The 144,179-nt window shown below is 39.5% G+C and overlaps 2 protein-coding genes and 1 pseudogene across 4 annotated transcripts; 1 reads left to right on the top strand and 2 right to left on the bottom strand.

The window, feature by feature from the left end:
• The first annotated feature begins 10,365 nt into the window (after positions 1-10,365).
• LOC118977527 (uncharacterized) lies at positions 10,366-10,471 on the top strand (annotated as a pseudogene).
• A 5,600-nt stretch (positions 10,472-16,071) lies between these two features.
• Positions 16,072-16,569, bottom strand: LOC118977442 (peptidyl-prolyl cis-trans isomerase A-like). Its single transcript, XM_037032403.1, has one exon. The coding sequence runs from the start codon at positions 16,567-16,569 to the stop codon at positions 16,072-16,074; it is 498 nt and encodes a 165-aa protein (XP_036888298.1).
• A 10,653-nt stretch (positions 16,570-27,222) lies between these two features.
• Positions 27,223-135,356, bottom strand: VCAN (versican). 3 transcript variants are annotated; one of them, XM_037032232.1, is made up of 15 exons: positions 134,857-135,356; positions 123,484-123,559; positions 117,678-118,055; positions 114,411-114,585; positions 114,198-114,325; positions 97,687-97,980; positions 87,866-90,847; positions 65,109-70,331; positions 61,846-61,959; positions 59,817-59,930; positions 54,740-54,898; positions 53,186-53,268; positions 34,486-34,630; positions 28,858-29,040; positions 27,223-28,695 (listed from the first exon to the last, which is right to left on the bottom strand). In XM_037032232.1, the coding sequence occupies exons 2-15, from the start codon at positions 123,551-123,553 to the stop codon at positions 28,568-28,570; spliced, it is 10,176 nt and encodes a 3,391-aa protein (XP_036888127.1). In that variant the 5' UTR covers positions 123,554-123,559; positions 134,857-135,356; the 3' UTR covers positions 27,223-28,567. The 3 variants fall into 3 exon arrangements, with proteins under 3 accessions (XP_036888127.1, XP_036888125.1, XP_036888126.1); XM_037032230.1 differs by lacking the exon at positions 87,866-90,847; XM_037032231.1 differs by lacking the exons at positions 65,109-70,331; positions 87,866-90,847 and having other exon boundaries at positions 134,857-135,353.
• Between the last annotated feature and the right edge of the window lie 8,823 nt (positions 135,357-144,179).

The raw sequence follows: 144,179 nt of genomic DNA, 5'->3' as shown, positions 1-144,179 counted from the left end.
CCTGTTGCATCGAAAGGGAGAGAAAAAAACTGAGAAACACTGGAAAGTTCACAGTCTGGAGTCAGGGACTCACTGAAAGACTGAGACCTAATCATAAGACATTAAGAACCCTGGCTGCTGTAGCTCAGTGGATTGAGTGCGGGCCTACGAACTGGAGGATCCTGGTTTGAATCCCAGTCAGGGCACATACCTGGGTTGCAGGCCAGTTCCCAGCGGGGGACTCATGAGAGGCAGCCATACATTGATATTTCTCTTCCTCTCTCCTTCCCTTCCCCTCCAAAGATAAATAAATAAAATCTTTTTTAAAAAGACATTAGCAATATTTCCCTTCCCCCGACAACTCACCATCCCACTATTAAAGCTTTTTTACAGGCATTCCTATTACCTGATGTAACATGTCTGGCTATTAATTAAAAATTGCAAGGTTTACCAAAAGGCAAAAACACGACAGAGCAAGCATCAGAACCAGACATGGCTGGGATGCTGGAATTATCAGACTTGACATCTAAAACAATTATGGTCCATATGCTAAGGGCTCTGATGGAGAAAGTAGATAGCATTCAAGAACAGATGGGCAATGTAAGCAAATGCGTGAAAATCCTGAGAAAGAACCAAACAGAAATGCTACTGATAAAAAGCCCTGTAGCAGAAGTGAAGAATGCCTTTGATGGGCTTATTGGTCGACCAGACATGGCCATGGGAAGAATCTCTGAGCTAGAGGGTATGTCAACTGAATCCTCAAAAAGTGAAAAGCAAAGAGAACAAAGACTCAAAAAACAGAACAGAATATCCAAGGACTGTTGGACAACTACAAAAGGTGTGACATACCTTTTGTTATGCGATTGTCAGGAAAAGAAAGAGAGAAAAGTATATTTAAACATAAAAAAGATAAGGGTTTGCCAAGAGTGGGGAAGGGGGAGAAGAGATGACTAGAAAGAACACCGGAGACTTTTAAGGCAGTGAAAATACCCTGTGTAATTGTTTTGGTCTTTTCAGGCTGCTATAACAAAATATTACAAACTGGATAACTTATAAACAACAAAAATGCGTCTCTGGAGCCTGGCAGTCTGAGATCAGGGTGCCAGAATATACGAAAGTGAACTCTAAGTTGAACTGTGGGCTTTTGGTAACATGATGTGTCAATGTAGATTCATCCTTGGTAAAAAATGTACCATTCTGGCCCTGGCTGTCATGGCTCAGTGGACTGAGTGCCAACCCGTGAGCCAAAGCATCACTGGTTTGATTCCCAGTCAGGGCACACGCCTGGGTTGTGAGCCAGATCCCCAGTAGGGGGTGGGGGGGAAGGCGAGCACACATTGGTGTTTCTCTCCTTTTCTTTCTCTTTCCCTTCCCCTTTCTCTCAAAATACATAAATAAAATCATTTTAAAAATGTAGCACTCTGGTGAGTGATGTTGATAATGGGGATGGCCATTATCAATACGTGGGGGCGAGGAGTATATGGAAAACAGTACCTTCCTCTCAATTTTGTTATAAACCTAAAACTGCTTTAAAAATATCAAGCCTTTTAAAACAAAAGGTTTTTTAATTAATTTTAATTTTAATTTAATTTAATTTTAAGAAGGACTGCAGTCCCTCATCTCTCCTTGCAATGGAAACCACAAGGAGCAGGCGGAACTCTTCCCCGTTTGCGACATCTAGTGGCCCTGCCTCTGAATGACAACCGCTTAGTCAAAGAAGGAACATCTGGCAGCGGAGGGAGACTCTGCCCTGATTTGACCAACTCCTGAGAAAACACTACAGCTCCCTTCATTCCCCAGGAGAGTTCACTGGTCTTCCAGTTTAAGAACCAAGTAGATTAAAATATAAGGGTTTGTCAGTTTGTACAGTATTTATGTGGTTCAGGAAAGCACAAAAGCCAAAGAGCTCCAAAGCTCAAAAATGATGATAGGGAACCACCGAAAACCTAGCTCTTTCTCATCCTCTGGCTGTTCCTTGGCACAAGAAGGACAACTAAAGGGCCAGCTATGTTCCATTGCAGCATCTTGCATGGTAGTGGGAGGCCACCTTCATAATGAAGCTTCGGACCAAACAGCCAGTATCTTCACGGATGCTGGTTCCTTGGGAAAGAACTAGGAAATCAGCTCGGCTTTCAATTCTTTCTGCGATGATGATGACTTGGCTAGTTGGTATCCTCTTTGTATTTTGGCTAAATGGAGACACTATGACATCGCATGCATTGTCTCACTAAATTTAATCCTCATTCCAACTCTGGAAGGTAGGTCTTTAATTTCCTATTTTGGTTAAGTGAGTACAAAGGCTCAGAGAGACTAAATAAAACTTGCCCTGCTTAAAGCTGAGAAGTGGCATTGTTGGCATCTGATTACGTGTCTCTTTGGCTTCAGGAATACATTTTTCTTTTCTTATCATGTTTATCCAAATCATAATTTTGATAAACTCACTAATATTCTTTGTTTTTTCACCAGTATTTTCCACTTTCTTTGACCCCCTACGTTAGTGTCTATTCTGGGTTCATTGCCTCAGGGGAGGGGTGTGGAAAGACAGAAAGCTGAAGGCTCCAACAAATATTTGGGGTTTATAGCCCAAAAGTCTCAGAGAAGCAGTTAGAGGGTCGGGGCATAGACAAAGACCAGAGGGAGAGTGCCAAGAAATGAAGTGGAGGGAAACGGGCCCAGTGTTTTTGTGGTTGCAGAGGTGGGGTAGAGATGGTCAGAAGAGGCGCAGGTGAGTTTTAAGAAAAGAGGCCCTAAAGCCTTTTTCCTTGGCCTGGCTGTCATGAAAGCCACACTCGCTGTGCAAATGTCCATATCACTACAGCGAGGTGTCCCTGAGTGTGAAACACCTGTCTGAGAACCTCATGCCCTGCAGTAGGCTGGAAGCTGCCAGAGACATCAGCTCTGCAGAGGGGTGGGCACAGAAACAAGGCATGTCCCCAGACAACTGGGCCAGACAGATGTGCACCTGCTGTAGCTGAGACATGGCCCTGGGAGATGGTGGGGAACCTAAATTACTGGGGTTTGTCAGCCTCAACCCCCTTGAAGACTAAAAAACAAAATAAATGTTAAATTACAGAAAAAATAAAATATTTAATAGTCATCTTGTATTAGTTTCCTAGGGTTGCCATAAAGTGGGTGGTTTGGAACAACAGAAATTTATTCTCTTAGTTCTGGACACTAGGAGTGCAAAATGAAGGGGGCAGCCAGGCTAGACTCCCTCCAGAAACTCTAGGAGAAAGGCCTTCCTTGACTCTTCCCAGTTCCTGGTGGTTGCCCGCGATCCTCAGCTTCCTGCCTCACTCCAATCTCTGCCTCCATCGACCTTCACATGGCCTTCTTCTCCATGCGTGTGTGTCTTTGAGCCTTGTTTTCTTCTTATAAGGATATTGGTCACCAATTCAGAACCCACCCTACTCCAATAGAACCTTATTTTTGCTTGGTTTCATCAGAAGAGATCTTATTTCCAAATAAGTTTATATTCACTGATACCAGGAATTAGGACTTGAACATAGCCTCTCCAGGGAACACAATTCAAACCACTGCTCACCCGAATCTGCGGTCTTGTGGTAGGCACTTAGGCAGACTTGAGCAGAGTCTGTCTCCCTGGGCCAGGTACAGAAGGTCAGAGAAAGCCCTGGGTGCCTAGCAATGGGCAGAACTGGAAAAACAAGGACCCTGCCCCAAGGGTTACCTTCTCTCTGATCTTTTATATCAGTGGTCATGAGGTTCAGACTCTCGCCTGAACTTTCCTCCCTGACCTGTCACTGGTCATGCAGTAGGAGGAGGAAGGCAGGGCCAGAGAGTAGCCTCGTGAAACTCCCAAATGGGCCTCTGCACAACCACTCCCTTAAGCATTAACCTCTAGGGACAACATCGAGGCCTCAGCTGCATTTCAGCTCCAGGCCCAGAAAAGTAGCAAAACCAGACAAGTGATGCCATGGCTGCAACAACTGATGACCCACTACCCTCTTGCTGACCAATTAATGGAGACCACAACTCTGAAAGGATATGCCTGGAAAGTTGGTGAATATTCTATTGAGATCCTTCCCTGGGACCTCCCCTAAAATCCACACCCTTATAATCTCTCTCTCTCTCTCTCACGCTTTGTCCTAACCCCTTTCCCCAGGCAAGTTTTCCTTGCCTCTCTCTTTCCTAAGCTCCAAATGACCTCATTTTGCTTCTGTGACTTGTTTCCTGTGCCTATTTCTTTTATGGGTCACTTCTTCTACCTCTGTGACTTTCTAAATAAACTTTCTCTTATTGTTTTGAGTCTTGGCTCTGAATTCTTTCATAACCAGAACTCAAGGGAGATTGCTGAACCAAGGTCTTGTCTGACTCCGCCCTTGTAACATCTGGTGCTGTTTCACCACCAACAGTCTGGGATTCACACCTGCTACACACAGGAGTCTGGAGTGGAAGAGGTGACACCATGCAGGGTTATGGGCACTGGTATCAGGAGGGCTGGTCTTGGTTAAATGCTAAGGTGACCTGGGATCTTGCACAAGGCAATTAGCTTCTAGTGGTCTTCTTGACTTCCTCCTCTCTCCAGGGGCTGGAATGTTATCTGATCCTGTCTAGCACTGACATTTAATGGTCCTACTGGTCCTGAGTGGGGGGGTAGGGGAATCCTTCCCCCATGGCCCCCACACAGTGTAGTTTCAGACATATCACAGGATTCTGCTGGTCTGAAAACACTCCCCCGCCACCTAGTGATGCTTCTTTCCTTACTGGCCTGCTCTTCTCACCATTAGGGTCACAAAAGCATTTAATGTATTGTCTCCTGTGGCCATTGCAAGGATGGTCTGATTCTAAATAAAAAACAACAAGATTGACAAGAAGATTCAGTTTTGAATGTAAAAGCTACAGGGAGACTGTTTGGGGAGAAGTGAGGGGTAAAGCCACACGGCTGCCGAGAGAAACTAGGACATGATGTAGAGGACAAAATGCTAAAGGAGGCAACACAAGGCTTACAGTCTGCATGAGTTTCTTTGTTGTCACTGCAAATGCGTCCTCGAAAGAAAACAATGACATAGAGCCAAAAGCCTAAGAATAAAGGCTGGCCCAGGCTCTCCCTATTCATCTCCAGAGAGAGCCAGTGAGCTGCTAAAGAGACTGGACCCAGCCTGCACCAGGAGGCCACAGCCATGGGGCCACAGCGATGTCTCACTTAAATAAGGAGACAGTCTCAAGGACTCCCTCCCACTGCAGACGGTTTTCAGAGACGAAGTTCTGGCTGAAATCTGGGTTGCTCTGCAATGCGCAGCGGCCCTGTAAGGAAGGAAGCAGCCATGGGAAGGGTGAGGAGGGAGGGTCAGGATCTCAGAGTGGTGGTCAGGAGCTTTGTGTTCTGGAGACCCACGAGCAGCCCAGGTGCCACACGTACTGGCTCTGTGACCTCAGACCGGTTGTTTTCTTTTTTATGCCTCGGACAAAATGAAGATTATTATTTTACCGTCTGTCTAGAGCTATCGTCGTGAGATTAAATGAGATGGGGCAGGGCAAATGCCCCCTAGAGTGTTTGGCACAGGAGAAGTATCCAGCAAACACTGCTTATGCTACAGACGCAAAACCAAAGATAAGTGATCCTAAAACTTAAGTGCCACTAAGGCCACATGGATAAACAATGGCACCTCTAAGGGGAGACTCCAAGATTCCTCACTCCTTAGTTTTTTTCACGAAGCAACAGAAACAAAAAGAAAAAGCCGTGAATACTGTATTTACAGTATTACAGTTGCAGTTATGTCCGCCCTGTGCCAGACCCCATTCACGTCACTTTATTAATACTAAGTCATTTAATCCTCACAGCAACCAAAGAGCAGGCACTGTTATCATCCCCTTTTTACAAAGAGGAAAATGAAGACAGAGAAGGTAAGTGACTTGCCCGAGGTCACCCAGGGTCAGAGGGTACTGTGCTGTGTCTAGGGGTTCGAAAGTAAGCTTAGAAAGCATAAGGGCATCATTTTTCTTACAACGTTTCCTGGAAACTCATTAGCTAAAACATACTGTTATTTTTGTACCTATTTTAATTTTAAGACACATAACAGACTAGATGGTATGCACCAATCTAAGACTCCCAGTTACCCGTGACTAAAAGAAGAGCCTAAAATTTTAGAATGTATAGCATAATTGATAGCTCATCCAGCTACTAGCAGATACAGTTCTATGAGATGGTTACTATTTTCCATAAGACAGCCTCACAGAATTTACCTAACAGCCCACCTCAGCCTCCATATTTCGGAAGTTTCCTAGAAATTGTTTAAAAATTAACCAGAAATGTCCCAAGCATCTAAAACAAAACATGGAGAAGATGAATTAATCTTCATGTGATAACTTTGATCTGGCCTATGAATTCTTCTATCATACGTTGCATTATAGTGACATTTCGTGGTTCACAGCCCTGATGCCCTCAAAAGCCCTAAGAAAATAGACCCTGATGGGTTCCAGAACGGCACGTGTTGCCCCGGGCAAAGTGAGGTAAGATTGTCCGCCAGTGAAGAGCTACACTCTCATAAAGCTGAAAGTCCAATCAGAAGATGAGTTGTGAAAACCTGGTGCATTGAAATGACCGGGAAGAATCAGGGCATTCCCAAGTGCCTGGCAAGAGTTACAGGCCGAGGGGGTATGGGGGAGAACGGCATCCTTTGTTGACAAGGAGAACTTTAGAAGAAGGGGGGTCAGCATACAGCACAAAAATAATTCCATTTGAAACATACTAAATTTGAAAATCCTTGAGTCACCCAATTGGAGATCTCAAGTAGGCCACTAGATCTAAGTTGTAAAGTTAGAAGTAGAGCCTGGACTGGAAATACACTTTGAAAGTTTCCAGCCAACATTCGAGTTTGAGTAAAAGGGAATTAAGTCAACAAAGATGACTGAGGAAAAAACTTGATAACAGAGGTAGAAGGAGTACCAAGAGTGTGTGGCATAAAACCTGAAGACAGAAAGTTGATTGTGTCGAATGTTGCTAAAAGATAAAGTAGGATATGGACTGAGAGAATCCAGAGAAGCACCATCATGGAAGTCACTGGTGACCCTAGCAACAGTAGTTTCAATGGAGTCATGGGATGGAAATTACATTACTGTTAGTTGGAAAGTAAAGGCGAGCCAGTTCTGGCCTTGGCGTGGTAGCTTGTACTGGTTTAATGCTATGACTGAAGCTATTATGAGAACTAAATGTACAATATACAAAATGTAATGAGAGATATGTCATATAAAATGTACAAAACAACTGCTGGACACTGGAGAAGCAGCAATCACGTGCTATAATCCCTGAAAGAATAAGGCATAGAAGGTGTGCCCCACATTCCGCCTGGCTTTTTCTCTAAGGTAGTTCTCCATATTCAAACATAAGGAAATAGAGCCTTTATGGAAAGTGGCGGTTTTGCAGGGGTGAGGTGCTCCAGAAGCAAATTTCTGAAGAGTGACAGAAATTCACACGAGGGGCCCAGAGAGTAGTGCCCATATTCTCCGCAAGTTGTTGGATGGTGCCTACATTGTGCGCCACGAACCCAGATGCAAAACGGCAGCTGGAGAGCTAAAAAGCTGAGCTCAGGTCTCAGCAGCACGCAGCCCTGAAAACAGGTTAGTTTAAGCCCTACCGAAGAGAAAGTGCACCAGGAAACGTTACGAAACTGTAGCCAAGACCGCAGAAGGGGAATGCACTAGAGCAGAGGAAACCCACAAGGAATCAGGTCTGCTCAATGAGGTCAAATAAGGTAACACAAATTAATAGTCTAGCCCTAACAAAGTTCAAATTTACACCTCAGCAGGATCTATCTGCCTGCCAAAAAAACACTAGCTCTTTTTTGAAAGAAACCCACAGAGCCTCGACAGTTTTTTTATCCACAATATCCAAACTTACGAAGCATGCTAATGTGTGTAATACGCCAGGTTTACAAAAAAACAGGAGTGGAAAAATGATCCATTGGTGATTTAGATATTAGAGCAAAAGTTAGTTGAATGGTAGAAACAGTTAAGTGAAAAATCGGAACATATAAATAACAAGTGGACATTTTAGAATGGAAAAAATACAATATTTGAAATTAAGAAATCATCGGATTGGTTTTATAGAAGATTGAGTAGGGTATAAGCCTGGATTGGTGAACTGGAAACCAAGTGAACAATAATATGCAAGAAAGAAATAGACAATAGAAGACATAAAGCAGAAAGTAAGAGATGTATATATAAGGAACAGCCAAAAGGTAGAAATCTGTATAATTGAAGTACTAGAAGGAGAGGAGAAAGAGAATGGGAGAGAAGCAATATTTAGAGAGATAATGGTCTATTCTTCAATACTTTCTCCCTATTTCCGAAGTCAACATTGTATCCTGAAATGGAGGGTTTTTTTTTTTTTTCAATCAAAACTTGATATCTGGGAAACATTCTCTTGTATTTCCAAGTGTCTGCTGTCTTCTTAGTCAGCTTGGTCTGCTCTAACAAAACACCATAGATTGGGTGGCCTAAGACACAGACATTTATTTATTACAGTTTTGGTGGCTGGGAAGTCCAAGATCAAGGTGCTTGCAGATTTGATTCCTACTGCAGACCCTTTTCCTGGCTTGCAGTCGGCTGCCTTCTTGCTGTGTCTTCATTAAGTAGAGCAAAAAAAAAAAAGTTCTGGTCTCTCTTCCTCTCATGGGACTTCACCCTGATGACCTCATGTAAACCTAATTACCTCCCAAAGGCTCCACTTCCAGGTACCATCACTTTGGAAGTTAGGATGTCAACATACAACTTTATTTTATTTTATTTTTGGAGGGAGGACACAAAACACCTGCTGTGCAAATTGGGTAAATGGGAGAGCTGAGCTTGAAGGTCAGGTCTGTCTGATATCAGAGATTAATGATTGCTTTTTTCCCTTAACCATGCTGCACCCTCTTCAAGTACAGAACCATCTCCCGAGCCAATATAGTCTGTGTTCTGGCATAAAGGCAAGCAAACTGCAGCCCAGCCTGCCACAATTCTCCTTCTTATTTCCCACCCTATGAAGAGCAAGAGTCTCCCAGAGCTTTCTGTTAAATAAGATTTTCACAGGTCCAGTCTCCTAAGCAATTCATTAACCGAAATATTCCAACAAAGCTTTTAATCCAAGTTAATACCTAAAAGCTAGACACTGATTTCAGTCTATTAGGGTTGACCTAGAAGTGTGGAACAGCAACTTTTGATATTCTATTTACATCTAAAACTCAAGTTAAGTAATAAAAAAAAACTTGCTAGTTGATATCCCCCATTTGTTTCAGAGCTGGTTGTTCAGTCACAATTTTATTTTTTCCTTCCTTTCAGGGTATCATTATGTTCTTTATGCCTTATTTCTATAAGTATAATAAAAATACATTAAGGGTACCCATACACAACTTTTTGGCTCCAGACCAGGTCTGAATGCAGAAATTGGCACCGTAATCATAACAATTACCAACAGCAAAGTCTTTTTCAATGTTTTTTATGTGTTTCCCTTTCATTACACAAAGGATTAAATAACAGAGAATTTTCTGTGCTCTAATAAAATCATCCATTTTTAGCCTTTTCACTGATGGGGGAAATTGTTTTTTGTTTCAAATGAAAGTAGAAAATATAGATGCTAGCGGATGAATTCACATATAATTATTCACTTCTCAGTTAGTAGAAAAGCAATCCCAGGGAACTGAAGTTGAAGTATTTTGCCTAGAAAGCAATGTAATAGAAGCCTGATTTTCTATAGAAAGTATTTCTTATTGTTTTTAAATTATATTCTAAATCTCTAAGTATAAATGTCTGCGTCTATTCAGTTTTAGTATTTAAATATATTTCTGGGGTGAGGGTGGGACTCTTAAAAAAGAAAATTTACATTGACTCTTAGAAAATTAAATTATTGTAGATATTAACAGTGTGTTCACTTTTCTAGCATTCAGATTTGAAGAAACTTAACTTATTTAGTGAAAAATAAACAAGAATTATTCAGAGCACCATGTAAGGTTCAGTCCCATCTTGGACTTTGGGTCTCCCAGAAGCATCTATTCTGGGATCTGCCCTGGTTTTTCAACCCAACAGGTCAGAAATAACAGAGTTGGGAGCTAGGAGAAGACAAGGGAAATTCTGTGTAGACCCTTCTGAATTGTATTCACACAGCTTCCAATGCTGTGGATAGCACACCAGGAGGGCATCGTATTAGCTGGTCAGCACCTGGCATACGAATGGAGAGAGGACCCAGCAATTTTTAGGAACCGCCTTTGTGTGGGACACCCTCCATCTGTAAAAGTCCATGCCAAAATACAACAATTCTGGGGTCATGAAAATCACATACGTGGAATTGTTTAGTTTCCACCAAGATGGAGAAATGGGACCCAGAATTCCTCTTTTGTTTTAAACACCTCACCCCTCCCAAAAAGATAGGATATAAAAAAAGATGATTTGATCGCTTCTCGGCCTTTTGGCTAAGATCAAGTGTAGTATCTGTTCTTATCAGTTTAAAAGAGATGGTTTGTAGGTAAACAACAGGCTGCACTAGACATCAATCTCTGAGAGAGGAGAAAGAAATAAAGCAAAAAGGTGCTTTTCCATCTGTATAGCTAAAAAGTAGAAATAATTCACAACCTTCCAATAAATATCTTCCATTGTTCTTCTTTCATTTTTCAAAATATATAAAAAGCATCCAATTAATCACAAATGTGTTGAGCCCTAGCATGTTACAGTTATAGGTACTCAAGGTGAGTAAGGGAAGCAAACAAGATACAAGTAAACAATAAAATAAGGAATATAATTTCAGCTGCTAATGATTGTGAAGGTAAAAAATATAGCAGTCTATGATTCACAGGCACAGAAGATAATGCCTGTGCCTATTTTGATGTGATAACCATGTAAGTCACTTTTAAGACGACATGTGAGCAGGAGACCTGAAAACGTAGGTGTTCAGAGGCAGAGTCAGAACACTGCAGATGAGGGAATCACTGTGTACAAAGGCCATGCGATGAGATGAGATGCAGACGGAAGTGTAGTGACCGAAGGGAGCCTGGTAGACAGTGAGTCCGGAACAGCTGAGCAGGGCCAGATCACGGAGGGTCTTAGGGGCAATGGGAAAAGCTTGACATTCTAGTCTAAGTGGATTTACCTTAAATTTGGGAAAGTTTTGAGCAGGTGAGTGACATGATTAAATTTATGTAAAAAATATAATTCACCCTGACTTGAGGTTGCAGAATGGGTTTAGAGTGAATGCAGAGACACCGAATAGAAGTCAGTTAGGAGTAAAGCGAGAAGTAATGGTGGACAGAACGGCAGCTCTGGATGTGGTGAGAAGTGACTGAGTTCCGGATACATGTGCATATTTACACTACAATATACACCGCATTGTCAGTCGTGTTCCAGGTGCATTCGTGCAGTTGCTCATTTGATAACATGGCAACCACCGGAGGTGGGCACTGTAAGTAGTGTGCTTATTTTACAGATGAGGGAACTAAAGCCCAGAATAGTTAAGTACTTAAATATTGTACTTAATACAATATTTGAGCTTCATAGTGAGCTATTAAGAGGTGAGGCCTGGAGTTGACCTCTTGAGTCTAGTTCTAGAGCGCCAAGGTCTTAACCATCGCGTCATGCCATAGAACCTACAGAAAATGCCAATTTCTCACCTTAGTCTCACTGGTTTTCGTTTACCTTCTCAAATGTGAAGTGTTGCTCTTATTGAAAATGAAATACTGGAGGTTAAGGCTCTCAAGCCCCACTAGGATGATAAGTTGCACATAAGTAGCAGAGGAAGGAAAAGCTGTTATTCCCATAGCAGCATGGCGTGTGTGTCCTGGAAAAATGCATGCTGCAGAACTCTGGAGTCTTCCCTGCAACTCACAGAGGCGGGTTTACAATAACTGTTGCTGAGACCATGCTTTTAGGAGTCTGCACGTTTTGTTCTGCTCTGTACAAGATGTATCATTATAAGGGATGCTACTGTACTACCTAAAGCATCACATGGACAATTTCAAAAGCAAAAACCAGGATGAAAATTATATAAATACAGATATAGATAAAATAAATAGATAATGTATATTGTACAGGTACATATTTGTTATATCATCTATATTGTTTGTATGTTACATTTTATATTTACTATAGTGTGTGTGTGTATATATATATATATTTATATATATATAAACTGCCAGTGATATGCATTCCATCACTCTTTTTTAAAGATTTTATTTATTTATCTTTAGAGGGGAAGAGAAGGAGAGAAGGAGAGAAATGTCAATGTATGGTTGCCCCTTGTGAGTCCCCTGCTGGGAACTGGCCTGCAACCCAGGCATGTGCCCTGACTGGGAATCGAACCGCGATGGTGTGGTTCGCAGGCCCGAGCTCAATCCACTGAGCTACACCAGCCAGGGCTGCATTCCATCATTCTAATGAGGCTTTTTCATTTTTAAAAATCGAGTGATCAAATTTTATAAAATAATATTTCATTTGAAATGAAAATCTATTTTGTATTTTTTAAAAGACTAACCATTTCCATTGAGGTCTGTGTTGGTAACCTCAGAGTATTAATTCAGTAAAGAAGATGAAATACTAATACAAATGTGGGATAGATCGTTTTCTTTCTTTCTTGGGTGTAGAGCTTTGCTCTGCTTTTCATTCTGACCACATGAGGTGAATGTAGATGAGCCAAATAAAATTAGACATATTAACATGTCACAATTAATACCAAGTGACAAAAAATAATTTTTGCAGGCCAACTTGAAATGAGATTTTTTGGGACTCATGTTAATTATCTGTAGTTTCAATTTTATTATTAACCACCAACTACTGGAGCTGACTTCAATTGACTTCATTCGCACTTGAAACGATTAGAGTTCAATAATGTATTGTGCATGACACAGATATTCATAGAGAGCCTAAGTTTCAATTACCTGACACTTCAAATTATAGGCTCCCAGTAATTAGCGTCTGCCATATACAACCCATAATGGAACTGACCAAAGTTAATAGAAAGTAGGAATAAGACTATATAGCCAGTTTGGCATGAGTGGATTCCAAAATTAACTAATTTGTGTACTTTTAAATATATTTCTCTGCAGGAATTAGAGTTGTCAGATTAACCTTTCTAAGTCTCCCTCATTTGTAATAAAAGCGGTAATAAAGGCAGTGCCTGTCTCATACGAATTATTCATTCACTATCCAAATAAAAGCACATTGTTCAGTTGTCAGGTTTCATGAGTGACCTGCTTTAAAACACTTTTGTGTCCCGTCATGAATCATGTCTAAAAGCAGAGACAACTGGTACTTAGTATACTACTTAGAATTGAACCTGAAGTCCTCTTTGACCCGTGAGGCCTTCTATCAGTGGTTCTCAAACCTGACCCCACAATGTGGGCCAGTCGGGAGCTTCGGGCCGGATTCCGTGAGAGTGGAGAACCGGGGGTAAGGGGATGAAGAGGGGTGGAGGCACGGGGCTGAGAACGCCTTAGAAGTTTGCCGGGTGTGGCCAGGTTTGAGAGCCACCACCCTGCAGGGCGTGTCCAGAACCATACAGCCTGAGAACTTACTAGAAATGCAAATTATCAGGCCCCACCCCAAACCCACCGACTCTGAAACTGGGAGCGGGGCGCGCTAATCTGTGTTTGAATGAGCCCTCTGGTAGGTATCGATGTCCACAACAGTGTGGGAAGCAGGGCCCCAAGCCCCTGCTGTTTAAACTGCGTGTTGCCTCCCACCACCAGCAGCATCACCTGGGAGCTTGCTAGACACGCAGAACCTCAGACCTATCCCAGGCCTCCCGAAGCCACATCTGCAGTTTAACAAAACCCCCAGGTGATTTATAGGCACATTAAAGTCGGAGAAGCACTGCTCCCAAACAGTGAATCTCAAACTTGGCTGCAAATTGGAAGCACTTGGAGGAACTGTAAAAACCTCGGATGTCTGGTGAGCAGGCAGCTTCAACACGGAGCACTCTTTTATTCATTTTTTATAGACCTACGTTGGGGGAAAGCTTTCATTGTAAGAAGGGCTCTACTACGCGACTAAACGCTTTTGGCTCCATCTACTGCCTTTTTCACTGGAACAGCCTCGGAGAAAGTCACAATGGCTGAAATAAATAAATTTGTCTGACTCTTGTCTCGGTCTATCCTCAGGGGACTCACAGCACCCTTAGCTCCCAAAGAGGCCTCTGGTGCTCTCTGGGGGTCTCAACGCCCCACTGCTGCCGTCCCAGGTTCCCAGCAGCCCTCACTGGGCCAGAGCCAATCCTCCTGCCCTGCTCTTCTCCCTTTACCTACGGGTCACATCTTGTCCATTTTGCCCCCAAACACAGCACTGCATCCATCACCTTGGTTTCATAACATCTAATAAAAAGAGTTCCTTCAGCTTGTTCCTCAAGTCGTAGAGAGCCTACCGCCCTGTCCTCTCCCTTCCACACTGGGAAAACAAACTCATAAACCTTGAGGAGAGCTCCAGCTGATGTGGTTCAGTGGGTGGAACACCAGCCTCTGAACCAAAAGGTTACTGGTTCAATTCTCAGTCAGGGCACATGCCTGGGTTGTGGGCCAGTTCCCAGTTGGGGGCAAAAGAGAGGCAGCCGATCAATGTATCTCTCACCCATTGATGTTTCTCTTCTCTTTTCCCCTCACTTCCCCTCTTTCTAAAAAATAAATGAAATGTTTTAAAATGAAAGAACGAAGGAAAGGAAAAAGAAAGGAAAGCTAGGAAATCTTTTTCCTGTAGTTTGTGTTCAGCTAGACCAAACCCCTCATAGTAATGTGTTCATAAAACATAATTCCTAAGGATCATCTCTTCATGGTGTGTCAGACACTACCAGATCCTAAACAGTATTTAGGTCCTGTTAAGAGCCAGCTGCGTTATTAATTCCATAGCAATCGAGTCTCGAGAAGCCCCTTAGATAGCAGATGCACATGCTGGGTCCTGACCCTTGATGTCTCCATTCCAGACAGATTTGCTTTCCACTGCATCCAATCTGCCTGATCGCCTGTGATCTGGTGATAATCACTCCTCCCCTTACTGCACCCCCTGCAGAGCCAGCTTGGAAACTTTTGTGATATTCAGGATACGCAGGGGGCTTTCCCATTCACTCCGATCCCACGTGCCAGTTCCCAACTCCCAAACAAGAAACTGGTGGGCGTAAGGACCAGAAGAAGTTCAGCCAAAACATTGTTGGGCGCTGTGTCAGCACACTGTAAATCTACTTCCAAGATAGCAGAAGACATGATTTTTTAAAAAAAATATTTGAGACAGTATTTTTAAGAAGGTCTTATTCACCACAAAATGGTTGCAAACTATTTGTTGCCAAGTACAAATCTTCCTTCCTACACATTAACGTTTTTTCCATTCTGAACTTACAAGTTATTTATAGCTTCCAACAAAGTTTGCTTTACTATGAAATGCCACTCATTCTGACAAAGAAACTGTATAGTATTTTCAGGTGTGTGATGTTCTTAGACCACGTGTGGGCAGCTGAAAACTTTCCTGTTTCAGGGACAACAACTAAAAACTGTAAGAGCCTTGTCTCATTGTGGAAACAATGTAATAAAGTCTTAAATGAATCCAAGATATTACATAGACTAGTGCCTGTGGTCTATGTAGACTATAGTTACTGCTCAAAAAATATTTGTTAAATGAATGAAAAAATGAATGCACAAATGAATAAGTTTGTACTTTTACGTGTGCAGCCTAAATTTAAATAGATATCATAAGGACCTTGGTTTGCGAAAACTTAGAGTGTGTTATCTTCATATATTTCTCTGTGACATTTTCTTTGAAAGCAAAAATGTGAATCTTTAAGAAATTTCTACACTGATTTCCAAAATTCACATGTCACATACTTACATCAATGCTCTCAAGACACAGGATAAAAGCATGTCAGTGGCTGCTACTATGAGAGCTGTCACGGGGCTGTACATGCAGATTTCATGCATTAATTTCTTTTTGTTGGTGGTGTTTAGTTCCTATTTCATAATCATAAACTGAACTCTGCAAACTAGCTAGATTTGGAAGGGGTAAGGAAAACATGGAATCCAATGAACTGTGTCCAGAGCACAAAGATTATAGAACATTCCAAGCAGACGAGGGTGAAGGGGTAGACTCCTGAACTACAGAGGGAATGATCTGGTGGTTAAGACAGAACACAAGTCAAATGTAGGAGAGTTGTCCACAGTCAGTAATGGTGACCTTCTTGCTGGTCTTGTCATTCCTGGACCCGTAGCACTCCATGGCTGTCACAACATCCCAGCCGTCTTTCACCCGGCCGAAGACCACATGCGTGCTGTCCAGCCACTTGGTCTTGGCAGTGCAGATGAAAAACTGGGAACAGTTTGTGTTGGGTCCAGCGTTTGCTGTGGACAAGATGCCAGGACCTGTGTGCTTCAGGATGGAATTCTCATCATCAGATTTCTCCTGGAAGATGGACTTGCTGCCTTTGCCATTGTGATGTGTGAAGTCCCCACCCTGGCACATAAATCCCGGAATAATTCTGTGAAAGCAGGAGCCTTTATAACCAAATCCTTTCTCTCCTGTGCTCAGAGTACAAAAGTTTTCTGCCATCTTTGGGACTTTGTCTGCAAACAGCTCGAAGGAGACACGTCCCAAAGGCTCACCACTGGCAGTGAAGAACCCAGTGGGGTTGACCATGGCCGAGCACCAGAAGGTCCAGGGCAGCGGTGTTGGCATCTGCGAGGCCTCCTGCATTAATTTCTTGATCCCATGTCCAAGTTAGATGGCTGCATGAAGATTTCTCCACATGTTCTAGAAAGCAACTTCCAGTTCTGCCTCAATGGAAAATACCTACTTGGTTTAAATGGGCAGGAGTGAAGGTCACGATGGCTTGGCGTCCAGTGTGAGACAACAGTGACATTCACTCTGACTCTGCCGGCTGAGGTGGACGTGCATAGCAACTGTTTCTCTAAATATTCACTTGTCTGAGGTTCTGGAAATCCCGAGTGTATGATTCTCATTCAGCCACCAACTTAGGTGGCAGACAACTGTGGACGGCATACTTCTGGAACAGAGTGGGGAGGGAGAGATACATGCCTTCACACCTTTTTTGTCCTCAGCTTTTGATGCTTCACGGTAACAGATTTGTCCAATGGACGTAACATAACAGCTACTTGATGGCACCTGTGGCAAGGAGGGGAGGGGTTTCTGTCTTAGTTTCAGTTATTGACATCCTCCCACTGACCTTCATTCCTATACACTCTCTCTCTAGCTAAGAAGTGGCAATGAAAAACATGCACAAGTCCAAAGTCATACTTGTTGGGTGTACACGCTTGCTCACGCACTGAATTGTCATTGGAATCTCCCTGCCCGTCGGTTTTCTCCATCAGTAAACAGGAATGACAATAAAATCCATGTGAATATTAAGAGAGGTGATTAAGTCACTCACTTAACAAATATTTATTGAGTGCCTGCTGCACGCCGGGCAACAGTGGTGTCAGGAACATGGTGACGATCAAAACAGAAGAGTGCCTGTGCTCGCAGCGCGTGCGCTCTTGTGAAAAGAAACAGATGGCCACACCCTCACGGGAGGGGCTGGCACACAATAAACAGTGCCCTCTACACATAGGTATGGAGCGCTGTCTGGGACCACGGGGGTTAAAAACAGTGATCTCAAGCCATTATTCTCTTGAAGATTTGCTTTCCTATTTGTGATTTCTGTATTTTCCAACAATTATTACTCTGGTATAATATTAACAACAAGAAGAGGGCCGTGACATAATTTAACCAATACCTACAACTGCTTTCATGGTGTCTAATAGTTATGACCCAGCTAATGATTCAATAAACATTAATTGCCTGGGCTATTTCCAGCCTAGAAGCATATTTTCCAGCATTAGCACAGTGGCCCATTCATTCTCAGTTATTTCAGCATCTCTCATCCTCTGGTCTAGTCTCTGTCCTGAACCTCTCCTTTGCAGATGGACAAGACTGTTAATTTTTCAAACCCTCATTTAATTAAAAATTATTTTAAATCTTTTTGTCCTTATACAATCAAAAACTCTCAAGCAAACTGCATTATCATTGACCTTCATATATATCTTGTTTTTTTTTTAGGCAGACTGTCTCCCCTTTTTAAGCATGAATGCTTTGTGGCCTTTCTATTTTCCCTAACTCTGTATACACAATGTTATAATTAATATTTTCCTTTTTTCTTCCTTTAATAATCAGAGCACCACCAAATCCCAATGCCTCTTTTTAATGACTTGTTTGTCTCCTAGATAGATTAGTACAGCTTCTAAAAATCCCAGGTCTTCTTCCTTTCCCAAATCCTTTACCAAAACCATGGTGTTACTGTATTACTGTCATTCCTTTGGAATTACTTTTGTTTCTTTTGCTGGGTTACTTTTTTCTTGCTGATGCTCTTCATTTTTAAACTCCCAAAGTACTTCTTTTGTCTTCCATATTCTTATATAAAATGAAAGCATCTGTTAATTTACCTCATACTTTAAGAAGGAGAGACTCAAAGTTAAAGTTCAAAAGTATTACCACATATTAAGCACTGAAGATATTACTTACAACAAAGCCTATGTAAAACAGATATTCTCAAATTTAGCTCTGAAAAATTTCACTTTCCTTCAGTGCTGAAACAATATCCCCAAGACCACTTCTTACTTGCACATGTATATATGCATATATATATTGCATATATACATATTGCATATATATATTGCATAAATACATGTGCAAGTAACAGATTTATATTACATTTTATTTTGGGAATGTAAACCGGTAGATTTGTATATGTATGCATATATATATATATATATATATATGCACAAAACTTTTTGCAGACTCTTTCCCCCGACATTCCTGTCACATGGTCTTGATCCATAAATCTACCCTGAATGTCACTCTGACCCCAGCCAGCCTTCTGGTACCAGGTGTACGACTCCAGACCACATCACACTATCTATAAGGCTGCTGCTGATCTTTCTCCCTCTCCATCCCTCCCCATTGAAGGCATGGCCTGTCTCTTACTTCTGACAAGTTCAATTAAGCCTCGAGCTATAACACAACTATAGACATGAGGAAATAGAGTGCATAGCCAGGCAACACTTCAAACTCTGCACTTTGTTGACCTGGTCCAGAGACTGTGGGCTCCCCCACAGATCTCTACCAGAAATTTCTCTCAGTATCAGCACATTTGCCATCAGTTTGCAAGCAAGTTCCTTCTGCAAACTGTTTTCCATTCTTTGGAATCAAGACCCCAGAGAAAATAAACACGATCTTTTCTGAAGTAAAAGTTTACTCTAAAAATACAACATTTTGTAAGAGAAGAGAATAACATCTACTTTTCAACTCAGAACAGCTCAACTCCTTCTTTTACAAATTCTCCAAAGTGCAACAGGAACTTGGTCTTAGACCCCCTGGAATGGCTCCTCCAAAAACAAAAAGAAAAATCTCTGAGAGATAAAGGCAGATCTTATCCAGAAAAAACAAAGTGGGTTGGCCGATTTAAAACGTCGGCCTCCTTTCCCTCTCTTCCCTTGGTTCCCCGTGTATGGCCACAAAGCTTCCAAACACTGGGATGCAGACTCTGAGACACTTGTTGTGCAGACCTGTAACTTGATTCCCACTCTTTTCTTTGCTCCTAATTACGAAACAAGCATTGAGTTCTGAACTTGACTGTGATCTCAAGCTGAGGAGGATCACATTTTATTTTGGAAATGTGAACCGGAGAATGCAGCCTCCGGACCAGCAAGCCTTCGGTGTGGCTCTGTTTGTATGGAGCTGAGGCAGAAAAACGGCTGGCAGCACAGTTCTCACAGGCTTAGTGTTTAGTGGTTGTAAAGAAACAACAAAAGATATAACCTCATAAAAGTACACAGTAAGATGCTGTGGAAAAGACCCAAGGGAACTACCGTGGAACTTCCAAACTGTAATGTAGCATGCCTGTCCTATGATAGGTGTGAACTAAGTTATTCTCAAAATTTTGTTTTAGCCCTGGCTGGTGTAGCTCAGTGGATTGAGCGTGGGCCCGGGAACCAAAGGACAGCGGTTCGATTCCCAGTCAGGGCACATGCCTGGGTTGCAGGCCAGTTCCCAGCAGGGGACTCACAAGAAGCAACCATACATTGATATTTCTCTCCTTCTCTCCTTCCCTTCCCCTCTAAAGATAAATAAATAAAATCTTTAAAAAAAAAACTTTTGTTTTAAAAAGCATCTAAAAATACCTTACCAATTAGGAATCGGGCAGAAAGGAGAAGACACAATAAAATTGGATAAGTTGAAAAGAGTTCAATAAAGGAACTTTTTACAAGGGTGGGCAGCTTAAGGAAATCACAATGTATATATAGTGCAGTACCCCGGGCCAATAATAGTGGAGAGCTCTACTCCCCCAGGTCTGAAGGGTCAAGGTGAGACAACAGTGGTGAAACCAGGAGGCAGAGAGGTCTACGTGGAGATGGCAGACCGCCAGGAGCTCATGCCTTTGCTGTAGGGACACCAGCAGCCCCTGGGGGTCCCGCAGGATTGGGAGGAAGCCCAGGGGGCACACACATTGCCACCTCTTGCTCTGATCTCCTGCCTTGCTTGCTCCCCATGGCTGAACCCATTAGGATCAATCTATACAATCAATTTACATGGCACAAGCAGGAGAAAAGGGGTGGAGAGGGCATCTGGAGAAGCAAGCCTATGTTCCACTAACGCAGCGTTGCTGGTCTTCCATTTCTGCATCATATACAGCTGCTGCAATAGCTCATGCCTGACTTTTGATCAGAAACTGAACAGGAAGCCAAACCGGTGTAATTAAGAGGGAAAAACTAAACCTTAAATTTCATGGTTGATTTATTTCAGATTTCTAAATCAATTCCTCCATTCTTCTTAAGCCCATAATTCCTAGGACAGGTGTTTCTTTTATTTCCCCACAAAGCATTTTGCTATGTGTACAAAATTTGACTTTATTTCGTAGGTAATAAGTTCTTAAGAATTCTGAGCTGAAGAATATCAGGCTCTAACTTGCACATTTGAAAGAATACTCTATAGTAGTTCAAAAGATTATATTGAAAGTGATGCATCTAGAGATATTAACACTATGTGAGATATTGAAGAGAGTGGAATAGAGAGAAGATGATGGCTATGAGAAACTTTTGAAGTTAAAATTAATAGAATCTGGTGATTGACTGAATATGGGCAATAGATTAGGAGGTCAGAATGACTTTTAAATTCCTGGATTTTAAAAGAGATATAGATGGTTAACGGGAGGGTTGGATAATTGTTCAATTTGGGACATACAGACTTTAACGTACCCACAAAATCCAACAACTGAATATATGGCCATAACACAAAAGAAGGAGATCTGGAAGTTACCGTAGTGTAGAAAGTAATTAAGGCTATGGTTATAAGGAATCAGGTAAAGGTGGAGAACAGGACAGAGAGGCCAAGAATGGATGCATTAGCAACAGCCTTTTGAGAAATCAGATTTCTTCCTGCTTCTGTGCCATTGCTAATCTTTCCCATGAGACTGTAGGAGCCAGTGAGGACAGGGACTTGGCCTGTCTTGTTTATGGTGGTACCCCTGATATCTAACATAGTGTCTGGCACATGGTAAGTGCTCAGTGTACGTTACAGAATGAATAGTGAGTTCGTGCGTTTGATCTAGTTAATGGGAGAGGATGATCATATTTAGGAGCTGTAGTTATTCAGAGATCACTTCTCTCTCCTGGACTCTTAACTATACCTTCGTAGGACTCCCCACTGAACTTGAAGTTCCTTTTCCTGGCTGGGTGTTGCTGGGAATTTATAATATTATCTTTTTATTTTGCTTCTGTTTCTCAGTTTTTAAATGTGTCTTAATTCATGTATTTCAAACTTTATTTCAGGTCTATCTTGTGAGAAACAATACATTTTAATCATGCTGTTTTATTCAGTTCTCTCTGTAGAAAAAGCTTTTCTCACTTGTGAAACCAGAGGTCCATCCTAAGTGGGAAGAGTAATCACTGCCAACTGACAGAACACATGTGCACACAAATGTGGGTGGATAATATGCTAAGAATCTGAAAGTACTTTATGGACTGTGTATCTTTTTTTTTTTTAGTTTTTTTAAAATTTATTTAATTATTTTTCAAGTACAGTTTTCTATTACTCCCATCCCATCCGACCCCCTGTCCTCCCCCCTCCCTCCCATTTCCACCCTTCTCAATTTTTGTCCATGTATCCTTTATATATGTTCCTCTAAATCCCTCCCCTATTTTCTCTGAAATTCCCTCCCCTCTCCCCTCTGGTCACTGTCAGCCTGTTCCGTATTTGAGTGTCTTTGGTTATATTTTGCTTGCTTGTTTGTTTTGTTGTTTAGATTCTTGTTAAAGGTGAGACCATATGGTATTTGTCCTTCAGCACCTGGCTTATTTCACTCAGCATAATGCTTTCCAGTTCCATCCATGATGTTGCAAAAGGTAGGAGCTCCTTTCTTTCTGCGGCACAGAATTCCATTGTGTATATGTACCATAGTTTTTTGATCCATTCATTTACTGACGGGCACCTAGGTTGCTTCCAACTCTTGGCTATTGTAAATTGTGCTGCTATGAACATTGGGGTGCATATGTTCTTTGGTATGATAAAGGTACTCGGCAAAGTGGGAATAGAGGGAGCATTCCTCAATATAATAAAGGCCATATATGAAAGACCTACAGCCAACATCATGCTCAATGGGCAAAAACTAAAAGCTTTTCCACTAAGATCAGGAACAAGACAAGGTTGTCCGCTTTCACCACTTCTATGTAATATAGTATTGGAAGTTTTAGCCTCAGCGATCAGGCAAGAAAAGGAAATAAAAGGCATTCAAATTGGAAAGGAGGAAACAAAACTGGCATTGTTTGCAGATGACATGATAGTGTACATGGAAAATCCTATAGCCTCTACCAAAAAACTGCTCAAACTAAAAAATAAATTTGGCAAAACAGCGGGTTACAAAGTCAATATCCAAAAATCAAAGGCATTTTTGTATACTAACAATGAATCAGCAGAAGCAGAAATCAAGAAAAAAATCCCATTCGATATAGCAAAAACAAAAATAAAATACCTAGGAATAAACCTAACCAAGGAGGTAAAAGACCTGTATTCAGAAAACTACAGAACACTGAAGAAAGAAATCAAGGAAGACACAAACCAATGGAAACATATACCGTGTTCATGGATTGGAAGAATTAACATCATCAAACTGTCCATACTACCCAAAGCAATTTACAGATTCGATGCAATACCTATTAAAATACCAATGGCATATTTCACGGACTGTGTATCTTAAAGTGCTGGTCTCCAAACCAGCGTCACTTCCCCTGGGAATACCCCAGACTCTTCAAGCATACATAGGAACGTAAAGGGAAGCAATTTCCCGAACTTCAGTTTTTTATCTGGCCTCTTACCTAAAACTCATCCGTGTAGAGCAGTGTCTGTGGTGGGGACTGTTGGTTCTAAGTTGCATCTTCGTCACACCAGTTCTCAGGAACTTGAGCTGCACCAGCAGCATCCAGAGTGCTTGTGAAAACCCAGGTTTCTCTCCTGACTCCCCAAAACTCTAATGCATAGGGTGGGTTCTGGGGATTTGCATTTCTTACAAGGTCCTGGGCGATGAGAATGCTGTTATTTCAGGGAACAAACTTGGAGAACCAAAGGCTCTAGACAATTGCTCTTTACCCACTTTACAAAAAACACCCACCATATCAAACACACCTCTCATTCATCCCGAGTCTCATGATGTATTGCCATGGAATGTAAAAATTGTACAAACAAAAGAATGAATCAAAATGAATGATTCTGATAATGCTGTACAAATCAAATGTTTTTTTAAGTTGGGTGTTTACAAGAAAAATTTCCAAAGGACTTCACTAACATGCTAGCTGAGAAAAAAACATTTGATAGAATACTATGTGGCATATAATTCAGAAAGAGGTAAAAAAAATTAAGTAGCATCACACAATAAAACTGTCATTTCCATCTGCTTCTGTGAACAAGTTTTCTTAGTGTTTAAATTAGTAAAGACAAAATAGAAATGGAGTTGATGTTACGCCACGAAACGTTCTTCTTTTAAGTAACTCTCACAAATGGAGATGCAAACTGGGGACAAAAATACCCCAACCATCTCACTGAGATATATTCCAAGTAAGATCTCACAATTGGTATAATCCTTTAAATTTTATGAGTATAATATTGTTTTGGTCAATATACATCAGTAAAGTACAATAATAAGTCAATCCAGGAGAAGATTTTTACACTTTTATGTTCACAAGAGAACATTCATTTTCATATTATTTTACCAATCTGGATATGTATATGTTTGATAGCTTAATCAATAGAAGACTTTCAAGAATATAAATGTATAATATTTGGATAAAATTCCTTGGGGAGAACTGAAATAAGATAAAGTCCAAAAATAAGAAAAGAAAAATATAAAGTATCTGTTAAAAAGTCTTTTTCTTGAAGTATTTTTAAATGGATGATAGTAGGATTCAAATCATTATGTTATTTAGATTCCATTGACTGTATTTTAAAAAGTAATGTTACCTGTTGACTTTAGAATGGCAATATTTAAAATATGCCAAAAAATGACATCCTTTGCAATTTTTTAACTTTATGATGAAAAAATTTAGAGTTGACAACTTAAAAAGTAATGGAAATTTTTCCTTTAGAGCCAACACTTTTAAAAATATTTAATAATTATTGCTTTAAGGCAGCAAACTTTTAATCTTCAACAGGGATCATTTGAGGAACTCATATGGAACTCTGAATTAAATTCCAATTAAAACCCAGACTTTGCTTATTCTGTAAACACCTCAACAAAAACCAGTTTTGTTCTTGTTTGGCATTTGCTCTTTCTCCTCCAGCTGAGATCCAAACATACAGAAATGAGTAATAATGGGAAAAGATTATACAATCTTGAATGACTCACTCAAAGACATTTATAAACTTTCAGTTTAGACTTGTTTTAGAAAAGAACCATTGAGTGAATTCTGGTTCATTTAGCAAATGGCAATTGTAGCACAATAAAAAAAAAAAAAGCACATGTGTATCAGTACAAAAATATCACTATGAGCCTTTTCCTTCAAAAACCATTTCATTGCATTTTGAATATTAGGAAACAAAAGGGGAAACACATTAACATATGTTGATGTTATCAGAGTCCTTTTTTATTTCCTGTTCTTTAAATTATTGTTCAAATGCAGTTGCCTCCATTCTCCCCCTTTTCCTGCCCCACCCGCCCCACCTCCCACCCTCGATCCTACCCGGCTTTGGCTTTGTCCATGTGTCCTTTATACATGTTCCTCTTAGCCACATAGTAACATTTTTTGCCTTTATCTAAAATGCATTTTCTCTTGTGGATTCTATTCTTGGCAGGCATTCATGCACAGATGATGCACAAAATCAGCTCTGAACCTTGTGCAACCTATTATATTTTTCCTGTTTATTTCTAAGCTCCGTAACTTTATTTTACATAATTTATGACTTCTGAAGCAATTAGTTCAAAATTAATCCATTTTCTATTTCCTGCACAGTATTGCAAATTTAGTTAACTTCGGCAAAGGTCTATTTGTCACCACATTAAAATGATGTACCCCTCCCTATACAACCTCTCTTCCCTCTTTTCCATTTCAGCTACCCTGGAAGACCACCGCTTCCTAAATAGCCACCAATAGTAGGGCCCCATTCTTCCCCAGATATGCAACCTTGCCTTTAGACACAAATAGAAAACTACCTCTGGTTGATTTTGAGTAGTGCAGGTCTCCTGGAACTTCTGTCCCAGTATTCTGGGTGACGGAACATCTCAGTTTTTATTATTTGTACCCAGAGTAACAAAAATTTGCTTGGTGGAATTATAAACATCCAAAAGGGTATGCACAAGTAATGCAAATTAGTATATACTCTTTTGAATAATTTTTGTCTCAAGTTCCATGTAAAAGATGAGATTACAGATTAAAAGGATAAACTCAGCAAGAAAAAGAATCTCCTTTTCGGAATCTATTCATGCCCAACTTCCCATATACTTTGACATTCTAAGTATGAAACCTCAACAGAATTTTCAACTCACCTTTGTCCTTTTCATCTTCTGTACAACTGCAAAACATGTACTGGATTTGTTCTTCCAAGTTATCGATAAAGATATCAAATACACTTGGCCATGAAACAAACCCCAGGTGTTATATCCAGTATAAATATTTATGTGGCTGAGACCTATCTAATTCATTCTGTACCAGACCTCAAGAGCTAAGTACAGTGCCTGAGAGGTAGTAAGTACTTAGTAAATAGTAATTGAACGAAAAATGAAAAGATGGATAAATATCTAGGTGGATAGAAACAATGTTTTTGACATCTGATCATTAATTAAATGATTGTCTAACCGGTAACTTTACCTCCTAAATGTGTAATAATTAGGAACATAATGTTATTTTTTTTCTTGAGAATATTGTTCAGGATCTAGAGCTTACATGCATCCACTAAAAACTAATTACGTATTTTTGGATGAATAACTTGAGTTCTCTACATCTGATCCCTCATCAGGGGGAAGTAACAGTGCCCTCACAGGCTCACTGGGAGATGGTGCACGTAAGATACTAAACCTGGAAGCACTCGGTAAATCTGAGCTATCACTTTTCCTACTGCATGTTACTCTCACATTTGAGATCACTGCATAGGTATGTAGATGTAAACGTTATCTAAATCGTCTCAATTTTTGCAGGTATGTATATAAATCACCTCTCTGCTAGCTACAAAATCATTTCATCTGAGCAGCTCGTACTCTGTAATGGAACCAGAATATAAAAATGTTGGTGCATATTAGGATTAAAGTTATAAATAACCAGACCAGTCATAGTAATAAAAGAAGGACTTTAGGTTTCTTTGGTGAAACAAAAGCAGATATAAAAACTTACAAAGATTTTAGATTTTCATTCACAAAAAACCCCACAATCATTCACATTATACACTATACATGGTATAATATAAATACAGGAATGTATTATGTGCATCATAATGAAAGAAAACGGAAAACCTCGCAGGCCGACAGTGTTGTTCTGTGCTCTGGGACACTCAGCGGTGGGTTACAGTTGATGCGGCAACCAAGGAACCTGGCACAAAGGCAGTGTGAATGATTGTAGCTACTGCGGTCACTTCTAAGCAAAGGAGGTTTTACGAAAAGGAATGATAGCTGAGGCTGTTCTTTTGCTATTTGCAATTCTTATGTTGTCTACTTTTCGCACGATCATTCTAACTGAAATTAGGAATAGACTCCTAAATGCCTTCTTTCCATTACAGACTTCTATTTAAACATTAAATTAATTGGATAATAATTCAAAATCATCTTCGGCAGTCACTTTATTCAAATAGAGGGGAGAAAACGAGTGGTAAGAGATAGGGAGACATTTTAACACATACACCTAACTATTTCTCTATATATGCTTCTTGCTCAGAATGGGCAAACACCATTTGCTGAAAGCTATACACGTTTCCACTCTTTCTGTAATAAACACTCGGTGCAGTCTATCCGTCACATTATTGAATCAGGGACAAAGTACCTAAGAGTGTATGGTTCCAAACTGTGTGAGAGAAGTACAAAGGCTAACACTGAAAACATAGCTAGCATACTATGTCAATTTTCAGGTGGGGGGGAAAATAACATCCAATAAATTAAATCAGTATGGCTTACTTCATTTATTTATGTATGCTTCCCAGCTGCAGCATTCATACATGAACATTCAAAACTTTATAAAAGATTAAAATGGTTATATATACAAATTTTTTTTCATTGAATGTGTGTTGTTGTTTTAACAATCCCCCGCCCTCCAGAGCCCTGGATCTACACCCATGTGAAATGTGTTGATCTGGAACCTTGCAAAGTTAGTGTTATGAAAACCGTTAAAAAGTAGACCTGGTTGAGTTAATAATTAGCACTTTGACCCCCCAAAAATGCTCCCGGTCATAGAAAAGTCCTCCATTCAGGCCTTTCTTGTAAGTGAAGAAAAAGGAATGCAGCAAAGAGGAGGTCCACACTGCAGTCCCTCGTTCCATCGGGATCCCATTAGCCTGGCCTCGGCGGCCCACGGAAGCCAGCTGCACCTACAGCTGAGACGGTGCAGCGTGACCCACGAGACTGAGTGTTTGTTCGTTGTCCAGGAATAGCCGTCCTCAGTCTTGCTGACAGTCAAAGGGCAAGTGAAACCATTTCCAGCCTAAACAAACTACCCAAAGCAGCCAAACCAATGATGAAAGACCTCTAACGCTCCATAATCATCATTAAATATGCCAGAACTCAGTGTGACTTTTTATTTTATATACAGGATTAAAATCAACATTAAATCATCTTATTTACATTGCCATTGGTACTGAAATGGAGCTTTTTAAATAGTACAGTAGGCTGGTATACGTTAGAAAATGATCTGCACTGGAGCCAAGCAGAAACCCAAGAAACCAGATAGGCTGCAAATGGTTACTCTCTGCCCTCCTTTTCTTTCTTCTCGTTTGCTTTCTTTTTAAATGCCAATGCTGCCACTTAAAATGTTTTGGGAGCGCAGCAACCCAAAATGACTGGACCGTGGTCCAAACATCCAGTCCAACTGATAATACTTCTTGAGGTGATAGGAAAGGCACAGGAAGTTAGGACTTTGGCTGAAATGATGAAAACCCATGTTCGCCATTTTAGGGGTCAGCGCCTCGACTCCTGCCACCGCCGGGTCCAACGGTGCTCGTGTTTTGATGCATTTATTGAATTGTCCTTGGATGAGGACAAATTTTTTAAGTATTTCTTAGAATAAGTCCTTTGGTATGCGGATGCTACATGGAAGGAAAGAAGAGAAAGAAAAAAAGAAAGAAAGAAAACACAACAATATTACTTGCTCCATACCCTAAACTACCAATACCGCAGCTGTAAAATGTAGGTGTCTGTCTAGTAGTTGTTATAGCACGGTTGTCCATTCTTTCTAAAGTACCACTTACGGTTCATGCAGGTAATTTTAGGCATGGCCCAACTTCCATTTCCTAGGCAACGAATAGTTGGAAGGTGGCGTTGAATGAAACCATCTTTGCAGTGATATCTAATCAGGGAGTTGATTTCATAACGAGGTTTCATCTTTCCAAAGGTCTTGGCATTTTCTACAACAGGGGGCTGGCCGCAAGCAACTAAAGAAAAGTAAATTAAGTTATTTCCAAATCATCGACATATTTCTATCAGTATGAATTTCTTTTTATCTCTTTGCTCTTTATGTTCCCAGTCAAGGACCTTCATCAAAAAGCAATCACTTAGAATTAACAAATTGAAAATTTTCAAAAAAGATGACATCTCAATATTGAGGCTCTGGGCTTAGTGTGAATCTCAGACTATGTCATTTTGAATTGCATTTTATTAAAGAACCATAGTGTTAAATGGTCACTTTCCTGAAGAAAAATCCCAAATTGAAAAGCACCTGTTTCACGTGGCCCCGTGGAATCATCTTCATCACTACTCCAAAGTTTTTACGTATTTCCTACCCTCACTTGGACCAACGATGAATTTGTAACAATTAACTATTACTGTTACCTCCCGCCCCCAAATTAACATCTATAATAACATCATGGTTCCAAAATATGGACAGAACATGTCCAAAGTATTGACAAAATATGGACTGTGCAGTGTGAGTAAGATAGCTATGGTTCTACTTAAGTCTGTTTACTCTCTTCCATCTTCTGTACCAAGATGGCAGGAAGTCAGGGCACAGCGGTCATGCTGTTTTGTAACTACCTTAAAAACATAAATCTCAGCTCTTGAGAAGAGTAATGAAGGTAAATCTTGGAATATTTAACTATAATTTTTAATTTACAACAAAAAATTCTAAATACCAACCAACTTAGTGAGAGAAAATAATAAAAAAGAAAGAAAAGTAAAAAAAACCTTATAATTTTGAAATTCAAGACACTGAACAAATTGATTCAACTGAATTTGAACTTACAGTTTTATTCAACATTGGTATACTTGGTTTGAATGATATATTTTAAAAAATTAACTTTCAGTAAGTGACTGTATTTTGCTATATATCTTGTATAAAAATATAATTTAACTTTGTTGTAACTTCATTATAAATGCCATTTTCCTAAATGGCATTTCCTATCCAATTCCTAAGAATTCTGACACCACAAGGCCCACAATGAGAACATATTATATTATCTTCTCCCATAAATAATGCGATTCTTCAATGGGAGGATGATTACCAGGAAACTTGGTACCAAGATGTTCGGATGTTAACATCCTAATAGTAAGAGTTTGCAAATGTTAAATTTATTTACATATTCATAAGGCTGTTTGCAACCATATTCTCCTTTTGCAGTGACAAATTTGGGTTTAACTTATATTCTTAGTTCCTCTAATTTACTCCTGCTTGACAAAACAGCTTGGGACATACTGACCCCTAGCAAACAAAGTTGTCTTTAAGAAAACACAGTCCAAGAATCTCTTTTCATTCATATAAGAATTATCCCTTAGATAGACATAACCTAAAAATAGATTATAAAGTCATATTATATATGAATAAGTTAGAAATATTTGTGTGTGTATTTGATCTACACAAATTTCTAAAGCAGAAATTTCTACAATAATACATTGTTTTCAATTAATAAAATACACAATGTATGTGTTTCGATGATAACCCCAACCTGCACTCTTTTATGGTACTATGAAAAGCATGTACCAAGGCCCAGATACCTGCTAGTATCAGGTAGAAGGAAACAAAACTGACACAGAAGATTAAATATAATGAATTAGATACCTCATTATACTTAATTCTATGTAATGTTGACATATAAGAAGTTTTCTTTGTAATTGTGAGGAAAGCAATGTACGGATTTTTTCTAAAACTAGGAATATGTGAAGACAAGCTAAAATAGTTCTGTGAGGGTGGTATTGGCAAGGACAGGCAAATAGACCCACACATATATGCTTGATATTTGACAGAAGCAACATGGCAAAGCAGTGAGGAAAAGTAGCTTTTCATTTTTTTGGACAATTGGGTATTTTTACCGCAAAAAAATTCCCTTGGTTCCTTACCTTAGAAAATGCATGGAAAATCAATTCTAGATGGTTTAACTATATAAATATAAAACGCAAAACTATAAAACATTTAGAACACAACATAGAAAATCTTTATGATTTTAGGGTAGTAAAGGTTTCTTGAGGTAAAAAGAGATTGAAATCATATAGGGAAATGTAAAAATTGATGAATTTTGTTCATCAAAAAAAAAAAGCATTGGGTAAGAGTAAAGACAAACTACCATCTCCAAGAAGATATTTGCAAAATATTTCATTGTCAAGGGACTAGTAATCAGAGTATAAACTCCTACAAATCAATATATAAAGGAAAGCAACCAATTTTTAAAAATAAACAAAAAACATCAACAGAAACTATAAAAGATAAGCCATGAATGACATACAAGTTTATGAAATGATACCAAGGGAAAAGTATCCAAGAAAGTACAAACTAAATCAAAACAGATAATATTTATACCCACCAGACTGGAAAAAATGTCAAAGTCCCAAAATACCAAATGTTGGCGAAGATGTGGAGCAACAGGGCCTTTCGCACGTGGCTGGTGGGAGTGCAAACTGTAACAACCACTTTAGAAAATAACGTGGCATTTTCTAGTAAGTTTGATGGCACACACATCCTACCACTCAGCACTTCATTGCTGGAAAAACTCTACGGAAACTCACAGATGTCTACCAGGAACAAGTTGAAGAATGCCCATGGAAACATTGTTTACAGTAGCAAAAACTTAATATCCCAAATGTCCACTGACAGTAGAAGTGATAAATAAAATGTTATATAGTCACACAATGAAATACTATACAGCAGCAAAAATGAAGAAATACAGCTACATGCATCAACATGGATAAATCTCACAAACATAATGCCAAACAAGTAAAAGCAAGGCACAAAATACATACAGTATGATACCACTTATATAAAGTTTTTAAATGTGCAAAACTAAATAATGTGTTGTTTACAGATACAAACATATGTGATAATACTAAAGAGAAAAGTAAGGAACTAAGTCATTATCCATGGTTGGAACTGGGAAATAAATAGGTGGGACTAGATAGAACCTACAGCATGTTCCAGGGAACTGTGAATAGTATGCACTGAGGTCTTCTGTTTTATATATATATATATATATATATATATATATATATACACACACACACACACACACACACACACACATATACACACAGAGTCTTGTATTTATTATAATCCTTCTTTACAGATATTTAATTAAAAGTAGAACTATTTAGCCCTGGCTGGTGTAGCTCAGTGGATTGAGCAGGGGCCTGTGAAGCAAAGGGTCGCCGGTTTGATTCCCAGTCAGAGCACATGCCTGGGTTGCAGGCCAGGTCCCCAGTAGGGGACATATAAGAGGAAACCACACATTGATGTTTCTCTCCCAGTCTTTCTCCTTCCCGTCCCCTCTCTCTCAAAATAAATAAATAAAATATTTTTTTTTAAAGTAGAAATATTTAGATCCTTATGTTTTAAGATGTCTAAACTATCTGAAAGAAGAAATAAGAATCTTTTTTTTTTTAGAGAAAGAGGGGAAGGGAGGAAGAATGTGAAAGAGAAACATCAACAAGTTGACTTCCGTACTGCTTTCCACATGCGCCCCAGCAGGGGACAGAGCACACTACCCAGGCATGTGTCCTGACTGGGAATCAAACCGGTGACCTTTCAGTTTATAGGACAATGCCCAACAAACTGAGCCACATCAGCCAGGGCAAAAATGAGTATCTCTCATAAAAGTCTACAGATATTTATAAAATTCATATAATTACCCAGATCATTGGTCAACAAAGAGTTAAATCTACATAAATAAAAATCAGACAGTAGGGAGAAAAAATACAAGGATTGTTTTGTTTGTTTTGTTTTTTCTCCTTTAATGAAGTAGAACCAATATTTTATAAATCTTTTTCCCCATTGGGAAATGTAAATTGTGATGCTGGGTTTGTGAACACTACTTAGCTATAGGGCAGCTATTCTCAAATGTGGGGTAGTTTCCTTCCTCTCCCTCCCTCCACAGGAGCAGCTGACAATTTCTGAAGTCATTTTTAGTTGCCTCAAAGCTGAGGAGAAGGATGTGGAATGGAGGGGAATGCTAGTGGCCATCAGTGCACAGAGGGCCGCAATGATGCTAAACATTCTGCCGTGCCCAGGACAGTCCCTCGCCACCACGACTTGGGGCATTGGCCCAAAGTGGCAAGAGTGCTGGTGCTGAGGAACCCTGCTGCAGGAACTACGAGAATGTTCAGATCACAACATGAGAAAGACAACTCCAAGGACCATTTGGAGAGCTGAGAATGCAAATACAACATTCGGATAAAGACAAACAGTTCATTACCGACTTCTTACATTAGAAACAGGGAGAATAGACACCTGATTGCTCTTTTCACAAGTCCCACTGCAGAAATGCTAGAGTAATGCACACAGTCAGGAAAGCAGCTCACGTAGAAAGGACATTCACAGTAAATTCTATTTCAGATCAGAGAATAGTGAAGTAGGCACAAATGATGGTTGCGTTTTAGCTGAGCTTTGTGTATTGTAGTGTTCTCTTTATTCTAATAATGTGTCTCATTATTGGTGTTTCCTAAAATACTTATAGAGTGTGAATTTCTAGTTTATTACTTTTATATTCAAAAACAAATCAATTGAACTTTATATTTTGCATTCGTACTTTGTACTCTTACTTGAGGTGGGTGAAAGTCTAGTCCTAGAGATTAAATATCCATGCTTTAACACCATTATCTATTGCAAACAAGTTAGAAAATATTTATGGAATTTCTATTAGTTTAAGGAAGAAGTCCATACAGTATGCCTTAGACATTCAAACATACTATACTGATTGATAATAAACACAACACACTTTTTAAAAATCAGCTTTCTTAATTTTATCTGTTTAATGTAAACTAAGCAATTCCCTTTGTTATGGAAGTTGTATTACAACTGTTTTTATCTAATTGCATCTTGAAGGTATTCAGCTATGGATGTAGGGATGGCTTTTTTATTCTATGATTTATAAGCATACAATAAGCTTTTTAAAAATGTCTAAAATTTTTGAAGCCTCCAGAGCCCAGGCAGTTAAAAAGAGGTAAGACTGGATAAGGATGGCTGTGACCTGCAGACCAAGGCCCCGCTGCAGGAGGGCAGGGCTTCAAACCATGGGCGTATTTGAGCATGGTCAAACAGTAGCAGTTTTTTTTTAAGTAAAAACCCCAGAATATTTTATTAATGCTTTCTTCATCAAAATCAATAGATCTTTAGGTCCTTGGGCTGACTGTTGTTCCTTTTTTAAAAAATATAGTTGGAGGTAATTTTTCTACGTGAACACTACATTATTATCTTGAGGACCTGAAAAGCATGGTGAAAACACTACTGAAAACAAATTTTTTAAACTGTAGAGCAAGGATGAAATATTCCAGAGCAACAAGAGACGATGTTTGTGTGCGACACCCAGTTTGTGTCTTGGAGAATGAAGCTTAGTCTTCCTGAGTATACTTGAGAATGAACATGCAGATTAAGTGTACATAATTAACAGAGCGATTATTACCTGTTCCTTTCTTGCAAGTATAGGTGAGATGGTAGTTGCAGGGAACATCATTCCACTGGCCATTCTCATGCCAGATGATGACCACGCAGTCTTCTCCAGCAGAAAAGAAGCTGTCGGGCTGGTTGGGCCTCCAGTTCTCATATTGCTGCAGAAACGGAGGGGGCGCCAAAGAGCCTCATGTGGTAAGCATGACACTGGACTTAATCACCATCAAATTACAGTGGACTAAATGTCTAACCAACTTGCTAAAATGATTTTGGTGGTAAAGAAAAAGACTTTCATAGTTTGAGTAGATACTACATGTATGTAGCTCAAAGCCTCTCTTCAGTGATATGTGTTTTCCTATGGCAATGAGATGTATCTGAGGAAATTTATTCTACATTTCTAAATACATGACCAGTGCTCAATTTAAATACTAACCATGTGATTATTACCATTAATTATAAGAGTTCATGAAAGGGCAACAAGAGAAATGACCCATAGTCTCACCGCTCTAATCCACCTGTCCTCCCCCGGCCCTTGGGCACACATATCACCTTCACAGCTGTAATTACAGCACAAGCAAACCGGTATTCTTTCTTCCCTACCTTACCACTACAAAGTACCTTTCTTTGTCTCATTGAATGTGCCTTTTAATCCAAATGCATTTACTTGATGAACATCTCAGATTTCATTAAAAATTGAGGCATTTGCTGTATTTATTTTATATATTCACCTACCATACCTGCACACATAATTTTATATTCAACCTCTCTGAGTTAGTCTGTTTTAGATGTGATCTTGCATGCACCATGCAGTTGCGTTTCGCTTTAAGATCTAATCCTGAAGTTGATTTCTCCTAATAGAAACATTTATCGCATTAATACATATTGATATAAAAGATAATCTTTTAAAAAATATATCTTATTATAATTATGTTTGGTATCTTTTTTGTATGGTCAGGTATTTGAAAAGGATTTTATTGATTGGGTGTTTTGCTGCTGGTTACCTTTATATCTCTATCATAAATGGTACCTATGGATTCCCCACTCTGGCCAACGATATATAACTGGAAATATCATTGTCTTCCATCATCATAATACACAAAACATAATACATGGCATGTATTGTTCATCACCCACAATGAATGAAGCCCTCCTCTAGCTACTTGTTATGCATTGTCTCTTACAAAAATCTAACAGCATCAGAAGTAAATTCAACCTTAGAGATAATAAACAACCATTGGTTTATGTTCAGTTTTTTGTTACTTAAAAATATTCCATATCAACCAATAATCATAAGAGAAACACAGCTCCTTCCCCTACTCAAAATAACAAACATGAGATGAAAATAATATTAAACTATAAATAAGAGTCCACTTTCCTAGTCTTGAGTCTCCCAACTAGAATGGCGTATAGCACAATTTTGTTTGTTTAGTGTCTTTTTTGCTCAACTTGAGTATCACTTTCCCACCATGCTTTGTCTATTGTGATTTTACATAAAATCTAATGCTAACAAAATAGCTTTGACAAACTTCCTTCACGTGGTAGAAATAGAGATTCAGAATTACATAACAATGGTTCACTTGACTATCTTTTCTGGGCCTGCAGTTAGACTCAGGGGGTCCAACCTTTTGGTGTCTCTGGGCCACACTACAAGAAGATTTGTCATGGGCCACACATTAAATATACAAACACTGTCAGCGGAGTTCTCAAATGAGACCTTACAGGCAAGAAGGGGCTGGAAAGAAGTATTCCAAATCATGAAATCTAAAGACCTACATCCAAGATTGCTCTATCCAGCAAAGCTTTCATTTAGAATGGAAGGGCAGATAAAATACTTCTCAGATAAGATCTGAGAAGATAAGATCAAATAAGATCAAATTCAAGGAGTTCATCATCACCAAGCCCTTATTATATGAAATGTTAAAGGGACTTATCTAAGAAAAAGAAGATGAAAAATATGAACAGTGAAAGGACAGCAAACTCACAGTTATTAACAACCACACCTAAAACAAAAGCAAACTAAGAGGACAGCTAGATCAGGAGCAGAACCATAGAAATGGAGATCACATGGAGGGTTAGCAACAGGGGAGTGGGAGAAGGAGAAGGCGGGAGAAGGTATGGAAAATAGCATAGATGGTAGGTAGAAAATAGATAGGGGGAGGGCAAGAATAGTAGGGGAAATATAGAATCTAAAGAACTTGAGACACGTGGCCATAAACTAAAGAGGGGGAATGGTCGGGGAGGGGTATGCAAGGTGGAGGGGAATGAAGGGGGGAATAGAACAACAACTGTAATGGTATAATCAATAAAATATATTTTTAAAAATTAAATAAATAAATATACAAACACTAACAAAAACTGATGAGCAAAAAGTTACGCTTATGTCTTGGGCCGCATTCATAGCCATCCTGTGCCGTGTGTGGCCCTCAGGCCACAAGTTGGACACCCCTGTTGGTCTTTTCTTAAATGACATTTAGTCTGTGATTTGAAATAATGAGTTAAGAGATTTTATTTGAGAAAGTTAAAGGCAAAAAAGAAAGAACTATATCTAAGAATGAAGGAAATTGTTCTGAATTCAGGGAACAATAACGACAACAACAAATGGTCCTAATAGCTATTCCCAAGAGCACTGTTTATATTTATGTCTTTTAGAAATGTATAATAAACATTCCAGAGGATGCCTATAATTTTTCTTCCTTTGGGTGGTTTTCAAAACTTTTAAATATGGTGAAAAGCTAAGATTTTGATAAAACAATTAATAAAAAGGCTAAACTTTGAAAACTTCAGTATTGAGATCTACTTTTTCTACATCTTTCTTTAAAGTTTTGATCATGCCAACATTAACACAGGAGACTAGAGATTTTGACTTTATTTATTATTTATTTATTTTTGAAAAGAGTCTTTCAAGAGCAATAAAACTGCAAAGAACCAAGGGAAGCTTAATACAGTTTTTTGTATTTTGTTTTTGCTGAAAAAAGAATGAAGATTGTTTTTTCGTTCTCTGGTGGAAAACCAAATCCAGCAATTAGATGGCTTTACACCCAACTCCAGTAGACCGAGTCATCCCACTGAGTGCCACCAGATGGCCCTGGAGGGGCAGCTGGGAAGACCACACTCACTCAGGTAACTGACCAGCAAGTCTCCCATGGACCTGGAACTGACCTTCACTCTGAACTGGCTTTCTGTTTATTTCTCTACTTTCCTTTTCTTTGCTTACTTCCTTTCCCTTATTACCTTTCACAGCACTCGTTTAACAGGTAATAAACAAGGAAATGGAGCAAGAAAACAGCGATACAAAAGTCATATCCAGTCCATTGCTGATGTATAACGAACTTGTCTTTAACACATGGTTTAAGGTAGGATAAAAATAATAAACAAAAAATAGGAATGCCCTAAAAATGACAGATATCTACATTTAATGTCTCTGAAAGATTATAGAGTTCCTCAAAATTTAATTTGGATTTTGGAACACAGTACTTTCTAGCTTACTTTTTAACTAACCCTCTTATAAGAAATCAAGAAATGTCCTCAAAAGTAGAAAACGTCCTACCTCCCAATAGTATCTGCCAACCTTGCAGTGTTCCCCCTTTCTCCCTTCTGCCCACGCTGCCCATCTCCCTGTCTTGCTTTTTTCTTCCTTACACTTATCACCTAACATCCCATATGATCTACTTAATTGTTTTTCTCCCTAGTAGAATGTAATCTCCATGAGGACAGGAATCTGGGGTCCTTTTGTCCAATGCTATATTCTTGGTGCCAGGAACAATGCTGAGCACATACTGTTGTTTTTTAATAAATAGTCTGACATTTAGAAACAGTGAACCAGAGTGTGTTGCATCCTCCCCTACCCACACCTACCCCGACCCAAGATGTTGCTTGCTGCTAACAAGTGGTAGGTGAGACAGGCAATTACAGACAGAGCTGATGGGAATAGGTGACTTTTCTGGAAGGTATCTGGCAATACATATCAAAAGCCTCAAAAAGTTCCTACCCTTGGACCTCATGACTCTATTTCTAAAATTCTACCCTAAAAAATAATTATGAATGTGAACAATATTCCGTCTAAAATGCTATTTATACTAGCAATAAATGGGAAACTACTTTTAAAGTGAACAAGTATTTAATAAGTTATGGTATAGCCAGAGAGATAAAATATCATATAGCCCTTAATATCCTGTCTTTGTATAAGGGGATGGGTAATACTAAAATGTTAAGTTAAAATTAAAAAGCCAAATACTAAAATCACACAATGATCTAAATTTTACACATACCATATTTTGCTAGGTGTAATACGCACCCATGTTTTTGGTCCAAACTTTCAAAAAAAATACTTTCACTTTAATTTTCTAATTCAATTATTTATTTATTTATTTTTAGGGACAAAACCTATTATCATATTCCAGGGTATTATTTTGCATATGGATATAATTATTGCTTTCTAAAGTTACACTTTTAATGCATAAGCATAAATAAAAGAATTTAAAATATTTATATAGGTACAGAATTAGTACTACCCATGAATAATGCACATCCTTATTTTTCCCTCAAAAATTTGGGCAAAAAGCTGTGCACTACACATAGCAAAATACGTACTCTCAGATGCAGCTCTGTGTGTATAAAAGACCAAAAGGAAATGCAGTAAGATGCTACAAAGTTTATATTTAAGTGGTAAGAGACTGAAATTATATTTTATTCAATGTATTCTTACATACTTTCCAACTTCCCTAGAGTAAGCATGAATTATTTCTCTAATGATAAAAAAACAAACACTGTAAAAGGATCTTTGCAGCTTATCAGGAAGGACTTACAGATTTCTTAGCTGACCCTTTTAAATCTAACCTCAACAAATATCACTTCAAGTTACAGTCATTTGACTGCCCTGTATTTTGCAGCTGACATTTTCTCCTCATCTGAGCAATGACCAGCTCATTTTCACACTGAAATGAGACTCAGATTCCATGCCATGGAAGTGATTCTCAGGGTGTGAGCTGCCCAGGCTCAGACCTCTGGTAAACGATTTAATTGTTTTTGGTGGGAATTAGATTTGGCTTGCAACAGTGATTTAAAGTGTGTGTTCTGTGTTGTTGCTTGGCAAAGCCGTGGCTTAATGGTGCAGGACCAAATTTTATGGCTGTGGTTTTTATAGGAATGTCTGATACCCACAAACATGTCACACTATTGCCTCATATCTGATAGCTCCATTGTGCGGATTTATTTTGGCTAGGGTGCTTTGATTCTGCTCCATGTTATTGCCAAACAGAGTAAGCAAAGGAAACTTCAGTTTTCTGAACAACTAACTGTCTTTGTTTCCTCAAAAATGCTTTACAACCTTATTTAATATCACTTGCAGAGAGAAATAGTGTAACAAAACCAATCTTTGACTTTAGGTTTAATAATACAATTTTTTCACTACAGCTAAAAGTGAGGAAGCCATCTCTCCCCAGGGAACCAGTTTGAGCTATTAGGCTGTAATAGAGCATCTTTTACACACACAGTGTTTCACACACATGGAAATACAGATTTTTGAAATGAGCAGAGAAAAATCGCCACTCCCATATCAATTTTTTCCTCTTCATTTGGGATTTTAAGCATCCATCCTGGGTGACCTAGCCTTGATCAACCCTCTTTGAGGGCTGGATGGGAAAACTAAGAATTATTCCAAAAAGTTAGTGTGTCTTAAGGAGAATTGACCTGAACTTCATAAAAAAAAAATGTTGATCAGTCTTTGGCACATTTGTCTCCGTCTCCGAGACTCGTGTTCCCCACCCCAAACCCCTGTTGCCCTCCCAAGACCAGAATTAGGTGAATGCGACACCTGAAAAGAGAACCCTACATTACTTTGCATTTCTGTTTCCTTCTAATGGCAGAAAATTATGACATAAAACTCAAATATTGATGTAGAGAAAAAGCTAGCAAAGATTTAACATTTTCTACATGTTCTGTGACAAACTTGCATCTTATTTAGAGATAATTGTTTTATACCTAATATAAAACTGCTTAATGGTGTACGTTGTATGATAAAATTACTTTATTTTTAGAGTTCCAATTAAATGTGTACCACTCTCTATCTGTAAAAAAAAGAAAGAAAGAAGAAAAAAACAACCACCATTTCAATTAAACTGGATTGAGTAACTTCTCAGTTAGTGTTTTCTTTTTCTTCCCCTCTCAACCAGATTCAGGCAAGTCAGCTGCCAAACACATAAAAGGATTCAAAAAGCCTCCAGTGAAAATCCACCAGCTATACAGAGTTTCTCACATGAAAACTGTTGCCACAAACCTGAGAACTCATTTTGAACCAATCCTAATATTGAGGAGGAAAATTCAGAGCAGACTGAAGTTATTCATCAAAATCCATCCAACTTTAGCCCTAACTGATGTGACTGAGTAGGTTGAACATAGCCCTGAAAACCAAAAGGTCACCAGTTCGATTCCTGGTCGGTGCATGTACCTGAGTTGCAGGTGTTTCAGGCCAGGGCAACCAATCAATGTCTCTCTCCTTCTCTTTCTCCCTCCCTTCCCCTCTCTCTAGAAATAAGTAAAATGTGAGAAAAAAATTTTAAAAATTCCATCCAACTTTATACTTAGATTACTCCAAATAACCCATATTGTATTGTCAAAAATTTATTTCTGTCTCATATTAACACAAAAACAAAGAATTATTTTGCAGGTCTTCTGGAGCACACAGAACCTCCCTGCCTGCCAGTTGCCACTCTCAGAAAGTGGCCTCAATCCCACAGATGTAACAGGGATTTGAGTAATTGTTCTCAAGCAGAAAGGCTAAAAAGCTATTCTTTCTTGCTCTTCTCAAGTCTCCAACTTGATTCAATAAACATACTAGAGGAAAAGTGTGTGTGTAGGGATGGGGTCTCTGCTTTTGAAAGTTACCGGGAATCTGCTAAAGTCAGACAGGGTTTACATCCCTTCAAGGTGAACCTCTGATTGTGGAGAGTCTAAGAGTCCCTGTCAGTCAGAGGTAGCAGACATCTTTCATCTTTAAAATACACACCACAGGGCCGTGACCCTGGGGCCTTAAACCCTCAGCAGATAACTAGCATTAACAAAACAAGCAGGATAAAGATAACAAGCAGGATCAAAACGAACTGATGATGAAAATGTAATGTAAATGACTGACTATTTCCTTTTGCAGAGATAGGTAACTGACTTTATCACAAGGTTAATAGATTTAGAAATAAACCAGGAGTTTGCTTTGCTTAAAAAAAAAAAGTTTGCTTGGGTTCAGCTTTGGGCTGTGCTTTCAGTTAAAGGAAACAAGACTAAGCAGTATGAGTTACTACTGTGACAGTCATATCCCAGCTGGTCCTTTAAGTGACAGATACAAGCAAACGATGAGGACCTGCACGAACAGCTCGACTGAAAATAAAAGGCTGGAGCAAGAAAGGTTCTTGAAGCATAGGTTGGCTTCCTTTTCTACCTCCATACAATGTTCTAAAACAGTGTTCATTTTTCTACATCAATATTTTCAGAGAAGTGTTTGAAAAAGAATGTCAATTCAAAAAATCAAAACCTTGAAGATGCAAGGTCATAATTCAACCTCTGCTAGAGAAAGAATTCCCAAAACATTAAAGACTTTTGTGTTTAAATTCCTTTTATCTGCATCTTAAAACTAAGAAGTTTTCAAAGCATCTTTTTTCTTATCCAAACTTAATAACTAGCCTGTCATAATACTTAATCCATTTCAAATTATTTGCCTTTATTTTATTTTACTTATTTTTAGAGAGAGGAAAAGGGAAAGAGAGGGAAAGAAATATCAATGTATGGTTGCCTCTCACATGCCCCCACTGGGGACCTAGCCCGCAACCCAGGCAGGTTCCCAGACTGGGAATCAGACTGGCAACCCTTTGATTTTCAGGCCAGTGCTCAGTCCAGTGAGCCACAGCTGGCAGGGTTCAAATTATTTTCATTACAATTTTACAATTTCTCTTAACTTGATCTAATGACTATAAAGAATAATCAATTGTTCACTAACTAGTTCTTCTAAAGACTTAGACATTCTGTTTAGAATCTCTTGCTTTCTTTTCCCCTATACTAAAAACAAAAAAGAACGTTCACAGACACTAGGTTAAATTAAAGGCTATCTTTCTGTGAGCCACCCATTTGAGGCTTTCCACCATCACACACACAGGCACACACCCTACAGTGTGCCCAGCGCTCACTGGCACTCAGAAAGACCTGTGTAGCAGGTAGGTTCTCACCATAAATACCATAAAGAATATGCAAATATTTAAATGATTAGCAGTGCAGACAACAACAGAGCCCTGGAGATGGGAAGCTAAGCTATTCATTAGACAGACTTGGTAGCTAATAGAACAGTTCTTACACACCAGTCAGCTATTGGGTTATGGCCCGAGCAAAAGGTACCAATCATTTCATACTGTGTATCCTCAAGGTTTCTAGTGCGGAACTGCAACGGCAAATCTTGAACCTACAGCTAGTAAAGGCCTACTCTGTCTCCCTATGTCCAGCTATCTTTAGATAGTTTATCAGCTTAAATGAGATCACCTTTTAATTTTTAAAATTCACTCTAACTCAGATTACCCTGAATGGTGAATTAAAAGCCCTGTGATTCAGAATTATTATGAATGTTGCCAAGCACATTTGAACAATTAATCATAGACATTCTATTAAAAAAAACATCCTTGACATTTGCCCAGGGAAGCTAGTCTATGATGCAATATGTTATTGTAATTTGGGGGAGAATTTACTAAAACTTCAAATTATAATTGGGTGTTTTTTTTCCCATGAACAGTCCAGTCACTATTTTCACCTAGTCTGTCCCATCCCAGATACCGCTAATTTAATTCATTGTAAAACATTTTCATAAGAAAACCAAAAAATTCCTCTAGATTCGTACACCAAGGAAACTCGCCAAAGAAAACTTTCCTGTGTGTATTATTGTGTATAAAGTAGAGACTGGGGCACTGGTCCTAATATTTGCCTCAGTTGCTAGGATTTTACCGAGCACGTGACTCCATGGGTTGGCCTCAAGCTGCATTTGAAAAATCACCTTTTTCATAGGTAACCTTCAGGTTCACAATATAAAGTAATTCAAGTTAGAACTTTTAAACGCAAAGCTACAGGAATTTAATTCACAGAGAAAGTTATCCCTGTAGAGACATTCAGATGGCAGGCGGGGAATGCGTAGTTTCGAAACGCAAAATACAACATGGCCACTAGGTGGTGATCTCCATCCATCATTATTTTATGAATTACAAACGATTAACAAAAAAGAATTTAGAATACACCACCAGAAATTATAATTATTTACTCCATGTCACAGAAAAAAATGACAGGATTGGCTGTGTATGTCCTCGCAGTTCTGGGAGGGAGAGCGTGAAGAGAACACTTTGCTAGAGGGTGGACCTCAGCCAGAGCATCTTTGCCAACCTGATTTGCGTTCTGCTCTGTTAGAGGCCGTGGTGGCCATAATCTGAATATCCTATTGGACTGAAATGTTCATCTATGGCAGCTGCTTCTCTCCATTTTGCTTTTTAAATTATCCCATGGTTTATGTCAACGGTGAAATCATATCAGAAGCAAAGCAAAATCGATAATACCTACCTAAAACCCTTATAATGGGGCAGATCATTCACACCTAGGTGCACAAATGAATGTCCACAGTGTGGTTCACATTCAGTGTGGTTTTAGGTGAAAGCTTATCAAGAGTAGCTATAGAAACATGACACCAGAAGCCGACTTCCCTGTGTGCAAACCCCTCTTTCCCCCTGTGCTCCCACAGCTACAAATGACATCCAAATGCAGTGGATGCCAAGGGCGAGCAGATAACCACCGAAGGATAAAAGCAAACTCCAAACAGAAAACACTTCGCCAAGAGCGCGGCTTACCGGTTTGAAACACACGCTGATAAGAGGCCACCTTTCCCTAAACAAAGAACTTAATAACCACGCTGGGTTACCCCCAACCATTCAGAACACAGGTCAAACGTTTATCTGAAAGAAAGCTAGAAGGACTACTTATTACAGAAATAAAAACATTTGGGGACCTTAAAATGCCTTCGTTTCCCCTAGACAGCTGTGGGACACAATAGGCATTTGTGTGCAGTCTGTGGAGGGTACATTTAACTCTGTTTTATTTAACTTGTTCGGGGCAAATGACCTCTCTGCAAGGTAGAGATTGACCCTCTCCTGATCCTCATACTTGCTTAAGGTTACTCTGGTCTGGGTCCTTGTTTATGTATCGTTTAAGGGAGGTTATGGTTTTGCTGTTGTCTTTTAGTTGAACAACTGAGAGGAAAAGAGCAGCTTTGTTTTAAAGGAGAAAGAGACGTTTGTTTTGGTGTCACTGCCTGAGGCTGGCAGCCTGCAGTCAGCTCCCACAAACATGAATATGCTGAAGGAAGAAAAACTACCTTGGGGTCTCCTGATAGTTGTTAAAGTGGCAGCGTGCCCACTCTTTTCCTAGCTGGCAAACCTCTGTATGGGGAGACAATCTGCCAGGTCTTGAGTGCAGCACTAATCTTGTGTAATAGTGTGAGCTCACTGCCCGACAAAGGCAGTAATTATCAACAGCATTTTCCAAAGGATGTGAGTTCCTCCCACTGTGAGACCACTTGGAGACAGGGCCCCAGGCAGAGCCCCCTGGAGCCACTTGCATTCAGTGCCTACCGTGAATGGGTGCCAGTGGACTCCTTCGCAGGGGCTTGTTTGCACAGGTCTTTAGTCAGGAAGTGCTAACATCCAAATGCAATGCGAAACTGCCAAAACCCATTCAACATTTTTTTTTTTTCCTCTTTGATGGTTATTCATCGCCTGAAATTATTAGTCATGAAATTTAAATGCCTGTATGTGACTTTAAAGTTTCATAGAGCATGTCGGAAGAGCATCTGTGAGAAGGAGCTATGCCATTGATAACTTTTTGGGGGGGTAATCTTCTCAATTATGAAATGATTTTCCAGTGATGGGTAAATACTGTTTTTCCAGCTGTTTGACCCATCACTAGCTATTTGCACGCAAGAAAAGGTGAGGTGGAGATGAGAGTTTTCTGTTCTAGAGCCCGTCTGTAACGCCTTACATTTCTCATGCAGAGTCAGAAGGACCAGTGCTGAGTTTCAAATCACACTGAACTGCAACATAAGTAAAAATGTTCATTAAGAGCTTGGTGGTCTTTTGCAGAAAAGAAACTGAGAATTTTTCTAATAATGATGAATGTGTTAAAGGCTGAGGAAACAGCATATGTTTTCCTTGGCTTTTAAGTTAATATAATGAAGCCTGTGAGGTTCAACATAATTAAATTAATGTGGATATGCAGTGTGACCTGTTCACAGAGAAGCGGCATTTGACTTGGAGCTGACACCACCCCACAGCTGACACATATCCATCTGCAAATGCTTTATAGAAAGTCTTCTGAGATTTTCAGGTAGAAAGAGAAAAAGTTAAGTTTTAGGTTTGGGGGGGGGTTGTTTTGCATTATTTCTCTGCTAAATCATGTAATCCTTTCAAAGGAGCAGAAACCTACAAAAAAGTTTAGAAAACACCAGAAATTAGTTAATAGTCCTGATTCTCTTTTCAAGGTCCAACACATCTGGGAGAGGGAGGAGGCTAAAACCTTTGTGTTTATGAAGCGCAATAATGATACATTCCTGCAGAAAAAGAATAATGGTTTATAGCCTGCGATTTGTTACTTTTTCTCTGCCCCTTTTAACTGTCTCTTCCTGGGTTAAGGGCTATTTCTTTATTGTTTCTACTTTTTTCAAGGCTGTTTTTTCTCACAATACTTTGCTTGACAGACTGATGTGCTTGTTTATGAAAGAAGAAAAGGCACTCTGGATTTAAAGTCAAATCCACAACCAATCTGGCTATTGTCACGAGCCGACTCTACCCAGGAGGGCGAGTGGGTGTCCCAGATTCTAGGTGTGCCAGCTTGCCAACTTCGGATCATGCTTATAAAAATAAAAAACAAAAGCAGTATTTAGTTATGCTCTAGAAATATTTGTAAGTAGAATCTTTTTAAGTAGCAAAGGCTATCAAGCAGTGTTTTGTAAGCTATATTGTGATCTGTATTGTAACAAGAGACAAGATGAGTTGGCCAGAACTAGAAAATAAAACAGTTATCAATCTGTGAATTAGTCAATTGCTCCAGAACCTGCTGGCTAGCTCCAGACCAGCGCAGAGGAGAGGAAGTCTGTGCATGCCCCGAAGGGTGAGGAGGAGGGAGGTCCTGACTTCTTCCTGGGAAACCCGCAGGCCAGCTGCCTCGAAGGGTCCGGCTTACGTGCTAACAGAGTGAGATGACGGAAGGGAAACGGGAAAGAGATGTAGGAAGTGTTTATTAAAATGTATAAGGATAAATTTGGGGTTTGTTTTTTTTCTTACCAAACAAATCAAACTTTCCAGAAGCCCCTCAGTATTTTAAACAGGGAGCTGTCAGTTCTGTTCAGTCCTCAACCTCTGGACAAGGCTGTCAGGTGACGCTTTCCTTTGAAGTAACGGCATCTGACCCACTGAAGCGTGGGGTCTCCCGTAGTGCGGGGCTAGCTTTGAAGGTGCTGGGAGATGAAGGGAAGGGAAGGGAGGAAGGAGCAGTACAGACCACGGAGAATTCCCCTCATGAGAATTTTACTTCTTGGGATCAGAAGGAGGATGGAGCGGGAAGGTGACAGCTTTAAATCTCTGGTCCGTGGATTGATTTTAAAACACTGGCTGGGGAAGCAGGTTATTCAAAGTAGTGAGATGACAGCACCTGTTTCCAATATCTCCCTAACGGTGCTATCCACGGACACACAATAGTCTATAGTTGCAAAGAAAGTTGTGAGCATGAGATTGCCAGGAAGCATAGGTGGAGAAGTGGAAGTGTTTCCTGAGGTCTGGCCCCCTCTGTGCGGGAAAGGACAGTCACACATGGTGGGTGAAAGAATGAAGCTCCGTCCCCCCTTAGGCAACAGCTCCTCCTGGTCGAGCAATCTATAAAAGGGGAAGTGGGCTGATAACATCCAGGAGTGGGATTTCCTTTTACTTGTCTTATCACACTTGGATTTAGATAACAGGGCTCTTTAAAGTCATTTTTCTTAAAAGAATATAATGGTAGAATATGTACCTATCTTGGAAAAAATCCTCCTTCAAAGTTGTGAGTAGTCGTTGGTTTCCTAATTCTCCATGGAAAATCTGCCCTCGTGTAACTCAAACCTGCAGGGCGCAGAGGTTGAAAAGTTTACTTTCCATTTCTTCTCCCTAAAGTTTACTATAAATGTATTCTTTGGACAACCATGGACAAAACTGTCATCGTTCCCAGGAGGAACACTGTTTTCCTTGGGTTAACAACTTTTCTAAGATGCATTCATTGTGCTTAGCTATAAATTTCTGTTTCTGAGGAAGATTTTTTTCTTGTCACCATATTTGAAATCCTACCTGTTAGGTTTTAATGTTTTTCCATACTGGTACAACTTTAAACAAAATATTTAATCTAGATATGCAAGAATTGCCACAAAGAGATTTGGCCAAAAGACTTGATGGGTCATTTTAGGATTCAAAAGATGACAGTGGAACAGTTAAGTTCACTGAACAATGTATGGCTATTGAATATCATTCAAAAAACATTTATTAGGTATCTATTTTTGTCAATAATTCTGCTAGGTGTTGAACAAATGGAGATGAAAGTGAGTCTCGGCCTCAGAAAGCACAGTGGCAGGCAATTACGCCCCAGAGGTCTGTGGTAGGATGGGAAGAGCCGCAGGAAGGCTTCCTGGACAAAGGAGACCCTTGGCTGAGCAAGGAACGGAATGCTTATGAAATAAAATTAGGGCAAGGGACATGAACGTTCTAAGTACCAGGGCAAGCGTATGCAAAGACCTGCAGGAATGAGACGTTCTGGCTTCTTCCAGAGGGTGTCTGGAGATGGGCTAGCACAGGAAGTGGCAGAGGAAGTTGGTGGACTCGGTATGCCACGCTGACTCTCAGAACGTTACTGCAGGCAATAGGAAGACATTGAAGAATTTTTAAAAGGGAGTAAAACGAGTTCAGAGCAAGGAGAGGGGAAGGTCGTAAGCACTGAAAACAGGTCTGGGGGAAAACACTTCAGACTAGTCCTTCATTTAACAATGAGTTAAGGATAGAGCTTAAAAGTCAGATAATACTATAAAAGCTAGATAAGAAATATTTGTTTAACTTTACCAGCTCTAATGTGTATTTAACTTGGATGGCTGAACTTCATGTCTTTGAAGACATTACTTGTGTGACGAGGAAAGTATTTCATTATTGAAGTTATTTGCCAAGGTTTCTAATAAAGCACTCGTGGCATTTCACTGTGACAGAGGTCAAAGTCAAGTTAAAGCGTAACTGTGAGGAGGAATCACAGCTGCTGATAGAAGTAACTTTGTGACACCCAAGTTGAAGCCCAAGTGAAAATGTAGATGTGTTCAGAGAAAATAACCTTAATACACATCACAAAGGGGAGCCCAGAACCAACTTTACTCACAAGTATCCTTTTGTGAAATTTACTGGGCAAACACACCAAATCAACAATAAAAAAGGTTTTTACAACATCACAAAAGCAGGAATTTGGCATTTTATTAATTGTGTCAACATCCTATTTCAGATGCCACTAATGGGGAACGAATCGATCAGAATCTGAAGAAGAAAGGCAATTCAGAAAATTTGGACAAATAACATTGTTAATTTAGCATAAGCATGTGAGCTGAATTAGTCTAGCTGTAAAGCATAATCATGTTAAATATGTTAAAATTATACCGAAAGTTGATTGAAAGAGAAGCTTAATTATTTCAAGAAAAATAATTACTGTAATCGAGGCCTAATATAAACTTGTTTCTACTGAATATTGAGCTGAGTAACCAAAGGTTCCTTTTGTTTTAACACCGCTGTGCCTCCCAAGAAGGTTAAACCCTAATCAATCTTTCAAGCCAAAAATGGAGTGGGGGTGGGAAGGAGAGAAATCACTCTAAAATATAAACGAAGTCCTTAAAATTACACACAGTCAAGTTAACACCATTTCCAAGTGTAAGCAGATACTGCTTTCTCCGGTGAAAAGTTTACTATTAGGGGCACTTTGAAAAGCAAGACACTTGGAATAAACAGCGAAACAAAGGAGAGCTCTTTTATTCAAAGGCCTGTTGCACATATGGAACCTGTTAAGGGGACGGTGGCTGCAGAAAGGACCACAAACCAGTCTGAGAGTCACCTAGGCTGTCCCAGAGAGGAAGGGATGGGGGCAAGGGTGGGAACAGGATCAGCAAGTGGGCCGGAGATCAGTCAGATGGGAGGGAGACCGGCTGTGGGGCAGACGTTCTTTTCTGTTCCCAAATGTTCAAAGCTAAGGGCCACTCCGTACCACCCTTTCATTTTATACAGAGAGTGAACTAAGAAGAAACCAAGGGTCTGTCAGAGTTTTTTCTGGAGTTGTTTGTGTCATTTCTTTGATACACTTGGCTTGTTTATGTAATTCATCTGCTGCCTTCTCCGACCAAGGCCCTCCCTTGGTGCTCTCTCCGTAACCCCGGGCCTAAAACCTAAAATGTCTAATTAGGAATAAGGTTCCTGTGCACATTTTGTAGTTATCAATGTTGGGTTACCTTCCTGTGAAAATTTCTAGTGAAATCAATATTTTTTGACAAAGTCCAATGCATGCTTATTTTCCAAGTTTAAGACTAGTCTGATTATGAAAATGGTAATTTTCACAGTCCATTAAAAATTAATGGACACAGATGAAAAACATGGTTAACTTGCCTTGCTTTGGCGGAATGGAATAATAACAATTGGCGGGCCAAGCTAACCTGACTGGTACCTGACAGGGAAGATGAATTCCCTAAGATATTTTAATAGATCTTACATGGCTGCCAGATGGAAGTCAATATTTAGTCTCATTAATCAAGCTCACAGATCTTATAGGGACACTGTGAGAAATAAAAAGCAAACAAGAGAAACACTTCTTTGAAGAGCTGACCTCCTAATGGAGAGACCAGAATAAACATCTATAACACACAAAAATGCTAAGAATGAAAACACACAAATCAATTCTATGTAACCTATGAGAGATGGTACATAGTCAGGGACTTGGCCCAATCAGGTGAGTATGTAGCGAATGCCAGGCTTTACGTACACTCCACCTGCCAGATGCAGCTATTCGAGGCTCAGGGCTGGCGCACGCAGGTGGACTGTGCGGTGTCTGAGTCTGCAGGGCACAAGCACCAACCCAATTGGCCACCTGAGCCCTTGACATTCTGGCTTCTGTCATGTGGTTGGGATCTCACATGGACCTGCACTTTCCACTGGGCTATTTATAAAGGAAAGTCTGTGAGAGAGAGACTTGATAAGTGTCCTTCGAGCCCATTTTATCACACAAGAAAGACATAGGCATCAACAAGGCCAAACTCATTAAATGCCTATACTACATAATACACATTAACAGAATTTTGAATGGTTTCAACCATCTGTAATATATAGAAAAATGTTCTTTTACTTTTTATATTCACTTATAAATTAATAAAACAAGTCTATCTTCAATTAAAATTAACATGCAAGGACTTGTGCCATGCCAACCACTACTCACCTGATTGACCATATTTATCCCCCTTAGTTACAACAAAAAGAAAACATACAGATGCAAAAATTGCAGATTTTTGCAATTAGTGAGGACGATTAGAAGGAAATAAGACTAATTAGCCCAGACGCTGTGGTTCATATACCTGACTGGGAATATGTTTTATGGGCAATCAGCTTTCTTTATGTTTTTTGATTCTTGCCGAAGTATCTACTCATGAACTTGAATGGCAAACAGTACTGATTACACATAAGTAGTCATAACAAATAAAGGGCAAGCCAAGCTTTATCTCAGGGTTGCTAAAGGCAAAAATGTAGTAAGGATACTCTTTAGAGTCAAGGAAGTACCAGCCAGAAAAAGGCCAGTGGCTTTGGAGACAGGCCTGAGTTCAAATACTGGCTTCACCTTTTAATAGCATTGGGCTCTGTGCAAATATCTCAGCCTACTGACCTGTCCTTTCTTCACCTGTAAAACACCTAATGCCTCCTACAAAGGTTGTTTATGGGGAATAAGCAAATGCAAAGTCCTTATTGCAGTGGATGACATGGATGCAATAAGGAGTAGGAGAAGAGACCCCCCCAAAAAAAAACCCAGAATTACCTTCTGGCGGGTGGGCCCCTTGTAGTACAGGCTTCCTCTGCTAGACAAGTGTTCTAGAAAGCCATCTGAATCAGGCAGTGTATCAAGTGGTGTTGCTGTGAGAGGCTGCATTTGGCTTCAGTAAAATTTTTTGCAAACTCTTTCAACATGTTTCCCCATTACATGATGGGTGATTTATGAGTGCACCCACCCATACCACGCAGAGTGTTCAGCAATTTTTGACAAAAAAGGCATGGCCCTCATGAACCACCCTCCCTATTGACTCTATCTTGCCCGAAGTGATATTTTTTTTGTTTCCCCAGGTGAAAAAAGTTCTCAAAGGAAAACGTTTTGCCAGTGTGGAAGAGGTGAAACAAAAAACAGCAGAAGCCCTAAAAGCCATCAAAATTGATGCATTCAGAAACTGTTTTGCACAGTGAAAAAAAGTCTCGATAGATGTACCACATCAAATGGAGAATACTTTGAAGGTGACTTAAGTTTAAACATGTGAGAATAAATATACAATTTTTTAATAAATAAATTCCATTTGGGGGGGGGTCCCTCCCCCGTATGTCCACAGAGCACAAAGAAGCTTTCCTGGACAGAGTAGAACTTCCAAAACCGATTACTTTGGCATTTGTTCTAAGATGAACTTTACATGTTGCCAAATTCATTAAATTAGATGAGCGGCAGCTAATGAATGAAATTTAAGCAGCTAAGTAACTCGCACCCCCAAAAGAGCTTAACAACTATTTTCAACTTTTCTTCCTGTTTATCTAACTTAGAATTTAATTTACACTTGCTGCCTAGCCCGGTGCATCCCAACTTTATGTGCATTTCAGTCACCTGGGGCCCACTCAGAAAACACAGCTGCCAGAGGTTCTGCTGCAATGAACTTGCACTGAGTTCTAGGCAGCTGTTGCCTTGTTACATCCTCCCGGTGATTCCAACAGGAGGCCCAGACGCAGCTGGTGTAGCTAACCCTCCTTGAGTCTTTTTGAAACAAAGAAAAACAGCTTTACCTATCCTGACTTAAGAATCTTATTCCAGGCTACTCGAGATAGTGGCCAGTATTACCAAATCATTCCTTTCTTTATAACAAAACATATAATTAGTCAGCAGAGCTTGAATGGGAGGAAATTCATAAGATCACAATCCAACATTTTTTTTAAGATGAAAAAAAGTGGGTATTTTTTTCTTGGATATACAATGAGCCATGCCTTATAGCAGATTTCCAGTATAATTATATAATAGAGAAAGGTATTTTTAAAGGCCTTTTCTCTTACAGTTATTCTTTTCCTTTTCATTTTGAAGCTACTATACAAAGCCAAGATAACTATCTTAAAGACAGACTAAAGGCAATTCTGATTATGTGGTTTACCAGTTCAATGGAAATCTGATACAGTCTTCTTTCGGAGAGAGCCACGGTGATTGAAGGACTGGTGTCCAGATACATTCTCCTGGAACTCTGGGCTAACTCCCCTCCATTTCACTGAGCGACCCAGAGCAAGTCCCTTAACTGGTCTCCAGTCTAATACGTCCTCCGCACAACGCAATCGGCACACAGCACCAAGTTCCTACAATGGGCATTACGTGCATCAGCAGCTTACCAGTGTGCTGCCGTCGGTCCAGCGGAAGTCATGCTCAAACATCTTGTCATTGAGGCCTATCCACTGGTAGTCATGGCCCACGCCTACAAAGACAGTAAATGACACAGATATTTGTATTAGCTTTCCAAAATACGGATGGACTGTAGTAAAAAAAAATATTTCAGGGTGAATCATGCATCCTTTTCTGGCTAAATTTTTGTTAGGTTGCTCATAAAAATATTTCATGGTCTAACTTCCTTTTGTTCTCCTGCCCAATGAGCTTTAAACTAAAAAGGTAATTTGCAAACATTGCTAAACATTAAAATATCAGACATAGACAATCATCTTTGTAACAATTTGTTACAATATGAATGTTTTTATTCATGCTTCCTGATGATAGAAACTTTGGATTTATTTTTTTATTATTATGCCATTAGCCAAAAATTTAGTGACTCAATACAGCAGGAGAGATCTTACCCACGCTGGTCTCACTTTGGAAGCCACATGTTTGCCCTAAAGCAGTTTAAACACCGAATACCTGTGCCAGACAGTTTTGCAGAATTTCCTCAAAAATAATGGCTTTCACCATAAAATGTGTCACAGGTAAGCATGTCAGGCAAAAAAGTTAAATGAACTTCTATCCAAATTACAGATTAATGATCATATTTCTAAAAGATAGCAGGCATCAGGAGAACATATTTAAGCAAGCATCAAACAATGCTTTATGAACCAAGAATTTCTACATATTTGCTACAAAAACCTAGCTGCCCTCATCTGTGCTATAGTTTAAAGAATTAGTAAATAACTTTGGTGGTAAGTTTCATAGCATTGTCTCCATCTACTTATTATCATACTATGAAAGTCCACTTTCTATGGTCTAAAATAATTAGAAACTTGAATGAGAATGAATTATGCACAGAGGATAAAAATAGGGCACTATTAACAATTCAATCTTAATTACTGGGACGGAAATAACTGAAAGCAATGTTCTCTTTAACTTCAGACAGCATGTGCATGTGCATATTCAAAACAGAGACCACAAAGGCAATAACCATCAGAATAATTATACTGAACCATAAGAGGTCGCCATTTTTGTAAGTCAAAAAATGATCAAAGCAATTTCATGTAGTCAAGCCGCAGCAGGGGTGTCAAACTCATTCTTACCAGGGGCCGCATCAGCCTCACAGTTGCCTCTAAAGGGCTGAATGTAATTTCAACAGTTAAGGAGTAGTCACATTTATACAGTCCTAAAATTATTTCGGCCCTTTGAAGACAACCACGAGGCTGATGCGGCCCCCTGTGAAAATGAGTTTGACACCCCTGATCTATAGCATGCTGCTTCACCTCTCAGTGCTGGCTGACCAAAAAATGCCTTCCTATGGTATAGTTGAATGTTTCCCAAAACGGGGACTCATATAGGAGAGATGATTTTAAGTAGTTTGCAGATGAAGGACTTAAGTTGAATCAGAACTGAGAAAGCTACTCTTTTTGCTGGTGGTGGTAGATGGAGAGAAAGCTAAGCAGGTGGTGAGGACGAGCGCAGCTTCAGGAAAGCAGTGTACATTCGGTACGTACGATTCACAAACATTTGTTCTTCGTGAGAGAGGATGCTTGCGAGATGGGCGCCCTGCAGACGGCACTCCCGTTCGGCTGCGTCCCACGTGCGTCGATGGGCAAAGTATTTGTAACACTGCCCTTGGAATTTGTGCCAGCCATAGTCACACGTCTCGGTGTCTGGGCAGAGATAAGGCGAGAGGCTTAACAAACTCACCTACATCATTTAAACTTGGCCCACCAATCCAAGCATTAACAGAAGACCCAAGGCATATCAATGCAACATCCCTATAGTAACAAATTCATAAAACTTAGTCATAATGACAAAAAAAGTATGATGAAGAGGGTCTAGCTGATTCCTGCCAAGTGGATGACTGTACAACAGGTCAACAGATAAAGTCTTGTCCTTCTGTTCAACTTTGTTTTGTTATCATGTAGATGATATGCTGTAGGAACTTAACTCCTGTGTTTTATCAATTAGCCTCTACTTAGACACAGGCCTGATATACTCAAATGAAATAAAGACGCCATTTCACTTAAAGTCTCAGAACCTGGGGAGGACATCTCATGGGGACTTACTATACATTTTTTGCACTGAAAAGCCAGTATTTAATGGCAATTTCCTTGATTAAAGCCAGCTTTAGAGGGAGAGAAGCCTGGAGGAGAGGCCAGTCAAGACCCCTTCGGCTGTAGTGTCTACTGGCTTACTTGTGAAGCAGTTTGGGCTAATCCCTTACAAATGAAAGTTTTCTGAAGAGCATCAATTAAGCGATAAGAACTCCAGCTAATAGGATTCTGAACACTTGCATAAGGACTTCAAAGGTCTGGCAGCAGTCCGGTCTCATTTCCCAGAGAGATAGCAGGCGGCCAGTATCTGGCCAGGTAAGATGTACAAAGAGAAACAAATCTTCATCAGTAGGCAGCCTCTGGGATATAGCTAAGGCTGCATGCCTTCCTCCCCAAAATAGCAGGAATATAGGTAGCTGCAAATGCAAATGTATCCAAATTTTTAATTTATTAAAAATGACAAAACCTAAGTTCTTTAACTGCATTCCCAATATTCCACCAAGCCATTTTATCTGGGTTGATAAATATATCTATCTTTTCCCCTCTTTCACAATGAGTGCACTGTAACCAGTGCCCTGGTAGGAGGAAAACATTTTTTTCAGTGTATTTAAATTATACACTGGCAGGAAGCGTCAGCTGTATTCCCTGGATTGCCATTTCTAATGTATTTTCATAGGAAAGCAGCTTTGCTCATAGCTCTGCATTCCCAGTGGTGATCTCCTCTCAGACTCACACTCACAAGTGGGGCTCAACTCTATTTGATAACAGTACATAGAAATATTTTTGATTTTTATAAAATAATTCTCACAAATATATTTAAATATTACATGTTAAACTAATACAACTGTAAAGTTCATAGCATGTTAAGGACCAAGAAAACTTTCCATGTTACCTAATGACCATCAGTTCTTCCCTTAAATCTACTGATCAATAGAAAAAACCAAACCTTCCTCCATGAAATAAATGCTTGTTTTATGTATCAGACTTGGTGGCTAAATTGAAAGTCAAATTGCCTCCTGATTCTCGCTCTATTTACTCCTCTTTCTACAATTGTGGGAAGGCATGCACCGTGAGAGATGAAATTCACTTTTCCCTGGCTTCAGTTATTTGGGCCATAATCATATGACAGATGCAACTTATCTCTGAGAACAGTCTTCATTTCAGTTTAGTCTATCTGGCCTGTTGTTTAGTTACAGCCGGCTGACTAATTGGTTTAAATCATGTGCACTAGAGGCTTTGAGCTTTATTCAAGTGCTGTTTGGAGACACCAAATCTCATAGGAAAGGACATGAGACACAGCTAGATGATTTGGTATAAAAGTAGCACTCAGTGCCCAAGAATGAGGCATATTTTGGTTACTTGGCTGTAGTAATCTTCCTTTTGTGGAGCTCTCATGAAGGACTCTGAGCTTCGGTGCAAGTAAGTGGTGGGGAAGGAATCAATCTTCGTGGAGGGGGTTGGTTTACATGGGAAGAAAATGGAAAAATTTTTAGAACACTCTTACTGCCAAAGTCAATAATGCAATATTACAATAGCACAGTGTTCCTTAACCTTGGAGATTGTCCTCATTGACTTCAAGACACAAAGTTTAAAATTCTAGAGGATCCCTAATTTATTGAACAATACATCATAAAAATTCTTCTATACACTCTTTCTGACCTTCTATCAACCCAAATGGTTTTAGTCTGGTTTTATCTTGGATCAGTAAAATACACTATCGTTATTTTTCCTTTTACACCCACACAAAAAACACATGATCATAAAACCTAGCTCCATGACCATGTCACTGCTACAACACCTTTCTCAGTTAGCAGGTGCACACATTCCTGTCAGATCACAGGTCCAAAAATAGGGGCAGGGTTTCTGTTAAAACTAAACAGGGACAATGTATTTATCTGTACTAAAACATTACTTGACAAAGTGACTTTTTTAAAAAGCCAAATACCCACACTGATTCACTGAACTTTTATTATTCAGTGTATGTATGAGGAAAAACAGCGTGTCGGGCAGCATCTCCTGGGGTTCTCTTCTGAAAGGAGGTATCAGAAGCAGTCTGTTGACCCTATCTTACCTAAAAGCAATGTAACACATATTTTATTTATTAAAAGGCAACCTTTCGGGTGATTCTGTCTTAAAATTCATTTGACATGGAAATACTTTTTATGCTTTAAAACGCCGGCAGTGCACAGGTTGCCCTGCAAAGCCCCAGGTTTCATTTTGTCTGTGCATGTTGGCGGGTGCGGGTGGGGGGAACCTCCTGTTCATGACCACAGGAGATGAAACTATCACTCTTAAACAACCTCACAAAAAATCCGTTCACTTTATGATGTGCACAAAGTGTTTTTAACACCTCTGACATACAGCTGTCAAGTCTTAAGAAATTGTCAACGCTGAGGCACTTCTTATTGGCAAGCTGTATCATTGACTTTGGCTGGGGGCAATCTGTGTGTACAGAACTGTCTTTCTAGGGTTCTGAGACCCCATCTAGATCTCAAATCTCTTATCATTCCATCAACATGTAGCCCCATTCCAGTTACCAGGAGTTGGGGTGTTACTAAGGCAGAGAACAGAAAAAGTCAGCTGAAGAAACAATGACCCAGTCATCACTGAAATCTGGACAGAAAACTGTTTAGACAACAATGCTGCTGTTAATGAAGAAAGCATTTGTTCTTAGGCAACCTGAAAAAGAGCAGAAAACAATCTTTCACAGTCCTGGCAGTGAATCACAGAAGCACAGCTGGATCTGGTAAACAGACTGGGGCGGCTCTTTCTCAGGACTGCGTGGATGAAAGTTAAACTGGCTGTAAGATAATACAGAATGTACCTGAAAGTTAGGTGGTACCAGAAATGAGAGGGGAAAATAAATCTTTTTCATTACAAAATTCCTTTAAAGAGATGGAGAAGGTAACTGGGCCCTGGATCCACCAGGTACACCCATGAACAAAATGCTTATTTGTGTGATCTACCTTAGGGGAGTAATAATGTTATAAAAAGCTAGGCTTTAAAAGGCAGCTTAGGTGCATTTTCCCCACTCTCTAATTTATTAGCTGTATGACCTTGAACACAACCTTGCTCCTTTCTGAGCCTCAATTTCTGACCCATTTATAACACTGCATAAAAATACTGGGTCAACCAAATGCAGTGATGTACCTGGAAGCACTGTATTAACTACAAACTATGCCAAAAATAGCTCTCTTCTGCTCTGCCAAGAATTGGGCTGAGTCACCAAGGTCAAGGGCTATATCTGCATTGTTCAGAGCTCAGTTTGCAATGCCCAGGACAGTGCCTGGAAAACAATGGGTGTTCAATGAACATCTGTCACACAAATGATTTTTTGAATTGCTCCTTGTACTTGGAACGAAGGGCAGTCAGAATCATTTAAACATATATTAGTAACTCGATGTATGACCCTTTGTTTTCTTCAACAAATAGTATTTTTCTCACTGTTTTACTTTAAGGAAAAGAAAAACAATGAGAAAATTCCTTGGTCAATTTTCATATTAACCTTTTAAAATTCTGAGGCAGATTTTTACTATGCAATAAAGAGAGAGAGAAAAAAAAACCTAAAAACCCACCCATCAGCCATCCCCTTCAACTGGCAGTTTAATACAGGCTCCTTTTAGTTTTGCTTTAATTGTGGTGACGTCTGGATTAATGCTGAAAAGCAGAATGTAGGACCAGACTGATGTGTCTGAGTGCCTAATACATTTTCATTTTGTCTGGTGAAATGGAAGTTTGGCACTAGCCACTTTTGTCAAAGCCAAACCACTATATAACTGTAAGTAGAGGAAATTGATGTTCCAAAGTTTAGTGTGCTGAGCATGCAATTTGTTTCTGATTGATAGACTAAGAAATGTTACCATTAACCACCTAACCTCCACTCTCAGGTTGGCCATAAAATGCAAATGACAGGGATCACGAGATTTAAGCCATCATGCACCTAGACCTTTCATTCAGAAAAAGTAAATGCTTCTTCAGTAGGAAAATTCCCCATTGAGCAGATCCACAGTATCTTTTACACAGTGTTTGCCAAGCCAGAGTTAATGTATTCTAACAACTATATAAACTCATTCCCCATAGATGACATACTGTGAAAAATAAGCCTCTTGAGTCACAAGTGCTTAAGGGGAGAAAATAAAGGCAATGAACATTGAATACTCCTCAATACAAACCACATACATGGATTACGGTCTATTCCTAATTTGTCCCCAGGAAGAATACGTATAACAATGTTCTTCTTGTTGGCTATCTAGTCCTAAATTCAGCTCAGTGCATCCATCAGCAATTGCATTCTATCAGCAAAACAAAAATGATCAAGTCAACACTGGTTTTCAGATGTTGTGAGCTATGGTCACGGAAGGAAACCAAATGTATTTAGGTAACCTGTGAATTTCCTCTGCAGGAAAGAATATGCAGTGTGGCCAAAATTACTAAAAACATCCAAGTCATTATGGCAAAGGGCTATCTAGAAGCAACATTCGAAATGAAGTGTCAATAAGGTCTGCTACACAGATGTTGCGATCGCACTCACCTTGCTCACAAAGGGCACCGACATAGCTGGGGAGACAGAGGCACGTGAACGTATTAAAACCGTCAACACATGTGGCTCCATTTCGACAGGGGTTAGAGTGACATTCATCAAAATCTGAAATAAAGTCATGGAAGGTCACAAGAGTACTTTCAAAAAGAGTCAAATTGTGTTCAGTGGAAGGCTGGTAAATAAAATACAAGATAGCCAGTTTAATTTGAATTTCAGATTTAAAAGAAAAAAACACTTTTTTTTAGTGTAAGTATGTCCCATGTTATATTTAGGGCACACTTAAAATAAAAAAAATTATTCTTGTTTATCTAAAATACAAATTTAATTGCCCTCCCTATTTCTATATTAGATATTTGCTAAATACCTGGCAACCCTAAGACTATTTCGAAGGTTTTAGAGGAGCATCATTGTATCCATTTCACTTAAATGAATCATATGAGCCTTGAAGTGAATAGTTTTAGTCTAGCCTACACACCCCAAATCCTGGCTCATGCTTCCACAACCTCACTCATGGAATACTGGAAATACCCAACAGCCTCCCAACCAACCCCTGGGCCCTTCCCTCTCCCACATATCCTTCGCTCCGCTGACTGCCTCCTTCTTTGAGCACAGTCACGGCAGTTCTACTCTTGGCTTCCAAACATCCCGTAGGTCCCAGGACAGTTGTTCTCATTGTGTGGTCCCTGGACAAACAGCATCAGCATCACCTGAGGATGCTGGAAATGCACACTCCCAGGCCTGCCCCTGATCTACTGAATCAGATAATGGGCGAGGAGTAACAGCAGTCTGTATTTATGGGGCCCTCCAGGTGACTCTGATGCACACTCAAGTCTCAGCATCCCTCCACCAGAGTATGAAGTACAACCACTGAGTGCACGCCTCCAGGACCTCCTCAGACCTACCTAGATCTGATAGGGTGCTTTCCAGTACCCTATCCCCATACATTCCTCTCCCACAAACCCTTAAGTAGACAGACCCCAATCCTTGCAGTCACCCAGATGCTTCCTGCAGTTTGTGGTCTCCACGCTTTTGCTTGGTACCTGAGGCCCCCACCAGGACCAATCAAACTCCTCCCCACCTTCTAGATTTTTATCAAATGCAACCATTCTATAAAGACTTGCATGATTTCTTTGGATGAAATTAATGACTGCACCCCCACAGCACTTTGCAATTTCACTAAAATGTTCATATGAAAGAAAAGGAATAGTTTTAAAGTGAATATACCAAGTAAATTACATTTCCAAGAGGTATATAATGATTCTTACCTAAAGAAATGGTCTGAAAAATGATATTATACAGTAATGATATCAAACACTTCCATGGTGCTTGCTAAGAGCCCACCACCGCTGTAAGAGCTTTGCTTACATTGTTATTTAACTACTTTGAATTGACTTTAATGTAAAATGAATGCAGGCCAGGTAGATGCATATGTGTGTGTGTGTGTGTGTGTGTTTAATATGTAATTATTCCTTAAATATTATTATTGCTATACCTACATCCCCACTAATCAGCACACAGATAAAACTTACTAACTCTGTTGGCTTCTTTTTTTAAGACAAGCACTCTTTTAACATGGCATTGGTGATTTCATTCCACTGCTTCTGGTGGGCCTTCTTTACTCAATCAATACGAGCTGAACTCCTTAGTTTTAAAATATAGCTTTGTAAAACTCTGTTGTACTTAAATTGATCATTTATTGATATACTGATTTGGAGGGTAGATTAATATTTTTTTCTTAATACTGGTGCAACTTTATGTTTGTGGAAAAAAAAAAAGAACAACACAGAGCTGACCTCAATAAACTTCACTGAGTCTTCGATATATGAACAAAATTCAGTAACCACCTGCGCCCATTTCCCAGATTCTACCTAAATTACACTACGATTGTAACTTCATTGAACACAGAGTTTGTCTACACATGGGTTTCCCAGAAATCCTCCGATTGATTTGAGCACTATAAAGTCTCCCCCAATACGTCTTTTGGAAAAGCACAGCACTCTTCTGGGCAAGGACATCTTACCGAGTTCACAGCGGTCACCACTGTATCCGGGCACACAGGTGCATACATAGGAAATTTCGGTAGAATAGCAAGTGCCTCCATTAAGGCATGGGTTCGTTTTGCAATGATCAGGTCCTTCAGGTTCAGGAAAGTAAGAAAAATAATTAGGCTCATCTCTACCTTCCAATGTATTTTAGCATAAGATGCCACTTATTGCTACCATAATATATAAGGTTTACCATAGCAACATAGAGATACTACACATAAAAGTTAAGATTATCTTTACTCTCTGGAGTGTTTCTTGGCATTATTAACAAATTGTTACAAATCGCATCTATTCACTTCTGGTATTCAATCATTATTATTTTAAACAATATTTTGTACAGTATCTGGCAACTAATATATTCTACTGCAGATTTAGTTGGCATGATAATGGCAATTGATTTTAGTCAAAAATGATTACACATATGTGCACAGTGAATGGAAATGTATTCTTTTAAATGAGGTTAGTTCATGTGAAATGGCTGGATACACAGAACATGCATTCTTTTTAGCAGATTGGCTTGTTACCATCATTTGAATTATTATTGCCTTTTACCACTTAATGCTCAGAAACTGTTTTTCTTCGAAAGTGTGCACTGAAGTCTCTTCTGCTACATTAATATGCTTTTTCCAAAAACACGTTCCAAATGTACTCCTTTAAACTATACTTGAAGAAAAGCAACACATGGATTAAACTCTACTGTATAAAAACAAACCCAAACACAAAAACCTCACCTAAAATGAAATCCCCAATTTTCATTACAGTTTTTCTCATTAAAATAAAATTAAAACTCCTAGCAGATAAATATATAGGCCAGAGACACAAATTGATGAAGAGAAACAGTTTAAAATGTTTACTAAATGCATAAACTTTTACACTATTTGAAGTACATATATTATTCTGTAACAAGTCCTGGATGGTTGTTTTTACTTTTATAGCTTATATTTTTTAATATATTTCTAGAATTGCTTATTTCAAAATGTTCAGAAATCCATATTACAGTTTAAAGCTTTATAAAAATAATTGAGATAAATGGTTATATATGGGCTACAACCTATTTTCAAGACTCTTAAGACCCAAAACCCTGAAATGATTCCACATGAAAAGATGTCTACTTATAAAACATGAACTTAAGGACTCTCAGGATAAAGAAGGTGTTGCTATAGAAGATAATTGAGTCTTTTCTATATAAGAAAATCAAACTCAAACTTTCTGAGTGTTAAGCAAATTCAAAACTACTAGAAAGCTTGATAGATTCCCACTCGCTTTTGTGTAGTAGGTTCAACATTAGGCTAATGAGGTTACAGATGCTTACATCTACTTCTTCAAAAGCTACTCCAATTCTTCTAAGACTTCTCTCATATAGTTCTAACAATATCTGAAAGTTCCCTACAGCCATTTTAGACTTCTGTCTTTCCAAGTACTCTGCCTAGATGACAAGCTACAGTCCACAACGCATCTACATGTTGCCCTCGGGACAAAGTCGACATGACACTTAGGAGAAAGCGCTTGGTAAAACTGTGATGTCCTACACATGTGGGATGTACTATTACTGTTCCCGCCATAGACATTAGATACCACGCTGAGTATGGGACAGGGGTTGGCAAGAAAGTGGGACTTTCTATGAACTTAAACTAGCTTAGATTAGGAGAAAAGTTTATTTTTATAATTTTCATTCTTCACTACAGTTTGAATTAACCTCTGAAAGTTGAATCTGCAGCAGATAAACCAGGCAATACAACATGAATGGCTATTCGCTGAATTGTCTAAAATGACAATGTGTTTTGCAATGAAGACGCAAACTCCAACTCCAGGTAAACACTATGGACTGGATAACTCATACACATCTCTCAGTCATTTGTCATACTTAATTCTCTCTCAATACATAGTTATTACCAATGATTTTTACATCAGAATTTCACCAACTTGAAGTATATTTTAACTAAATTACAAAAGAATAAATATTGGCCAGATTACTTGCTTATCATTTACAGATTAAACACAGAGTGACGACAGAAACAAATTCATCAACCACATTTGATATATTTTATTCACAAAATATTAAGTCATTTATAAAAGTTGCACTTTGTGACTGTCTATCTGAAGCACAACAAACTGAAGCATTAGTGGCACAAAAGGTAATATAGAAACAAATCAGAAGGATAATTCTAAGTACAGCCATGCTATAAAGCATGCTCATTAAAATAAAACGTATTTTCAAACAGCCTTTGAAGTACTGATTTTTTTCTTTTTCTAGGTAGTAAGCTGGGTGGTGATGGTTACTTATAGATTCCACTGACATTTTTGTTTTCATAATATTCCTGGAAAGCCACCATTACAGAGGACTTCTCTACATTATCTGTCTAGAATAAAGGAAAATCATTTCTAAATGTAAATATTCCAAGATGTATGGTTTACATATCATTAACTATCAATTATCCATTTTTATATTAATAGGGAACCAGCAAAGATCAGTAGAAAGACCATGGACTTTGGAATGGGGCAGATCTGCATTCAAATCCTGCTTTTCCCATTGGGTCAGTGCAACCCGGAGCAAATTACAGAACCTCTCTCATAAATGGGGAGGGCAGTACATGCTGTATGGCTTTCTTTGCAAAGGTCAATTAAAAAAACAGAAGTCCTCTTTCAATACTAAATGCATACCCTGATACCCAGCGTGTCTAGGCACTAGGTTAGAAGCACTCACGTAGGCTATCAGGAGCAAGGACATTGAATAAAAATTGAAAAAACAAATATGAATGGATAACTGATACTGCACAAACTATGTGAAATGCTTTTTAGAGCTATTCACTACTGTCAAATGTTAAAGGCCTGACAAACTTTGCTATTGCCACATTATCGTTTATCAGAGAGAAATTTTTAAGGATTTTTTTTCTCTTTTAAAAATGAACGTGTGTCTATGGGACATATGAGAAAGTAATACTGTAGTTGTGAGTAAAACAAAAATTAGCTTTTACACCACTAACATTTTCAATTTTTCCTTGGTGCAATTATACATTGTTTCTAAAACACACAAAAAATTACAAAGTTCAGAAATTATCTATACTTACTTTCTTTGCACCTCATTATGGACTCAATACTGTGGCCTGGCTTGCTGCTTTGTGAACAATATAGAAATCTCCCCTGATTTAACATCACAATAAAAACTACATACATATATGCTAGGGCCAAGGGACTGCTTCCAGGTTTGGAAACAGATTCCTCAATGTTGTGACCTTACCTGGAAAATAGACTGCTGTGCCTTCCACTGACTCTTCATGCATGTCAATCAGGAAACTGGTTTCATTAGAAGTTTTCGGAAGGTAAAGTGATGGTGTTGGAAGTGAAATATTTAACTCTGCGGTGCGTACTGTTGCCTGATTATTGGAGTCAAGAATTATCGCTGGTATGTGCTGCTCTGATGCTGCTACTGTGGAATCCTGCCCTCTGATCAAAGCTGCTTGTGTTTCAGAGTTTGTTTCCAGAGAGGAAAGAGCAGTGGGCTTCCCAGAAGTCTGTGGGCTGGGCTGAGGCACCACACCTGCCTCAGCCCCATAAGCTGCAGAAACAGAACTAGAGTGTGGCCACAGTGTAGCACTTTCTAACTTAGTTTCACCTGCAGCTGTGACAATACTTCCAGCCTCAGGTGTTCTCTTACTAGAAAATACCTTGTTCATTTCTCCAGAAAGCTGAATATTGGTTTTGTTCGGGGAATCTTGGAGAATCTCAGTTCCTTCTGCAACAATGAGTTCTGTGGGAGAAGCTTCCATTTGTTCCAACAATGTAGGTTTGTTTTCAGCTTCAGAAAGTTCTAGTTCTGTGTCAGGAGGTAAGGATGGAGGCTCAGTTATGTGAAAGTACTCTTCACTTGATGGTTTGGAATTCATTTCAATATTTTCAGATTTTCCTGGGGACATTTGAGATGTGCCGGCATGTACTCCGGGCAGAGCGCTTGGCTGAGGCCCCTCTGTGTGTTCAGCGGCTCCACTGTCTGAATGAACAGTGAACGGAGATGACGGCATCTCAGAGGACAATGTTTCAAAGGCCAGAAGTGATGATGTTGTATCAGTGTAATCTGGGGGATTAGATTCTTCCATGGCATCAGGTGCTTCCGTTAAACTCTGAGGCATAGGGTGGACAGTACCAATACTTACATGGCGGGTAGAATCTGTTGGTGCCTCCCCAGCCCCTGAAGAGAGTTCTGGCTGAAAAGAAGGACCTAGATGTTTCTTTTCCTCATGCTCTTCCTGTGTCCTTTCCAAATGACCCAGTGTTGATATTACTTCACTTTGGTCTGCAATAGCTTGACCATCAGACAAAGTGCTTGATTCAAAGATGTCTTCCAGGGCTTTTGCTTCAGTTTTTCGTTCTTCAGTATTTGGATGCACTGTGGCAGACTTACTAGGAATGGGCAGGGATGTTGCTGTGGGAAGTAAAATATCTAATTCTGTTTCTGTGCTTGGGATGGGGATCTCGGTTGTTAAGATAAAGCCCATGTGGTCAAACTGGTTTCTGTCTTCAGAAGTCATGGATTCATTATGCCCTACCTGAGTATAAATAGCCAGAAGAGTGTCACCAGAACCTTCTAAGTTTTCCTCAGGTAAGGAAAGGTTAGCAGCCACCTCATACTTCTCCTGAACTTGAGCACTTTCTTCATTATTGCCATGTGTTCCTGCCGGTGTCTCTGGGTCCATTTCCGTTTGCATTCCAAGGATGTCTTCGTACACAGGTTTAGTGTGATCAATATCTATGATAGTATTTTTATCCGATGTCAGTCCAGGTAGAATTTCAAGGACAGTGCTCTCTGTGATTGTCAGTAATAAATCCTTGTCCTCTTTGTCCAGATCTATAATAATATTTTCAGTGGCTTTTTTTCTGTCAGGCTTCCAGGTGGAATACTCAAATTCCCTGTAATGGTCTTGGAAACTATCTGCACCTCCTGTGGACCTCTTATATGACATTGTATTTGACAGTGTGGTAGTTGGCTCTGTGGCGCTTTCATTCTGCTCTAAGTGAAGAGGCAGCGTCACAGAAACTGTCGGGAATCCATCCGCATTAACAGCTTTAGGACTTGAGACCTCAGGGTATTTTTCCAGGGATCTATTAGAAACAAATGCGGTGCTTCCTTGCCTGGTTGCCTGAGTAGTTCCAGAAGTGCGGACTAAATCAACTGTATCCAATTCCCCAGATCCTTCTCCAGAATGTTCATAAAACAAGTCAGATGGTTTCGGTGCTGATGTAACAGACCCTTTGGTCACTCCAAGACCATAAGTTCTAGCCAGAAAATCAGTGGAAGAGGTTGCTCTCTCTCTAGTTTCTGCTACTGAAGAATTCTTGTGAAAGACTTCTTCAAGAGTGGGTTGTGGTTGACTACTCTGAATTTCTTCCTCCCAACTGTGAGTCTGATTTTGAGGATGTTCAGTGTCTGCGGAGAAAGTGAGAGATGCTATAGAGGGTCCTTCTGTCCTGGTGCCACTTAAAATTCCTAGTGAGGTTGTGTTGGCTGCTGTTTCACTGTCTTCAGAGATGCGGTCCGTTTTAGGAAAGAGTGACGTAACTTCATCTGCTGCATTTTCCATTCCCTCATCATCTTCAGTGGTATCACTTGAGAGGCTGGTTTCTGAACTTTCTGCTTTAGAAGTCTGGGGATATAATGTGCTAATGATTTGTTCCATTTCAGCAAAATCCACTGATATTGTAGCAGGCAAAACTCCTTCTCCTGATCCCAGGCCAGAGAATACATTAGTATCTGACTCTTTCATTACTGGTCTCATAACTTTAGGAAAGCGTTTGATACTTTCTTCCTGTTCGATTGATGAATCTGTAACTATGCTTCCAGTTAATGTAGATTCCGTCACTGAGACAGTAGCTAAGAAAAAATTGGATTTTTCAGTAACTTCGGGGAGAGTAGTATAGGGTTCCACATCCTTTGAACCTGGATCTAGAGTAGACATATCAACTAAGGAAATGTCTTCCTCCTCCTCCATTTCTTTATCAGTATGATACGTTTTCTTGGTTGTTAGTGTAGAATAATCTGTGGTTCTAAATCCAGTTTCAGTAAATGTCTGTGAGTCAAAAATTGTTTGTTCTGGTGCAACAGAGCTTTGAGAGGATTCCGAAGATTTTTGATCTTGAGTCTTTTCCTCTGATGCTGTTTTGTTTTCAGTTTCTTGTCTTACAGGATTTACTTCTTGCCTGGACCACAGTTTGGTTGGCCCTATCATCTGGGGAAAGTCTGTTGAAGCCAAGCCATCGACCTCTATTTCCCCCTTTCCTGTTGAAGCTTCAGTACTCTCAGTTTCTGCTCTCGGTAAAACAGTGGATCTCTTATCAGCTGCCTTGATAGTACCTTCTTCTCCCAAAACTTGGTAAGTGAACGAGGATCCTGTACCAAAAACACTTCCCACTGCACTGGAAAACACTTGGTCAACAGAGCTGTTGACGGAGACCACCTGCTCCCCGGAGCCCTCGGCTGAGGCTGGGGACTCTTCCCAAGGGAAGGCTGCCGTGCCAACCAGGGTGGTGCCGGGTCCTTCTGTGTCGGCTCCGTGATGGATGGGACCTGAAGTTGGTACTGCCATTGGTGAAATCTCAGTATCTTTAAATACCACATCCCCAGAGCCTTCTATCATCACTGTCTCATCGTTTGTTACAGGATTAGATACTGACGAGTATTCCCTAGAATCACCACTGTAATCTTCCTCCAAAGGAAAATTTGTAGAAAAGCCCTTTATTTCCATCCCAGGAGCTGGCTCTCCTAAAATCTCTGATACAAGGTTTTCCTTGGATGTTTGGCTGATAACTTCAGTAACCTCTCTGTCCATCACTAGTCCTGTTGGCTCAAAAGGAAATACCGTTTCTGTGTGGGGAGATGAGGTGCCAACTGTGTCTTTCTTCATTTGAATGTCAGGCTCTAGATGTAATGAAAATGAAGAGACAGTGGTGGTCCCTGGGTCAGCAGCAGCTTCTCTAGAGCTCTGCTCCGTAAAAGGAGGGGAGGGGTTACCCAGGATGGGGAACGGCCCTTTTTCAACCCCGAGTGGACTGCTACCGCCAGGCTCACTCACCTCTGCCCTCAGATTGTCTAAAACACTTGTTTCTGTAAAGACAAGATTAGATCTTGTCATTTCCCTTTCAGACTGTGTGGGAGTTGCCAAGGATATAAAACTGTTCCTGGTAGCAGATGCTGAATCACTAGATGTAGCTTCATTTGAGTTTTCTAATTCAGGGGGTAAAATTAATTGATCTGATCTCTGTGTGGGCAAATGTGGCTGAACTACTGTCACCATACCTGCAGTTCCCTCCTCCTCATCTTTCCTTTGCTTTCCCTCAAGAGAGGTACTGAAAACCCACTCAGAAGTGTCTGTTCCCCTTACAAATTTGGTGGGCACTACTTCTGTAGATGGTTGTTGAGAAACCAAGTAAACGGCAGTTGCAGGAACATCAAAAAGGTTGTCTGTAATTATAATCTTGCCAGTGTCTAAAGTAACCAGGGTATCTGTAGTATTTCTCTGTGATAAATCAGTTACCACTGTGAACATTTTATCTTCTTCTGCTTCCCCAGAGCCATCTGGAATAGGAATCGAAGGACTCCCAGAGAGCTCTACAATTTGCCTAGGGGTTATTTCCAATGAGTTTCCCACAGTGGACAATGGGTCAGCAGGCTGGGGGTTTCCTGTTAATGTAACGGATACTTCCTCCAAAATATTTGCTGACACAGAGCTTGGAACTGTATGTGGGGTATACGTGATAGAAGTACTTTTTTCTGCTTCTTCACCAAATGCTATTTCTGTTACCCTTGGAAAGATCATTTCTGGGGATTCTGGGTCAACAGCAGCATCTCCTGAAGACTCTTCAGGAAACAGAGGTACAGTATGTTCAAGTACCAGATTATCAAGTTCAGGACCTTTCTCCGTGGCTGATTTTGGTCTCTCTGTGGCTTGTCCCTCATGCACTGGGACTGTGGGGAACACATCAGGCTCACCACTTGAGAAACGTTCTGGTGTTTCAGGTGTTTCAGGGTAAATCTCAGGCTTCCATGTCATTTCAAGCGATTCAGTTGTTTCTTTAGATTCATTGGGCTGCACAGCCGTAGATAATCCAGTTTCGGCCACAAGAAAAGGATGAGCATCATTCTCGGTGCTGTCTGAAAAATTCTGAGAAGGGGCGACACTTTCAAACTGGCCGCGCCGGGCTTCTGCCGCCTCCGGGTCTTTGGGCATAGTGACTAGGTGTTTCCCATTTATGTACTGCACTGATGGGGTGGTTGTCAGGTCAGTAGCATTGGCACAGTCCTCGTCCTCCTCTTCATCTTCTTCACTGTGGTACAGCTCTAGGTCAATTAACTCGGGTAAAATCGCAGCGATTAGGTCGTGCTCTGAGTCTGTTTCTTCACTACAAGGTTCATCTTCTTTAGATTCTGAATCTATTGGATGACCAATCACACTCAAATCACTCATTCGACCTGAAAAAAACAAAGAGTTTTCACAACACTTAAATAAAACAGGTGGCAGATTATGACAGAAGCAACTGATAGCAAGGCTGGCAGATTACATTCACACACAGGGAAGGGCTCCCATCTGTTCACGTGAAGCACGACCACTGTTCTGCACATGGTTCTCAGTCTTCGGATGTGCTGTTTTATATCGGCAGTAAGAAAAGTAAATCCAATTTAAGAGTATAAAAACGAGGTATGAAAACTCTTCGACAAGTTTTACAAAAACAGTGTCTATGAAATGAAACAAGCAATCGCATATAGACATTGTAAAGGGGAAATGTGGAAATCCATCTTTGTGTGAACTGAAAAGAAAATTAAAAATTAAGGTCATGTCACCAAGTCATGCAGGAAAAGCAATTGGTTATTGTCCCTTGTGTAAGGGGATGCCTAGCCACCCTCTATTTAATAAGGAAACTCGAAGTGATTCCTACTGGCCTCTTGTCATGATTTGTCTTAAGAAGACTGTCTTTAGAAAAGTAGAAAAGTTTCTTTCTAGCACTTTTACAGTGCAGCGAGAAGCCCTCCCCAAAGCAACCATGAGACAAGACTTGGTGTGAAAGGTGCCCGTGGGTGCAGTGACCTGTGAAGAAGACAAAGCAGAGCCCAGGGGCTGCACAGAGTCCCCTCCTCGTTCGCCCAGAGATACAGTGGCGGAATTCTTTTCAGCCTAGCCCCAATCCATGACGCACATGTTCAGGCTGAGGGTGCTCAGGCTGGACCCGAGAAGATTACAGGAAGAATCATTACGTAGGAGCCACACCTAACCCCCATGGCAGGGAGATATTTCCTGCTGCCAGAAGCCACTCCCTCCCATGCATGACAGGATTGGCATCTAGCCCTTACCAATGGTCAGAAAAGACCCTACAGAGAAAGAACCAGTATTGCTTGATTCTCTATGTATCAACATAGATATAGATATATATGAACTATCAATAAAAGCTCTACAAAGCTCCTTCTATATTTTTAACTATGGCTTGTTTAAAAAACAGCACAAGACCTTTATGTCTTGTCTAGAGGCAAGACATATGTCTAGAAGACATATACTACATTTGCATTTATTCCTTTTGCTCTAATGAAGACAAAGAAGAAAACTTCTCTGTATCCCATCTTCACTGTAGTATCTCCATAAAAGACCATTTGCATAGGGATAGCTCACTCTTATCCAAATTACATGTCCTTCCTCATGAGTTTCACACATTTGTTACGTCTCAACCCCATTCTGTGCCACACATCCATCTTTTCAACTATGTAAGCGAGGCTCATGGGTATTCAAATGAATGAAAAACAAAGTCTACCATAAGAGAAGTGAGATCAATGCCTGACTCTAGTGTATCATAAAAACATAAAGCGAACGCAGACGATCGCTGCCATAGCTGAGGCAACTCCTCCTAATTGCCAACCAAGGAAATGACTAAAGGCCTTACCTTTTTTTCAAAAAGTATAACTAAATGAATAAGTTTGTTTAATATTAGATCACAGAAATTGTTACAATGACCTTATAGTGCCCCAGATTGTGTATGTTTAAAAGAGGATACAATAAAATTTACAGATAACACTTTTAATATGTGAAGCCTACCTGTCACTATAAAAAAAGAGAGAATAAATATGCACATGCATTTATATATCTGTAAGACAATACATTTTAAATGCCTTTTTACTAATGAATCTCTGAAAGTACCACATCAGTAATTTTATCTAATCACCAACTTAAGTAGCCTTACTGCTAATACTATTTGAATATAGTTGAGTTAAGCTAGACTGTTAAACTACTCCATACTTCATAGGATTTAACTGGAGCTTCAAAAATGTGCCTATCTTAATGTTTACAGTGCATTTGTTTTACTGTCAACCCTTTTCATTAGGTGTCAATAAAACTAGAATTCACATTAAGTGTCGCACACACAGACACTAAATTCACATAGTACCTTTCAGTTAAATACAGAAAGAATTTTAAATAAGAACCATGAATCTGTGTTTAGAATATAAAAAATCACCACCACATTTTTGCCTTTTTATAAATAATAGAAATAAAACTAATCATGCAGCCAAGCTTCTCTAGCCAAACACAAGGACCAATAAGGAAATAACTGTTCAATACCATTCATTTATAAACTCTTAGGCCAGGAACAAGGTTATTATAAAAAGCACTCATTGTTACTAGATCTGTATGAGCTTCTAAATACCTTTCTTCTAAAAATAATATTTAAAAAATCAAAACTGACATAAAGATATTCCATGAACTTTTCAGTGAATAACCATAGAGAGAAGTTCTGTCAGGTATGGTGTTGGCAGCTCTAAAAATAAGCAGAGTGGAGAAAACGGAGTGAGAAGACACTACGGTTGCCAGGGTGTCAAGAGTGTCAAAGAAACTGACACATTACAATGTTCACCTAAATGTTTCACAAAAGAATGAATACTTAAACACAAAATGGTTTTCAAGAAGAACACTAATTGAGAATCGACAACTTATATAATTTCACTATCAACTCTTATTATGTCTACTTAATTCAATTATATTCTGCAATTTTAGTTCCAGTGTGCAAAGCATAACATTCTTAGGCTCCATTTTCCACTTGGATAATGAATTCTAACATTTCTTATCACTCATAAATCTATGAAGGTTTCTCTGGGCACATTACACCACAATATCAGAATATTTTGCCAAAAGACTCAACTGTTGGGTGCAGTATATTCCATTTTCTAATCTAAACAGATTTCACCATATTTCAATCATAGCAATACAAACATTGCAGAGAGATGGCCTTTGCGTACTCTGTACAAACACAGCTCGGCTGCCCACTGGTTCCGCACACAGAATTTAATTAACTACCACAACCATATCTGCCACCCAATGGTGTTATCTCTTCAGGAGCCAACTGACTGCACAGAACTGACTGAGCACTGATCATGTATCAGTCGGTGTAGCAGACACCTACCTACCAACTTTATAGAGAACGAAGACTTCCAAGTTACCTTCCAGCTCTCTCTCTCTCCTGTGTCTGTGGCTCACTCTGCTCTCTCGAAAACAAATGCTCTTGACAGTAGGTTAGAGAAATGGCTGAATTAAATTCCTTTTACTATATTTTAAAAGGAAATATTTTGAGTGTACACATACCAAACCTTATATTTAAATTATAATTTCTTTTTTCACCTGCACCCCAAGTATCTGATCTCACTTGCCTTCAGTATAATGGACACATAGAATCATTTTAAGCTTCTTGCTAGACCACAAAGCTGGCAATGACCAAAGAACCATAAGCACATGATAATGAACAGTGATTGAAAAGGAAAAATTTATTACAAAATATGCTCATTTGAAATGTTATAAAAATGTTTCACTAAATGAGAATTCTTAAAGAAAACACAGATACACAATAACAGTTGAAATTACCTTCTGTCCTTTTCCCTAAAGGACTATTCTCACAATTAACCTACGAATAGTCATTGTTTAAGTAAGTTTACTCAACTTCCAAATGGTTTCATTGGCTTCCTTAATATCAGTGAGGGTGAGGGATTGCCTAGGACTCTCAAGTTCATTTTTCCTGCCAACAGATTCTCCACAGATAAATTTATATGTTACCCTCTTAGTGTAGTCAATTGTTCTTATACTTTTAAAAGTCCCACGAAGGTATGGAGGTGAAATCTGTCTTAGCAGAAACAGGTGAAGTCTTTCTTGCCGCAGGTGCTCCCGACATCGCCACCTCACATCTAATCCCTATTCCCATTTGCTCTTGTGTCTCCTCAGTTGTCAAAATTACTTCCTTGCCCCCTTTCCTGTTGCCACCCATCACACGTTATCAGAAAGCTGCAAAAGATATAATCATTGCAACTTCGAAAAGTTCCTTTGCAAGATATGGCGGTAGGGTGAGGTTGGGGGTGAACACTATTGTGTTATTGTGAAAGCAGGTATGTCATTCCAAAATTGTGATCTGCTCTGTTTTGTACTAACAGTGCAACCTGATGGAGCAATTAACGTTTCCACCTCTTAGATGAACACGTCTTTATAAAAAGACTGCTCTACTTTAGAATTTTATCCTAAAGGTAATATAACTTTTATTTGGATTTTAAGAGTCAAACCACAGAACTCTACACAAGTGTGTGTATAATCTTTTCTATGTTTATGTGAATGTATTTTTACAGCTTGCCTTGAATAAACTGGTACCATGGTTAACAGATTTTTTTAGTGGCCTTTCACACCAAGCTTTATTGCTAGCTGACCTCAAATTATTCACCAAGTATTTTTAAGCACTTCATGGTGGAGTTTTGCAGACACAGCACAAGCCTTCCAGTCACACGGCTAGTGGCACAAAACTCAGTTGCTAAAATGCACAGACCCCTCGCTAACGTTCATGTTCTCTTCAGGGAATTTGACAATTTAAGTTTAAGAGCTTTCAATTAAATGTAAGCAATCTACTCAGCAGAAATATAATAAGCCACAAAAAAATCTTATTTTCTCACTTTAAAAACACAATAGACAGCCACACAAAAGGATGTGAGAAATACCTATAGCATTTAAATGGAAAAAACTTGAAGTTTTTAAATATGTTTCAGTTTCCTGACACACACCTACAGATCTAATAACCACTCCGAAACAAATGTTGCCATTTCCTTTATCTTTGATATGTTCTTGATTAAAATAACAAGTTAACTGGCTTCCTACAAAGCAAAGGAAACCACGTGGCATGAATTTCAACCAGATTATCTCAGATATCCTAAACTCTTTGACATTTGTAAGACCTGAGACACTAAAAAAGGTGCCAACTCAGGATACTTAAAAAAATATTGACACAGTAATCAAAATATAAACACCCTCCCCAAATCTTGTCAGGTATTTTTGAATCCTTAATCACCTTAATGATTGAAAACAATGTGATATTTATATCAATATTCAGTCTCTCCCAGAGGTGAGAGAAATCGAAAGGTTAGGAGACCAATATCAACTCTGTGACCCACCTCTCCCCATTTCTTCTGCTAGCTAAGGTGCGCTCAGTGAGTGGCCCTAGGGTGCTATCTGACAGGGACAGCCCCTTCCCGCTGAGCGAAAAGCTCAATATTCTCAATGCATGCGTTTTATGCCCAGAAAGGGATATGTGTGTGTATGTGTGTTTGTGTGAACAACATCAGAGTTTCCGATGGCCTTACTTTAATGCGGCAAACATATTCTGGGGATGATAAATAGGAATAATCTCTTTTCTCAACCTCAAGTAATTCTCTAATAATGCTGCTCCCTTAAGTGGAAAGAACATGTTTAGCTACAGCCTCCTGGNAACAAATGTTGCCATTTCCTTTATCTTTGATATGTTCTTGATTAAAATAACAAGTTAACTGGCTTCCTACAAAGCAAAGGAAACCACGTGGCATGAATTTCAACCAGATTATCTCAGATATCCTAAACTCTTTGACATTTGTAAGACCTGAGACACTAAAAAAGGTGCCAACTCAGGATACTTAAAAAAATATTGACACAGTAATCAAAATATAAACACCCTCCCCAAATCTTGTCAGGTATTTTTGAATCCTTAATCACCTTAATGATTGAAAACAATGTGATATTTATATCAATATTCAGTCTCTCCCAGAGGTGAGAGAAATCGAAAGGTTAGGAGACCAATATCAGCTCTGTGACCCACCTCTCCCCATTTCTTCTGCTAGCTAAGGTGCGCTCAGCAAGTGGCCCTGGGGTGCTATCTGACAGGGACAGCCCCTTCCCGCTGAGCGAAAAGCTCAATATTCTCAATGCATGCGTTTTATGCCCAGAAAGGGATATGCGTGTGTGTGTGTGTGTTTGTGTGAACAACATCAGAGTTTCCGATGGCCTTACTTTAATGCGGCAAACATATTCTGGGGATGATAAATAGGAATAATCTCTTTTCTCAACCTCAAGTAATTCTCTAATAATGCTGCTCCCTTAAGTGGAAAGAACATGTTTAGCTACAGCCTCCTGGTCTCAGTGCGCCTAAGGGGATATCCGTGAGTGTGGGCTCTTCTTGTTTCTAGACAATGCCCAAGAACTCAAGAGTAAGGGTTGGCCCTGGCTGGCGTAGCTCAGTGGATTGAGCGCAGGCCTACGAACCAGCCGATCGAGGTTCGATTCCCAGTCAGGGCACATGCCTGGGTTGCAGGCCGGTTCCTTGCAGGCTAACTACCAGCACGGGACGCACAAAAGGCAACCATACATGGATGTTTCTCTCCCTCTCTCCTTCCCCTCTAAAGATAAATAAATAAATAAAATCTTAAAAAAAAAAAAAAAAAGAGTAAGGGCTTTGCTAGAGAGCATGATCAGGTCATTTGGAGACCCGCAAGCGTGTCTGAACGACAACCAGCTACATGAAAGAGAAGTAAGCCAGGTTATTTGGTTTATGAATGTTTCCTTAAAAGTAGAATAAACAAAAACTAAGGTCAGTGCATTTAATATCTTTTTCACTGTAGTTTTCTAACACTATCAAAACTTACTATAGATAGATAGATAATTACCAGCCTTCCTAACACCAGAAAAGGGCTTTGCTTAGATTCGTGGACTTAAAATTTAAGTAAAACTTCTGACCAAAATAAAACAACTGTCTCTCATAAATAAATACAGGGTGGGGCAAAAGCAGGTTTACAGCTGTGAGTATACAAAATACTTTATTCTCGTATTATTAATTATTAAATTATTTTTCCATCAAACAACTGTAAACCTACTTTTGCCCTACCCATACATACACTTCTTTTCTAAGCTCCCCGAAGTATAGCTCCCAAGCTAAACTTGACCAAACACCATTTTATTTGTAAGTGTGCCTCTTCTTCAAGTCGGTCACCCCTTCCACATGACCTCCTCAAAAATGTGTTCAAATATCTCCACCCACTGTGCCCACATTTCTCTCCTTCCTTCAGGTCCCTGATGTTATTCTCTGCTCCTCCCCACGAGAGGCCAGCAGCTTCATGTCCCTATCTCAGAATCCTCATTTCCACCTTGAACTTCTGCTCCAGAAGAATCTGCCTGTCTCCACCTTGGAATGCTGTATAAATGCCCCTTTGAACCTCACCCATGTATTTATATGAACAATCCAGATGAAGCCCTCAGTTCTCCAGTATATTTTCTCTAAAACTCCTCAGCCCAAACTGGTGCTGCTTTGATTTGCATGCTGCAGACTTATTCATATTGTTTCCTATCTATAAATTCCCTAGTTGTTTTTACATGTCTATCTCACCTCCTTTAAACATGCAATGCTCTTCATACTCTGGCCGCATAGGCCTTCTTTGGGCCATTTAGTTGGAAAAATGTCTACACAGTTATTTGTCATCAAGAATGAAAAAGCTTACATTCTACTTGTTTGATACTTCCTTTAAAAGATTTACATTTTAGACTGAAGAAACTGTTCTTTAGCTGCAATAATAGCCCAATTCTAAAATACAACAACAAAAAAAAACGTGCTGATAACTCAAACCCTAATGACTCCAATGGTTATTAAAAACTCAGGTAACCTGAATGTGCAGACACAGTCTCAGTATTTCTCAATCACTCATTTGCTTTCCAAATCCAGCATATTCTATATAAGCTCATATCAGGGTGATCATTACTGTTTCCCTCAAATGTACATACACACTGTCTACAGTACACATCAATATAGCTAGAAGAATCCTTAAGCCACAGCATAAATAGTTCCTTTTAATTGCCATCTCACAGAGAGAAGGTAACATGGGTACAACACAGTGAGTATGCAGTTCTGGGCAATTTGAGATATATTCTCCACCCTTCAGAATTACTTCTGATTCAAGTACAATTATTCCTGAAACTTTAAAAAACATATCCTAATAATACTTAATTTTACTTTCTTCCTCACTTACAGAGGTCAAGATTCATTTATCATTTGTCACAAAAGCTATACTTCCCCCCAAATGATCAAAGACCACTGTTTCCCTCAGGAGAGACTGATTCATACATATTTTTTCCCTCCTTAAAATTGGTCAAGTACATTTTAAACTGGCAGAGACTCAAAGCAGCCCCTTCCCCAGAAATCTCTGTGTCTCAGCCGGGGCTGTCTGTAGGTCCAAAAGCCTTCAGTTTACTAGTGGTTTTCAACCCTCATTGTGCATCAAAATCACATGGAGTACATTTAAAAACAGATACTACCAATAACAAATAAAGTAAGTTAAAAAAATAGACTAACAAAAAAACAGAAATGCCTCAGCGCCACCACTAGAAATTCAGATTCAAGCTGAGGTAGTGGGTATGTTTATTTGAAGGCTCTCTGATATTTTGAGTGGTAGCCAGGGTGGTCTGGTATTCTGAGTCATAGCCAGGGTTGGAAAGCAGTGTGGACAATCTTCACGTACTGTGTGAATCTCTGGCATTCCTCAAACCCCAGCACGTGAGGGCCTCACGGTAAGTTAGCTGGCTGGTGCCTGCCTGCTGCAGCTCTGGGCCCTCCCAGTAAACTGGGGGGTTCCCTGGGGAGGGGATACATGTTCAGACGTCCCTGTGAGGCCAGTTCTGAGACTCTGCCTGCTAAAGATGCATTTTATATCAAAACATTTAGTACTATGTCTATTTTTTTCCTTTTACTAGGGTATGCAATTTTCCTTTAGTATATATTCTCTTGCTTACTAATTATTTCAAGTGGCCTTCCCAATTAATTTATAGGATGCAATATTTTCTTTCCCCCAGCCACACAGTAGCTTGACTGAATGACTATTTCAACAACCCTGAGGATGGATGTGAAGAGATAGGCAGAGAATATTTAGAATATTTTATCTTCACATAAGAAAATGGCTTCCTTGCAGAGTCGAGTAAGGTGAGGTTGCAACATACTGAAACAATGGTAATTACACTATACTCTATTAAACTATACAGAGTTATACATTTTTATACTTCCTTTTCCTTTTCTCAGCTCAGAAAAACCAACTTTCGGAAACCTTGCATATGCATCATGGCCGAAGCAGCCAGCCCACCCTGTGAGAGACGAGGAGCGCTACCGTGACAACGTCAGGAGAGGAGGCCATTGGCAGCCCATCAGGGTGGTGCACAGGGACCACACGTGTGCACAGCAAGTCTGGGCAGTGTCACCACACAACACGTCAATTGTCATAGATCGAAATCCAATTCAACTCTTCTCTCCCTCCAAATATGCTTTTCTTCCCAGTTTAACATCTCCCACTTAAACTTTAAGTAATTTATGAAGAAATCATTTATGCATGACTGCAATAATTCTAGTAAGTATTTAGAAAGTTCATCATAATTTATTTTCTTTCCAAGAATCAAATTACTCACTTTAAGAATAATTATAGTCTTCTTGCCAATAGATTGGTGTTTCCCTCCTGACTCACACTCAAAAGTCTAAACACTGACATATCTCTCTAAGGAACAACATTTTTTAATGCAATGAATTAGATTCTCTGTTATCCACATGATGCCTCGGGATGAAACAATGCTTTCCATTTTATATCACTCCAATTGTGTTGTCAAAAATCTGAAGCACTTCAATACAAATGAAAAAAATACACACAACAGTTTTCACCAAAACCCATGATGGTCCCTACTGCCCCCACCTTGGGTCCTTCCTGTGATCATTCCATCACTAAAGCACTGAATAACCAACTCTGTTTGCACCTGACAAACTGGTCTCATTGAGGCGTAATGTTTTGTAAACTGACAAAACTAGGCAATCTTGTCATTAAAACATGAAATTTGCAGCTTTACCTCATTAAAATAAAACCTCAGAGAGCATTTCTTTTGCCTTTTCTTTTATCTCTATTGCTCCTCTCACCAGGCATGTCTGTCAGCGACACCCACCAATCCACCCCCCTCCAAAAAAGTGCTGAACCCTGTCTGGGCCTGTGAATACATTTTTTATTCATTGCACAAATGAATGATCTAAGAGCTATTAAGAAAGAAGAATGTAATCCCTGTGTAGAGAACTGGGTGGTTTCCTTGACAACAACAAAAAGACAGCAGGGAATGCCCATGTGTTCTATGAATATGCAAGAAGAAGCTAGGCCCAGTACCTGGAAAAAATTCATAAAGAATTTTTTAAAAAGCTCTTTTTCTCTGGAAAAAAATGAAATTGATAGTTATCAAAATTGTGAACCCAATTTTCACACATAAAATAAAGCAGAAAGCTAATGAATGGTGTATATAGATACTATAGGATTGGTACTATATTTAAATGTTCAATCAAGGCTGCAGCTGCTTCTGATCTGCACCCAAAATGGCATCACCCAAACACCATCCACAGAGGATTAAAATTTTAACAAGCTCTTGCAGTCAAGCAGACACTACAGTATAATTATTTTTGGCTCCCCGCGGTATAAAGCATCTTGAATTTTAAGCGAACTCAGTTTTTGCCTATTTAGTACAAAACAGTCTAAATTTGTCTGCGTGTAAAATTTCAGAATAAAGTAATTCTTAAAGCTGAGAGGGGCTTAATCCGTACTAACCCCCTCCCATGTGCCAGGCACGGTGCTTGGGGCGCTGCTGTCATGGAGTTTTAAATGCGTGATGTGCCCACCACAGCAAGCCCTTGAGGAGGCCCCTTCCCCCTTTAAGCAGTCTAGTGTATTTGTAGTCTTATTATATGTGTTTAAAGTTATAACAACTGGGGCCTAGAGATTAGCAATTTATTCAAGATCAAAACAGATAGCATATAACAATGTTAAGAATGAACCCAGGTCTGTTTCCAAAGCTCTTTCTGCCACATAAACTGCCTCTTTTATGTATCCTATGAAGAAGACTGATTACCCTTCCATTTCATTCAGAATATCACAGTGTGCTTCAAAACTCCAATTCTAGTCTAGAAACTAGTGCATAGTAATGCTTTCACTATTTGTTGACTACGTGAAAAATATATTTGTATATATACATATATCTGCATATACATGATCATCTTTCTTGTTTCATAATCCCTGTGATTTGAAAAAAGAGTATGGATCAAGGTTTAAGAAATATTATTCTTTATATACAAGAATAGCCATTACACCCATTTTACTGGTAGAAAAAAATTGAAAGAGAAATTAAGAAACTCCTGGGTCCACACTGCAGACAATCAAAGGGCAGACTGACTGTTGATTCCCCAGTTTATAGCACCTGTTTCTGCCTCACTATTGATCAAAATTCACTAGACTTAAGATGTCATAAACCTTTAAATCACCTCTTAGGAGCATTGAGCTCACTATTTAAAAAGTACTTTTGAACTTCACAAGTGTGTAACTCTGAACCCTGATACTTCATGAGAATATATTTTGAAGAGTTAAACATACTTAACCTATAGAAGATGCTATCTTTACCAAAAACTACAAGTCACTGAAGAACAGAAAAGTGGTAGGAGAACACTCCCTCCTAAGGAAGTCTGTTGAATGCTTCTGGCTTCCAGGAACCTTCAGGTTTCTAGGTGGATCCTAAGAAGGCAGACCAGGCTCTCGCTGTAATCCAGCTATATTTAGGAAAATGCCGGTTAATACTTGGAGCTGCTTATCCCCACTCAGGAGCCTTTGCTGGGAAGCAATAAGCTGATAGCTGCTTTCCAGTAATTGGTTCTTTTATCTACTCCTCCAACAGGCCCTGGAGGGGCAACAGCTTCCGCCCCCGCCCCCCCCTCCCCCCGGCCTTCACTGATGCCTTCTTTTGCTCACCTCATCTGCCAGTCACAACCAGCACCATAGTACCTAGTGCACCCGGATGTCTTTCTATAATAAAGTTATATTTGATCATGTTAATACTGGTTTCCCAAAATGCATTTAAAGTTCTTGTGACCGGGGCCTATAGTTTATTTTTATTTTGTGCCTCTTACTATCTGTCAAGAAAGTTATGTTGTAGCTTTACCGGAAGATAATACTTGATTGACTACACTCCGGCAGAAGTGTAAGCCTTTCTCCCAAGGTCACTGTCAAGGATAACTAAGTGAAGCTTGTCTTCGGGTAATGCCCCACCTCAGTAGTTATTTTGACATTGGTAAATTTTAACTGCAAATGCCATTTTCAGAAAGAATCGACATTGGGTTGTATTAGGAAGAAGAGAGCAAAGTTTCTTTTAGCCGTCTATGGAACACGTCTTTTATTATTAAACTTTAATCTGTGAAGAAAACAATTTTGATTTCTTAATCTTTTCCTTGAGTTTAGTGGATTCATAAAACATTCAATGAGGATTTTAAAAATTGAGATTCTATGTGAGTTTGTGTGAGTGAGCAGTATGTATATGTATGAGTTATATATACAAAATATTTCACTTAGAAGGACTTTTTTAAAACGCAACTTTGGTCTGTAGTGCAGCACTACTTAATATCAATTGTTAAATGATAATAAATAATTTATATAACATAAATTATTATAATTTGTATAATTAATAAGTTAGAAACACTAAAGTCAGTTCTTTCCTTTATGCTGTAGAAATGAAAGGAGGATAGATAGGCACTTCCTTTTTTCATTATTTGATTGAAAGAAGAGAAACATGATCCTTTCCCAGCCAAGGAGGGAGGAGAAAAGCGTCCTAATTCCCTTCAGAAAAATGTGCTTCTCTGCTGGGGAGCCACAACCGGTGCCCAGCAGAGGGAACCATTCGTGTGTGTATGTGTGTGTGTGTGTGTGTGTGTGTGTGTGTGTGTGTGTGAGCACCAGCCCCAACCACTCTTAGGGATGCGCCCCAGAATTCTGTAGGGAACAGCCGCCTACAACCAGAATTACTGATCTCAGCCCGCTGTTCTCTTGCCGCAACAGGTCTCTGAAGAGCATACATAGTCCCGTACAGTACCTGCCAACTACACCTGAGTCACATAGTCTTAACAGTTGCCTAGAAAGCCACCAAAAAGCCAGTCTTCTCAGAGTCTGTGCTTTTTAAAGAACTGATGGAGAGGTCAGCACCTGAGCCAACAGGAGGTCATCACTCCTAGGAGTTCGTCAGATGAGAAATTCCTCACCACAAAACTGCTCCAAGGAGCACCAAGGCTGTCAGCCCCTGAGGCCTGGCCCAGTGTGCCTCCATCTGACCACCTGCAGTACTTTCTTGAATTGTCCCAGAAATCATCTCTGAGACTTAGACATCATAACATACATAAAGCCTAGTCCGAAAGACTCAAGCTCTCAGTGTGAGCTGGGTGGTGATTTAGCCCTGCACACACGTGACACTCGCAACCTAAGCACTTAGATCACACAAAGGCATCGGCAGCATTGAAACCAGAGTCGCCATCCGATCTGCTTTACCAGAATCATACGGAGTTATCCAGAAATGAGTGCTAACAAATCTGCATCGCTGTGAGAGATGCAGTGAGGGAACATATTGATAATCAGACCAATTTTTTTTACTTTAGAAAATCAATTCATCCAGGAGTGAGTAATTGCTCTGCCTTGTTTTGAATGATCTAAATAACATAATTCTCCTTTTTGCTCTGTCATGAGGTGCACATTATTTTAGAAACTACCCAAGGGCCTAAGGGGGAGGTCTCAGGACAGTGGGCTCCTTTCTCTGCTCTCAGACATTAACCAGAACAGCCATTCTTTCCTCTGCTCAAAAAATAGGAAAGTTCTGAGTAAGATTTTCTTTGAATAAGGTAACCTGATCCTATAACAAAAAATAAAACATGAATGTTTACATAATTTCAATAAAAATAAATTATATGTGTTTAAAATTTACACGAGACTACCTTGCATTAAAAAAAAACCTTTTCAAAAATGATGACTGTGTAATCAATAATCTAAAGATTGGCATTTGCCCATCTGTCTCCTGTTCTCAGAGCCAATGCCCCTTCTTCCTTACCCTCTCCTCAACACTATCATATTCACACCATAAACCTCTAGCTTTATTTATATTTCTCAAATGTATAAACAAAAATGCAGGAGGGATTAACCACATGGGAGTTACTGCTGAATGATGTAGCAATTATGGAGTCATAATTCTCACTGAGGAAACTGGGCAAAATGCATTCTAATGACATGGCCAAAATGATCTTACTTAAGATCTCATTAATATTCAATATTATTACATTGAGTATTTTATATACCTTAATATTATATCATCATGGTTTAATATTGACTTTACACTTGCCTTGCACTCAGATTTATATTAATATAAATGGTCAAACTAGCAAAAAATATCTGACAAGAGAAATAACATCAAACTGGCCTGACACATAGTATGTAGCTTATATGAACTTGTTTTTAAAAAGAACTTAATAAGCACCTATGTTAAAGTTATTATTGTGAGCATCTGCATTGTAATATTTGCATATTTCCAAGTTATTCCTTGATTTAGACACACCAGTATATCAAGTTTTTTTTTAAATCATTAAAAGTTCTATCACACTAACTTGTAGTATTTCAGACGATTTGGAGAAAAAGCATTCTTTCTCTTTAAAGGCCCAGAATTGAAGGAAATCTCCCTACCATCATTAACCCCCATAGACTTCATACATGTTCACAAAGAAAACTTTTTAATAATTTTTCAAAATGCAGGTGTGCAAATTACCCCTGAAACAGACAGGAGTCATGTTTGCAGTGTCCCCTGAACCACTGTTAAATACGGCCCACAGCACTTTTCAGCTCATAAAACTTTTATGAGCTGAAAAGTTCCTTCGGATTTTTTTAACTGCCAACTATTGCTGCCTTCCAGCAACAGCACCTTCATTGCTATTAAGATCCATTTGAACAAACACAACATTAATGTGTCCTGAGTAGCATGTTTAGTTTCATAGTACTAAAAAAATGTATCAAGATTTACATGACTCACTGAGTGCAGCAAAAAAAAATTATGAATGTCTCAGTTTAGTGTAGCTTGGGTGGTATCTCTGCTTACTTAGATCTACAGTACACGTAGAGGTCACGTCTATGTTTGTGAATAGAGTTATACAAGTTCACGCATATACCAAGGATTTTCCAGTCTGGAAAAATGTGCCTCGATACATAAAATGGTTGGTTTTCCAGGCACATATGTATTTTTCTTTATTTATGTACACCTGCCTTAGAACTCATTAATTTAACATCTGTTTTAGGTCTTTCCCTTGCCAAATTTCAAAATGCTTGAGAAATTTGATTTCTCATAGGAAACAAATAAAAGTAAAAGTAAGCAGTTGGATCTGAGTTAATTTCATTGTCTTATTAAACAATGCTTTTAGTCATACAGAAATGGCACATATAAACTACACAAAAATGATTCAAGAGAGAGTGAGAAAGGTGGGGAGGGAAGGGGGAAGAAGGGGAGAGAAAGACATATGAAGGGAAGAAATTAGGTAGATATAGGCCCAAACCACCCAGACAATAGAATCCTACCCTTATGGAGGAAACTGTATTCTCTTTCTACAGATCTTTCTGACCATCTGTTACTAATGCTACACAAAAATTAGTCTGAAGACAAATCACAGTCCTGTGCTTTAAGAGTGGAAGAAGAGAGTCCTGGCTGGTGTAGCTCAGTGGATTGAGCACAGGCCTGCGAACCACACGATCGCGGTTCAATTCCCAGTCAAGGCACATGACTGGGTTGCAGGCCAGTTCCCAACAGGGGACTCACAAGGCGCAACCATACATTGATGTTTCTCTCCCTCTCTCCTTCCCTTCCCCTCTAAAGATAAATAACTAAAATCTTAAAAAAAAAAAAAGAGTGGAAGAAGAGGAAACACATAGTCGCGGCTCCCAGGCCCAGCTGAATGAAGTCCGCCACTCACTGTAAATATGCACCTTTGTATAAACAGTTTCTGAGGTAGGTCACCCAGACCCTCCATTTCAAGTAACCATGTATAAACTCAGGTTTTCTTTTGCTATGACTGCCAGTCCTTCCAGGGAGATTCAGTTTTACTTTTCTGCTTTGTAATTTGATCACTCTAACCTTAACACGGTTTCCCATTTAAAAGGATTTTCAAATGTAGAGCATTTTTTTACTGGTTTCTAGATTATTTGACTGAATGTTAATACCTACACTAATAAAAGAGTAATCTAAATTGGGAAAAACTGCTGCATAGTCATTCAAATGTATTTTTTAATTCTCAAATTAAGTGTTGGCAGTAATTCCTTTTTACTTCACTTCTTTCTTTTTCATATCAATAGCTACTTTTCATTTTTCCAGCCCTGCTAACAGCTACCTTCATTCCCACTACCTGGTGACTCATCTTCTCATGCCAACCCCAATTTCAAGAGGCAGGAAAGGAATGTAGGAAATACGCTATGGTCTCTAAGAAACAGCATCGTTAGTAAGAAAATAATGCTCCAACCCTGGCTACTTTCAACTGTATCAGAAAGTGAAGATTCACTTCAACACTCCGGGAATGCATTCCCTTCTCTATGTTTCACTCCCTTGGCAAGAGCTCTAAAAACACTGCGAAAGTTCTAGACAGGAGAAGTCATGAAGTTTCCACCACAGCACTGGAAGCTAATAGACCAGTAGGGTTACCTGTTTGCTCCCAACAGGTGTGCTCCTAAGAACTCTAAGGAGGGGGGCATCACTTCCAAAAAATGACATGCCGAGGGGAATACCTCAACAGTAAGAGAAACCATGCTTTAAAAAAGACTCTCCTCCAGTCCTACTTCTCAAGGAAAAATTCACTGTTAAAAAGAGAATACAGCAACTTAACTAAAGTCAAGAGCCATGACTCGTATCCTAGAGACAAACAAACCTGAACTGATCTACTGAACTGTATGTGCTATGTAGGCTCAGCTTAGCTTACCAAAATGAAAAGATGATGTGGTCTGACCTTTAGGAAAAAAAAACGTTATGTTTTATAATGCAAATTGTAAGTATTCATCCATGTGAAAATATGGTTTTTAAGCATTTTACCAAAGATAAATATAATATTTGAGCAAAATAGAAGGCATTGCAAATATCCCTATTAAATCTTAAAATAAATAACATTATAGCTGGTTCTAGGGAGCAGAAGTAATGCTGATATTGACACAATGAATTATAGCATTTTCCAGAACTGAGCTAGACTGTATTCATCCTAAGTATTTAAAGCCTCATTAAAATACCCAAGGACAACAGCTTAAACACATGTTAAACTGCCATGAAATAACATTTGAACGGAAGACATATTACCCACTCCCACAAGTCACGTAATAAACCTGCAAAATCCTGGAAAGAAAAACCATTGCAAACCTTTAGATGTCTTTCTGTCAACCCTAGGGATATGAAATACAGTTTTAATTGTCCACAGTGTGAGTACTGAAGGTTAATAGTTAAAGACCAATGGAATGTTAACACAGTCTAGTACTACACTTGAGTAGTAATGCATGGAGAGACACTGAAATTAAAAACACTTTGTTCTGCATGTTTTGAAGTGATGTAACATGATGGTTTGGTTATATTAGATGACAAAGCAGGGCTTCTTATAATGTTTAAAATAAAATGGTAATCTAACATTCTTCCAAACTGTTTAACATATTCTTTCAATACTTGTACAAATATGTGAAGCTAAAACACAGAATTTTTCCACACTCCAGTTATCTTCTAATGGCAGCATTTGGTATGTTGATATTCTTTTTTCCAAAAGCAATTTTCAAAATAAAAAGCTGATTGCCTTCACTGGTATGTCTAGAAAGCAAAGACTTACCTGTCTTGTTTTCTCTGACCTCAATAATATAAATATTTATATCAGTGTGGAGTTTGGTCCCTGTTGGGGGTTCTGGAGTGGGGAGTGCCTGAGGTCTGAAGGCCTCTTTGCCTTCCACAGTGGGTGGTCTTGCTGGCTGTGTAACAGAAGGGGGACTTGGAGTTGTGAAATAGTCTTTATCGATGCCAGTTTCCGTTTCCTTGGCTACAGTATCTTTAAGGGTAGTGGGAGGGACACGAGATGTTGATTCTGCAATGGTGACCATGTCACTGGTTGTTTCTTCACTGGGCTCCCTGTCAACGAGAGGCGGTGTCTCCGTGGAGGCCGAAGATGGCTGGAAGGTTGAAGCTGTGTGAAGTCCGTCTGCTGAACTAAAGGCAGTGGCAATCTCACTTGGAACTGTCGTTTCCATTGTTGGAAATTCTGGGAGTTCTGTGGCTTTGGGCTTTTCGAGTGATCCTGAGCTTAACTCAAAATAATCTAAGGATGTTTTCTTCTTTTTCTTAGTAATAGTTTCTTCCATAAGCTGGGTATCATCGGTGCTTAAAGGCAACACAATTCCTCTTGGGCTAGTACCTTCTGTTTCATACTTTTGTTCAGCCCCTGGACTTAAAAATACCTCTGGCCCCATGCTTGGTGTTTGCGCTACCACACCGTCTGCTTTTGATTTGTGCTCAGTGATAGCTCTAGGTGGATAAGACATCGTGTGTTCAATTTTTCCAATGGGAGTTGTTTCTAAAATTGGGACTCTCCCAGAACTCATCACTAATCTGTCTTCAGAAACAGTATATACTGACCCATCACTTTCCTGTTCATCCCAAGGTGCTGTTGCCTCCTTGGCTGTGCTGCCTGTGGAACCGAGAGCAGGAACTGCTTTCTCTAGAGTCTTATCTTTCCAAGGGAATTCTTCCTGAGTTGTTCCCTGGGTAATGCCTGGTGGTGTTCTTATAGTTTCAGGAGAAATAGCCTGACCAATGGCATTTATGTCTTGAGAGGGTTCACCTAGAAACTCACCTTCTGATGGAACAGAAGGTACCAACGCTCCCCAATCTGTCTTGGGAATTAGAGAAAGAGGAACAATATAGGAAGTGTTTGCATAAGTAGTAGGCTCGTGGGTGGGGCTGTGATTAACAAATGCTGATCCTTGCACATCTGAAGTGTGTGCCAACTGGGGGACAGTAGCTACAGTCTTAGAGACATGCGTTTCTTCTCCTTCACCCAAAGCACTTCCTTCTATGGTTGCCTGTGCAACTTGATCATCCGTGCATGGGACAGGTAGATCTCTCTCTTCAGTTGTAGAATCTCTCAAAGTTGACTTTTCTATAATGCTAATCGATGTCGTGGGCTGAAACCTGACTGTGGATTTCCCATCATCTGTTGTGTCTTTCTCAGTAAACCTCTCTAATGGTTTTTGAATACTACCTGGGATGAGAGTAAACTCATCTCCTCCATCCTGAGTGAAATTTGAGATGCCTTCATCCTTCCCGCTCACTCTTGGAGTGCTGAGTAAGGCCGGGGGCAATTTCCGAGAGCCTGCCTGCTCTGTGGACCCTAACGGCACTGAGGTTGTATTATCTTCATCCCGTGACCATTTTGATACAGTGACTACCTCCCCATTCAAAGTGCTATGGGCCGAATGGACGGTTGTAACACCCTCATCATACTTTGTGGTATCTCGATAGTCATTTGTTTCTAATCCAACTGAAGTTCTTGTAAAGTCTTCCTCTGCATCTCTTGCCTCTGTTGGTGCCACACTCAGCTTTGTTGGTGTCAGTGGTGGCGAATCAAAGGATGTGGTCATTTCCACCAAAGACTCCGTGAGATGAATTTGCTCTGAGGAAGCTGTGGAGAACTTCATTCCAGAGAAGCCTTCTTCCTCTATTTTTCCCATAAGTGGATCTTTGGTGATCTTTTCCTGTATCGCATTATTGGCATAAGTATCTGTTCTCATCTCTGTTACTAGTGTTTCTGTTCTTTCTCTTCCTTGTGTCATTTCTGTGTGTGAAGAGGGATGAATGACTGTGGGTATTACCTCAGCTAGTATTTTATCACCAGAATAAGGAAACAATTCTACAACTGTATGATGCTGTGATGGGAAAGGTGTGGTGGATATATACTGGCCAAAAAAATCTTCAGTTTTCTTACCATTAATTTGGTTTTCTTCCCAGTTGTCCTTGGGCGAACCATCACTGTCAGGCACAACTATAGGTGAGACAATCGTTGATGCTGAAACTGACTTCGTGTCCTCTAATTGAGTGGGGGAGGTATCTTCTGACATCTTTGACACTGTGATGACTTCAGGTATTTGGCTAAAGACTGAGGTGCTCTGGCCAGACGTAACTGTAAATGTTCTGTCTTCACCACCATCTTCTTGGGTTGTGGTCACTGATTCAGAAGTAGTATGCACTGTTTCCTTTCCAGTTTTGGATTCCAGGGTCATTGTTGTAGACACAAATGGTGTTTCCGTTACAGTGAATTCTTTGGAAGTAATGAGCTTTGAGACTTCCATAGATGTTACCAAGGGACCCACTTCTATTGGTTCAATCTGTGTAACTGATTCTTGTGTTTGTATGTCTTCCATGACGCCATCCCATGAATCAGTAGCATGATCATAGATGACAGTTGTACTTTGGGACACGTCTTCCTTAACTTCAGGTATGTCCGGCTTCCCAAGTGGTCCTGCAGTAAAAGCTGAGTAATAGTCCTCATCCCAAGGCTTCTTGGTACTCACAGCAGGTGTGGGTGTTTCAGTGGCTGACATGTGTATGACAGCTGGAGACCGGACTGTGGATTTCTGTTCAAAATTGACCATGTTTCCCACAGAAGTTAACTTTGTTGTAATGATGGGTAAGTCAGTGATTAAAGGGGTGATTGGTATATTTCTGTCAGGTACCATTTGTAGTTCTTTGGATAAACTGTGTGATGCAGTTTCTGTAAGGATATTCAGATCGATGGTTGTAGCCTCTGATATATTCTGTTTAGCTAGAAAATAATTTCAGAGAGTTGATTAGACAAGTCACTAATAAGAAGCTGCACGTCCAGTGTTGTTAAGTGCTGCTGTATATTTGGGGGTGACCTAAAAGTGTTTTTGATGGAGGAGAGTCTAAAAACTATACTGGTTAAACTCAATGACAACTGAACATTTAATAGGCACCAATTGATCACTTGTTTCACATTGCAAGGTTATCATTGCTTTTACCCATCGATATGATTAACTGTTCTTGGTTAAGGAAATTGAATATTATATCATTTTAAGATCAGGAGATGTCTAAAAATGTATAAATGCAGAGTTCAGAAATAATAGGTAGGTGATCTATCAGAAACTACTGCAGCAACTTGAAACCTAGTTGGAGAACTTAGTACTAATATTCTGGAAGCTTCTGTACTGGGCCACAAGGTTTTCCCCTCCTTCTCAAGCTGCATAATATCTCAGGGGAGAGGGAGTGCNTTGCAAGGTTATCATTGCTTTTACCCATCGATATGATTAACTGTTCTTGGTTAAGGAAATTGAATATTATATCATTTTAAGATCAGGAGATGTCTAAAATGTATAAATGCAGAGTTCAGAAATAATAGGTAGGTGATCTATCAGAAACTACTGCAGCAACTTGAAACCTAGTTGGAGAACTTAGTACTACTATTCTGGAAGCTTCTGTACTGGGCCACAAGGTTTTCCCCTCCTTCTCAAGCTGCATAATATTCTGGAAGCTTCTGTACTGGGCCACAAGGTTTTCCCCTCCTTCTCAAGCTGCATAATATCTCAGGGGAGAGGGAGTGCCTCAGATTACAAAACAACAAAAAGCCACATCAAATGTACCCAAGTTACATATAAACTATTTTACGGTCCATAACACGGAGGGTGTCATAAAAACAGGATATTAAACTTTTTAATACCACCCTTCACTTGACTCCAGGTGTTGGACATTTGTCTTCCCCTCCTTTCAACTCCAGTGTAGCCTTGTTTCTAATAAATAATAATAAAATGTTTCTGGCAGAGGCTGCTTGGTATTTATTGTCGTTCTACCTTTTGTTCTATGTTCTACATACTATGTTTATAACTCTTAAAGGTCTTGGTTCCAGGCCTACTTTAGCATGAAACCCAAACGTAGAGCAGGAAATAAAGTACCCACATGATATATTTTAAGTCTGTAATTACAAATCACTGGAAACAACCCTGAACATTAGAAAGAATAGGCTCAGGCAATAAAAAGTAACCTGTCATCATAAAATGCTACATTATAAGGCATCCAAATTTACAGAGAATGGCCTGGCCTGTTGAAAGAAATTTAAACTGTGTATAAAAGCAACAGTGTTATAGACAAGATTCCCTCTTAACGTGGGAAAGTACAGCAGCTTAGTACAGGAAGATTCTGTTATTTTTCCCCCAAATTCAGACTTTCAGAAATCAAAAACTACCCGCCACTAAACCCTGAAGGAACTCTTCTGAGGAAACCTTAATTGTTGTTTTGCTATATCCTTTACCACTTAGAACTAGTCGTATGGGTAACGCCTGTCCCCCTGGCAGGAGTTGCAAGGTCTGCCGTACCTATGCCATCTTGTGTCTTACTCTCAATAATCCCCAAACAGAAGTCCCCGGGAAGCAAAATGGGATACCTCTGAGCTCCTTCAACTGTGTTAAAACTTAATTTTGTCAGTGAAACTGTTCTGGATGAACAGAATGGTAAATACATGTCATTATATGCTTGTCCAAAACCACAGAATATACAACACAAAGAGTGAACCGCATATAAACTATAGGCTCTGGCTGTTGTGATACATCCCCATGGACCCATCAACTGTGTGAACATGGAGGGGATGTGGGTAGTGGGGGGGCTATGCTGGGTGGGGGCAGGCACCCAGGAGTCACTGAATTGTTCACTTCATTTTGCAGTGAACCTAAAACTGCTCTAAAAAATAAAGTCTACTTAAAAATTTAATAATAAGATGGTGTTATTTTGTTGTACATCAGACTTCAACTGTCATAGCCCAGATTCACCAACTTCATAATAAAAGCTTGGTGATTATTTACATTATGGTGCACTTAAATAATCCTTACAGTCTGTAACTATTTATCCTTTTGTAGTTAAACAACACTAAACTTAAAAAAAGACTTCAACTCATCAAACTGTTAAATATCATTTTTCTTTGTTTTAAAGGAAACCTTTTTCTTCATTCATTTACCAGAAGAAGCTTTATTATATTTTGATTGATATGAGCAAGTTAAGGAACCAAAGTGTGGTTGACTATTTTTCTTTTAATTCAATTATCTATATCCTCTAAAATTCCATAACTGTTACCTCACTTAACTGCCAAATATCATGTTTGTCTTATAACTGCATTCTTTTGGGAAATAGTAAAATGTACATACAGAGAAAGCTCCCATGCAAACATAACATAAGGTCTTAGGACACTGCATATTAGAAAGAATTAATCATATTACTAACAACAAAAAAGGCAATCTTGTTTTTTCGCTCTGAGCATCTCCATGGCTGATGAGGTTAACGTTATAGGAGGTGACAACTGCATTAGAGACACACAGGGAGCCTGGGAATCAGGTTTCCATTCATTCCAACCTGAGTTCCGTGCTAGCAACTTCTACAGTGCTATGAAAAGACTTGTACAGCATTTGAAAAGTGAAGGGCTCAGATGGAAATAAACTAAATAACTATGTTACTGTCAATTATTACTGTAGCATTTGGATTGGCTTCATCGAGGCCTGGCGCACAGTGAAGGGACTTAATACGTCTCAGAGCATCTCCTTTACAAAGCCAGGAGTTATGTGATTTAAAAAAAAAAAAAAAAAGAACAATGACTTTCAAAAAATTTAGAGCCCTGTTAAAATTTCTGCCTATAATTAAGTTAATTAATTATACTATTTGAAATGAAAAACCTCAGACTTCCTCTTGGGGTTGGATGAATGTTATATCAGTTTAACAGCTGATTTCCATCATAACTCAGTATATCTCCTCATCTGTGCCATTTGTTTCAAGCATTTCCCCCACCCCCAAAAAAATAATTTTTAAAAATATAAATATGTCTGAAGAGGTATCATAAATGTTGCTATAATAATGATGATCATTAGATAGGCGAGGACACAATGCCAGCGGGAGGCGCATTCCCGTGGAGAAGTTTCTGTCTTGGAAAACCGCCAGTGTCCTCCCAACTTCATTGCTAGGGAAGCCACAGAAATCAGCACAAGAAGCTCCCTTCCAACCCTCGCAGCTGTCTGCCACACAGATGGTTCACATCACTGTATTTGTGGCATTTTATGTCATGCGGACTATCTGTGCTTCTGTTGTTAGACATCAGGCAGATTTTTCCAATAAAATATAAAAGCCCTATTAGCAGCACGCTCATTGATTTAACTCATGCCCACACTACCTACATTACAGGTAAACGACTAATTTCAATTTAGTTCTTCTGATTAAATGTTTTATGTATAAATAATTACAAGCATAAGGATTCACAAATAAAGTGGATATCCAATAGGTTGCTTCTGGGTTCATTGCTGGGAAAAGTATAGGTTGAAACTATGAGATTAAAATTCAAACTTTTAAAACAAGTTTTATGAATGAGTGAATGCTAACAGATTCAAATTCAATAAACAGAAAACACTTTAAAAATACCAATCAGAGAAGGATAACTGTTGGTGCCTATAGTCAGATTAGAGGGCACAAAAAAGATACACTGGCTGTAGGTTAGAAGGGCCGGCCAAGTTTAAAAGTAAACAAATAGTAAGTGAGATAGCATCCGCACCGGTGGGTACTCACTCAGCCTTGCTGCTTTTAGTTCCAAGTGTGACCAAAGAGAGGGATGTGAAAATAAGGAGGATTCAAAGCAAGATCACATGGGTGGTTGGGGGTCTAGACCTTGGAACTTCAAAAGCAGAACATCGTTTCAGTTGAGGGACAACTGAACAACTGTGTTCAATAATAAAGATGGATGTTGTTTATTGTGGATTTTGGTTTCTAACTGAAAAAGAAAAAATGGTTCAAACTCTGATATGATGGATTTAGATAATTAGAAAAAACTCTGAGTGATGGTAACAGGGTATTAGAATGGCTTTTCTAGGAAACATGCTCTACTCCCTGTCTTGGAAATCATTAATAATATCAAATTAGAGACTATCATATCTTGAATGCTTTTGATTCACTTAAATTTGGAGATGTACGGGTGATCTTTCAAAGCCCTATTTAACACTGACTTTCACATTACCTGCTCAACTCTGAGGTCACAGAAAAATCAAAAGTATACAATTTAGTTTAATCATCACAGGGCGATACAGAAGAAAACTTTATTTCACAAAGATGTTCATTTACTGGTTTTTAATAACTACTGGACAAAAATAAATTCTAGTTCTATGCATTATCAGCCATTATTAATGTTTTATTCAATGATTTTAGAAGAAAAAGGGAATTATAGCAAAGTGAGATTTCTTATTGTTCATTCACTAAGAAGTGGCTATAAAAACACTTTCTGCATTTGGTAAAAGCAAACCAGAAACATGATTATATTTCTAAATTCCTCTATTTTATCCAACCAACTGTACATCTCTGAAATCACTTGGAACTGTCGCTAAGGCTACAACCCCTGCAAAAATTACCCTACAGAATTCAGTCACTACCCTACTGTGTGGGAAAAGTGGACGGCAGTCAAGTCGTTTGAGAATATTTTTTCAAATTAAAATATACATATATACAGTGTAGGTCAAAAGTAAGTTTACAGTTGTTTATGTGAAAAATAATATAATAATATGTAATAACACAAGAGTAAACTTTTGTTTTGTTGTGAAAACACAACTGAAAACCTACTTTTGCCACACCCCACATATTAAAAGAAGCTTTGAAAATTGAATTAGAAATGTGGGGAAACTGGCGGCATGTGTGTGCTTTAAGGAAGATTCTTATGTTATGACTAAACATTCTAAGCCTTTCATGTGCTGAATAAATTTTTAATGTGGCAGGGTCTTAGGTAGAGAAGAAAAAAACAAAATTCTAGCCTCTGGCTAAGGTGGAACAACAATCAAAATGTGGGCCATTATATTTATAAGTTATATATGTCCAAGTTACATAGATTTAAATGAATTAGACAGAAAACAGTAGAACTAACCTTTCCAACTTTTAAAGATTTTTATGTAGATTTTTAGTAGGTGATTTTTCTATTGGAATTTAAGTACCTTGCTACTTCATACATTCATGTGAATTTCTCATGCAAACAAATAATTTAAAACACATCAGGATGAATTCTTTATGGCTCCAGACAGGGTTTGGTTTAAATTTTACCCTTGTGGAGAAAAACTGTTTAACAAGTGCCAGTTTTATAAAGCACACAAAACGTACAATCCAGCAACTAGTGATGTTGGAGAATTCTACCCCTTGCCTAATTTCACCTCTCTAATCCCTTCACCCCAACACACAGCGTCCCATGTTGTCCTTCAATTACGTCAGCCATCATGTGACACTCATCACAGCGCCTGAACTACTTAAAAATCACTGCTATGAGAATGTGTCTTTCTATTTTTAGGGATAAAGAGTTGTTATTTGTTTGTTTTCCTAGAAATGATGAAGGACGTTTTTTCTGTTGTTTTAGGGTTTAAAAGTAAAAGCTAGTATTTTCAATGGCTTTTTACGGCCCATTTGTATTGTACCAATACACAACTTGTAGCCTTAACACTCAGAAAGTTGAGCTCATGGTAGGAGATCCAAGCAAAGGCATCAGAGCCAGGAGACAGCAGTATGTGAAATCACACCTGTCCGATGCTCTAACATCTACTCTGCTGACTCCTCAGATTCCCCAGCTGTGTCTTTTTGGTTGATGACGAATGCCTGTGTACTTGACTTCAGAAACCAATCACACAATAAGCTATTTCCCATTCATTTCTGTTACATATTGCTATAACAAGATGTATTAGAAACTTGGTAAAAACTTTTCACTACACTTCAATGTAACATGGCTCTGTCTTCAACATAACTTCAATATTCTAGACCTTTTTTACCTGTCATGAGACAGTACCAACAGTAAGAACAGACTCTGGATTACTTGTCTGTTCAATTAAACATTCTACAAGAATGATACTCTATCATGGGACTAGTTTTGATAAAATAATTACAGGTCATTTGAGAAATTTAAATAACTATATCATGAATGTTGAAAAATCTTATTTAAAACCAATTTCAAATATTAAACCTAATGAAGATAGCCTATGTCACACCTTGCAAAAAGCATATATCGTGTGTCAATTGGTACTAGAGAATTGCTTATTAGAAGGTACATATCTCTCTTACTCGAGACAAAATGAGATAAATGGAGATTTTTATTTATAGCATGCTTCATTTTTATGCATTAATTGAATGTTCTGATTATCCATGTCAGTTACAAGTACTCACCTGCAATTACTGATATTTAAATTCTCCGCCATTTTAAGGAAAGATATACCAAAGACAAAATAAACAGAATTCAAGGATTCGACTCAGCCATATGGGCCTCAACATTACAGCACCAATTACCTAATTGCATTTGAGGACTATGGTTAATATAAATTAACTAGTCAGTAGTGTGTTCCGTGGTGCGACAGGGCCCAGTTGAGACCTCAACTTGACATTTCCTCATCCCCTTTACAAACCCATTCATCCAACTTCCCATTGTTTTAACCATATCACTGCTGTTCCATTTGATTGCCTTTGAAAATTACTGAACTGTTTCCATTTTGTGCACACACTGCAACATACGGAATCCATTCCAATCGCTAGTTGAACATCAATGCATGCCTTCGAAGTATTTTTTTTTTATCTGTAACATTGAAAAAGGTATCAAACACTTACGTTTAAAGCAGTAGGCATCAAATCTGCTATCAGGGGAGGGGAAGCCTGTCTGGTTCTCAAAACGATACAGGGTTCTCACCCCAAGTAAACCACCTCCACACTGGGACCTGGCCACAGTCACAGGGTGGCGAACACTGGCGTCCATCAGCCACCCGTAATCGCACTGGTCAAAGCCATTCCTCCAAGCCGCCTGGAGCTCCCCCACGGTCGCCAGCCGAGCGTCTTGGTTTTCACACTCTTCTTTAGCTTCCTCATAGGTTAATTTATTGGGAGCAGTGATGTGAAACACATCACCTGAAATAACAAGAGGAAAAAAAGTCCTAAGTTTGGTTACTCATTCCCTTCTAGTTTGGGGCATAGGGGGAAAGCATGTAATACTTTTTTCATGGCATGGCAGCAGCTTCTGACACTTTAAAGTAGGAAACATAATATTACTTAATTTTGTTGCTATTTGTGTATGATAAGAAATAATACATACCCCCCAAATTTTCATATCTACATATATAAACTTTATTATTCAATGAATGCTCTTCTATACCCATAGACCATAGAAATAGTCATTTGAAAATAAAGTTATGATTAACTCTCTAAGATGAACAAACCTTTCCAAGCGAATATTTGGATTATTGTCCAAAAAATGGGTTTTCCCTTTAATGAAAGAGCCTGTGGTGTACTTATTAACATTGCAAACTGCAATGGAAAAGCTGTGCTGAGCTGCCACTGAGGGCATTTCACTCTGTTTACCCTAAAATCAAACGGTAATTCCCTGACGCTCCTTCTCACGTACCACTATTATCAAGTAGGAAGGAATAGAATCCGAATGGAATGCTGTTGCCTGCCTTCCCGTCTGGGGCTCAGGGCTGCTGGCACTGTTGTGCCAGGTACCGCCTGCTCCTGAGTCAGGGCAGAGAGTGAATGGGCCATCGGCTCCCCCTCGCCCAGCCACAGGCACTCCAGTGCCCCTGGAAGGAAGTGGCACCTTTTTTTCTGCTTGCTCTGCCCAGGGAGGTGACTTTTGCAATCTGTCTGGGTCAGGGATTGTGTCTCCATTTCTCACAAAGCCATCAGGGGCTCTAGGTTTGAGAGACTCTTATATTCGCTTATTGATTAACAAAGAAAGGCTGGACATTTACTTTGTTCATCACCAGGCCCAGTTAACTAAGAATATGTTTATTTCCACTTCATGTGCAATTATAAAATACTCTGAAATGCCAGACAGTTTATTAAATTGGATTTTCCCTGGGTAACAGAACAATTGGCTGAACATGGTTCATTGTAAATTAAAGGACGTTTTCCACACCTGAGCACAAGTGCCTTTTTTAAAAGACAGAGGCAGCATTAGAATTACCTAGGCAAATACAGCAGGCAGGAGAAGGGATATAAAATAAAATGCAGAGGAGGCTGAAACATTGACAGCCCATTATTGCAGCGGCTTCGGGTCCCATTTCCATCCCACCGCGGCCGCTTTCTGACTCTATGAGACAGGAAACAGCTGGGATGCCAGAGCTCTCACGGTTTGGGGCTTCACCTGACCAAGCTTAGATGTAACAAGCAATTATTTAAAAGGAATACAGCCACTGCTCTCTGAGTGTGTGATAGATTTATAAAACAAGAAAAAGTGAGTTATGGGGAAAATAGCCAAACCACACATATCAGCTTTTCTCACTATACATCTAAAATGGCTGCTGAGAATACCTGGTCAAATCCAAATAAGAGCTGTTTGAAAAAGAGAAAGAAAAACTTTTACCTGACGGAACAAGGTGTGGTGGGGTATGTATAGGTTTGTACTTAATGATCTAGTCTGGGAAGGGTTAGTAACCTCAAATCTAAAAGTACGCATAAACAGGTTAAGTTTCCCTCCTTCCCATTTCTTCAATGTTTCCCTCCCTAATCAGTTTTAAAAGCATAAGGGTCACAAGACCAGTTACAGAGTATGTATTCCATAACATAATGCTTGTTAAATGAATGCCATTTCAAGTTCTTGTTAAGACACAAGGTACTCTTTTTCTTCCCCCCTTCCCAAGCAGCCCATTAAATAAAGCTAATTCTGCAGCAGGGCTTTGGGGAGCTGCCGTCTGGAACAGGTGATTGATTTCACCTACGGGTTTGGCGCAAAGCAACAGGGGGAAAAAGGCAGACAGATAGACTGGTCTGTGCGGCCCGAGCAGCCTCACTCACTTCGTCTTACACTTGCATTAAGCCTGAAAGCAACGCAAGTGTGAAGGAGGGCAGCGTGCCAATCCGCTTGGGTTTGTTATTACAGCTGGCATATCATTTTTGTTGCCTTCGTTTCCTGCACTGTGAGGTGCTTCTATACTGAGGTAAAACTACTGTTCCTCTTAAGTAACAGGAATGATCAGCCAACCAGAACAGGGCAAAGAAACATAATTAACTGAGTAAAACTGCAACACCTAGGTTAGTTGATCGGTTGGGGGAAATCAACTTCTCCAAATGCGGCCAGACCAAAGGGCTAATGAAGAAAAATGGCAGCATGATCTCATGGGCAACGGTTTCCCTGTCTTAAACAACACACACATTTGTGGTATTGAAGGAAAAAGGGTTGCAGAAGGGTCTGGCAGGTTGAAAAGGGAATTCTCTTATTATTATTAAATCATAAAGCTCTACTTATAGAACTTTTAATAGAACTTTTTTATAGAACTCTTGTTAAATCTGACTTTATGTCAAAACATCAATTATTTAATTCATTTTTGGAGGATACAATTTTCATCTATCTACCCAATACCGATGAAATAATGATTTTACTTATTTGATTAAATTTTGTTTCCCCTAAGGCTGCCTATTGTTCTTTTCATTTATATGGAGAAATTTTTTAAACATGCCAAATAAAATATTTTTTTAGAAATTTTAGAAGATATACTACTATTGGGTCCTGTGTAATGCAGAACCCCCCCCCAAAAGGAATATTTAACTGACATTGAACTTACTTAAATGTAAAAATTAAAAGGCTTCATCTATAAAGAAAGATATCTACATGTCATAATTGTTGTTTTATTTAAAATAATGAAAAAAGAGAAAAACATTTCCTTTAACTAATCCCAAAATATATCTAAAACTCCTAAATTATAATTGTTTAACTCGAACATTACCTTGCCCATTGCAGAAAACAAATGATGTGGTGAAGCAGCCACATTACACAATTATCTTGCTGTAGCTCAGTACTCCTGTGGTTAACACTGAATCTATATCCAGACCAATATGTTAAATGTCCAAACTTGGCCCTTCTCATGTATTAACTTCAAACTATTAAGACCAGATCATCACATGTTTTTCTAGAATGTGCCAGAATAGCCTGGCCTCGGTTTCATACTAAAACTCAAGCCACACATACACAAAAAGGCTTCTATAACTTCCTGTCAAATATATTTTTTAATTCATTGGATGCCTGGTTTTAACTAGATAACGTTTTCACATTATATGATTTTTATCTAACATAATACAAATATGGATGACCTGCTATTTAGATTAGAATTAACCTATTAAAAATTTATTGTTGAAGCCCCAGCCAGGTAGTTATGTTGGTTAGAGTGCCATCCCTATACACCAAGATTGTGGGTTTGATCCCTTGTTAGGGCACAAAAAAGAATCAACCAATGAATGCATAAACAAGTGGAACAATGAATTGATGTTTTTCTCTCTCTCTCTAATCAATCTGTAAAAAAACTTATTATTGAAGAGGTGGATCAGGAATATTACTACTTTATAGTTCAAATTCTAAGAACATAATTTCCAAAAATGTCTTCCACAGAAAACTGATGAGCCTTGAGATGCGACCAGGCATTCCGAAGACAAGAGGCTCCGTAGACAACCACAGTTAGAAAACAGACGCGAGTCATTAGACAGGCTTCCTTTCTGCAAGACTTCTCCGAGCACTTAAAGTTCCAGTATTTATTGGGAGTCCCACACCATTTGACCAGAGAACTCTCCTTTTTTCACAGACTACTGCTCAATAGTCCATAGATTCCCTTACTTGGAATAGTTTCAAAAACATTACTCCAGAGACATATGTGTTTCAATGAAAAGGAACTTAGTTGGCCACAACAACTGTAACTTAGTACTGACTTTCTGGTTGCCTATTTGTCAACCTGCTCAAGGTAGAAGTAGAGCAAGTGGATCAGGTAACCACACAGAATCAAAGCAAGGGCCAAAAAACTAAAGAGAGTACAAAGCAAAGAGCATATTGAGTTCATTGTCTCCTGGGGTTGCTTCAAAGACTTCAAGTGAGCAAATGGTGCTGGGATAGAGATGGGAGCCCTGATGAAGTGCCTAAGACAGTTTTTAAGCCAAATGCAGATTATTTCTTAAAAAGATCTTTTTGCAAAAAGTAAAACAAGATACAGTCAATAAAAGCATCGGGTTTTCTCCCCTATAACAAGCCATAGGCAGGTCTCTCCATGCTGTATCTCTACATACTGACCACTGTTACACGGAGGAAGCAGTCAAGATGTTAAGATCTTCAAATTTTTTGTAGGTTCTCTTTCAGCTTTTAAGTTTAGAGTTAGGAATGATTTACCGGTCAAACTATATGTTTTAAACTACAGCATGGTGGCATGAAATTAGACAGTTACATGTTGAGTCTGGGCCAGTAATAATGAAGTAACTCAGGTCTTGATCCAAAAGTGAATAATCACAAGAGGATGCACCAAAAGATAAAATCGAAAATCCAGAGGCAAAACCAAACCAGGAACCAAAGAACAACAGAAAGAGAAAGCAAACATGGGGAACCAAGCAGAGCAACTCAGTGCGTTTGCTTGGCTTCTCTTCAACATGATTTAATTGGGCGGGTTGTGCAAGTTCCTACCCTGAGGGTGTCTTAAGGCACCTTTTTGCCTCTGATGTAGGCAATAAAAGTTCCTTCTGAGTTTTTATTACAATACCACCTATAGAGTGAGAAGGGGGAAAGCAAAGCCTTCAGTGAGAGAAAACCGTATTTTATTAGGCTAGGACATGGCTGCGTTCTATGTCTACATCTGAATACTTGTAACTAAACGATTTCATGTATTTGGGATTTACTGGATAATTGCCTTTCTGGAAGACAAGTATCACATTTATAACTTGACAATGAGCCCACTATTAAGTTTCGGAAGTGACCTCATCAAAGCAGCTACATCTATAAGACACTTATCAAATTTGTCACTAGAGTACAGATTTGGAACATGTTTCCAAATGTTATCTACCTATGAGAGAATACTTCATTTTTCTCCAGATAAAGAAAGCAAAAAAATGTCAGGAAAGAAATACCTAAAGTATTTTTTATATATACAAAGCAATACATTACTTAAGATAAAATGTCAAGTTAATTTGTTATAAGTAAGAATTCCACAAGGTATATAAAAAAACTATCAGTGCTAATAAGTTCAGCAAGGTATATGCATATGAATTCCCATTAGCATACACGTGAAATATAATGTAGAAGAGAGGCTTTCACACACAGGCTAATATGCATATTTTATGAAAACCCTATATGCAGTCTTCTTAACACATACTTTTCCTAAATTGAAAATTAAATCCTGTGGCTTTGAATACTCCTGTTATTTCAACTCCCCAGGGATGTCCTAGAAGAGACTGGAAGACACTGCTGGTGAGACTTTAACATCTGTTGACATTCCACAAACTGAATTCATCTTAATCATGGGAATTAACTTCATCATAATTATTAACAAAGAAAAAACTTTAATTTGACAACTAACTGCTCTAAGACTCCCTAGAAACTGGACCATGCATGTTCATCTTCTGTACTTCTGATTTCTAAACAGGAAAGCTGTTTCCTAGCTAACTCAACGATGACACATGCTGAAAAGGCAAGCAATGAAAACATGAAAAACGAGCCCCGCTGTTCAAAATCTAGACTTAAAACTCAGGAATAATTCAGAAAAGTTATTAATGGGCCAGGGTCTAGAGCAAAGGTGGGGTAGAATCTTTCTCTCCTGCTGACAATTCCCTGTGACCACTAGGGTGAAATGGGAAATGGGCATCAGCAGATCCCAGGTAATACTCCCTTCCTTCCTAGCCTGCAGCCGATAGGCTCTCTCTGTGAGTGTCAAAGCTGAGACCTCACCACAGTTCTCCAGCTGGATGTATTTGCTGGGTAGTGGGATAAATGTTTATGCTTCTTTTGTTTATCTGTGCTCATAACCCTTCAGTCTGGAACTATCTGGCCGAAAAATTAGTTCTCATACACTAATCATGGTTCCCTTGGCCCATCTGAAAACAGAACTCCCCAATTTATTTTTTTCATTTAAGGAAGTTCAAGATTTGTACATTTTCCTCCTATTTGGATCAAAAGGGTGTATAAATAGTAAATGTATGCAAAAGTAGATATGGTGTGAGCTAAAAATAAGCACATGAAATGAGCTTATAAATGCCCATACAATAATAAAACAACTTATACTATATGGCAAGTACTATAGTGATAAAAACAATTCAACATAATTATCATTAGCTTTGAAGTTTTGACTTTTAAGTTTTTTCAAAGGAGGTTTCTTTTTTTCTTTCTTCCTCTTTCTCCCTCTGTCTCATTTTTCGCCTGAGTCTATGTACACAAGATCAAAGCAATGGAGACTAATGCTCATTATCCCCTGGATCATGAAACCCATCAGCTGTACATGTGTGGTTAACAGCTAACATACACTGCTATATAATCTCCTGAGGGCTAAAACTTGTAGATGATGCAAAAGGCATGTTGACTCCCCCTAAGATTTGATTCTTTAACCTTCACAGAGACCACCAACCCCCCGTTAACAGTGACAAGAAAGCCCCCTGGTCTGCCAAAGTAACTTCACTTCATTTCCAGTGTGCAGTTAGTGATGTTTCTAATTTGAGCGGCGGTGCAAATGGGAAGCCAGGTCAGGGCCTTTCCAACTTCTCTCTTGTCTTAGGCTGAAGTAGAGGCGCATACCGTGGCTTAAAGCGTAGACTTTGGGTTCTGAAGTTTGTAACCTCTGATTAACTATTAGAGAATTTCTTTAGTCAGCTTTGATAGTCAACTAACATTCTCGAAATCCAATAATATTTACAGTAAAAGGAAGCCACGCCTTTGTCTGTGTGTTATTGCACAAGCGCTCGTAGAGGTCAATTTGAAGGGCTGAAAGACAAGGAAGCCCCACTGAAATTAAACACATTTTTACGTTTTTCAGGATGCTGATCTTATTCTTTCCTATTGATAGAGCAGTCAGGTTATAGTCAGAGTGAGAAGGAAGCTCTCAAAAATCCGGGTGCCTGTGTCTTCAAAATATGTAAGTGATTGAACATCTTATTTGGTCTGACAGGCACAGTATGGCTGCAGGTCAGCACGGGAGAATTGGCCTACTTTTTGCATCTGTGTGCACATGGCTTTTTAGGTCTCACAGTTGAAAGGTAAATGGCCACTGTGTTCCCAAAGGACCTCTTTGAACTCAGTAGTAGAGGAGACCCTGACATCAAAACGTAGTGCAAATGACTGTCACATGCTTCAAGGAGTTTATGTCAAGACATCCCTGATTTTTTGAGGCATTATTATAAAATTTAAAAAAAACTATTACAGAATATCCTAAGGATTCCATTAAAAAAACTATGAGTGCTAATAAGTTCAGCAAGGTTGCAGAATACAAGATATAATGTCATTATATAAAAATCAATTGCATCTCTACACTTGCAACAAACAGAAAAAGAAGAAAACTCATTTACATTTCTATCAAAAAGAAAAAATATGTAAGACTAAACTCAATGAAAGTGCTGCAAAAATTATACTCTAAAGGCTACAAATCATCATTGAAAGAAATTAAAGATGATTTTTAAAAAACAGGAACACAGCCCTGGCTAGTATAGCTCAGTGGATTGAGCGCGGGCCTGTGAACCACACGATCATGGTTCGATTCCCAGTCAGGGCACATGCCTGGGTTGCAGGCCAGTTCCCAGCAGGGGACTCATGAGAGGCAACCATACAGTGATATTTCTCTCCTTCTCTCCTTCCCTTCCCCTCTAAAGATAAATAAAATCTTTAAAAAAAAAAATAAAAAATAAAAAACAGGAAAACATTTCATGTTCGTGGATCCAAAGAGTTAATATTGTTGAGATGGCAACACATCTCAAATTGATACAGAAATTCAATGGGATCCATATTACAATCCCAGCTGGCATCTTTGTAGAAATGGACAAGCTGATCCCAAAATTAATATGGGAACTCAGTGGGCCTAGAATAGCTAAAGCAATTTTGAAAAAGAAGAACACAGTTGGTAGTCTCACATTTTCCAGTTTGAAAATTTACTACAAAGCAATGTTAATCAAGACAATAGCATAAGCAGAGACATAAGCATTAATGGAATATAATGGAGAGACCAGAACTAAACCCATATATCTATGATCAACTGATTTTCAACAGGATGCCAAGACTATTCAATGGGAAAAGAGTAGTCTGTTCAGCAAGTGCTACTGGGATAAACGGACATCCACATGCAAAGGAATAAATTTGGACTCTTACTGCACACCATATACAAAACTTAACTCAAAATAGATCAAAATACAAGTAAACAAATGTCATATAACATTAGAAGAAAATACAGAACTAAGTCTTCATGACTGGGCATTTGACAATGTATTCTTAGTTATGACACCAAAAAGGGCAACCAACCAATGAACAGTTTCATAAATTGGATTTCATACAAATCAGAATCTTTTGTGCTTCAAAGGGCACTACTGAGAAAGTAAAAATACTACTCACAGAATGGGAGACAATATTGGCAAATAATATTCAGTATTGGAAGAGGCACCTGAATCTAGAGTATATAACTCTTACAACTCAATAACAAAAAGTCAAATAACCCAATTAAAAATAGGCATAGATTCTGAATAGACATTTCTCCAAGAAAATATGTAAATAACCAAAAAAACACATAATAAGTTGTTCAAATCATTAGCAAACATGAAAATACAAATCTAAACAACCATCAGATATTATTGCACACCCATTAGGGTAGGCCATGATCAAAAAGTCAGATAAAAACAAATGTTGGCAGGAAAGTAGAAGAAGCAAGACCCCCAAATACTGCTGGTGAAAATTTATAATGGTGCAGTCACACTGGGCAACAATCTAGCAGTTCCTCAAAAAGCTTTCAATAGAGTTACCACTTAACTCAGCACTTCCAATCATTGCAATGAAATCAGTAATGCAGTCATTACTCAAACAAAAAGTAGAATACTTCCATGTGGTAGATCAGAGATTTGGGGGAGCTGTGCGAGCTGCTGCCCTGCTGGGGAATCTTCGGTGGCCCCGAGAGCAGACTGCAGTGGAACAGAGGAGAGGGCACATGCAGTCCCTTCACCTCTCTGTGCCTCAGTTACATTCAAAAGGGATGGTGTGGGGTTTTCTTTAATGCCTCACAAGCAACCATATGATAAATAGTTCCCTTCCTTACCCTACCTATGACTACTTCATAGTCAATCTATGGAAGTCACTACACTGAATGAACATGTCATTTACCAGAGGTGCCATGCCTGATTGCCTTCATTGATGGCTCTTTGCTAGACCAGTCCAACACTTAAACATCAACAACTCCAAGTTCAGTTTCAAACCCCTAACAAGTTATGTTAATCTCCAAAGCCAATATAAGAAGCATAGCCATAACTGTGATCTATGATTTATGACTTCTACAGAGAATAACTAAAACGTTTTCAGCATCTTACAGCATCCACCACAACCACTATAGAGAGGTTCTGTAATCCAGAATCAATACTTGAATCATCTGCTGAGCTTGGAGCTTTTTAGCTGAATAAGCTCACTAATCACTAATTCTTAAATAACTCTCATGAGTGAAGTATTCTGTAGATTACAGGCTGTAAATTCTGTTAGAATTAGAAGCCAATCCGAGAATCTACAGGTAGGAAATCACACAATTTCCAAATTTGGTATCTGATTTTAGTCCAATTAAAGCCTCCCAAAAGGCCAGAAGTAAGCCTCACTCCAAGACCTGTTTAAGGACAATTGGCCCTTTACCTCCTTTTTGGCATTGCATTTCTAAAGGAGCTAACACAATCACAAAAAGCAAGGCTCCAGGTCAGACAGAAGGATGATGTGGAGGCATTAGACAAGTTGCAGAGGTGACAGAGCGATCCTGGATTTTGACACGAGAGAACTGGAAAAATTAACCTATAATTTATAAATAGATACAAAGGAATCAGTCCTACAGAGAGCAATTGACTGGGTAGGCAAGGAACGGAAATTATCGTGAGAGGTTGGAGAGCAGAAAAGAGTATCTCTAAAAAGGAATTATTCCTGAGACACCACAGAAAAAAGTGAGAGCAGATATTCACAGAGGAAAAAAATAGTATCTTGGTGATTCAATAAAGGTAAAAAAAATCCTTAGTAAATTTGGTGGACAGAGCTCAGTACAAAGCTTGACAAAGCTTTATTTGACATATCATAGAAATGGAAAGGTAGTGAAAGCAGTATTCAAAAAAAAACACAAAGTCTGGAGAAATACTGCCGTTACTACCAAGTATTTTTTGAGTGATTATTATGTATCTATTTCTGGACTAGGTCTTTCACTGTGGTTGAGAGAGCAATAGAAGATGGAGCATCTCATCTCTACCTGAAGTTTAGAGAATTTTTGTGGAAATAAAATGGATAACATTTCGTATCTGATGAATGTGAAACAGAGGATAATTAAACACCACCTCTGTGGAACTAGGTCTAAGAAAAGTAGGGGTTCAGAGCCAGGAAATCTCAGTGTGAGATGATGGAGCCAAAGGTAGCCCTTGGAGGCAGGGCTTTCAGGCACGAGGGAAGAGAGGCTATTGGACAGCTGAGGGGGGTGTGTCCTCTGAGGGCACTTTCTTGCTGGAGAGAGGGAGACGAGGTCAAATTGGTCACTCCCGAGCCAGGTTTGAGAGGCTTTGAAAATCAGGCAGAATGTGTGCTTGAGGAGGAAAGCAATGGAAAATTCACTACACAACACTGATGAGGTGATTATTTGTGAGAATCAAAAGCAGAGGTGAGTCGTCAAAATTATTCACAAACCAGAAATATGAATATGAAATTCAGAAGAAAGTTAGGGTTAGACATGCAAAACTAGAAGTTAACATTTTCATTTTCTTTTTTGTATGTTCTCTTTGGTGTACTTTTGCACTTCAATCATTTGACCCTGCAAGTCACATGACTTATAGTTTACATATGAAAGAACTAAAATAAAATTAAACAAACTGCTAAGAGAATTGGAGCAATGGAAAATTGGGAAGCAAGTAGTAGAATAGTGATCACGCCTGGAGAGATGGGAAGTTTTCCAAGGTACACGTATCAAGTGAGGTGAGTAGAGTGGGCTGTTATCATTTGGAAGTGAATTTATTAATTCACTCATCTATTCCACTCCATCTATGTAGCACCTACTATGTGCCAGGAAGATAGTGGGGATACACATGGTTTCTTCCCTCCCAGAACTCACAGGCTAATAGGAGACAGGGAGGAGAGCAGGACAGATTTATAGTTAGACATTCAAGTTTCGGAGATGGTAAAGGCAGGAGAGATCACCTAGGAATCAGATGGGAGATAGGAAATGAATGCAAGAGCCCATCAATGCACAGAGATCAAAGTTTAGGGAAAGTCGTGTGAGAGCCAGGGAATCGAAATACTAAGGTGGTAGTTATTCCAGGTGAAGAAAAAGCCAAAAACTAGTGCTACACAGAAATAGGGATCATAGAAGAATAGGATGTAGGTCCCCAAGGTTGTCAGTGTCAGAGGGGCAAGGATCTCCTGGATCAATCATTTGTCAGATCTGGAGACCAGACTGGAAGTGTTGAGTCATTTGCAAGGAAATAAAAGGGTCAGCCATGAAAGAAAGCTATCGGACCTCATCTACTACCTCTGATTCATCTGCAGGGAGATCTAAACCCCTGTATAAAGGGAACTAGTGTCTCACAAGTACCTGCTATCATAAGTAAACCAGATAACAATCCACTGATTTCATTCAAAAAGAATTAAAGTTCCCTTAAACGTTTGAGTGTTTTCTCAGCTGAATGTTTACATTGGGCTCCATTCTTTCCAACACTTTTATCTGCCGTATTTAGGAATCATTTTCTGCTATAGATGCAACTATACACAAATACTTCCTATTAAATTGCCAGTTTTCAGCACAGAAATACATTAACTCACAAAGCGCTTTCAGAAGTACTTAAATTTTCCATTGACAAAGTGGACATGTTTATGTGCCCTTTGCAGGAGGTTGGACACCAGATTAACTCCTGAAGATAATGTTCTATTAGAGAATAAACTGATTTCAAACAATTTAGGAGGGATAATATAGGAGTTCTTATTTTGCTACAGTATTATTTTAACTATTCAGTAATGTTCAAACAATTTAGCCTATTCAGAATTCCTGATGTAAAGTCACCCTTCTTCTTCATAAAGTGACTTAGTTCCAGTTATTTTCTGTATCCTTCAAAGTACCAAGTGGGACTCAGCTTTTGACAGAGGTTTACAGTCATAACATTTTAGATTTAAGAAAGTTCCAGAGAAGAAATATTATAGCTTGTCAGGATTCCTTCTACACTTAACAATATTCATTATCAGAAAAATTTATATTGAATGTAATTTATAAAGTTGAAATTTAACTCATTTCTTTTCAGGAATTCAGTGGAAATAAAGAAGCTTTCATATACCCATAAGCTATAATAATAGCTATTATTTATTGAGCACTTACTTTGTGCTATGTACTGTGATAAAAGCTTCACACATTAAACCACTTCATCTTTATGCCATGATTAAAAAGTAAGTATTCTTGTTTCCATTTCACGGAAAAAGAAACTAGAACTTAGGTAAAGGGTGGCTCAGGATCTCACAACGAGTTAAGTAACAGAGCTGGGGGTCAGCTGAGGGCCTTCCTGTTCTTAGTAGTAAGAAACTCTACTGCCTCCCAAGCGTCCTGTCTCAGCACTGTCTTTACGACTCCGAAATAATCCTAATCCTTTACTCAGTTGTCTGCTATGCAAACATCTCAACTCTTCTCTAAACTCTCTCAACATTTTCCAAATCCCCCTTATCGGGAAACAAGGATGAAACTTTCTAAGGAGGAACTTTCTCAATGTTTCCCAAATCTACTTTACCAGGAAACACAGATAAAGCTTCTTAATAAGGATTATTTTATAAAGCATAATTACTAGATTCCAACTTTAGAGTCTCAACTCTGTCGTTTGCTTAGTAACAGTATGCAGGTACTGCACAGTGGCTCAGAAACCACCTGAAGGTCTAGACCATTTCTAAGGACACAAGCTGTTAGTGGAATGCTTGGTGGTGAATATAAATAATGTAATTGATCTTTTATACTTGTAAGGCTGTTTTTTAAATAGAATCAAATATTGTGTTCAGATGCATAACTGTATTAGAATCACCACCTTAGAATGGGAACCAGATCCACTTTTCTCCTCCATAAAGAAATCCATGTCAGGATAAATATGGTAGTATAAAATAAGCACTAAGAAAAAAAAGAAGGTTGACATCCTGTTAACTACGTACCTTGAATGATAAATAAGTAAATTAAAACAAAATTAATGTTATCTTAGACTAGGTTTAATTTTATTCTTCAGTGGATTTTTCATTATACCATTGGAATAATATAGCTTCTAACTGAAGTACTTTACCTTGTCCATAATTGTGTATACCATAGGCATTCTGAGTACACCACTCTCTTTAATTCTTCGTGCCCCACCACCTCTCTCACACACACTTGGCTATTGAAAATACAATAAAATATAGGTGGGAATTGTTATACCCATGAGTACGGCCATTAGTACCTCTTATGAGGGATTTTTGGCTCACTTCAAATAATCTGTTATCAATGTGGCATGAAATACCAGATGTAATAGTATATAGTAAATTTTCCACGAGAACTTTTATCCATTCATAGTTTGGCCAATGGACTTTAGTTCAGAGGGAAGACACACACCTCAGTGAAGCAGGGAGGGAGACCTTACAAGAATGACCTTGTGCTTTTCTTACAACATCAGTCACAAAAGTCCCACCCATGACCACCAGCCAGATTTCAAGTTAAGAGAGAAAAGACCAGTGTCCCAAGATGTGCTAATTATTCCAAAGGACAGAAAGCAAGGAGGGAAAGATTTCCAGCATAACGTCACTGCAAATATACTGAATATCTTTCAGATTTGTTGAATTCTTTCTATGAAACAAATAAAAACCTTGTTACTTGGCTGACACTAACTTCAGCCAGTGCTTGAATTAGGATTTACACTGATTCTTCTATCTCTGTCTTCTAACTTGTATGTGCTAAAAAAAAGGTTTAAATTTTGTTACTTTTGTGTAAATACCTAAATAAATTTATGGTACATGACACATTACAAGTTTTCAGTCACCAAATTTGTGAAACATTAGTCTTAAGTAACTGTACAGAATACAGCTGGGTTACATTGAAGCCTAGACTGGTTTTACAAGCAATAGTTGCCTTAGAAATGTTTATGGAGGTGGAAAAAGACTCCTGTATGACTAGAAAGTGCTGTTTGTGTTGCACGTGCACACTCCCAGATCTACTATCCAATTCTCTTCACATACTAGTTGCAATACTCTGAACAGACCGTGAGGGGCCCAGCTTTCAATGGGTTCAGAGTGGCAAGGGATCCCCAGGTATCCTGTCAAAAGTATTTTCTCAAACAGCATTTACAGAAGGCATGGGATTTCTAGGACTTCTGCAGAAGCAGAAAGTGCTCTGGTTGGTCTCAAAATAAGTTAAGGAGTTTTCAGCCTCAGAGAGGGGTTCGGTAGCTCCATCAGGATAAGAATGAAGAACACACTCACAGAGGGGGCCTTAGGCTTCCCTTCTGAGAGGACGGTGAGTACATGGGCCCGTCTCTCCTACAAGGAGGCTGGCTTGTGACGATTACTCATATTTGGATCAGACCATGGACTTGTACCCGAAAGCCCTCATTTCAATTATATTTGGTAAAACTATTTTAGGTAATTAGAATTTATATACACTTCTTCAAAACTACCTTTGATTCAGTTCCAGTATTACCAATATCCCAGAAATGTTTATAACTATTGCTCTGATAGATATTATTCTAAGTTAAAACAACCATGATTAAACAAATTCCATGTTACTGAATTTGAATACAAATTTCCATCTTACTTAAATAGCAATAGCCAAATGTATTTCCTAAAACTAGGTTCTCTTACAAGCCCTCTCCTAGTAAATGAAACCTAAAGTAAAGGAAGAAGATAAACTACATATCATAGCTTGGACTTTACATGTGTTTTTCCCTTGGTTCCTGTACAAAAACCAGAATTGTTAGTATCTGAAGTTCTGGTTTAGGAAACACATGTACCAATATTAAATGATAGTTATAATGAGAATGTTAGGATGCTGGAGACCCACACTTCAGCAGCCTCCCTGTAAGCAGGCCGACTGATGCAAATTTAGTCAGGGCATTGGGAAAATATGAGCTGCTCCTCTCCTAGCTCTCAGTCTCTCAGGTTGTTTATTCAATTCATAAAATCATGGAATCGTAATGTTGGATGAGACCATGGCAATTATCTAGTCCAATCTCTTAATTTTGAGAAAATTGAGATCACTCTTTTTGTGTGTACCCAGCCAAAATTAAATGTATAACTCAATTCAATATTTATACATATATATTTAAGCTTCTGAGATATACATTGATACAAATGAAACTCCTTTTCAAAAGTCACAGAAACTTGTATTCCATGTGTTTTATAATAAAACCTCAAGCACCCCTTAGATAATGTTGCCACTATTGAACTTAAACTTGTCTTTAAGAATCTCCAATTTCCACCATGAGTGTGGGTAGGGCAGGGGAAAGTGGTGGTCGAAAAAGGAAGACAACTGTATTAGAACATCGATGCAAAAAAGTAAAAAAAAAAAGATTCTCCAGCTCATGCTGTGTGAGAAGTGATAGTCCAAACCAATCAGACTCTAAGCTTCTTTAAAGCAAGGCTTATATCTTACGTGGCTTCACATTCCTAACAACTAGCAGACTATCTGTCACACAGCAGTTTTTTTAAATGGGTTGATTGGCCAAATGAATGAGTGATTGCTCTGAATATCAGTGTAGTAGCAAAATAAACAGAAGTGAAACATGAAAACCCTTTTTGGGCTAGTTTATGTGATTTAGTTGAGATTTGGGGTGTTATCAACACTTGGATTCACATTGGTTTGTCATCACAGGATTTTATCTGAAGGTCTCACAAGAATAGTTACCACCCTTACGGCTTTCTATTCTTAACACTCTAAAAGTATATTGGAAACAGTCCAACAGAAGCATGATGGAAAGAAAACCCACTATTAACTAAAGACATGTCTAACCTGCATAACCATTTACACACCCCTCCTTCTCTTTCTACTTTAAGCTTATTTCACCACAGAATCATGTGGTCATTTAAACTGAGTATTGCTGCCGGAATCCAAACAGGCATGAAGACTTGTTTTACTCCAACATGCTCCCGGTCTTTCCTCAATTTTCTCAGTTCAAATGATACTAGAGAAATGTAAACCTCTCACCATCCAGATGGTCCACATAACAATACACGTCATAAGTTTCATGAGAAGAACGGAATCCATAGGTCCTGACACCTTCCTTCCCCATCATGTCTCCATAACAACCTTCTCGAGGAGTCCGGATGGGATATCTGGGGAAATAAAGGACTAAAAATTAGGAGCTGATTCTCACTCCCAACTTGATGAATTAAAGCCTGTGGCGCCCAGACATCTCACCTAACGGTCTGATCAGACAGCCAGCCTGCATCACACTGCTCAAATCCATCTTCATAGGCAGCATTGAGCTGCTCCGGACTTGCCATGACTGCTCCAACATCCAAACAAGCCTGCCGCGCACTCTCAAAATTCAGAGTGTACCTGCTGGTGGACGCCCTGTAGTGAAACACGACCCCTGCAAAGAGAGCAGCAAACAATTACGGGCATGTTCATCTGCCACCACAATGTGCCAAACTTCTCATGGGAGCAATATATCAAATTACTGCTAACCTGGTAATAACATCTTGATAAATCTTTATTTTTACTTTTTGTAGCGTTATGCAAAATGGTGGTGATATGAGGAGCCCCGGAAATAGCATTCACTTGGGTGTCCCACTCTGCTCCATTACAAAGTTCCCTAGCCATATATTTTTTGTTCACATGTACACAATCTAAGAGTTAAGCCACTAAGTCCCAAAACGTGGACAGTTGTCCTAATACAGGTAGTATCCGGGCTATCATGGGAACACTGGACAACTAAAGGGAGTACTTGCAAGGGATAAAAAGAGTTAAGGGACCACAGAACCAACTTCTATTTCATGATTATTCCCAGAGTCAACCCCAAAGCACATGGAACATTCATGAACACCACTTCTCCTAAATATAAAACATATTTCCTTCCAGGGCCAATATACTAAGATGGAAAAGATACTGCACTATGTAGGAGTGAGAAGGCTTGTTTTAATCCCTAATTAACTCCTTAAACATATACAAAGTCTTAATCATGTGCTGAGCCTTAATTTCCTCCTCCTTAAATGTGACTAATACTGCTTATGTTCTTTGACTAATATGATCTTCAAATTAGGTAAAGAATTTTAAAATGTTGGGTAGGCTACTAAGTACTACTCAAAGATTTATCATATTTACTGTTGGACCAGCATCATTTAGGGTCTCCCCTATGACAGATAAAATGTAGGACTCTTATCCCAAAGAAGTCCTGAAGTCAAGTCAGGAATTCTGGTACTTGTCTCAAATTCCACTTCCTTGTGTTTTAGGAGTTGCATAAACCAGCAGTTCTCCCTGTCCTCTGGGACTCAGGGAATTGTCAAGGGGCTGAGGAAAGAGCAGCTGGGTGGAGCTGTGTTCCTCTCCTCTCACTTCAGCAAGAGCAACTCCATTTTAAAATGGAATAAATATGGTGACTTGCTTCTGTAAGTCTGCAAAGCGAATTAAGCTAGTGTGCCTGAAAGGTCATCAAAAAATAGAAATTGGGGCACCTGGGTCTCATGGATGAGACTCTGGGTCACATCACTTGGCTACTTTTCTTTTTTGTCACACAAAATGAATTTTGGTTTCTGAAGTATGTTCCACTCTCTTTTATCTCTCGTATTTTACTGAGGTTGACAAGTCTGCCTTTCACAGACTGACATCCTGTAAGAATCTCCCATATGTCCACGCTTAGATGGTCTTAGGTCTGTGCTGATAAAGTAACGATGAGGGAACTGAATAGCCATGTCAGAGATGAGCACATGTGATCAGGGCCAACACAAAAGATCTGCACAGGCACCACGTAAGATGCATTGACAATTAGCATTTGTGTTCCCATCTCTGATATTGAAAAAAAGAAATCATCAACTGTGTTTCAGAAAATATGTACCTTTACAGAACTACTTTAAAATCGCCAAGATGTATATATAATGGCATTTGGTATGTATGAGAGATAGCTTATAATAATCTCTAAGTCTAAGCAAGAATTTGAACAGTTGTACATTAGTCTTATGTTCTGAAGCTTCAACTAGTCTTCTTGATCATTAAAAATCTTCTGTGTGCACTGGAGATTGGCAGTGAAGGGCACGAAAGAGCCTCCGTGCCCAAGGCAGCAAATAAGAGCCTGTGCAGGTATCTGCAATTGTTGGGATAATTTGAATCCCTCAGGTGGCTAAGGAGATTAAGCAGAGGATTTTCAGTGTTTCAGAGGGGTAAAGGGCAAATCCATTGTTAATTCTCTAATTTTAAGATGATAATTTTAAGTAGTTGTTAAACTCTTGGGCATTTCAGATATATATTCAACATATTTACATTATTATATATATTTGTATATAGTGTGTATCTAACACTATTACCTACCTATAAAGAGACATACTAATAGCAGAAAACAAGTCTATGTGAACTAAAATTAATGATAAAAACTTTAAAAGAGCACAGGATATTTAGTGGATACCTGGATAATATAAAACTAGATTTATGGAAGAAAGCAATAGAATCTGAATGTAAAAGGATGTCCAGAAAATTAATTTGTTGCATCTGAAATTTAAAATATTTCCTTTTGGCTACACAAGAAAGAGTTTTAATAAAGCCCTTTGTATATATTTCTAAAAGGTAAATAAATATATTATAGGGAAATGGAGTGTTGGAAGAAAAATCTGTTCCATCATGTCTAGGTATTAGAATTTTGCTTAGTAACTTGCCAAAATATTCGGCTCCCAAGAGCTATAGCATTACGTGCGTACCAAATTAAAGCAATTTTTCTTTGCTCTGTCCCCTAACTTAAATTCAAATGACATATAAGCCACCACTGGAAGATGGCTAAAGCCAAATATTTCATTGCAAGGCAATGGTAACAACTAGTATATTAACCTTAAAAAATTCTCTAGAGAATATAACTCTCTGAGTTATAGTTTTGATCCAATTTAGATGTATATTGAGTTTGGGCCTTTTAAAGGTTCTGTGATATGTACCATGTTACTTATTGTGCCCTATTTGTTCAATGTACATTAAGACAGAATTTATATTTCGTAAAAGCAAACTCAAAGATTTTAACAATCATGCCAGAAGAGTGAGGAAAATAAGGAAAAGTTTTGGGGGAGTGTGTATATACATGTATATGTTGTGTGTGTGTGTGCATATATGTACATGTGCATACACACATATGGAAAAATTTTAACAAAATGTAGATAGCCTTTACAGTTTTCAAAAGCAATATCAACAGATCTCAATAACAAGTAATGATATTGAATTATATACCATGTCTTCAGGCGTTCATTATTTCCAGTATACAAACTATATTTTCTACACGGAATCATTCAAGTTGCTATGCAAGAAGTGACCTTCCTTGACCCCCAAATAAATAACAGGCGGGGGGTGGGGGGGTTTGCTGAAAGATATGGACTGTTGGGATGATCAATGGTTTTTCCACTTGTTCAAACTTTGAGCGATAGTTACTTTTGAGTAGTGTTTCAGACACTTCTGAACTATCATGTTATAGTTATACCATCTTTTAGGCCTTACCGTTCACGGTCAATGAAACTGTGTCCCGGGTGTCTTCAATCCCGTACAGGACGTCGCAGCGGTAGAGGCCCGCGTCACTTGCAAGCAGGTTGACCACGGTGAGTGAGGCATCGCCCACATCCTCAGGGTGTGTAGGCACCGACACTCTCCCTTTGTAGCCCTCGCCAATCTTGATATTCCCATTTTGAGCCACAAGAACAGTAGTCTCCTTCAAATCTTTTCCACTCTTGTCCAATTCAATCTTAGACCATTTGATTCGGAGAAATTCACTCGCGGTGTCGTAACTGGGTGGTAAGGTAGGCATGGTTGAAAAATGACAAGGAAGGTTGACTTTTCCAGAGAGGGACCCCTTAACAGATGGGCTTTTTCCCACTTCGACTAGAAGAAAGAGAAAATACCAAATGAATAGTCCTAAAAAAACCAGTCTATTAATTATGTAAGTGGATAAGAAACCCTTACGGAAATTGTTATACCTTCGGTATATGAAATAATGAGAGTGATTTTTATAGAGAGAGAATAGTGTACAATTTCAATAATGTTTTAGAACAAAGGGAGAGATTAATAATATTCCTTTTGATGCCAAAATATGCATTAATATTAAAGTATTTATAACTCAGTGTTTATCATGAACAAATAAGCCATAATAACGTAAGGCAAGTATAGGAAGGCAAGCAAAGCAGAGCCAAAGGAGACTCGAATCAGAAATGCAGGTTTAAAATACTGGATCAATGTGAGAAAGAGCAGTTGAAAGGTGAGTTTATGTCACAGGTCAGAAGATGAAAAACATTTGTTAGGATAACAGCCACATTACCTTAGAGGAAATGAAAATAAAATTTAAAGAGGAAGTGAACATTAAAAAAGTGTACTTCAGTAGAGTGGAGCAGGGGGAAGTCTAACACTTGAAAGGACCCTCTTTGGTCCAGCGTTTGAACCCAACGCTTTCATTATAATGACAGATCCAGCTGCAATCACTTTGCAGTGAAACCTTACCTCTAGATTACATCCTGGGGGAGAGTTGGCATCTGTTCACCTAACCCTCCTAAAGTACTAATCTGCACAATGTCTTTCTGTTTAAGCTCTTAAACTTTTAATGAAAAAGAATGTACTGGCTACAATGTAACACTATGACATGCAAAAGAAATGTTCTTTTACTCTTATAGGAATCCACACTTCCCCCACCCCATCTTCCAGTGTCTACTAATTGGCCAGAGGACTGTTGGTAATAACAACAGAAATGATCAGTAATACAAAAGCAGCTTCCACTTAATGAAATATGATGAACAAGTTAATCGGTGGAATGAAATAATAATTTGTAATTAACAACATGACATATCTAACATCAGTGTGTTAGTGGTCAAAGGTGTTGTTAACACATGTGTCAATATGGATATACAGCACAAATTATATTGTTGTCATTATATAGCTCTGTGGATTCAGTTGGGGATAAGTCATTTTGAAAATTGCAGAAAAATATGAAGATATTATGCTCTTTAAGAAAAAATAATTTCTATTGCTAGAGATTGAAATTTAACTTCAGAAAGACTGGCTTATAAGATGTTTCATGCAATGCAAAAAAATCTAAAATTATAAATATAGTATTATATTTACTGTATATATAATAGAAAACAGTAATCATCCCAAGTTTATAATGATCATTTCCATCATAAATTCTTTAGCACTTTACTAATCTAACAGGGTTTAAGGCACTCAAGAGTAAATAAAATTAAAAGGAAATGTGCTATTAACTGCATTAAGTTAATCTTTAAAATGTTAGAAAGACTATTAGTAGTTTGGACTATAATGGCAAGGCAATAATTCTATTTTTAATGGCCTCCTTGGCTTATAAAATAAATTCTCTTACTTAACCCCATCCTCAGAGTGAAACCGGTCTAATACCTTACAAGGATGCTTCACTGAAGAACTGACTGTTAAGATCCCAGCTGGCTGGCGACAGACCTGGACCCGAACATGTCTCCTTACACCTAATCAAGGCATCTTTCAGCTTTGGTGTTTATTGGGTTCTTCCCCTGTCCCTAAATTAGTTTTAGTTCCTTTCCAGTCTACACCTATCCTATTTCTGATGGCTATCTGAACTGAAAAGTGTTAGAAATTTCATAATCTTTTAAATAAATCTATAAAGTCCACTTTATACAGGACTTCCAGAGAGTAACCACCACCTGTTTCATAGGCCTTTAATTTGGAACTCGTTAGGCAGATAAGGACTGCTCATTTTTTTGGCCAGGAATAGGGGTCCTGAGAAGGAAAGGGGTGAGGATTCTGTGACCAAAAATCTTTTAATTTACATTTATCATATTTCTAGAAAATCTCATCTACCTTCCTGAAGAATTATTTCGATGATTGACCTCAGCAGAAATAAAGTCTTGCATTTTTAATGGAGAATAAACTTCATCATCAATCTCAATGGTGGTTTAAATTGTAAGATTCTTTACTACCTCCTTATAAAATGATTTTAAGTAAGTGACTTAGAATTCTTCAGTATTTATAACTTAATTATAGTTCTCTTCACAGTTGTAGATGTGGGGAGGCAGAAAGAGGACGCAACCCAGTCTCTCCAATGGAGAGTCTCGGAAACTTGAGTAGCGCTCGCTCAATAGCACTGCTGTAATGAAAAGCTATATTGGAACAAAATAATGTCAAAAGGCAAATTTCCCCCCCCCAAATTAAAACCTTTGGTTGGATATAAATGTATATGCCATGTAGAATCCAAGACAAACAAAACACTGTGTGGTCAGCTCTTTTGTGTATGAAATCTTGGGTCTTAATGCACTGGATCACAAGAACTAAGTTCACTAAATCTAAATATTTTAAGAAAGAAATTTAGTAGTTCAGAGGATAATGTTTATGGATTATCCTTGTTTAAAAAAAGAAAGCTGCTACCTGCACAAACTTGTCTGAAATTCTGACAATGCAAGTAATAAAAATGAATGCTGACAAAAAGTTTTCTGTTCCCACCAGACGGTTTGTGATCCAAGTGAGTATTGCAAGGGAGAAATGACTAAATAATGGAAATCAATTACCTTTCATGCTCTGTCAGTACATTCTTCAGAAGAAAGACGATGTAAATTCCATCTACATTATTTGACCAAACACATTTATGCACACAGAGACTTTGGCCAAAACATGTCACATTGAGAGTATGGGAATTTATCACTTTCTCAGGTGATAAATATTATTCTCTCATTCATTTATTTATGCATGACTGTGTGTGACTCTAGTTACTAATATTAGAGGAATATCCAAATAAGTAGGTCAGTGCTGGATAATCAATATAATAGGTATTGTTAAAGCAAAGAGCTCTTCATGAATTAAAATAAAGCCAATAACCAGTACATGGGGTTTTCCTTAATGTTAGTTATTGACCTTTGAAAGCCTAAGAATAAAAAGAAAAAAAACTTGAGATATAAGCACTTGTGTTGACTCACAACCAGGTGCTTTGGTCTACTTCACCGTGAACTTCGCAAATCTGTTTCATGTAGATCACCTGTTCAACTTTCTCCTCTCATATGAAAAAAAATTAAATTCTTCTGAAATCAGCCCCAACTAATCACATGTCTTAATCATGATCATAGATTTACCAAGAACTCGGTTCTTGGAGTGAAAAGAGCATGGCCTGGGTTAGGGGGAAGGTGGTAAGGTCTCTTTGAGAAAGTAAGACTTAAATTGGGATAGAAACGACCCAGACAGCTATTAGAGTCTAGGCTGCGCCAATTTGTTAACAGTTCAGGAGCTGTCTTGTTCAGCATTTTCAGGAAGTAAAGGTGAAGGAGCCCAACTGCCTGGGTTCAGCTCCTGGCTCCAGCACTAAATTGATGTATGGTCTTCTACATTAGCTATGCCTGCAAACTTTTCGATACTGCAGTTTCCTCATCTGCCAAATCAGGAGAATAAAAGGATGTATCATTAGAGAGTTAAGATTAAATAAACTAACTATGCAAAATACTTTCAACAAGGTCTAACACATTAAAATTACTCAATATTTTTAGTTATTATTACTATTATACTATGTTAACATACTGTCAAGGAGCTATACCATAGTTTTGTTTTGTTTTTTAATTTAGGGGGTAAGTTCTTTTCTTTTTTTTAAGCAGAAAGTCTAAACTTTGTTTTAAATGAGGATGGTTGCTCTGTCCTTCCAGGTTCTACCACCACTTCCTCTGTAATTCCCCTTCTATTACTACCTACCCAAACCAACTCCCTTCTCTGGATCTCTTTTCTATGCCCTCCCTCTTCACCAGATGCCATTACCCTTTCCTTTCTGTGATGTTCACCTTTATGCTTGAAAATGTAAAAAAGTCAGCTCCTGAACTGTTAACAGATTGGTGGACCCTAGACTCTAAGAGCCATCTGAGTCATTTCTATCCCAATTTAAGTCTCGCTTTCTCAAAGAGGCCTTGCCACCTCCCCCGATCCCAGATCATTCCTTATGATGTCACACTGCTTTATTTTGATCAATCTAAAAGTACCTGAATTGTTTATTTATGTGTTTATCATCTGTCTCATATAACTAGGAGATTAATTTTAATGAAATCCAGGACAATGGTCCTGTATACCCATAATTAAACCTGGAACATAGAAGGTATTCAAACAACATTGTCAGTTGGTAGTTACATGAATGGATAGGGTAAAGGGTGGATGGGTGACTAAATAAATGGATGGATAGATGAAGTGATACTTAAAATGTTGAGTATTGAAGAATGAGTTGAAGAAGAAGTGTAGAGAACAAGAGATTGGACTGCCAAGCAGAAAAATTACACAGGAAAAAACCGGGTAATATGAAAGTCTGTGTATGGAATGGCAAAATACTTCAAAGATCCTGAAAGATAGGGTGAGTGTGAGAAAGAGGTAGATGTTGTGTCCAGAGAGGCACCCAAACAAGAGTAGATCACTGCAGCTCAAGGCAGTACTGTTCATGAATCATAGTCTATGGATTTGGAATTATGAAATATTCATTTGGTGGACATCTAATTTAAAGCTAAGAAAAATAGTTTATGTGAATGTATCCAGTTACTCTGACAAGGAGAGAAAAAAGAAAGGGAAGTAGGTGCAAATACTTGGCTGTCAGTCTTCTCTTTATCTTCTTGAATTTTCTCAAAATCTAGTCTCCTGAGGGTATGGCAATCTTTTTTATATGAAAGTCTTTGAGGACTATTGAAGAAGATGAGAAATTTGCCCAGTGATACATGCAGCTGGCCCTCCATATCCACACATTCTGCATCCACAGATTCAACCAACTGAAGATTGAAAATATTTTTTAATGTTATGTTGCTGATGAGTTAAGTCTAGATGGTTGCCTCTGTACTTGAACACATTCTCTAAATAATACGGTATAACAACTATTATATAGCATTCATATTATATTAGGCATTGTGAGTAATCTAGACATTATTGGTTTAAAGTATATGGGAGGATGTGCATAGGTTATATGCAAATACTATGCCCTTACATACAAGGAACTTGAGCATCCACAGATTCTTGTACCTGTGGGGAGGGCCTGGCACCAACTGCCCATGGATACCAGGGATGACTGTGTGAACCTTTTGCACAATCAGAAAGTAATGTGGGAAGTCACTGTAAGCCCACCTGCTTCTTTAGCATTCTATTTGTTATTTTGACTGATTTATTTAAAACCACTGTTTTCAGCCTAATAACATTTTAACTAAAAGTTTTCAGCACTGAATAGAGAAAAGATTCATCCTTTATTCTAATTATTCCATATTGCCATTACATGCTCTAGCACTTAAATCTTCATTTCCCTTAGCACCAAACAAATTGTGACCACACTCACCTTCATGCAGTGCATGGGTTGCTATTAAGGTAGAGCACATCAGTAAGATGCTCTTTATATGAATCAACATCTTGTCCTAGAAATGAAGAAAAATCCAAAGTAAATCATAAGCTTTCAGGTTTGTGGAGGGCTGTAAATCACACGCTATTTGTACATTGGACATAAAAAGAGTACCAGAAGCAGCTCCTCTTGGATAGTAAAAATAGGAGAGGAAATTGCAATAGGAGGTGTCTCGACACTATTAGTTTAACTCTCACGTGGTGCTGTGGTTACCAAAATAATCCCAGGACCCGATTTGGGGACATAACAATATGAATGTGTGGGACAGCCACAATTTGGGTAGGCTGTCGGAAGGACAGTAAAGACCACAGCCCTCATTACTGGTGGCTAAAAGCTGGCACCGAGAGGAGGGTGACCACAAAGTCTATTTAGAAACAGGAAACTGGCCGTAGATGGAGCAAGAGTAGATAGAAGCAATAGGGAGAGATGCTGAAAGAAGGATTCGCATCAAATGTGAGGTGGGAAGGAACCTGCTGGTGGTTCATGCACACGGTATCAAAAGACAGCAAAGACTTCAGCAGGCTTTTCAAAAGCACAGACTCAATTTAATTTCTAGGAGGTTTAACAAACAAATAAATATATTATGAAGAACTGTTAATTACAAAAAAAGGCCAGGGCTGGCCATGAGTTTTAAAGCCATCCCAACAGTTGTAACGTCTGAAGGGTAAAGCATGAAAGAAAACATTCAGACTGAGTCAAGAAACCCACTGGGCCCTGGCTTTGCCATTAATTTATTGTGTGACTTTGGGAAGAACATTTTAATAAACTGAGACTCCTAGTGGTCCCTTCCAGCTCAAATTTCTATGAAACTGTAATTATGAGGATGGTAAGTACCAGTGTTGGGGACCATCTAGAAATCAAAGGGCCAATCTCTGAAGAACTGCAGATTATTCGCTCTCCACAGTTGTTCCCTTCTCAGTCACATTTAGAACTCTTCCATAACAGGCATTGTTGGGTGGCTACAAATAGCCACTCTTCTTTCTCCTTTCCTGCAAAACTCTGACTCCATTATAGTAGCTACCCTCCTACATGCAGCCATATACTTTAAAGGAGCCAGGGTCAAAACCCAGTCCAAAGAGTGATTCCGATTGTCCTAAGGAAATCCCATTCTTGTCACCAATAATCAGTTTTGAAATAAATACATAATGCAATTTTGGCCAATGAGATGTGAGGAAATCTCTGCAGGCCTTCTAAAAGGTGTTCCTGGGAAAGGTATATTCATCTTAAGAAAAGGAAGGGAGAAAAGAAAAGGAAGAGATGGTTGCTCTTCCTCACTGCACATTGTGATGACAAGGTTTTTCTTCTCTCACCGTTGTAGCCATCTTGCATCTCTGAGTGGATAGGATAGCCTCCGGGAGTGAAGCTGAGAAAGAACTGGAAGGAACAGAGCTTAAACCTAGAGGGAGCCTAGAGGGAACTTTTGAATTTTTTTCTCCATAAAATAATAAATTCCTTTATTATTTAAAACCGGTAAAATAAGGGCTTTTTGTTACTTGTAGCTGAATGCATTGATGTCCTAAATAACTTCCTAACAATTTCCTTAGAAAATATATTAACTCCATTTTATTTAGGAAATGTAGATTGAACACAACCAAAAGCGACAGGAATCAAAGTCAAATTTAAATTCAATTTCAGCCCTGGCTGGTGTAGCTCAGTGGATTGAGCACGGGCCTGCGAACCACACGATCACGGTTTGATTCCCAGTCAGGGCACATGCTTGGGTTGCAGGCCAGTTCCCAGCAGAGGACTCATGAGAGGCAACCATACATTGATATTTCTCTCCCTCTCTCCTCCCCTTCCCCTCTAACAATAAATAAATAGAATCTGAAAAATAAATAAATAAATTCAACTTCAATTTCATAATTTATGCCAGGTATTAATTTTTCCTGTATACTCATCTTGATTTGAATGATTTATTTTCATATATCTTGAAATGTGTTAGAACTGATCTAACACAAAATTACAAAATTCCAGATATTTCCTAAAGAGCATTTTTTAGCCTAATACATTGTATGTGTATTTTTCATCTATAGGCCATTGGACAACTCACAATGAAAAGCATATAGTTGATAAACCATGACAATTAAGTTTATTATTCAGCATACAATCACTAAAATATTCTAATAAATGTTGTTAAACACTAACTGGGAAGTTAGATTTCTACATTTCTGGATTTCTTCTATGATACCTCAGCAAACAGAAAGTATTCACCTATTTCTCAATGCCATTGCAACATTTCAGGGAAAAATAAAGATATCAATTTCACATATTCTATAGTTGTTTCCAAAAAATAAAATGTTAGATCGTATCATAAAACACTATTAAAGAAAATGTATTCTATGAGTATTAACAGAATCCAAATAAGAAAACTTTCTATCAATGTACTTATAAACCATAATTTCTTATCACCCTTTAAAATTGTTCTCAACATTTCTATTTTGGGGGGGAAATATTTCTAAGTATAATGTTAAAAGTCTGGGCTCCACTGTTAGATGGTCCTGGATTCAAGTTCTGAGTCCTCTACAGATACTCTGTGATTTGGGGTAAATTATTAATCCTCTTATTTTCAGTAGCTAATTAGTTATGAAATTAACTACTGAAAAGAAGATTAATTATTGACATGATTGTAAGAACTGATAAAATAACTCATATGACATATAGCTCATTGATAAGGTATACCAGATATTCAATATTTATTATTAAAAGTACTAATTCAGCCCTGTGGATTCAGGCTAACTGGACTGAGTGCCAACCTGCAAACCAAAGGGTCCCTGGTTCAGTTCCCAGTCTAGGGCACACAGCTGGCTTAGAGGCCAGGACCCCAGTGCAAGGCGTGCAAGTGGCAACCACACATTGATACTTCTCTTCATCTCTTTCTCCTTCTCTTTACCTCTCTAGAAATAAATATATGAAATAAAAAAATAAGTAAAATTAAATTTAAAAGTTACTAATTCAGTCTTTCTACAGATGTTCTCTTCCTGGTTTCATATTATTAATAGTAAAAAGAAAAGTACTTGACTCTGTTGGATTTGAAAATCATAACCGGGTTACTCCTATAGAATCAATGTGCAACTTCACGTTTACAATAAATTGTCCTATGTGCTTTGAATCAGTCCTTGTAAACGCGTTTTATGTCCTCTGCAGGACTAGCTCTGGGAGGCACAGCTTGCATCATATTCAGCTTCCTAACTCCCACAATACTGCCGTAGTGCCAACAGACCCTTGAAGATTTGTACACCAATCAAATGTATGACTATGCCTCCATTTCCTATTCAGAAACACATTTTGAAGCAACGGACAGCAAGTTAATTAAGACCTGAAACACATTTATATCAGTCTAGTTGAATCTTTACCATGATGCAATAATAACTGATGTTTGTCAATATCTAGAGTGTTGTATCTCAAAACCCAGAGGAGAGGTGTGATCCTGATCCAGGAATGTGTCTCCTGCACCTTAATCCCCTCTAAGTCAGATACTCAAAGCCTAAACTCGATGTACCACACTTCATGCTTATAAAAGTGTCCTCTTTATTTGATGGAATAGGAAAAGGGGTCTTTCATCTATGTGAGTATAACAAATACCCTCATCACTTAAAATCATCCCAAGACAAGGTTAAGTAATGGTGCCACTGCATTGAAAATACAAGGGAGAGACAGATCATGTTTTAAATACATTTGTAAAATTATGTCTGAGTAAGTGGCTACCATTTAAAAATTGGAGTTTTCACACTAAGTCTCAAATCTGTGACTTTTTTTGAAAAAATCAGATCTAGCAACTCTAGATTCATATTCTACCAGGGCAATCCTTAGCACTAAGCAAGCAGCAGCCTCTCACCTTGGCTCTGTGTGCTCAAGGTTATCACTGGCCCCATTGGGCTTCTCATCCATTTCTATTCCATGCCTGTTCCCTGTAGGCACAGAATTTATACCCCTTAATTTAAAGGATGGACATTTATCTCTTTAGCAAATACCTCAGTGTATGTGCCTTCATTCATTTCTTTAATTTTCTTAAGGCTATGTCCATGTTCATGGTTTTTAAGTCATGTTATTTTCCTTCTGTGTTTGATCTTACTAAATGAGGAACTTTATTTTTTCATTGTTGTTCTATTACAGTGGTCCCAATTTTCCCACTTTGCTCTCCTTCACCCATCCCACCCCCCACTCCCAGTCAATCTCTACACCATTGTCCACATCTGTGCCTCATTCATACACGCTCTCTGACTAGCCCCTCCTCCTTCTTCCCACCATCATCCCCCCCACCCCTCCCCTCTGGCCACTGTCAGTCTGTTCCATGTTCCCATATCTCTGGTTCTATTTAGCTTGTTAGTTTATTTTGTTCATTAGATACCTCTTATAAGTGAGATCATATGGTATGTGTCTTTCTAATAAATGAGACTTTCTCAAGTCTCTTTTTTGTTTGTTTGTTTTCAGCACCACTCAGACCCCTATTTCTATTCCTCTGCTCTTCCTGTCAGTCTTGAAGGCATAATCTATTAGTGATAACAAGTCTGTCTGCATAGAAAGACCTGGGAGATAGGAGAACTGTGCCTATATTTAGCTTTCCACTCCAGTAAAGTCAGTGAGGAGAAAAGTGTCTTTGAACAATCAAGACACAGCTGACTGCAGCTGTCTAATTGCTTGGGAGACACAAGAGACAAGGTCAGCCAGACTCCTACCCATGAGAAATGACTACACAGAGGATAAATGTCACTCCACGAATGGGCTGCTCAGAGAAAGAAAGAGCCCAAGTTCTAGCAAACAGACATTTAATATTCTCCCTTCATTTGGGGAAGCCCCATTGAGCAAAGAGTGACTTAGAGACACAGGCATAGTGGTTTTGCCTTCTAGTCTTCAAATTAGTTACCCCAGACAACCAGCTGTCTAGGACACCTCAGCCACAAAGTGGAAGTAATGACCATTGTCTATCAGATTGCTCCTGGGTGCTTTTTCACAGGAGGAATTGCTGTAATACAGGGAGAAATCTCTCGTGGTTTAGACATGAAATTTCATAAATTTACATCACAGAAGAAATGGCACCACATGAATTTATGTCTAAGCTGCGATTAGACTCCTGAACCTGGACTTGGCTAAGCTTTTTCATGTCAGTGCCCCTTAGCACTCACTGCTGCTCTGTTCTCTGCCTGGAAAACATAGTACACTCTCTATTCCATTTTCCCTGCTCCCATTTCATCAGAGCACTTATCAGCATTTCATGAATGTATTTGGTAAAATGGCCTTTCTTTCTCCACCATTGTAAAAGCTCCAAGAAAGCAGTCTGTGGCATTTTGTTCTTCGTTGCATCCACAATGCACAGGATATTCATTAAATATTTGTTGAATTAATGAGTATGTCCTTTTTTCACATAATTAGATGCATATTACATACACTATTTAGCACATTACTTTCTTCGTTTAAAATATAATGCACTTTGGAAAATGTTCCAAACCAACGAATACATTTTTTTCTGTGTTATTTCTAGCTGCAAAGTGTTCCATCAGATGAATGTAGCATCTTTGATTTCAGCAGTTCCATGATGAGCCTTAAAGAAAATGACATTTTCTTTAAGTATCATTCTCTACATTTTATATTTGATACGTCTTAACTTTTTTTATGACAAGAAATGAGGTAGACCTTGACTCTGTGAGTGAACTGATTGGTTGTCCCCAAACCACTTATTGAATAATCTTCTTTTTTTCCCAACGAATTTTCATGTCAATCTCATCCTATTTCTAGATTCTGGATTCTCTTCAATGAAACTAGGCAATTCTTAAAACAATATACCCCTAACTCATTGTATATATTTAGTCAAAAAATACATATTTATGTAATGCTGTCATTATTAAGGTTATAGAATTGATCAATCTGAATCCCATGTTCATAATATAATAGCACCACTTATTTGTATAGTTTTCCATTTGCAAAAGCCTTTCCACAGGTATTTATCCTTTTGATTCTGACACTAAAGGTCTAGAAGCTGTGTCTTAATTTGGTTTCCTCAGCTGGTTAAGTGCAAGTCAACTTTCTGATTCCAAGTCTGGTGCTTATTCCACTCTACCACACAGGTAATGTAAACTCAATGATTTAGTTATACAAAGATTATAATCTTCATATTATATATATGAAGATTACTTCATATGTTTACTACAGGTGATGTAGTCTCACTTTTATGGACATAAGCATCTCTTAAAATTCTTAGATTAGAAAAACCAGGTAGAATTGTGGTGTGTGTGTGTGTTTATATACACACAGAAATAAGGTAAACTTAAATGTAGATATGGATTTAGACCCTTTTTTAGATTATTGATCTATCTAGAGGAATTTCAGGAAACGTGACTGACAAACACATTAAACAAAGGTACTTTGCACTAACCACTGAAACACAAGTAGTCCTTGCATATTCAGTGATAGTAACTTAGAAAAGTCAAAAATCCCGGAGAATATACATAGATATAGAATATATACATATATATGTCATTTACCACATCTAGCCTACCAGAGGAAACTGGCAAAAATTCATTCCTTGAAGTGGATCTCAGCCAAGGCATTTCTCTCTAAATCCCCTTGTTCTGATTCCAAACCAGAGAGAGTACGGGCCTTGTGTTTTCTCATAAAGTATAGACCTCTACAACAAAGCATATTTTCTCAGACCAGAGCTAGTAACCTCCAACAATGAGGGTCTGTGAGTCCTAACTGGTTTCTTTAGGTGGGTGGTGACATAATAGCTTACTACAGTCATTCATTCTTTCCCTCAAAAGAACCATGTATCTTGAAAAGTTCTGCTCTGTCACAGGGCAAAAGCCCACTTTAAATACAGTGTCTAGTGATGTTTGCCCATGAATAAAGTCAACAAATACGTTAAACCCCAGTAGGAAAGGAGAGCTTAGTTTCATTACTCTTGGGAACAGTCTTGGTTGATCTTTGTATTCCAAAGGCTCCCATGCTCCATAAGTGACCAATCATTAACCCCGATGTCCTTAAGCATAATAATGCGAGGAAAGAGAAAACAATGACTATGTCCTTAATATAAATTATATTCGGCTTTAAGTTAGCTTTTTAGATCCTTTCCAAACTGGATTTATGAGGGTATGAATATAGAGATCCCATAATATTAGACCCTTTCAGTTTGTAAGAGTAGAGGAAAAGAAGAAAGAGAAGAAACCTGTGTTTGTAAACATATGTAAATCTAGGAGGATTTTTTTTCAAACTTCATTTTTAAAAGCTGGAAATACAATTTAGGAATATCTTTTAATTCCTTTTTTAACTAAGAAAAACAAAATAATAACTTTGAATTCTTACATTAATTCTTAGTGATTTTCTTGAATCTCATCCCTCTCCCCACCACCCACAGAAGATTAGGGACTGTGGACTTCCTGCTGGAGGAAGTAATTGCTCAATCACTTTGGAATCCATTGGGACCCTTTGCAGCATTAGACAAGACAGGCATATACAACCATAAAATATTCCTTTCTTAACTCAGAGCTCAGAACTAGAAGTCAGTCCCCAAGACCTTCTACTTGATATGCTGACATTCCATGTTATATATTGCCCAAACTGGGAACAGATTTTTTTTTCCATTTATTTATTTCTAGAGAGAAGGGAAAGGAGGGAGAAAGGAGAGAAATTTCGTTGAGAGAAACATGGGGACCAAATTGCAGCCTAGGCCAATACCGTTATCAGGGTTGAAACCAGTGACCTTTAGCGTGGCAGAAAGATGCCCAACCAATTGAGCACAGCCTTCAGGGCACTGAGATTTTATCTTAGAAAAATAGTTGTTGCTTTCACTGGTGCCTTCCTGTTTTTATATTAAACTGACAACATGCTATTTTAGAACTCTACATGAATTTTTTAACGGTACGTTTGGCACAATTGCCAAGAGTACTTAAAACAATTACGTCACAGGTTTTAGGAGTCAAAAAGAGAAGGAAAGAAGATCAGTTAGTTAGATGTCAGAATGTGAGATTGAAAAGATCATTAAAACTCTGTACTTCTAAGATAAAGAGGAGTAGGAGAAATTAAAATGCGGCTGTAGGTGGCAGTGTCTCATCTGTGACACATTCCCTCGAGTCACTCGTTCAGTCATCTCATAAGTAAGTGAGGAGTTCCCACTACGGCCGCCCACTCTGAGGCCGGTGAGGCACAGGGACCGCCCCCCACCCTCCGTAGCCTCATTCGTATTTGAGGTCATAGATAGAATTCTATCAGTCCTGTCAACAATGGCAACAACAATAACTCTCCATAACAGCCTTGAATGTGATTATCCTGTAAAAACAATAACAACAAACAAGGTCTTTAAACCGACCTGAACGTATTTAACACAGGATAAAATCATCTCATATTTCCCACCCCAAAAATAAAATTTTCTTGGAGTAAACCTTTGCTTCTTCTCTGTCTCAAGGCAAAAACTCCTACTGCTCCCAAGAGGAAAAACTAAAAGTCATTCTTTTAATAAGTGTGCTTAGTGTGGTCAGGTAAAAGTCGGGTCGCCTACAGCAGCAGCCAACTCCCTTAGCTTTGAGTGAGCGGCCCCAGGGCTCCCACCGGGTAGCCCCGCCCCGCCTTCCCCGTCTGGGGCCCCGCCCCGCCTTCCCCGTCTGGGTCCCGCCCCGCCCCCGGCCTGCGGCGGAGCAAAGCCCCGCCTCCAGTGGCCTCTGGGCGGGGACCCACGAGGCTCCCGTCCAGCTCCCAGTCTGAGCGGACCGCTGGTTCCGCTGGACAGCTGTGTTGGAGCCCAAGAAGTCACACCCGTCTCGGGCCCGTAGCTGAAGCTCAGCCCACGTGGCGGCGGATGGTGAACTCCGGGGCTGCAGAGTGCCGGGGGCAGGTTTTAGCCCCGGGGGTGCTGAGCGGGTCAAAAAAGGCCCCCGGCCCCAGCCGCTGCAAGGGGCTAGTTCCTCCCCTAACCACCCTTCCACCGTATGAGCCGCTTCAGTCGCGTTGGTTGTCGCTCTCGGGCTTAAAACACTATTTTAAAAAGAGACGCGAAATTCAGCCCGACGTCTCGAAACGAACCCTGCGGGTCAGCTCCCAGCAGTTTGCGTGCAACAGCCCTAACTCTGCTGCTTTCTTCTTCCTACTTTCCCCACTGTCCCTTTCCTTTCCCCTTTCTCCCCTTATTTTTTCCTGGCGGTCTCCTTCCAAATTTACAGGTTCGATTGTCCTGACGCTGAGGAGCTGTAAACTTTGGATCAGGGGGCCCTTCTTTTGCAATGCCCTGGGGCGATGCCCCAGCTTTGTGTTCAAGTGATCATAGGCCCTAGTAAAATTTACAAAAGCAAGACTTTTTGTATTTTCTTTCTTACAGTGACACCCAAAACTGAGCATCATCCTTCATTCCCTTGCCCACCCAAAACCTGGATTCTCCCTGCCAAAGAGTGTTCATGCGCCAAGCTGCAAACTGGCCGCTTATCCTGGCTGACGCGGGGGAAGGCACTTCTGAAACTTCTCAAAGACAAGGGTCTCCTTCCTGGGTTCTTCAAACCCCTAGATTTATGTTTCAGATTCTGAGTAGAAAACTACGGCTAAAGGGGTCCTCCATCCTTGTGAAAACGACTCGCTCTGGTGGAAGGGCTCGTTTTCCTCCACATGTGCTGGATTTCTCCATCAGGGGGCGCCCACACCCGCCACAAGCTCCTTGTTCCGAGACGTCTGAGTTCTGCTAGCCCGTTGCAAGCAACTGCTGGCTGATCCCAAGGAGCGCACCTCCTCCCTCGCTCCTCCCTTCTAGCCAGCGTCTGCGGACAGGGGAGGCAGGGATTTCACACTAGCCATTCATTTGTCAGCCATGGGGGAGGGGACGCAGGAGCTAGGCCGAACGGCAGAGCATGGGAGAGGGGAAGGGAGAAGGAGAAGATGGAGACGTGGGAGAGACAAAGATGAGACAAGGAACACAGACAGCGAGACTGCCTTTTCGCCTGTGGGTGTGCGCACGGCGGGACAGCTCTCCAGGCCCCGCATAGATCTCTCCTTCGTCCCGCAGCATCTTCCGGGGGCATGCCAGACCTGCTCTTGTGCAGCTGGATCCCAGAGCAAATAGTTTAGGCTATGACATTATTTTTCTACCTCAATATCCGATGCCTAAACGCTGACCGTGACCCGCCCAGTGACACAGTCTACGAGCCGGGACAGCCCTGAGGCTCCCTAGTCCACAAGCACCAGGGATGTCGCCCGTCAGCACCCACGACTCTGCAGGGCGGTGGGACGCTCAACCGAGGGCGTCCCGCGGGGCTGCCGGCACACGCTCTCCGCTCTCCGTGGCCTCTCTACCGGCCAATAAAGTTGCTCAACTTGGGCAGAGAGCTGGGAGGGGGTGGGGAAATGGAAAGAAAAGGAGGGCTGCGGTTGCCGGGGCGAGAAGACTGGTCCTAGAGGCTCCAGATTTGAGTCCCCGCACCACCTTTGTCTGCAGAGTGCTCGGAGCGTTGGTTTGCTCGTTTTAATGGGAGTGAAAGCTTCCACTTAGCTCTTCAGGGTACGGTAAAATCCTAGCACATCACACTGCTAGTTTAGGGAGAGCTTTTCCCGCCCAGGCGCCTCCCAGATCTCCACGATACTCCAGCAACCCCACCCCCCTCGCCTGCTCCTTCCCGGACAGCCCCCATGCCCAGGGCGCAGGACAAAAGACCGCAGGGGCAACAGAGAGCGCCTTGACACCCCCCTAGTCTCCAAGGAGACGCAGCCCTGACACCCTGCACCTCCCCCGGCCGGGCATTCCCCCAGGCTGCCTACGGGCTGAGGGGATCACGTCCGCGCAGGTCCCGAGCTGCTGGGACGTGGGGTCGCCCCGTCAGGAGCTGCCCTGGAGCGGCTTTCCAGGAACGCAGAGAACTGACTGCACACCAGGGTCCGGGAACCAGGTGGCCTGCAGAGAAGCGGCTTCGGGGACTTGTACGTGAGCAAGTCCGGGAGTCCCCATTCAAACTTTTGCCTCAGCAGGTTAACAAAAAAATTTGGATCGAGGTGCCAGGGGTCCCTCTCTCCTCTCTAGCTCAAGACCCTATGACTTCTCTAGGGGTTCTCCACAATTCCCTTTCCTCCCTTCCCCCAAATCCGTTAGTAGTTCTACGCCCACCCCACTTCGGGCTTCTTTTGTCTGGATCGTTTTCAGCACCACGGTCCCTCTGTATTCGTTTCTTCAAACGTCCTTCTGAAAGTTACCTGCATTTCTTAAGTGCTTATATTTTCTTAACTTAGCCCTACAGTTAGTTCCTTTTGCCTTAATTAAAGCTTTCTATCAATTGCAATGTACTTCTTTTTTCTAAGTTCGCTTTTTTTTCTACAAGTTTTTTTAGGGGGAAACAAAAGAAACGTGATTACCTTGAAAGGCGGCTTAGTGCAGTTTGTGGGAAACAATTCTCCGCAGAGCTGCGCGAATAGATTCGGCGTTGCCTGGGCGGATCACATAGGACGCGCGGTGGCCTGGGGATGGGTGCGGAGGATGCGGGACGGTGCTGGAGGATGCGGGAGGTTGCGGGGCTGGTCCAGCGCCTGTCCACAGCACTTAATGTTCGCGGCTGCTTCGCCTGCCCGCCTGGAGTTCTTCCCCAGAAAGGCTTGGGGCAGCTCGCCTGCAAGTTCAAATGCGGGTTGTGACACCCATCATCATTATATCACTGTACCGTCAGCATCGAGGAGGAGACTCGGCGAGGAGGAGGAGGAAGAGGAAGAGGAGGAGGGTTCATTCACAGGCTCCTGAAGCGCTCTGCTGCTTCAGCCACTCCTAAGAGCCCAGGCTTGGAAAGAAGGCAGAGAGGCGGAAAGGCAGCTCCCCGCGCTTGCGGTAGGGACCGCCTGCCTCCCTCCCCAGGCACTCCCACCTCTCGGCGTTTCTTCCTGACAAGTACCAATCGGCTTGGGGACAGCAGCACTCCCCATTCAGCGACTCCCTAAGTAACATCGCGCTGTGTGCAAGGAACCACTGCCCTCCCACCACATCCCCACCCCCACTTCCCCGCCCCGCGCTGCCAGTTCTGGGTTAGGGGGGAACGAGCCCCCAGGCTCCCGTAGGACAGGCCAGTTCTAGACAATTGAATACCGTCAGTTCTTGGGAGCAAACGAAACTCTGTAAAACCACCCAAGAACTTGGTTGCAGCGTGCTTCTGCCGCCACAGAGCCTGCGTGTCCCATCTGAGGGAAGCGTAAGGATGGAGGTTTCTGCCAACCTGAGACATAGAAAAGGAGATCCTTCTGGGATCTAGAGGGAAAGCATAGGAATTCCCCACTGCCTTCCCGGGGACTGCCCAATGGGGAGGCCGGCGTCCTTGCGCAATCTGCAAAGCCCCTGGTAATAAAGGGCTGAGCAGGAAATTCTCTTATTGGATCAAACAGATCCTCTTCCTCTCACACAACCCTACATGAAGTCTAGATTCTCTTGTTTTTCCCGTCAGTCTTTCAAAGCGTCCCTCATGATAGAGTAATAATTGTTCTGAGTGACAGAGACTCCTTGGGTATATCAGTCACCTCCCTTGTGCGCAAGAAGTGAAACCATACTCTTTCATATTTACGTGAAACTTGTTTTCAGCCAGGCCCACCCAACTAGGTAAACTACACCCACACATGGAAGAGTGCCCTGCATTGTGTTACAAAAGCTTCCAATAGGACCTTACAGAGCAAAGGGTCAATCAGTTGACACAAAGGGTCTCTGCCCCCTTTTAAAGAGACTTTATATTATCCTTCTCTTTGAAGTCAAGTATGAGTTTATACAACGGGAACAAAATAAGTCCAAGGTGCACATCAGTTTGACCCTGGGGTCACTGGAATGGATAGCAAGCACTCCTTTCTATACAAATATGGAAGCGTCTTCGTAATTCTTCTCTCTGGTCCCTACTTAGAATACTATACCAAACACAATACCTCAGAACAGTGATGTTTAAAGGAGAAAACCTTTTTTCACCCTGAATTTCTTTGAGTAGGTTCGCCGAAGCTCATATTTTAAAGTTGTAGTAACCTGGACTCCTGTGCGTGCACATTTATAATACTTCCTTTGTGAGTTTCTTTTGCAAGTTGTATGCATCCTGTATGATTATAGTTTTTAAATGATAAAAGGTAGGTTTATCAAGAGAATTTCAGTCTTCAAAATGTACATGTTTCATTTCTTTCATCAACTCACTACAGTAAATGATATGAATATTAATGATAGGGTATATAGAAATCAATTTGACCCCACAATGATTTATTCTTAATATAGTTATTATACTACTATCCCTAACATTGAAATGCTATTCCATTAAATATTTAGAAAAACAGAGTCACACAACAGAATTGGACTTCAATCTTCACATTTAACAGATAAGCAAACCAACGCCCAGAGAGTGAGTGACTCTCCTTAGTCGCTGGTATCGATCGGAGCAGGTACCAGAATGTAAATCTTGACTCTTGGTCCACTGATCTTTTCACTGCTCCTAATAGCAATCTCATAATCAAGATGAGTTGACTCAGAAAGGTAGAAAATGAAATAAAAGAATCTTTATTGAAATTTATATTTCAGGCATTACTGTAGGCCCTTTTCCAAAACACTTCTAGGTATGTATTACTGTTCCCATTCTTAAATTTGAGCTAACTTAGCTGCGTTCTAAAGAGTTTAAGTTTCTTGTCCTAGACCACTTCCTGAGTGGTAGACCTGCCAACCTGAAGAGTTTAATTCTGTCCCTGTTACCTTGCTCTCCTTTTACAACACAGTTAAGTAAAACATTTTTACAAAGGAGATCTAGAGCAGAAACAAGCAACTAATAGCAGTAATAACCACTTTCAGGGAAATGTTTATAGTTAACTTTCACTATAAATAATGCCATCTGTACGTAATGGAACGTGATGAAAAATTATGGCTCTGATACTCTTTACATCCTGAGATATTCTCCTTCATCTTGCCAAATGTGCTTCTCTAGCCCTCCAGAATTTGTCATTCCTTATAATGTCCATCCATAGATATTACAACTCTTGACCACACCGTTCTGCAGGGCAAAGGCACTTTCTTAGGCAGACTTAATCAGTCAGAACATTGACAATGTTGAAAAGCTTTATACTGCACACCTTTACTTTGATGTGATACCTTATTGTTTAGAAAAATCAAACACTTCTCAGGCTGTCGAATAACTAAAATGAAACGACCCCCCTGAATGTCTGCTATCTGTTTTCTTTCTCTAAGGCATATTTCCACCTCTAGCTGTCTATAATAGAGAAGAAATAAAAACAAAGATGTGCTAGGTACATTCAGGGTAAAGCCTATAGCTGTTGCATTTCTATGTAACTGTGCTTGTAACTCTCTCGCTCTCTATCTCCCTCTCTGTCTCCCTCTCTTTCTTCTTCTTTTTTTTTCAATTGAGAGAAAGAGAATGAGAGAACAGTTATTTCTCATTTTCCTGTGTCTGGAAAATCATCAGACATTTTTGAATTGAAAAAATGTATTTTTGCAGCTTTGATAACAAAAACTGTAATAAAAGTGTAACTTGCCTATTACACTGAAGTCTGTACCAAACAGTAATTCAAATATCATCCTGTGCATCCTCTTTAAATCCTGTCCTCGTACTGGAGACATTCTCTATGTAAACTCCACAGTCCAGATGTAGGTAAAGCAAGATCTTCACTCCTAGTGCTGGTGCCTGTAAGAAACCAGAAGCCAGGAGCGACATGCCTTGCTCCGTTGCCTTGATCTTGTCTTTAGGAACTTGGCTGATATCGGGGGCAGCCAGCCAATGGGTTGAGGAGGAAGGTGTCACTGGCAAGTGGGTCTCCAGGGAATTTCATTATCTCCATCTAAACCTCTATCTGAAGGCCTCAGGGATACCATTTCAGTCTTCTCCTTTTTTATGGATCAGGTGAAGTATTCTGAGACATGGTATTATCTGTTCTTGCACTAGGGATGACTAGGTTTCAGTTCCATCCACATTCAGACAACAGAGTTCACGTTTCAAGCTCCTGGTCTGGTGGATCCTAGGCACAAGGAAATATTCTCTCTGGGTGGTGAAAGAATGTGACAGATTAAAAATGCACCTTCATGAACTCCAAAGACCCTAGAAAATGGGAAGTAACCTTCTGAGAGTGCTTCATTTTAAAAAGGTTTTTTAAAAAAAAACTACAGATTAGGAACAGACATTTTATCGAACACTTTAAATCCCCTTTGGGTTTTTTTTTTTTTTGAAAATGCAAAAGTAATGAAAGGTTTTTGTCGCCTTCTTTAAAAAATAAAAGAAACCCTACAAAAGGATGGTGACAATCTCATTACACTTAGCCTTAAGTATATAAATTATTTAGAGAAATTAAACACACATAAATATCCTTGAAAGCCACAAAAAATTGATTTTTCCCAGAAATCAGATACCAAGTCTCTGCTTCCCAACCCCCAAATCAAAATTTTACAGTAAAATATTTCTTTCAGTAAAAGAGGGTTTTTTTCTTTGCCATAAATGTCTTGTCCATGGTTGGGCAGATTTCTCCAGGACTTAACTGGAAGACCATCTACATCACGATGGAACTATGCAAGTCAAAGCCAAGTTCCAACATGGAGTGCTGGGAAAAAGGCTGGGCTGCCGAGAGGAGATGACTTCATAAGGGAGCAAGGAGGTTCTCTGATCCCATCCACACACAGCAGCCAAATAGCTCAGCACATCTGCACTCCTCCCCAGGAGGCTGCCTGGAGCAGAGTACCAAAACATGCCATCGTTTTTATAAAGACAAAGATCAAGACGTAAATTAGGCAGTCCCACTAATCAAATCAAAGATAGTATCGACCCTGCGCTTTTTCTTAGTCACTTCCTCAAACTTTTTTACCCTTTTCCCACAGCCTGAAAAATATAGGTCATGTTTCATAAAGCATTTGTCTGACAAAGACGAAATGAAGAATCTGTTTTCTGAACACAAGGAAGCGGTAGAGATCTTGGAATCTACGTGGCAGGACAGAGAACAACGCAGAGAGTTTTTTAAGAGGCAGAACTTTTGCAGTTGCTGTTTATTTTCAATGAGTACCAGACTCCATTTATTTAATTACAGTACAATAGTACTCAAAGAAAAGAAGCTTCGTGAAAGCATCACAAATGGCGCAAAAGCCACCACAGCATTGTTAGTTGCTCTGGTGAGCAGAGGGGAAAAGCAAGAGTGGGAACAAGGAAGTTCTACATGAGAAGAGTGTTTGGAGAACTCTATGTAGTACATGTAACAGAACCAACAGGCAGGCATTTCGTTTTATTCTGTCAATAAAAAGAATTGCAGGACTTCTTGAATGTCAGAGACTTTAGGCTCTTACCACAAAATATGAGGGATCATATTTTAACCCTGTGACTCAAAAAAGATCAAATATTTGTCATAACTCATAAAGGAAAAAAAGACAAGAATACTTATAAAACTCAGCAAATACTTAGCACAATTTGTCTGCTCTCAATTTCATCTCTGTTTTCTTTGTTTCTTTTTTCAATTTCATCTCTGTTCAATTTCTTTGTTGAGCACCTTCTCTGTGCCCTGTTTTAGACCGTAGGCATTCAGGCATTATTCAATATGTAAGAATTGCTTCTTATCCTAAAGGAGTTTATAATCTCTGTACAAAAATTAATATATTAGAGTAGCCATTGGTTACGATTTATCTACACAATGACTAATGGACTTAGAGGGAAAAATGTATTTTATGTAAGAGTCCTTTGGCTGGTCTAGTCAACTGTCTTTAAAAAAACCCCACAGACTACAAATAGATGAGGGAGAATGGTAGCTCAACAAATCTTTCTTTACTGGAAAATCCTTTCCATGTACATGTCCTACCAACATTGAATCCCAGGCATTACCCTTGTTGTATATGATGAAATTGGGGCTTCTTATTTTCCCATAATAAAAAAATAGCTGGTTTGATGGCATGCATTCAGGGTCCATTTTAAGTTCCCAAAAGTCTTCCAGAGTTGATAAATTTAACCACAAATGAATGGTGGGAGAAAAACATTAAATGTCCTCCCAACACAAAAAGGTCAAAGGTATTGATCATTCCAGGGACACTGGGGTCTACCAGATGCAAATATCCAATGAATGCGTGAGAACACAGGCGGAAACAACAGTGCACTAAAATGTACTGTTCTTAGTCATTCTAAAGCTGAAGTAAATTGATTAAATACATCATATTGACTCTATAGGCTTCACTCAAAACTGCAGTTATGAATGTGTAATGGCCCTTCCTGTGCCCTGGTTCTACAACACCTTTGAGGACTTTCTGTCTTTTTTTCTCCCTGGTGGCAGCTGCCCGTGACTGCCTCCTGCCTCCCATCTCATCTCAGAACATATCTATCTCTCTACCGCCCTGCTTTAGTGAGATAAAATTAACATATAACATTGTGTAAGTCTACAGTATATAACGCGATGATTTGAAACATGCATATTTTTTAAAATCTTTACTACAATAAAGTCATTTAATATGGTCTTTGCATGTTTTTAAAAATGTTTACTATAATAAAGTCATTTAATGCATTCTTTGCCTCACATAATGACCTTTTTGTTGTTGTTACTGTTAGGACATTAAAGCTCTACTCTTACAGGGGCTTTCAAGTATATAATACAATGGTGTTAACCATAGTCACATGCTATATATTAGATCCCTGGAACTAGTTCATCTTATATCTGGAAATTTGTACCTTTTGATTAACATCTTCCCATTTCCCTTACCCCTCAGCCCCTGGCAATTACTATTCCACCCTCAACACAATTAAAAGGCCACACATGACAAGCCCACAGCTTAAATTATGTTCCATGATGAAAGGTTGAAAGGTCTACTAAGATCAGAAACAAGGCAATGGTGCCCACTCTTCCATAGTACTAGAAGTCCTAGCCAGAGCAATTAGGGAAGAAAAAAGAAATACAAGGCATCCAAATCAGAAAGGAAGAAGTGAAATTGTCTTTGCTGATGACATGATTTTGTACATAGAAAACCCTAAAGATTTCACCAAAAATATTGTTAGACCTGATAAACAAATTCAGTAGGGTTTCAGCACACAAAATCAACATAAAAAGATCAGTTGCTTTCTATACAGTAAAATCATTTTTTAGAAAGAAATAAAGAAGGCAATCTCATTTACAATAACATCAAAACAATACATACCAAGAAAGTGAAAACTCTATTTATTGAAAACTGTGAGACACCGAGGAAAGAAACTAAAGAAGACACAAGCAAATGGAAAAATATCCTTGTTCATGGACTGGAAAATGTCCATACTACCCAAAGCTGTGTATAGATTCAACACAATCTCTATCAAAATTCCAATGGCATTTTTCACAGAAATAGCAAAAACATGTGTGTTTTAGTTTGGATTCCCTCAGAGGCAAGCTCTGAGACAAGTATTTCAATTGAAGTAGTTTATTTGGGAGGTGAGACCAAAAAACATGAATGGGAAGGAGAGAATGAGACAGGGAAGGAAAGGAGGCTAGTGAAGGGCACATTTCCATGTCCATGGAGACTGGAGCCTGTTCCCACTGGGGAGTGCTGGAAAACAGTGGAGGATATGTACTCCAGAGGTGTTTCATCTGAGAGAAGGAGCTGGAGCATTTATGCACCAGCCCTTGGGTTAAGGCTTTCCCAAGGTGCGTTTTCCCCTGCCACATTTGCATATGTGCAGGAAGACTGGATGCTGGTGGCCTGAGAAAGTTCTTGGGCTAAAAGATGCAGGGGTTGCAATGAGAAGTTGAGTCAGCATGCACAAAAAAATGATAAAGGTGAAGGGATATGAGTGGGGTATCAATCTGCTTCAATTCCCAGTCTTGTAATCACCACCAAGGCTGGCGAAGATTGCAGGACTGGCTACAACAGGTTTCCTGCCTTGTTGAAACAAGATGAAGTGGAACGTCTTAGCGCATCAAGGAAGAGTGTGACCTCATCTGGCACCTACTCCCTCTCAGGCTGTCTTCCTCACCCCACACCAAGAGCATCCCTACTGCTCCCCTTCCCACCGCCAGTCCCGCCTTCTCAGCAGATGCACAGCCTCCAACTCAATGCCTCTCCTCCCTCACACCAATATAGCTTGTCTCCTTCACCCATATCTCAACTCCTAGGAAGAACCGGCCAAATGAAGCCTGAAAACTGTTGTCCTGAGGGTCATAAATGAATCTTAAATGTATGGAAATTAAACTAGAAGGGCTGTGAATTTATCTAATGCAAAGCTGTCTTACTACAGTCTTGTGGTCACTGGGAGAAGCTCGGCAACCACACACACAGTTCCTCAGCACAGTGCCTGGCCCACAGCTGCTGCATACAGATGGTAGAGCAGATGCGGAATGGCTACACCTGTCAAGTGTGTTCTATGTTCTGAGAACTGTCACTAAAGAATAGAGATAGAAATAGAACTAAAACACCCCCTCTGTGCAAAAAAAAAAAATTGAAGGCACTTAAACGCGTTACCAAGGCCATAAGGACACTCACTATAGAAGAGCGAAATAGGCAAAGAGTTAACAATAGAGAATGGTAAGGAGTGTGGTGAGCAAGAGAGCCCACTGCCACCTAGTTCCAACCACTTGTAAGGTGGAACTGTTCTTCCAGTGCTTCCAGCTCTTAAAACACTACGTAGGCCAAAGGACACTGGTCTGTGGGATGAATCCCACCAGAAGGGGCCGAAGGTTGTTACCAAGTTCAAATTCTCAAAGGGAAGGTTGATGGGAAGCAAGCAGAAGCAAGACTCAGTTTATTCCTTTTATTCACTCTTCCCTTTGACACGGTTTCTTTTTATTTCCTACCAGTAAACACCCTTATAAATCCCCAGGAGGCCAGGGTGTTCTGCCAGAAGCTTAGGAAGGAGAAGGGAAATTGGCAAGAAGAGTTCAAAGAAGGAAGAGGACAGATACCTGAGAACTTCTGAAACACAGAGCGGGCTAAGACCCAAATGTAGCAAGCCGGCACCATGTTCCATTTCTGCCCTGCTCCTTCATTTTGGCCATCTCCCCTCACCATGTGCTGCCAGCAGCCCTAACTCCCCCCGAGCCTCTGTTTCAGGGCCCAAGAAAGTCACTTTTCCCCTCGTAGTGGAGGGATTCAAACCTCCAGCAGCCTGAGTAACATCAAGGGGTCCAGAACCATTAATGGCATTGTTAATCCTACACTCCTCAAAGTTCATTCTCCACCCGTAGGCTCCACATGATTTGATATCTTGACACAATGAATTCTGAATCTTAATTAACAATTTCACGTTATGTATAAGTAGAAACTGGCAGCTCAGGCTATAAACAAAATGGAAAAGAAGATATGGTGGCAAAAACAATGACATTATCGGAGGGAAAATAGTAGGGAAGCAGATTTCAGAGTGTTCTCACTTGAGGAGTAAATCGGAAACTCTAAAATAATTGGAATTATTTCTTATAGTGACCCAAGTAAAATTTTAATAATTTGTGTTAGAAAGTCTTACCATTATCCTCCCCACCGACACCCAAAATGGAGACTGGGAGACTCCCTGGAAAATGTCTAAAACCTGGAGAATCCACTAACCATTAGGGTCAGATTTCATCTTTTACATCTCATCCTCAGCCATTCCTTTTACAGAGTTTCTTATATCAGAATAAAAGTTTGTGGTGAGGGATGTTAATTTAAACTGCAGGACACAATGAAATTTTTATATTAAAGATCTCCTACTCTTGAATTGCATAACTGTCTTTATATTTGTTCAGGACATTAGTATTTACAAAGTCACAAA

This window comes from Sturnira hondurensis, unplaced genomic scaffold, assembly GCF_014824575.4.
Source record: "Sturnira hondurensis isolate 20B ecotype Veracruz unplaced genomic scaffold, ASM1482457v3 Scaffold0021354, whole genome shotgun sequence".
Lineage (NCBI taxonomy): Eukaryota > Metazoa > Chordata > Mammalia > Chiroptera > Phyllostomidae > Sturnira > Sturnira hondurensis.
The sequence above is the reverse complement of the archived record's forward strand: the minus strand, read 5'-3'. Positions and strand labels throughout refer to the sequence as shown.

Excerpts from the sequence above, each read along its gene's own strand:
- LOC118977442 (XM_037032403.1), bottom strand. The coding sequence starts at position 16,569 with ATGGTCAACCCCACTGGGTTCTTCACTGCCAGTGGTGAGCCTTTGGGA.
- VCAN (XM_037032232.1), bottom strand. The coding sequence starts at position 123,553 with ATGTTGATTCATATAAAGAGCATCTTACTGATGTGCTCTACCTTAATA. Across the intron at positions 70,332-87,865 it reads GGTCAGAGAAAACAAGACAG|GTCGAATGAGTGATTTGAGT; the intron begins GTAAGTCTTTGC and ends TGTTTTTTTCAG. Across the intron at positions 61,960-65,108 it reads CACAGCAGTCTATTTTCCAG|GACCTGATCATTGCAAAACG; the intron begins GTAAGGTCACAA and ends CTGAACCTGAAG.